Source organism: Ascaphus truei, chromosome 1, assembly GCF_040206685.1.
Source record: "Ascaphus truei isolate aAscTru1 chromosome 1, aAscTru1.hap1, whole genome shotgun sequence".
Taxonomy (NCBI): Eukaryota; Metazoa; Chordata; class Amphibia; order Anura; family Ascaphidae; genus Ascaphus; species Ascaphus truei.
Genome location: NC_134483.1, coordinates 503,771,065 through 503,915,243, shown reverse-complemented (window position 1 = coordinate 503,915,243; position 144,179 = coordinate 503,771,065). Strand labels below are relative to the sequence as shown.

The 144,179-nt window shown below is 46.7% G+C and overlaps 2 protein-coding genes across 3 annotated transcripts; both read right to left on the bottom strand.

Moving 5' to 3' along the window:
• Positions 1-28,156: 28,156 nt before the first annotated feature.
• On the bottom strand, positions 28,157-39,907 carry LOC142504123 (uncharacterized). The gene is made up of 3 exons (XM_075617158.1): positions 39,689-39,907; positions 29,509-30,601; positions 28,157-28,345 (listed from the first exon to the last, which is right to left on the bottom strand). The coding sequence occupies exons 1-2, from the start codon at positions 39,905-39,907 to the stop codon at positions 29,528-29,530; spliced, it is 1,293 nt and encodes a 430-aa protein (XP_075473273.1). The 3' UTR covers positions 28,157-28,345; positions 29,509-29,527.
• A 20,002-nt stretch (positions 39,908-59,909) lies between these two features.
• On the bottom strand, positions 59,910-115,502 carry WFS1 (wolframin ER transmembrane glycoprotein). Of its 2 annotated transcripts, XM_075569664.1 has the most exons (8): positions 115,274-115,502; positions 112,398-112,547; positions 80,757-80,839; positions 69,796-69,940; positions 68,427-68,597; positions 67,235-67,315; positions 66,491-66,636; positions 59,910-62,366 (listed from the first exon to the last, which is right to left on the bottom strand). In XM_075569664.1, the coding sequence occupies exons 2-8, from the start codon at positions 112,540-112,542 to the stop codon at positions 60,558-60,560; spliced, it is 2,580 nt and encodes an 859-aa protein (XP_075425779.1). In that variant the 5' UTR covers positions 112,543-112,547; positions 115,274-115,502; the 3' UTR covers positions 59,910-60,557. The 2 variants fall into 2 exon arrangements, with proteins under 2 accessions (XP_075425779.1, XP_075425788.1); XM_075569673.1 differs by lacking the exons at positions 112,398-112,547; positions 115,274-115,502 and adding an exon at positions 111,131-111,200.
• Positions 115,503-144,179: the final 28,677 nt, after the last annotated feature.

Below are 144,179 nucleotides of genomic sequence, written 5' to 3'. Positions count from 1 at the left end.
GAACTGATGTGTGCCGCTGTGCATGAAGTGTTGCTGTATCCTTGTGCTAACGGGACAATAAAGACATTGCTGCTATTTTATCAAAGAGACTGTGTGTGAGTCTAAGATCACTCGCCCTGGGATCAGGGCTTCTTCTGGGAGGATCTTAACCTATCCCTATAGGTCTCGCCAGAAGATGGAGGCGCTGCACCACCACTGTTGCTAGAGAGAAGATGGAGGCATATACCCCAGAGCCTGGCCCTGTTATCCCCCATACCACCGCGGGAGACTCAGGCCCTCCTGTTCCAAGCAGGTATGCACCACCATACACATGTAGCCAGCCCTCAATACACCTTAGAGGCACGATCTGTGTCTGGGGAGGGGGGGGGGGAACATGGGCTACATATGTATGTCTTTATTTATATAGCGCCATTAATGTACATAGCGCTTCACAGTAGTAATACATGTGGTAATCAAATAAATAACAGATTATATAAATAACAGATCATGGGAATAAGTGCTTTAGACATAAAAGTAACATTAAGGAAGAGGAGTCCCTGCCCCGAGGAGCTTACAGTCTAATTGGTACGTAGGGAGAACGTACAGAAACAGTAGGAGGGAGTTCTGGTAAGTGCGTCTGCAGGGGGCCAAGCTTTATGTATCATGTGTTCAGAATATCCACAGTGCTATTAATATGCTTCTTTAAGCAAGTGTGTCTTAAGGTGGGTCTTAAAGGTGGATAGAGAGGGTGCTAGTCGGGTACTGAGGGGAAGGGCATTCCAGAGGTGTGGGGCAGTCAGTGAAAAAGGTTTAAGGCGGGAGAGGGCTTTATATACAAAGGGGGTAGAAAGAAGACCTCCTTGAGAAGAACGCAAGAGTCTGGATGGTGCATAACGAGAAATTAGGGCTGAGATGTAAGGAGGGGCAGAAGAGTGTAAAGCTTTAAAAGTGAGGAGAAGAATGGAGTGTGAGATGCAGGATTTGATCGGAAGCCAGGAGAGGGATTTCAGGAGGGGAGATGCTGAGACAGATCTAGGAAAGAGTAGAGTGATTCTGGCAGCAGCGTTTAGGATAGATTGTAGGGGAGACAGGTGAGAGGCAGGAAGGTCGGACAGCAGGAGGTTACAGTAATCAAGACGGGAGAGAATGAGGGCCTGAGTCAGAGTTTTAGCAGTCGAGCAACAGAGGAAAGGTCGTATCTTTGTTATATTGCGGAGGAAAAAGCGACAGATTTTAGAAATGTTTTGAATGTGAGGGGCGAATGTTAGAGAGGAGTCGAGTGTGACCCCTAGGCAGCGTGCTTGGGCTACTGGGTAAATAATCGTAGTTCCAACAGTAAAGTGGAAGGAGGTAGTAAGGCCAGGTTTGGGAGGAAGTATGAGGAGCTCTGCTTTAGCCATGTTGAGTTTAAGGCGGGTGAGGGCCATCCAGGATGAAATAGCAGAGAGACATTCAGAAACGTTGGTTTGTACAGCAGGTGTAAGGTCGGGTGTTGAAAAGTATATTTGTGTGTCGTCAGCATAGAGGTGATAATTAAACCCAAAAGATGTTATTAGGTCACCTAGAGAGAGTGTGTACAGTGAAAAGAGAAGAGGTCCCAGGACAGAGCCCTGGGGTACCCCCACAGAGAGATCAATAAAGGAGGAGGTGTTAGCAGAAGAGACACTGAAAGTACGATGGTAGAGGTAGGATGAGATCCAGGATAGAGCTTTGTTCCGAATACCAAGAGTATGGAGAATGTGAAGGAGAAGAGGTTGGTCCACGGTGTCAAATGCTGCAGAGAGGTCGAGTAATATGAGCAGAGTGTAATGACCTCTGTCTTTGGCAGCATGGAGGTCATCAGTTATTTTAGTGAGGGCTGTTTCCGTGGAGTGAGCAGTGCGGAAGCCAGATTGTAGAGGGTCTAGGAGAGAATAGGTGTTGAGAAAATGGAGCAAGCGAGAGAATACAAGACGTTCAAGGAGTTTAGAGGCAAAAGGCAGGAGGGAGACAGGTCGATAGTTAGAAAGACAGGTAGGGTCAAGCTTGCTGTTTTTGAGTAATGGTATGACTGTTGCATGTTTGAAGGAGTATGGAAAGGTTCCAGAGCAGAGGGAGGAGTTAAAAATGTGTGTGAGCATAGGGATTATAGTAGGAGCAAGAGGTTTTAGGAGATGGGAGGGAATGGGGTCAAGAGGGCAAGTGGTCGAGGGAGAAGAGGTGATCAACAGTGACCCATCCTCCTCTGAGACAGTGGAAAAAGAGTCAAAGAAGGCAGGAGGAGAGTTAGGAAGAGGTGTATGATGGGAGGAAGAAACAGGGGGATGTTCTGACGTATGGATTCCACCTTTTCCTTAAAATAGTCAGCAAAGTCCTGAGCGGAGATGGAGGAAGGAGAGGCAGCTGTGAGTGGTTTGAGTACAGTATCGAAGACAGAGAACAGTCGGCGTGGGTTAGACTTGTGCATGTTGATTAGTGAAGAAAAGTAGGCTTGTTTAGCTTGCGAGAGGGCAGAGTTGAAACAGGATAGCATAAATTTGTAGTGAACGAGTGGAGGAACGCAGCATGCACGTGTGGGAATTTAGCCAGGGTCTAGGGTTAGAAGGGCGAGTGCGGTGGAGAGAAAGCGGGGCATGTAGATCAAGAGAGGAGGACACGGCAGAGTTGTAGTTCCTGACCAGGTTGTCAGGGTCTGTAGCAGAGCTGAGAGAGGAGAGGAAGGAGCGTAAAGTGGACTCAAAGTCAGGTAAGTGAATAGAGCGCAGGTTTCTGCAGAACCGGGGGGTAGATGGAGGTGGAGAAGGGGAGAAGCGAGATAGAGAGAATGAGATGAGGTGATGGTCAGAGAGAGGAAAGGGGGAAATGGAGAAATCAGAGAGAGAGAAGTTTTTAGTGAAAACCAGGTCTAAGTAATGGCCATCCTTGTGGGTGCTGGATGCAGTCCACTGTTGAAGGCCAAAAGAAGAGATTAGAGAAAGAAGCGGGAAGCTCAAGGGAGAGAGGGGTCATCAATGTGGCAATTGAAGTCCCCAAGGAGAAGAACAGGGGAGTCTGAGGAGAGAAAGAAAGAGAGCCAGGATTCAAAGTGAGAGAGAAAGGCAGAAGGGGGATAAGTAGAGGTAGGTGGGCGATAGATGACCGCCACATGGACAGGGAGAGGAGAGAAGATCTGGACCGTGTGAACCTCAAAGGAGGGAAAAGCAAGAGTGGGGGGAATAGGAAGGGTTCGGTAACGGCAGAGAGAGGAGAGCAGGAGCCTTACACCTGCCATCAGGGCTCGGAGTGTGGGAGAAAGAAAGGCCACCATAGGAGAGGGCAGCTTCCAGAGCAGAGTCAGACTGAGTGAGCCAGGTCTCAGTTATAGCAAAGAGAAGCAGGGAGTGAGAGAGAAAGAAGTCATGCACAGAGAGGAACTTGTTAGAGAGGGAGCGAGCATTCAAAAGGGCACAGGAGAAAGGGAGAGAGGAGGGAGGGTGGCAGGGGATGGGTATGAGGTTGGAGGGGTTAACACCAGATGGAGTAGAAGTTGCATGTGGGAGGTGAGGACGAGAGCAAGTAGAAATAAGGCAGGGACCAGGATTGGGAGAGATATCCCCAGAAGCAAGGAGGAGAAGCATGGAAAGAAAGAGAATGTGTGAGGATGATTTGTAGGGGTGTGTTTTAGTGCAGGGTATATAGCTGTGTGGTGACAGAGGGCACAGGTAAGAAAGGAGTTCATGTGGACTGAGAAGTGGGGAAGAAAGGAGAGATAGAGATATATGAATAGATTTAGAGACATAAGGAGACTGGTGGAAGGAAGTGCATAATTTGAAAATAAGTGAGGTTACAGCAAATATAAAAAATAAAGGCGGCATCACAGCAATAGTTAAGTGTTGAGATGTGCAGTCTGGGATGGGTGATATCCTACTTTCCAACGTAGATCAAATGCAGGAATCAGAAGCAGTAGGTGTTGTCCACTTTTCCACTTCTTTTTTACCTTCCTTTTTAAACCTCATAACTACTTCAAACACATCTACTTAAAAGCATATCTGCTTATGAGCATGGCTGCAGGCAGCTAAGGCTGCTATGAGTTTACTTATATACTCTTACAAAGTCACCTAGCTGGCCTAACAAACTTAATTAGCACATGTGAGGGACGTTAAAGCAAATGGTTTTTCTAATGCACAAGTGTGAAAGCTGAATTAAATTAAGACAGCAGGGGAGGATATCAGGACAGACAGACAATTTGAAATATGTTTTTACCTAAATAGAACTAAATACACAGCAGGGGAGGATATCAGGACAGACAGACAATTTGAAATATGTTTTTACCTAAATAGAACTAAATACACAGCATGGGAGGATATCAGGACAGAGACAATTTGAAATATGTTTTTTCCCTAAATAGAACTAAATACACCGCAGGGGAGGATATCAGGACAGAGACAATTTGAAATATGTTTTTTCCCTAAACAGAACTAAATACACAGCAGGGGAGGATATCAGGACAGACAGACAATTTGAAATATGTTTTACAAATAGAGCTAAATACACAGCAGGGGAGGATATCAGGACAGACGGACAATTTGAAATGTTTTTACCTGAGAAAAGAGAAGAGATGAGATGAGATCAGTGATTCAATAGTTCAACTTCCTTCCTTTTTAAACTTCATAACTACTTCAAACATATCTACTTAAAAGCATATGTGCTTATGAGCATGGCTGCAGTCTCCGTCTTTGCTGATGACACTAAATTGTGTAAGGTACTAAAATCAAAGCAGGATGTAATTTCTCTCCAGAAGGACTTGGAGAAACTAGAAACTTGGGCAAGTAAATGGCAGATAAGGTTTAATACAGATAAATGTAAGGTTATGTATTTGGGAAACAAGAATAAACTGACAACAAATTAAATGGTTATAAATTGGAGGAATCCTTGATGGAGAATGATTTAGGAGTGCATGTAGACAACAGGCTTAGCAATAGTGCCCAAAGTCACGCAGAAGCTGCAAAGGCAAACAAGATCCTATCTTGCATTAAACAGGCAATGGATGGAAGGGAAGTAAACATAATTATGCCCCTTTACAAAGCATTAGTAAGACCACACCTTGAATATGGAGTACAATTTTGGGAACCACTCCTTAGAAAATACATTATGGAACTAGAGAGAGTGCAGAGAAGAGCCACCAAATTAATAAAGGGGATGGACAATCTAACTTATGAGGAGAGGCTAGCTAAATTAGATGTATTTACATTAGAAAAGAAGCGTCTAAGAAGGTATATGATGACTATATACAAATATATTCGGGGACAATACAAGGAGCTTTCAAAAGAACTATTCATTCCATAGCCAGTACAAAGGACTCAGGGGCATCCCCTTAGGTTGGGGGAAAGGAGATTTCACCAGCAACAAAGGAAAAGGTTCTTTACAGTAAGGGCAGTTAAAATGTGGAATTCACTACCCATGGAGACTGTGATGGCAGATACAATAGATTTGTTCAAAAAAAGGTTGGAGGAGGACGCATGCGCGACGTTGAGGAAGATGGAGCCCTGATCTTTGAGCTCCGCTCCCACCGGCATCATTAACGCAATTTAAAGTAACAGAACCCACTAACCGACTTTATAAACATCAGATAAAAACATATAAACACCCGAGGATGCCAGCAGGCAAAGTGACACGAGCTAAAAGTCAGCCGGTCACAACATATTTCAAAAAGAACGGGGAGACCCCAGCGGAGAATCTGAAGCTTCCCGCACAACCTGCCAGCATGGACCCCGACAGCGATCCCTCTCTGGAGGATGATAGGGACGAGGAAATGGTCCGACGCAAGGATCTGAAAGAATTTTGCGCCCAGATGCAAAAATTCTTTAAGACTGAATTATGGGCACTAAGAAAGGAGGTAGATGCACTTGGGGAGAGAACTGACACCCTCGAGAGAAAAATGGATGAAACCACAGCCGCCATTACACAGACACAGGATCAGGTCTCCGCAATGAATGACAGGGTCAAATTCCTTGAGGATAAGGTAGAAGACGCGGAAAACCGCGATAGGAGGTGTAATATAAGGCTGAGAGGTGTCCCAGAAAGTGTCCTCGACCCTGAAGATTTTACAAACAGCTGGCTTGAACATATCTTCCCCGATAAACCGGAGTCCGAAATTAAGCTGGATCGATGCCACAGAGCTCTCCGCAGCAAACCCCAAAAAGGAGATCCCCCCAGAGACATCGTGGCCCGCTTCCACCATTTCCGCACTAAGAAGGAGGTCTGCAGGCTTGCCAGAGAGGATAACTCCCTAGCTTTTGATGGAGTTAAACTACAAATATACCAAGACCTGGCGCCGGCTGCCCTGGCCAAACGGAAAACCTTAGCGCATATCACCAAGGTTCTCAGGGATAACAATACGAGGTATAGATGGTTGTTCCCCTGCGCCCTTATGTCCATTAAAAATGGTGTGGCACACTCTCTGCGGAGACCAGAAGAAGGAGAGGGATTCCTAGCCAAGCTTGGACTCACCGGGACATCCCATAATCCGCCTCACCTTTCTCCGTCCTGTTCCAACACTCCAGCACCCATTTGGAGTCAAGTTGGCACCTCTGGCACCACAAAGAACACCAAAGATGGCGCAGCCATGGTGACACCTGGCTCTGACAAAGACTAACCAGCACTACCACACATGGTCCCGTACTCTCTCACACCCCCAACCTAAAAAAAGAAGAGCCGGAATGGAGCGAGGAGGACCCCCAAACCAAGAGCAGACTTACCTGGATGGCCCCTGGATGAGGAGGAATGGGTCTTCGCAAGGAGCTGACACGCACCTAACTTCGACACAGAAGCCATCTTGCCAAGATCCTTCTCGTCCTTGCGCGGGAAATGGAATGGCTTTCGCGCGCTTCAGGAGGTGATGTAATCACCGGGCGCTCTCTTCTCGCGGGATCTCGGGCGCCCCTGGATGACGTCGAACATGACAGGACCCAAAATGGAGGTCGGGTATTGTCCGGGATGGTCGCGAGGAGTTTGGAGAAAAGCTGAGGCTGGGGAGTTTCTCCCTCCGACCACCCTAGACAACAAAAAAGTCCAGCTCAAAGCACACAGTTCTGTTACATGTTTAGCTTAGGTTACACAGTTATTTACACGATGTTACATTAAATAAAGAGTTCCCCCTGCCCGTTCCCCTTTCCAAGTATTAAACAAACCATCCCTTCTACTTAATAAACCCAAAAATAATAAATATTATTATATTTAGTAATATATAATTATAGTATAATCATAAAATGAAGTGATTATAGTATAATTATTTATAGCACATATATACTTGGGATATGATATGCGTATTGTATATATGGGTTATAATATATGTACGATGTGTATATATATGTATATATATATAAGGTAGTATATATAATTAGGGTATTATTGTTGATATATATGTTATATATGTTGATATATATGTTGTATGTGTTGTATATATATATATATATATATATATATATATATATATATATATATATATATGTATATATATATGTAGCCATGCTGTAAAATGGTCTGCAGTTTCCTCTCCTGCTGGCAGTAAACCTGGAAAGTTACAGGGATGCCAGCAGTAATCATGGAGGTTTGCCCTCACACCCTGGTGAGGTGCCCTATGTGTGGATGGGAGTGGCTACATACTCTGAGTCCACCGTTAGTGACGTCAGAGATGTGCCTGCCTCCTGAGAGATATAAGGCACAGCACTGCTCAAAGTTAGTGTGTTGGAGAAGGAGCAGGTCTGCGTTGAGACCTGGGGGACAAGAGGTTCACTAGTGCTGTAACTAGTGGCCTCATTCTATATCAATCAGCATCAAGCTATCAACGCCATACTGTGTCCAGGGACCTGGCACAGGGGTGATCTCCCTGAGGGGAGAGGGGATCCCACTCCATTGGGAGGGTGTACCTTTGAAGGGATCACACGCCGAGATGTGTGGCTAAGCTGATCACTGTGAGGAGCGGCTGGCCCATACCACATGCCACAATAAAGACAACCTTGATTAAAGACATCTTCATGTGTTAGTCTGAACTTACTCTGCATAGGATGGCACCACGGAGGAGTTCCTCATCAGAATCCTCCCCATGCGGACGTAGGGATCCTGATGAGGTGGAGGCGCTGCACTGGATATAGGTAGGACTCAAGCACACTACCTCAGCTGCCTATCTGGGTTGACACTCCCCAAACACCATCATGCGGGAGACTCAGGAGTCCTGTTGCCAACAGGTGCACCACCAGACACTACCATGTAATGGGGACTGGTTAGACCACAGGGGCCAATGTGAGATTGGGTGGGTCAGGCTAGGCCAGAAAACCTGTTACATTTGGAGGCGCTGCTGAGATACCTGTCAACAGGACAGGCTTTTGCTAGGCACACTGGGAAACAGGGAAAGTGTATGCTGCCACTTTGTGCTGTGTTGGGACGGAGCCTAGGGGTAGTCAGGGGGCTGATGGAGTATTGTCAGCTCGCAGGGACGACCTAGGGGCCTGAGAGGAGTTGGAGGTTTGGAGAGGGGCTATAGCTGTCCTAGTCACCTTGAGGTAGTGCTAGTGGTAGGATGCCTGAAGGGATAGCCTGTTAATGAGGTCAGGAATTCTGGACAGGGTCTGCGCTAGGCTAGCCAACAGTAGGTAGACGCCCAAGTACTGCATGGAAGAGCCAGAGTACTCTAGCCCATTCCAGACCACTTACCGAAGGGAGCACAGACTGGGAGGAAGGAGACACAGCAGACACTGAGAGAGTGAGCCTAGCCTGAGGTAGTGCAAACACGAGTCCAGCCTACATTAGGTACACAAGGTGGTGCATCGAGGCAATCTTTATTGTACCAGTATGGTGGCTGCCCCACAGAGAGGAGCTCCATGTACAATCACAGTAAACACAGCAACCAAATGGCGACCGCAAGAATGGAGGATTCGCGCGGTGCGGAAAGTCCAAAATGGCGGATGGAGGCAGATGGAGGGAGTGCATGTAGTGTGCGTTCCGCTGAAGAGCAAGCTACTGATGTGACTTTGGCAAGCCTGTTGTGGAGTGGCGCGAAAGCTGTGGCCGCGCCGTTTTGGTCCTGCCTAGGACCTAGGGGTACTGCCCCTGAGGACATTGAGGAGGACATTACTGTGATATGTGGAGAAAATGATGAAGTTGCCTGTCAGTCGGCATACAAACAGTTAAACGCTACCTCAACGTTCAAAGAGACTGACAGTGCGAATCAAAATGGCGGCTCCCGCTTCCCTGGGAGACCGCGTGGAGCATGTGCAGAAAATTCTGCAGATTCTGGATTTACAGAAAGTTGGCCAGGAGTGGCGCCAACAGGAAAACCCCACCCTGCTGGGGGGTATGGCGCGAAACCTGAAGCCGCGCCCTCATGGACAATGACTAACTCAGCCCCAGTGCTGGGTCACCCGATCAACCTGTGGGACCTCCCCCTAATCTCAACCAGGGGGAGTGGTTTCCAATTATGCCCAGTGGGAATGGATTCAGCTGAGCGAGGAGCTGGTGAACCGGCCGCACCCTTACAGAAAGTAGTTCCTGTAATTAGTGCTGCCTGTGGAGGAAAAGACAAAGAGGCTGAGAAAATTTGGCCAGGGATGGCGCAAAATAAGGAGTGGTGCTCGGGGGGTGGTGGCGCGAAACCTGAAGCCGCGCCCCCCAGGACTGTGAAAAGTACAGCACTAATCCCAGGACTAATCCCTATAAAGTTGTGGGATCCGCCTCTGATCTCCACTAGTGGGGGTGGCTTCCAGCTTTGTCAGATGAGGGTGGGGCTAGTCAAGGGAGTGGTTGGCAACTCAACCCCTGCTTGTCAGTCACGAGGAACCAGTACACTGAACATGCCATTGCTGCGAGTACCTCCTACCGTGACTATGGCCTGTAAGCAAGAAGAGAACACTATGGTATCCACCCAACCCTATTCGGCACCAGGAGGCTACCTGGTGATTCGGGTGGCCGGCACCGAGACCGTGGCGTGCCTTTGCTTACTGTGCAGACTACCCGGTGGTACCGTGGGTACAGCTGCACGCTGCACGCACTGTGCTCTTCAGTACTTGTAGCCTATGCCTACGTTCATACCCATCCAGGCCGTCGAAGCAGTGGGAGATGCGGCTATGCTGTCAGCCGAGCTACCCGGCGCGCTCTGGAGGGAAGCTGCGGATCCCGGAGAATGGGGATCGGAGCCGGTTGCAAAAACCGAGCCCAAGGAAAAAGAGACTATCGGCCGTTGTGCCGGCCGAGAACCTAAGCGGCGGTCAACCCGGGGGGTGCCCCCAAGCAAAGTAGAGATGGATTCCTCTGATGAAGAACCCGTGGCGTCGTCCTGCGCAGCGACCCGGCAACCATCAAACTCCTGTGGCGGTAACAGGAGAAAAGTGCCACTTACCGGGGCTGTCGGTGAAAGAAGCGGGTGTCACCAGTGCCGCGGAAGACCGAGAGACGGAGTCCCCCGGTTCCGGGGACCGGCGGGTCCAGTGGTGAGGGCCGATCCACACCAACACCCAGGAGCGGTAAGAGCAGTCCTTGTTCTTACCAGGCTCCGATGGCTACGTCGGCGGAGGAAAGACGGTACCAGGCCCAGGCGGTGCGATCGAAACCAGCGGAGCTGCCGGATGTCGTTTTGGAGGAAGAGGTCCCGCTTGGGGACCCATCCCAAGATGGCGGAGCATCCAGTCTCGCAGATGACGTCACTTCCGGCGGGCGTGGCAGAGTAACCGGAGAGACGGCTACGCATCACGGATCAGGCAGTGCTTCCCGATCGCCCGGTCCTAAGAAGAGTTGGCAGGCAGCGAGAAAGGAGAGCGGTGAGACCCGACTAACGGAGAGCCCTTGCAGTAACTCTGGACAATGCAGTGGGAGAGAGCGGGTTGGAACCCCGCAGATACCCACCGTCCGCCAAGTTTGGAAAGTACGGAGGGTCCTAGGGTACCTCCGAAGAACGGACTGGGGAATTTCACATCCGATGACGGGTCGGTGGGTGGAGGTTATTCGCGGGAAGTGTCAGTCTCCAGCGATTGCGCTAGTGTGGTGAGTGTAACTCTAGCGAATAGGCCGAAGCGGGTGGAGCGGCCTAATTCCCGATCTACCGGGTCATCTGGGGTGTCCTCCTGGGGAGAACAAGAGGAGGGGGATTCGATAGAGTCGGCCCCAGAAGAGGTTAGGGAGACCCGGTGGTGGGCCCCCTTATTCGAGGGTTATGTGGGGTGGTTGGACCGTACTCGGTTCCTGCTAGAGAAGGAGGATGTGGTCGACTACTGGTGGGCTCGTGGGGAGTTTACTGCAGAAGAGCGTAAAAGGGAAATGCAGGAGCGGTGGTACCAGATCTGTCAAAATAATATAGAACCCATGGGTCCCAGTAGATTGACGGATCCTGTGGAGCCAGATGAACCCCTATCGTGGGTGCTGCCCAGGAAAGCGGGCAACGCAAAGCTGACCCGTGTCAGTAGGGCGGAGAGGGCCATTATCACCAAATATAAAAATTCCCACGGCCTGGAATATCCTTATGTTCCTGAACCCCTCATGCAGGAGATTGAGGACAATAGGGACAGGTGGCTGAGGGAAACAATCAAACACTATATGGGGAACAAGGGTGGCGCCATTACTGGGCAAAAGGCAGAGGAGAGAATTGCGCAGCTCATGCGGGTATGGAGTATAGGGCGGAGCATCTATAAGCACAAAGTCGTTTATAGACCAGAAAATGGGCTACCTGGATGGTCCTGGATATGGGGGGTCGGGAAGTTAAGAAGCCCGACCCACGTCACTATTATTAGGAGGTACAGGACAGCTGTTGCGCGAGTTAGTGCCTGCTGGTCAGGGCGTGCTTTGTGCGATACTCTTTACTGAGAATGCCATTGTTGTAACCAATTATGTGTTCCATTTTTCAGTGTTTCCCGAAGAAGGTACATAAATTTAGGTCCCAGATGGGGCGTTGGGATTCACCAGGGGGAGAATGTAGCCATGCTGTAAAATGGACTGCAGTTTTCTCTCCTGCTGGCAGTAAGCCTGGTAAGTTACAGGGATGCCAGCAGTAATCATGGAGGTTTGCCCTCACACCCTGGTAAGGTGCCCTATGTGTGGATGGGAGTGGCTACATACTCTGAGTCCACCGTTAGTGACGTCAGAGATGTGCCTGCCTCCTGAGAGATATAAGGCACAGCACTGCTCAAAGTTAGTGTGTTGGAGAAGGAGCAGGTCTGCGTTGAGACCTGGGGGACAAGAGGTTCACTAGTGCTGTAACTAGTGGCCTCATTCTATATCAATCAGCATCAAGCTATCAACGCCATACTGTGTCCAGGGACCTGGCACAGGGGTGATCTCCCTGAGGGCAGAGGGGATCCCACTCCATTGGGAGGGTGTACCTTTGAAGGGATCACACGCCGAGATGTGCGGCTGAGTTCATCACTGCGAGGGGCAGCTAGCCCATACCGCAACTACAATAAAGATGCTCAAGTTCAACAAATCCTTGCTGTGTGGGTGTGAAGTTCTTGCACAGGAAAGACGCAGAGATCCTGATGAGGTGGAGGCGCTGCACTGGATATAGGTAGGACTCATGACACTACCTCAGCTGCCTGTCTGGGTTGGCAATCCCCACACAACTTAATGCGGGAGACTCAGGAGTCCTGTTGCCAACAGGTGCACCACCAGACACTACCATGTAATGGGGACTGGTTAGACCACAGGGGCCAATGTGAGATTGGGTGGGTCAGGCTAGGCCAGAAAACCCGTTACATATATATGTATATATATATATAGGTTATATATCTTAGATACCGGCTATATATATCTGTGATTTATATTAGGTGCGATATGTATATTTAAGTTATATATAAGTCATATTGACTCTATAGGGTATATTTAGTCACAGTTGATCAATTGACAAGTTATACAAATTATACAATATACGAAAGTGGACGGGTTCGACAAATATGAAAGTTGACGGGTTGGACAAGTATGAAAGTTGACGGATTTGACAAATATGAAAGTTTACGGGTTTGACAAGTATGAAAGTTGACGGGTTTGACAAGTTAGACAAGTTATATGAGTTATACAAGTTATACAAGTTATACAATATATGAAAAATGCCGGGGGAGCTACTCTCCTTCGCACATGTGTTCCCCTTTTCGGTCCCCAGATTTGAGGGTCTGTTCGCAAGACCCAGGGTGGTCGACCTCCATTTCAGGAGATTGGCCCATCCTTTTAATGGTGCCAGACGACCCACCCTCTGGGCGCAGGAGCTACTCTCGGGGGCTCCCGAGATGCGCTCTTGTATTTTGTTCTTCCCTTTTTATTTTTTATTTTTTCTCTTCCTTTTTTTTCTTTCTTCCTGGTTCCCGTCTCAGTCCCCTCGTTGCTTCCCTTGTATTGTCTACCTGTCCCCGTCCTCTCCCTCACCCTTCCCTCCCTAGGATGCACAGTCCCCGGCCACTACATCACGCTGACATGGCAGGTATGGACACACCCGAAAGAAGCTTCAGGAATAACATCAAGAAAAAGTACACAGATCACTATACACATTATCTCTTGCACCATGAAATATGGCGTTAACAGTAATTTCGCATAATGTGAAGGGCTTTAATAGCCCGATCAAAAGAAAGGTTGCTTTTATGGATTACAAGAAAAAAAAAGCAGAGGTGTTGTTCTTACAGGAGACACACTTCAGTAATAATAACTCCCCTGGGTTCCTAGACGAGGGCTTTTCCCAATTTTACACGGCATCAGCCAAAAAGAGAGGAGTAGCCATCCTATTTAGTAACACCATCCCTTTTGTGGCCCAGACAATCAAAAAGGACGCATAAGGTCGCTTTATCATCTTAACAGGAACAATCCACGAGCAGCCCATCACATTGGCCTCCCTATACACTCCCTGTGTACAAGAGGCATCTTTTTTCGACAGATTCTTCCGCTTGTTAAATTCAGTAGCTAAAGGTTATATCATAATAGCAGGAGATTTCAATATTACGATGCAATCTTCCCTAGACAGGTCAGGGGGAGGCAACTCTGATAATAAAAGAGCTCAGGACACCCTACGCAGTGCCTTGAAAGACAATCAATTAGTAGATATATGGAGGGAGCTCCATCCAACGTCTAGGGACTATACTTTCTACTCCTACCCACATACCTCATACAGCAGAATTGATTATCTCTTTGTTTCGTGACACCTGGTTCCGAAGGTCACTAATACAATGATCCATGATATTTCATGGTCTGACCATGCACCAATTGAGCTCAGGTGCAACAATATTATGACCAATCGACCAGGCGCAAACTGGAAACTCAACGAATCTATTCTTAAAATACCCGAAATTTGTACTACAATAGATCAGGAAATAACTTAATTCTTTGAGATAAACACAGGCTCTGTGGAATCCCATACGGTTCTATGGGAGGCTCATAAGGCAACTTTACGGGGCATATTAATCAGTACTGCCAAAAGAAAACGAGTCAGAAACTCCAAAATTCGGACGCTCCAATCCAAATTACATTCCCTGTTATCAAACCACAAAACCAACCCAGACCCAATCACGGCACAGGAACTGAAAGACACAAAAATTGAATTAAATATGTTACTGACTTCCCGGGCAGATAATTCCTTATGTTGGTCAAAGAGGAAGTTTTACGAAAAACAGGCCGGATACGATGCTAGCTCGAGCACTAAAGGATAGGCAATCTAAGTTTAATATCCAAGCTATACGCTTAAAATCGGGTACACCCACGGCCAACACTAAAAAAATAGTAGAAGAATTCGGTTCATTTTATGGTTCCCTATACGATGGAAAGAAAGTGGCACACAATAATAACACGAGCAGAGCACTGAGAGATTTCTTAGCCAGCTCAAATCTGGAGAGATTGACAGAGCTTGACAGAGAAGCTATGGGCGCTGACTTCACATTAGAAGAAGTGTCGCAAGCTATTAAGGAACTTAAACCATCAAAAGAACCGGGCCCTGATGGCTTCTCGGGGATGTACTATAAGAAGTTCTCCAAATCACTCGCCCCACGGTTGCTCCATATGTTCAATGCTATTTTAGCGGGAGCCCCTATTCCCGAGGATATGCTGCGGGCGTCTATATCACTAATACATAAACCTGGCAAGGATCCGCTCAACTGTAAAAGCTATAGGCCAATTTCTCTAATTAATACCGATATAAAAATATATGCCAAATTACTGGCCAATAGATTGATTCTAATCTTACCCAGAATAATACATCCAGATCAAGTTGGTTTTGTTAAGGGGAGGCAGGCAGCGGATAACACCCGACGATTTATTGATCTGTTGGAATTGGCAAACAAAAATAACACAAAAAGCATGTTATTAAGTCTGGATGCGGAAAAAGCTTTTGATAGGATAGACTGGCCATACTTACGGGAGACGCTCGCGGCATTCGGCTTCGGATATCGGGTGAGTGGAGCGATTATGTCGCTGTACTCAGGCCCAACATCCCGAGTCATACATCAGGGCTTCCCCTCGGATCCTTTCCATATCCAAAGTGGCACAAGACAGGGTGCCCATTATCCCCCCTCCTGTTTGCCCTGTGTATTGAATCCCTGGCGGCACGTATTCGAGATAATCCGGATATCTCAGGGTTAAACGCATACTCCCAATCACACAAAGCGGCCCTGTATGCAGATGATATCCTATTAATCATCTCAAAACCCCTCACATCATTACCTAATTTGTTTGACCTTCTAGACAAATTTTCTAAGGTCTCCGGGTTTAAGATAAACCAATCCAAATCTGAAGCTCTGAATATCAACCTCCATAGACATACAGAGAAACTACTGAAATTGAATTTCAATTTTAACTGGCAAAGGAATTCAATTAAATATCTGGGAATCCATATCACCAAAGATGCAAAAAATATCTATAAGGCAAATTATCCCAAACTAATCTGGACTCTAAAACAAGACCTAATCAGATGGTCCTCCATGAAGATCTCTTGGATAGGAAGAATACACAGCGTGAAGATGAATCTACTTCCCCGTATCCTATACCTCTTCCAGACATTGCCTGTGCCACTGAAACTGAAGGATATACTCTCACTTCAGTCTGAAATATCCAACTTTATTTGGGGAGGTAAAAAACCGAGAGTAAATAAATTGAATATGAAGAGGCCTACCTTAGCAGGGGGCTTAGCGGTACCCTGCCTGTTGTCATATTTTAAAGCAGCTCAATTAAGCCAGATCATACAATGGCATTCTGACCCTAAATTAAAAAGATGGATGGAGCTAGAAAGTGCTGCTTGCTCCCCATTAGAGCTTAATAACCGGATTTGGCTACCTAAGTCGTCAAGGAAAAACGCTATGTTACCGCTTACCTCAATGGCTAACTCCATATCTGTCTGGGATGTATCAAGACTAAAAAACTCACTCACCTCAGCAAGTTCTCTGATGTCACCCATTTGGAATAATCCTAGCTTTGCACCGGGTCTTATTGGTCACAATCACTCAATTTGGAAAATGAAAGGATATAATAGACTCAAAGACCTGGAGGGCCATAATCTAAAAATTAAATCATTTGACCATCTCAGATTAGAAAAAGACATCCCCCACGCTGAATTCTATAAATACCTCCAACTCAGAGCATTCTATAATAAATTCGCCCCGTATCGCACATTGACGAATTTTTAAAAGCTCTGTCGGACAGAAACCGACACTAAGGGACTCATATCTACGATATACGGAGAGGTAATCGAGTCTGCAGCCTCTAAGCAACAAGGGCCATCATTCCGTACCCAATGGGAGGGAGACCTTGGGGAGACCTTGGAGGACGAGGAATGGACCACCATATTCTTAGGAGCCGGAAAAAGTTCGATATGCACCACACTAAAGGAGAACGCATATAAAGTTCTCATGAGATGGTACCTCACCCCACTCAAATTATCTATGTTTATACCAGGGTCCTCCCCACTGTGTCCGAAACAATGTGGAGGAACAGCTGACCTGTTACATATGCTGTGGTTTTGCCCGCAGATATCCCCAGTGTGGGAAAAGATCAGAAATTGGATCCAGAGGATCTTCGACCTCACTATTCCCCCAGACCCTTGGCTGTTCCTCCAGAACAGACCCTTAAAAGGCCTATCAAAGTCACACAACAAACTAATTGCACATTTTGCAATAGCCACGTGGTGCGAGATCGCAGCATTATGGAAACGCCCCGACATTCCAATTATCCCAAAGATTCGGAATCGTATTTGGTATATCTGCCAGATGGAAAAGTTAACAAGCTTAGTTAATGACACTGGCGACAATTATCTAAAAGTCTGGGCTCCTTGGCTAGCTCAGACAGACATCCCCGGGGTAGAGCGTAATACAATTTGGCTATAATAGTAATAAATGCGTTCTCCTTCAGGGAAGGGAAAACCAAGTCCACACTCAGAACATCACTCTCCTTATGATCAATCATTTATATTCTCACACAGCCCAGTGGGTTGTTACACAGCTCATGAGTCGTCTCAGTAGCCTCCAGAAGCCGTCGCTTCCTCACCCTCTAAACCCCCCCTCCCTCTCTCCGTTCCCTTATACCCCTCCTTCCCCCCCCCCCATTTATAACAATTATCATTTTATCCCAGTCCCCCACAACATGAATGATGATCCCCACCCACACGGTTGAGTAGGGCTCGAAAAAACGCGTGGGTTTGTTAGGTATGTTATGCTTATGTTATTGTACATTTTATGCTACCCTGTTCAATGCGCATTTGATTTGTTTTTTATGTATACCATGCATTTACCCATTAATAAAATACAAGTTATAAAAATGGACATCATTTTAGAAAGGAAAGGTATACAGGGATATACCAAATAAGTAAACATGGGAAGGATGTTGATCCAGGGAGTAATCCGATTGCCAATTCTTGGAGTTAGGAAGGAATTTATTTTTCCCCTTATGGGGTTTTTGTTTGCGGGCGCGCAGGCGTTTGCAGTGGGATCTTAGCCTTAGGTGAACTGCGCTAGATCATGATATTTCCTTAAGGAAGGAAGGGCCACACCCCCATCTGTTTTCAGAGAGGTAAGTACACTCTTTTTAACCCTTGGTTTTTTATGGCCATGGCTAAGAGAATCTTATCTTCCATTTTGTTTACTATTTTGTTACTGATTCGTATCGGAAGACATTGGAAAAAATACAGCAACTTGGGAAATGTATTTATCTTTACCGAACTTATTCTACCGATTCACAAAATTCAGTATTTTTTCCACTCTCTAAAACGTTTTAAATCTAAGAAATAAATCAGGACAGTTGACCTTATACTCTGAGCTCTATCATGACGTGAGATCATGTACACTTAAATATTTTATAGATTTCTGCTTCCATTTAAAATTGAAATTTAATTCAAGCCTTTTCAGCACCACTGGATCTACACCCAGAGTTAAGGCCTAAGACTTTGAGTTCTTTAACTTATGATTGATTAAATTTGGCTATTTATCAAACAGGTTAGCAAGCAACGTCAAGGGTTTTATAAGAGAAAGCATACTATCATCAGCATATAATGCAATTTTGTACTCTTTAGACTGTTTAACTAGGCCTGTGATATTTACATTATTCTTAATTCTATTTGCCAAGGGTATTAAATGTAACAGGTATTCCACCCCACCCAATCGCATATATAGTGTGGGTGCGTAGAACATGCAGTGTTACCAGGTGTGGTGCATATACCTGCAGGCTCACAGGAGGCCTGAGCCTCCGCTAGTGAGAGCCTGGGGTGAATCCTCTGGAACGGTCTCGGTTTCAGCGCCTCCACCTATGTAGGATTCTATGGAAATGTAGAATGACCCTAACATTGGACCCCACCCAGAAACCACATACACCAGTCTTATGGATAACAGGTTTAAAGAATGAATAAACAATAACAATACATCACAATTGTACTCATAACATCACCACCATATAACAACCCCACAGTGCCCACAGCCCAACCCCCTTTTGTTCCGTGGTCAGCGCTGCCACTATGTGTTAACAGAATGTTATGAGTCTTTGTTGGTGCACGTATAGAGTACCTGCCGAGTGCTCCTGCACTCGGACCTGCAAGGACTTCACAAAGGATCAGTCCTAGGATGACGTCATCTGATCCCCAACCGGCCTTCTTGCACGTGGACCGCCAGGGGCGATCCCAACCTGGAAACAGTCTCTGCGGACCCCAACTTGGATCCGAACCTCTTAGCAGGAACCACAGCGTCCGCTGAGTCCTTATCTAATCTACCCTACTGTGACAGGATCCCTAACATAGGGCCTGTCCCTACAGCACTATGTGACACGCGCTATACTATAGGCCGTCCCTACAGCACAGCAATCTGTAATGGCTTAGGGGGAAACTGCTAGGGGCCTACAGGGGTTAATAACCTACCCCACTCCCCTAACTCTTCCCAGTGCCTGCAGCAACAAGCTGAGACCCACTGGATGCTCGCAGCCAAAGCGCTGAGTAACAAGGTGCCTATCTTGGGCATCTACCTACTGTTGGCTAGCCTAGTGCAGATCCTCTCCAGAATTCCTGACCTCGTTAACAGGCTATCCCTTCAGGCATCCTACCCCTAGCGCTACCTCAAGGTGACTAGAACAGCTATAGCCCCTCTCCAGACCCACTAACTAAATGGGGAGTTGGGGCCTACCTGGGGTGTTGGTACCTATCTGAGTGCAGGAGCTGCACTCACTCCCCGCACCCTTGCTTCCCTCACAGCTCCCTGACTCCAACTGACAGCGTGGGCTAAGCGCGCGAAATGTATCCTTTCTGGCCCAGTGCAATCCAACAGTCCTATTGGCGCCTATGAGGCACCTGGTGCCTGTCTCGCTATGCCCCATGGGAGTTGTAGTCCCATGGAGCCTAGAAACACATTGGGGCCGCGTGCGCGCCTTCCCTGCGCCTGCGCGAATCCCTAATGGCCGCCGCAACCTCTCCTGTACTGCCACTACTCTCGCGCAACTTCTCCCTAACTCTCACAGCCTCCCTGCGCATGCGCGAGCTATCTGGGGCTCTCCTGATTCTGGGCTATCCCTGCGCATGCGCGAGCTAATGCGCAATGGCGGCGCCCTCACCGCCCGGCCCCGAGAGCGCCGGGATCCCTGTGACGCGAGTGCGGTCTTGGCAACTGGCCGCACGCGTCCCCGGCAACCCCCGAGCCGGGACCTGACCGCCCTCACCCCTGCGATCGGCTTGCGGGGCCGCCTTGGGACTCGGCGGTACCCGCGATCGCGCTCGAGGGGAGGGGGTGCTGACAGCCAGAGGAGACCTGGCTACATAAACTAAGGGCAAATAGGAGTTGCAACAACGGGCACGCCTGTCTAGTTCAATTGCTTATATTACTTTAGGTGTGTTCCCTGCCATTTTAAGAATGGTACTGGGAAGATTGTACAAAACTTTCATTCTGCCTAGGAAAGGACCCTGAATACCAAAGGCCTCCAAGGTTTTAAACATACTCCCAATCAACCTGTTCAAAGACCTTTTCTGCGTCTAGTAAGATCAACAGAGTGTGCGTTTTCGTGACATTGGCAAAATGTGAGATCTAGTTCTCTTCTGATGTTAATCACAGACGGATGACCTAAAATAAACTGGATTCATTCTTTTTGGGTATGGTGTGTTCATCCTAACCGCTAATATGTTGCTGCATATTTTTACATCAGAGTTGATAATTGATATGGGGCTTTCATTTCTACTGTAATTCGGGTCCTTCCCTGATTTAGGATGATCAAGATCTGTGCTCTCAATATAAATGGTGGAATCTTTTTACCCTTCAGAAATGAATTAAACAACCTCACCAGATGAGGGCTTAATTGAACCTAAATTACTTGTAACAGACAGTCCTGGAGTTTTAGAGGATTTAAAGTATTTAATTACGACAGTTACTTGCACAGCAGAAATGTCTTTCTTTAGTAGCTCTCTATCACATCTAAGGTAGGCAATTGACGAACGCAGATATACTATTCTATTCTCCTGTGAAAAGCTTCACTATTCTGCTTGTGCCGATTCTGAAGATTATACAGGGATGAGTAAACAAATCTATGAATTCATTCTCAAGTGTTTTTGCTCCATGAGAGATCTTTCCGTTCTTTAGTCTAATGGACATTATTTTAGTAGAGGATTGTACTTTTTGGTGTTTTTGCACCAGTAACCTCTCCGCCTTCTTGCCGTTTGGGAAATATAGCCGTTTTGTCCATTTAATGACCTCTTAGCTTTATTTATCTGAAGGATTCTCAGACCCCTCTGTTTTTACGAACTCTTTGGCAATTTGTATTAGTAGAAATTGCCTTATGTAAAGATTCTGCTGTCCTCAAATTAGTTAAATATTTGGAGATTGTTTTCTCTCTTTGTCTTTTTTTTAAGCATTAATTGCAATTATTTTACCCCTTATGTGCTTCCCATATACCGTATTTCCTCGATTTTAAGACACACATTTTTTCCATTTTCACATGGCTGAAATAGGGATGCATCTTAGAATCGATGTACTAATAAAAAATTTTTTTTTTAAATCAGCTAGTGTGCGCGCTCAGCGTCAGCGTGGCCGCAGCATAAAGATATAGTGCAGTCTAGTATAAAATAGTGTAAAATAGTGTAAAATAGTGTAGTGTAGATAAATGTATGGGGAAAGAGCAGTGAAATCAGCGCTAATGCTATTAATATAAAACAGTGACAATATAAGTAACAGTGATTAACATAATAAACTTTAAACTTAAAGTAGGGGCTGTCTAGGCAAAATAGGGTTAACACAGACCAATTAAAACAATAAATACAAAGAACCGGCGCCTCCAAGGTGAAAATAAATAAATCTGACCAAATGTAAAGTCCAATACGAGTGGCAAGCAATCCTGAGGGGAATCTTCAATGGGGTCTCATAGAAGGACAAACAGACATATAAAACAAAGACAAAAAGAGACAAAAGAGAAAGATCATAGTGCAACTCAAAACAAAAAACTACAAACAAAACACTGAAAAGATTGGCAAAAAGATAATTACAGATTTAATGCAATTAAATAAAATATTAATAAAACAACAAACAAATATCCGTTGGGCTAAAGACGCTAATGAAGCTATATCATCCGGTAGGAGTAAAATTGGAATCCTACTTAAAACAAAGCTGAAAAGTTCAAGCCCATAGAACAGCTGTCCTCGAAATCAGACCGGAACCTCTGCAAAGAAGTGGAACAGCATGACCTCCAAGACTCCACACTGCCGGGACTACCACTGCTACCACACACGCAGACCCACAAGGTAGGTGAGAGGTGCAACATGGAGGAACCGAAACTCCACGCTGCTGGGAGAATCACTGACGCCGCACACACAGACCCACTGGTCGCGTGGTGTGCCGGTGATGTCACAAAACAGCGCGAGGGCAGGGGGAACGCCTGGACAGGCAATGGAGCTCAGAGAGCTAGGAGGCAAAGTCTGATAAGGACACCGTTCCAACGGGAGGGGATGATAAAAGTCAAGAGCCAAAAAAACACCCTACGCGTTTCGTGACGGAAGTCACTTCATCGGTTGCATGATGGGAATGAAAACATGCTGGCATATATATACTACAGCACTAATTAAAACCAATAACTGGAATAATAACATAACAGTATAAAAATCAATACAAGTCAATCTTTAACAGTGATAGAACTACAAAGACAACATCAAACTAATATACATAAAGACATAGGTGAAAAGAGTAACAACAATAACAAAACAATAAAAAACAATAAAGCTGAGACCTCATAGAGCCCATCAAGGCTTGGCAAACCTATCTTAAAGGAACAGTATTCGAAAATGAGTATATTAACAAAGACTCTGAACATATTATATCTGGGGATGGAATACACAAACTATTAGAACTGTCAGTACCAACAAACAGCGGAATGGTATAGATGTTTAAATGTGAGACACATACTATTTAGAATATATAAATATTAGTTTTTATTATTATTTAACCAAGAAAGCTGAGAGGTCAAAATCGATGTTAAGACCATTGGGAGATAACGTTTTTAGTTCATATATCCAATATGACTCACGTTTGCTGATTACATTTATTTTATCTCCTCCTCTCCAATTGCCCAGATACATTTCAATTGTTTGGCATTTGAGGCCTTTAGGATTTTGCTGGTGTAGCCCTGCTTCCTAGCGAACGCAGGCCACTACCATATGCTGTATTACCTGTAGGCTCACAGGGTCTGAGCCTCTGCCACGGAGAGCCTGGGGTACACACAATATCTACAACTTGGTGCAGCGCCTCCACCTGCGACAGCTTCCGCCCGAGGGGAAGTGGGTCTTCGCAGGACTTATATATATCACACACACACAGCGCGTGTGTTAACCAATTAACTTTACTTGGATATACGATATGGATTATACCAACAGGTGTCCCTCCCTAGAGGAGACACTATACTCGGTGTCTCGTGAACGCTCACCCTCCCTTCTCCCTTCACCGGGTGATCCCACCCCGTGTCCAGTTCCCCTGGGGAATAGTTCTCCCACCCTCAAGTGAGTCAATGAATGTGTATGAGTGTGACTGCGCAGCCACTGTGTCCTGAATGAAGGATGGTACAGTTGGTGCAATTTAGAATTACCTGCCAGCACTCCAGTACCCGGTGCAGCTACAATCTTCACAAAGGCTCAGCGAGGTGTAGATGACGTCATCCGTCGGTGTCTAGGGCGATCCCACCCAGACACGCTGCAGCACGATAGCGGGGTCTGCGCCCAGACCTCCCGCCAACTTAGAACTGTCCCAGCGGTAAAAATGTGGCAATAAGGGAACCGGAACCTGACAATGGCCAGTCCCTAGCTCTGCTTGTCTCTACAGGGACTCAGGGCCTAACTGGGCCTGGGGCATGTGGCCTACGTAGGGGGCAGTCAGCCTCCCCACACCGAAGCTCCTTCTCCTCTCCTCTCTAACCAACTCTGACAACTCGTGCGCGCAACCACTTCCTTTTCCTCCTTGTCTCGCACCTCATTGGCCCAGGCGCATCACGAGAACCCGCGGGGGCTGCTGGGACTCGTCGTGCGCTACCTCATTTGCGGGCTTTCTTTCACCCTCGCTCTGCGCATGCGCAACCTCTGCTAGGCTAAGTCTGTGCTGGCGCAAACCACAACATGGCGGCTCCCTTGCGCGGAACCTCCGTTATCGGAGTGTTCCCTAACTGCATCATTCCCAACCATAACAACAAAAGGGTGGGAAAAGGGGATCCCGGCTACACTGGTGATGGATTAAAAAATGATGTGACACACTATGGGTAGTTAACCCTTTCCTAATGTTGTACACATGTTCATAAAATGCGTCTCTGATAGGACCTCCCCGTGCGGCCAACGTATTGTAGCCCACAGGGGCACTATAGTAGGTAAATGACAAACACAGAGTGGCTGTCAATATAAGAGCGAATGTTATATAACCGACCAGTTACTTTGGAAATAAAAGTAGCTTGATTAGAACTGTATTGACAGGCTGTACAATTCGTACAAATAAAAAGTCCTTTTTTGCGGGGTTCCACACCAAGTGTCTTATTTAAATTGGGGTAACTTGGGGCCAGCCTGGATTGTAAATTAGAGGCTTTTTTGAAGACAATTGAAGGTTTAGGGGGAAGGATTTGGGCCAAGGCTGGATCTCTCAAAAGAATTGGCCAGTGTTTTCCATGCTATTGTCTGCTAATTAAAAAAAAATCGGCACATTTAATATACCTGTAGTGGGTTTTTTTCCACAAATTTTTTTTTATTAAATCAAGGGTGCATCTTAGAATCGATGGCGTCTTAGAATCGAGGAAATAGGATAGTTGAACGGGAAACCTCTGGGATTTCGTTTAGCGCAAATAACTCCCTCAAGTGACCACAGAGAGATCTCTCATCAATGAATCATTTAGTTTCCATAGAGGTTTTGAGATTATGGGTGAGAGATTTTTTCATAATGCATTCTATTGGTGCATGATCTGACCAGTATATTGGGTTAATTGAGGTGGATGATACTAGAGAGGTGTCAATAAAAAAAATGATCGAACCTTGAGTAAGTCAAATGTGGAGCAAAACAGAAACTATAATCTCTTCCCTTTGAATGTTTTAGCCACCAAAGATCACACAGAAAATGTTTACTTTAATAAAAGTTGTCAATTTACTCGAGGGAGATGAAGGATACTCCTTATGAACCTTCTGTTGATAGTCTAACTTGTCAATTCTAGGGTCGCATACTGCGTTAAAATCTTCCCCCCGGGTTAATGTTTCCGTCAGAAAATTCTGCTAACAATGGAAAGATTTTTTTTAACTATTGTTTGTTGTCGGGTGCATATATATGTTAGCTAATGTTACTGTTGTAGTGCCAATTTTACCTCTAATTAGCAGGTATTGTCCTTATTCTGAATTAGACACAACTAGAAAGAATCATATCGATTTTCAAATGAAAATTGTTACTCTTCTTGTCATAGATGCGGATGCAAAGAAAGCGGTTGAATAATCTCTATGTGAAATCCTGGCCTGTGAAGTGTGTTTCCTGCAAGAAAATGAAATAAATATAAATAAATCTGCAAAATAACCATTATAGTCTACTTTTCCTTTTTTTTTTTTTTTTTTTTTATCATAGCCTATTTTAATAACTAAGAGCAGGGAGCTTGTGGCAGAACATGACTGCAAAATCAAAATTGAGCTACGGATTGATCACTTTTGTGTAACCCTTTATACTGTGTCTATAAAGCTCCTACAGTATGTACCATGCTGCATACCATGCACTATACTGTAATTGTGAAGTGCTTTGAGCCCCATTGGGAGAAAAGCGCCACATTAAATAAAGTTATTATTATCACTTCTCTCTGGGTTGTAAAGCTTAGGAAAGGCAGTGGGGGAGATGCGGGCAACTGTCCGGTTAGCGGCCGTACAGTGAGTCAGGAGAACACCCTTCATCTCCCATTCAGAGAAGTGATAAAGTCTGAGGTCTGATGTTCTTCTCCTGCCACTGCCGCTGCCCGCCCGTTGCCTTAACTGCATTCCTCCATGAACATGGACCTCTCTTGCAGCCACCGCCGCACACTTCATCCCTCCGTTGATGGACATCTCCTGCTGCCGCCTGTAAACCTGGTAAGTGAGATGGAGGGGGTCAAATAATGCTTCCCCCCCCCCCCTTCAATTGTAAGTGCTAAATCGATGGTGTCCAACAATAGCAGAGGAGAGGGAAAGCACTCTTGGGGCAGGGTTTAGAAATCTCATTTTATAATTATATATATATATTGTGACAGAGTCACTGACTCAGTAGGCTGGAATAGTGAATGGAGAGACGCTGCAGCCAGTTCACAGAGTGTTAATCTCCTCAGATAGAAGGAAGCACACCTGCAGCCTAATTAAGCAGGAGGCCTGAGAGACTGCAGGTTTAAAAGCAGGAAGTGACACACACAGGGAGCTTGTTTTTCCACAGGAAGGTGGAGAGAACTCTCCCGGCTTGGAAGCCGTAGCAGCTGCTGCTGCTCTGGTCCCCAGTCCTGCGAGGAGCTTTGCTGCTGGGACCAGCTGGGACCCCAACCCAGGATAAAGATAAACATTGCTGCGAGGCTGGACACAGCCTGCTCCCCGGAACCGTGTTCCTGTTTGGAGCTGAAACAGATAAGACTTTATTCTTATTATGCTTATTGGATATCGTTTGTGTAGCATGTTTTGGGCATGACCAGATTAGCTGGCTGTCCTGTTAGTAAGGGCTCAAGAAGTGAGTTAGTGTCCCTAACGGGACTAGGCTTTAATGTGCAAGAAAGTAGTTTCTTAAAGGGACAATGCACCCGTACTTATTTTGGTTGTGGCTAATAAACCACTAGTGTTTAAAGTTTCCCATCGTGTCAAGCGTCTTACTGACCCCGCCGCGAGGCCGTCTTGCCACAATATATATATATATATATATATATATATATATATATATAATGAGAAGCGCGGCATAGGAAAGCGGCTGGGGAGGAGTGCGCTGTAACACCGGAAGTCAGACACCGTTTCTAGTAGCAGCGTCTTAAGCCTCTGGTAAGACAATCTCAGGGTCAGGACATTTCTCAGCCTGAGGTTCTTCCACATGAAACTATTTACAATGTCCTCTTGAGCATTTGCAGTGTAATCTTTTGTGAACGTGATCGATCACATTCTGGGATTTAACAATCTCATCAACCATGCCGCACGGGACAGTTAGTCCTTTCACCCTGACCACCCGGGTCAATCCTGTGCCTCACATATGCCCCCCGGTTGAGCACACTTTTTGTGGATTTGAGAGAAAACTAGATTTTGTTTAACCACGAGCTGCCCCTTAGCTCAGGAGAATTTTAAAGGCACAATCTTGCTGCTCGAGGATATCAAAATGGTTGTAATGGAGAAAATGGAAACATCATAACATCTGGTTTTCCAGTCAGGGCCTGTCTGCCGTGGCCAATGCCCATTTCTTGTACTCGGACATCCTCTGTGAATTTCTCCTTAACTGATGGTTGCTGGTGGTACACCAAGTATGGGGCAGTCCTGCTGTGAGAAGAACCCCAGCTCCTCACTTGCCCTGTTAAATTAAATTAAAGAGATGCAGTTTATGAAGACCAGGATGTGGCAAAATGCATTAAAAAAAAATAATAACAATAGGGGCTAGTAGTAACCTTATACTTATCTCCCTTATTTTATATATATTATTATTACTATTTGGCCTAAGTCATACAACGACTATGTGGTACTACTCTAATAATCATCATTATGTAGATAAATTGTGTATTGTAAAAGACTTGTGACAGCTGTACCCTATACATACTGAATATCAGCTTTAAGGGGTTACATTTTTTGGGGGGGTAGAATGAACACAATTACCTGAGCTCACTTTTAATGGGTTATTCTAACCATTATTTTAATGGGTTATATCAGGCTGTGTGCTGATAAGAATCAAAGTGCCACAACTGTTGACAAGTGCCTAGGGATTATATATTACATACTGTAGTCCCTGGAGTACCATAAAAAGGCCAGAGGCAGCGGCTTGACTCACTTCTCATTGTGAATTTCTACCAGCTACCAAGTGGTTAGACAGCAGGTTATCAGCATCATGACCAGGGAGGTTCCAGGCGGTTCCCCTCTCCCCCCGCCTTGTACCCACATGCAACGTACAAATAAAGACAGGAAACGGGAGCTGGAGGTAAAATGGCCGCGGCTATTTATTTATACAGAAAACCTAATGGGGTAAATGCACTCCCTGCCAGAGTGTGCTCCTTTGACAGGAGGGGGAGGGGACGGTCAGCCGGCCCTCGAACCGCTGACCTCGTGTCCCCTAGGCGAGCGGGCTCTCGAGGTCATGGATAACTGACCTTGCCCACTCGTACTCCCCCCGGGCTCAAACGGCCCAGCTCCCAGTCTGGCAAGAACAAGCACCCACCCCCCAAGAGCCGCCGCGACAAAGGCAAAACTGGTCAATGACCCCTCCTGTTCGGAACCTCGTCCTTTCACTCAGCACAGTATCAGCTGTTCGTGCTGTAGCGGAACAAAGAACCATTAACACGGCATACAATGCATATGTCCACATTCCTGGGAATACCCTGCCCTGCTCAACCTTCTGCTGCCGTTCATTACATGATTGCAATCACTAACTAAGGGGATGGGTGGGTGGGAAATCGTCTGGCGGGCAGCCAAAGAGGATGTGCTGCCCGCCAGCCTGGCCTTAAGTAGGCCTTCCTGGAACTCCTCCCCTGTCCTGGGGAGGGAGGTGTGGGGGCGGGCCAGCGAGGGGAAGGCCGGACCCCCCCCGGTCATGAAGCCCCCCCGCCTATGGCTAGGGGGGCCGCTTGACCAGGGAGGTTCCAGGCGGTTCCCCTCTCCCCCCGCCTTGTACCCACATGCAACGTACAAATAAAGACAGGAAACGGGAGCTGGAGGTAAAATGGCCGCGGCTATTTATTTATACAGAAAACCTAATGGGGTAAATGCACTCCCTGCCAGTGTGCTCCTTTGACAGGAGGGGGAGGGGACGGTCAGCCGGCCCTCGAACCGCTGACCTCGTGTCCCCTACGCGAGCGGGCTCTCGAGGTCATGGATAACTGACCTTGCCCACTCGTACTCCCCCCGGGCTCAAACGGCCCAGCTCCCAGTCTGGCAAGAACAAGCACCCACCCCCCAAGAGCCGCCACCGACGGGTCTATTTAACCCCCCTTAAACTAGGCCCGTACCGCCAACCCTCCAGACCCTCTCGAAGCCCTCCCGGAAACTCAAATAAGTCTACCCCGCCTGGCATGCCTAGCAGCGGGACCGATGCTCCTCTACCGGCCCAGCCTGCCCTCTCCATTCCACCTGGGGCTGCCAATCGCACCTGGGGCAGTAGTTACTCAACTTGCCATGCTTTTTAAAGATGCCCTGAGAATCGCTTTTTTCGCTGCACTATCCCTCACCCGGTCCCGGACATACCCACCTCCGGAGCCGCAGGCCGCCTTTGCCCAGCGCTATCTGGGATTTTGCCTTTTTTACTGCTGCAGGCTTCTTACCCGCCCTCAGTGACCCCTAGGGAATCGACCCTGGCAGTGGACTGGGCCACGCCTCTTCCCTTGCTCGCTCTGTGTCGCCCACTGCATGCCTTGACGCATCTCCTCGATACCGCCCTAAACGCGACTCCTTACCATTACCCGATACGCCATATGCCGTACCTTCCACGGCGTGTCTCCATCAACCGCCTGCCGGGGCTGTTCCACCATCTGTGCAGTGCGTGATGCTGCCGGGTGGGTCGGCTACCGCGCCCCTGACCCCGGCCGTGGCTGAAGAATTGAAAGACACCGGGGTCCGGCTGATGGCTGTTGGTACTGGAATGGGATTCGCGGTGCCAGTGACCCCGGCCGTGGCCATCTGTGGCTTCCCGTGAGGAAGAGACCTGGGCTGCGACTTGGTTCGCCCTTCACCCGATGCCGGCTCCACGTAGTCGAACCATGCTGGGTTCTCTGCTCTACGAAACACATTGGCACCAACCGCGGTTGCGGTTGGCCGTCTTTGTCTCCTTGGCCCTGCCGACTCTGCAGGCGAAATCCTGACAGTGACACCGCCCGCGTCAGCAACGGGCGGCCGTGTGGCGTGCCGTGACGCCCTGTTCTGCGTCACGGTGGCTGGAAGTCGCCGCCCCTCCTTGGCGGGCCGACCTGCGCGCCGATCCGCCGTGTCCTGCGTCCCAGCGGTCGAAGTCCTCCCCACCTTCGCTGAGGCCCGACCAGGCCGCTGTGACGCCCTGCCTCGCGGTACCGTGACCGAGGGCTGCCGCCCTGCGTGCGGTTGCTGAACTTCGCCTGCCGCCTTGCACTGCAGCACCCTCCGCGCTCCCTTCCTGTGGAGCGCGGCTTCTCTGCCTGCCGCCTGTCTAGCGCGCAATGCTGCCTGAGGGCTGTCGACTGTCGCCTGTTGCGTTGTGCTGCAGCGCCCTCCGCTTTGACGCCCTGCCTCACGGTACCGTGACCGAGGGCTGCCGCCCTGCGTGCGGTTGCTGAACTTCGCCTGCCGCCTTGCACTGCAGCACCCTCCGCGCTCCCTTCCTGTGGAGCGCGGCTTCTCTGCCTGCCGCCTGTCTAGCGCGCAATGCTGCCTGAGGGCTGTCGACTGTCGCCTGTTGCGTTGTGCTGCAGCGCCCTCCGCTTTGACGCCCTGCCTCACGGTACCGTGACCGAGGGCTGCCGCCCTGCGTGCGGTTGCTGAACTTCGCCTGCCGCCTTGCACTGCAGCACCCTCCGCGCTCCCTTCCTGTGGAGCGCGGCTTCTCTACATGCCGCCTGTCTAGCGCGCAATGCTGCCTGAGGACTGTCGCCTGACGCGTTGTGCTGCAGCGCCCTCTGCTTCCCCTTCCCGCGGGGAGCAGCCTTAGTGCCATGTGCTGGTTTCACAGAGAACGCCTGCAGCCACCGATCCAACCATGCCTCGTCATGGTTTTCCGCCTCGACTTGAAGAAGGCGTAACTGCTCTACCATTGCTGCCATGCAGCCCGCTTCCCGTATGCCTGTCCAAAATTTTCGCGCGACGGGGCACCGGCCCGTCCCTACCCGGCCCTGCTTGCACGGGTCGTGACTATTGCCTGCCCCAGGATTAGCAACCCAGGGCCTCACGCGCTGTGACCGCGTGCCTTCGCCAGCCCCTCTCCCCGCACAGCAAACCGTACGCACCCGCGCGCATTTCCGTGTGCCCATATACGCGCGCGCGCGCATTTCCGTGTGCCCATATACACCCGCGCGCATTTCCGTGTGCCCATACACACCCGCGCGCACCCATAAACATCCACGCGCACCCATATAAACCCGCGCGCACCTGCGTGTGCCCCGCTACACACGCACCCTGCGTGTGCCCGTATACACAGACGCGCGCATTTCCGTGTGCCCATATACACACACGCGCATTTCCGTGTGCCCATATACACACGCGCGCATTTCCGTGTGCCCATATACACACGCGCGCATTTCCGTGTGCCCATATACACACGCGCGCATTTCCGTGTGCCCATATACACACGCGCGCATTCCCGTGTGCCCATATACACACGCGCGCATTTTCGTGAGCCCATATACACACGCGTGCATTTCCGTGAGCCCATACACACGCGCGCATTTCCGTGAGCCCATATACACGCGCGCATTTCCGTGTTCCCATATACACGCGCACATCTACGTGTGCCCGTATACACACGCGCGCATCTACGTGTGCCCATATACACACGCGCGCATCTACGTGTGCCCATATACACACGCGCGCATCTACGTGTGCCCATATACACACGCGCGCATCTACGTGTGCCCATATACACACGCGCGCATCTACGTGTGCCCATATACACACGCGCGCATCTACGTGTCCATATACACGCGCGCATTTACGCGTGTCCATATACACGCGCGCATTTACGCATGTCCATATACACGCGCGCATCTACGTATGCCCATATACACGCGCGCATTTACGTGCACCCCTATACCCATGCGCGCATTTACGTGCACCCCTATACCCACGCGCGCATTTACGCGTGGTATTTATCATCTAATAATTACTACAGTATATTTATATAGTTTATAATGTCACTAGATAAAGAGCTCTACTGACATCTACGTGTGCCCATACACACGCGCGCGCATCCACGTGTGCTCATACACACGCGCGCATCCACGCGTGCTCATACACACGTGCGCCCATACGCACTCGCGCACATCTACGTGTGGCCATACATACCCGCACGCATCTACGTGTGCCCACGCACGCAAGCGCACATCTACGTGTGCCCCTATACACCCGCACACTTCTACGTGTGCCCCTACACATATAAACATCCACATGTGCCTACATACATACTTCTGATGTGCCTACACGTATATCGCAGAGAACAACGCATGCAACCACCGATCCAACCATGCCTCGTCATGGTTTTCCGCCTCGACTTGAAGAAGGCGTAACTGCTCTGCCATTGATGCCATGCAGCCCGCTTCCCGTATGCCTGTCCAAAATTTTTTGCGCGACGGGGCACCGGCCCGTCCCTACCCGTCCCTGCTTGCACGGGTCGCGACTATTGCCTGCCCGAGGATTAGCAACCCAGGGCCTCACGCGCTGTGACCGCTTGCCTCCGCCAGCCCCTCTCCCCGCACAGCAAACCGTACGCACCCGCGCGCATTTCCGTGTGCCCATATACACCCGCGCGCATTTCCGTGTGCCCATATACACACACGCGCACGCATTTCCGCGTGCCCATACACACCCGCGCGCACCCATATACATCCACGCGCACACATATAAACCCGCGCGCACCTGCGTGTGCCCCTCTACCCACGCACGTGCGCGCCCTGCGTGTGCCCGTATACACACGCGCGCGCATTTCCGTGTGCCCATATACACACGCGCGCATTTCCGTGTGCCCATATACACATGGGCGCATTTCCGTGAGCCCATATACACGCGCGCATTTCCGTGAACTCATATACACGCGCGCATCTACGTGTTCCCATATACTCGCGCGCATCTACGTGTGCCCACATACACACGCGCGCGCATCTACGTGTGCCCATATACACACGCGCGCATCTACGCGTGTCCATACACACGCGCGCATCTACGCGTGTCCATACACACGCGCGCATCTACGCGTGTCCATACACACGCGCATTTACGCATGTCCACATACACGCGCGCATTTACGCATGTCCACATACACGCGCGCATTTACATGCACCCCTATACCCACGCGCGCATTTACGTGTGGTATTTATCATCTAATAATTACTACAGTATATTTATATAGTTTATAATGTCACTAGATAAAGAGCTCTACTGACATCTACGAGTGCCCATACACTCGCGCGCATTTACGTGTGCCCATACACACGCGCGCATCCACGTGTGCCCCTACACACGCGCGCATCCACGCGTGCTCATGCACGCGTGCATCCACGTGCACCTGCCTACGTGTGCCCATACGCACTCGCGCACCTCTACGTGTGGCCATACATACCCGCACGCATCTACGTGTGCCCACACACGCAAGCGCACATCTACGTGTGCCCCTATACACCCGCACACTTCTACGTGTGCCCCTACACATATAAACATCCACATGTGCCTACATACATACTTCTGATGTGCCTACACGTATATCCATATATCCAACTACCTGTGCCCACACACCTATCCCCCACACATGCGCCTCCGCACGCACGCCTCCCCATGCGCCCATCCATGAATTAATTGGGGAATTCAGATAAAGTAACCAAGCATAAATGCTAAACATTGCGATTCCCATTAACAAGTATTTATCATCTAATAATTACCACAATATATCTATATAGTCTATAATGTCCCTAGATAAAGAGCTCTATTGACATTATATAATTCTCTGCACCGTCTGAGACCATAAGTGGGGGGGACACGTCGCCAGTCAGACCGCGCTCCCTCCTATGCAAATCTTATGCCAGCCTTTCTGTCCCAACTTCGCCATACCCCCACCCCGCACGGGCGGGCAACTGCTACCCCCGCACGGGATACCAGAAGGAAGCGGCCGCTGGGAGCAGTCAAGCATCCACTTGCCATCGCTCCCAGTGCCTCAGCGTGTCCCCCCCCGCCGAACTACAGTATATTTATATAGCTTATAGTATACATGCCTACATACACGTACACCGATTTACCTGTACCCATATATACGTACCCGTATACACATATATATACCCGCACACACATACCTGCACATAATCGCCCCGAGCGCATCAGCGTGTGTCCCCGCGCCGAAACTAACTGCGGGGGCAGACCGTGAAGCGCCAACCTTGGCCGCCCCCTCTTTGCGCTTACCCCCGGCCTAGGGCCGCAACCACTAAGAGCGGCTGCACTAGCCTATACATGCGTATATCTCCACTTACGTATACGTGCATACCCATATACACATGTACATACACACCCACATACCTGCACATAACACCCATAAATACCTGTACGTACATCCACATATATACCCACGCACATATACATATATATACCCATACCACACATACATATATATATATACACCCCCATACATATACATATATATACATATATATATACACACACATATATATATATATACACACCCATATATACCCATACAACGTTATTTATTTATTATAGATTTTTCCCGGCCGGCCCCCCCTGTACAGCCGACCTCACGCATACATTTTAACGACCCCACAAGTGTGGGGGAAGGGGGGGGCGCGGGAGCAGCCGCCTCTCCAGCCGCATGGCTGACCGGTCCACCCCAACCCCCGTGCCCCGAGACCACTAAACGAAAAGGGGGGGGGAGGGGTAGGAGGGGCCTCTGCCCGCGCAACATTCCACCACGTGGGACTGCGCCCCAGCCCCCGAACGGGCCGCCCGCATGGGACACACGCGGGCCGCATGCCTCGGCCGGAACCCCCTCTCCCCGCAACCAACATCCCTCTGCCTCTCCCCGCCGGGTGCCCCTACCCATGGCAGCCGCCGCGGGGCTATGCGGATGGAGGAGGCACCCGCCCGCACAACGCTGCGGGAGCAGGTAGCCCCCTCCCCCCCCAGGAGAAGCGGGGAAAAACCCGTCAGGCCCCTACTGCCCGCCAGACCCCCTCTGTCCCCCGAGACCAACCCCTCCCCGCCTGCAGCCGCCGCGGCACAGGCTTAAGTCCGACCCCCCCAGCTGCATGCTGCGCGCCGCAGATGGAGGATGGGGACGGGCCGCTACCCTACGGGGTCCCTCTCCTCCCTGCATCCCGCCTCCCCCCTCGCCGCCGATTCAAAAATCGCGGCTATACAGGAGGGGGGAGTGCCCAGGATTGACCCCCCTTTCGGGGCCTTACCTTAGTTTAAACTGCAGGGAGGAGCGGGACGTCCAAATCGTCTGGCGGGCAGCCAAAGAGGATGTGCTGCCCGCCAGCCTGGCCTTAAGTAGGCCTTCCTGGAACTCCTCCCCTGTCCTGGGGAGGGAGGTGTGGGGGCGGGCCAGCGAGGGGAAGGCCGGACCCCCCCCGGTCATGAAGCCCCCCCGCCTATGGCTAGGGGGGCCGCTAGATACGAGGATCAAAGATTCAACTACTGAAAGAAATGAAGCGAGATAATGTTTTTTCCTCCATCAGTATTTTTATGGAACGGTCATATACTAAAGCATAGTGTATTAGAATAGCAGAGAGTAACAATGTAGAAAATGCAGATCTGTGCAAAAAAACCTGTGTGTGAGACTGGGCCCTTTATATATAAAAGTTCGTCTTGAATTAATATGAATTTAACAGTGTCATGTTTAAAGAGTTAAATCTTGGAGAGTGAAGCCTTTCATTGTTGTCATTATTTTATAATGATATTAAGAAGAAATGTCTGAGGGTTTTCTCTTCCTTTAGTTATTACCCTTATGTGTCTGGTCACTGGACGTGGCACAAGCAAAGTGCCTCATCTCTCCTTTCTCTTCTCCAGATTGCCCCAGCAACAGAGCAGAGGAGGATACACTTGATTGACATGAATTATTCCTTCTGAAATACTCAGTGGAAAAAGAAAAGAGCAGTGCACAGCCGCACACACAGATGCAATGGGCTCACACAGTGATATGTTTTATTCAGACATGGTTAAAAAGGAGGTAAGAATTCACATCAAGGAGGATCATCACTAAATGCGTCTTGTGTTTATATGAGAGGATGGGTAAATAAACAAGATGTATTCAGTGATGGCACCTCAATAGGATTCTTTGCCTCCTTTAAAGGCATGACTTATCTAAGTTGGTGGTCAGCCCACTTTGGGAACCTTAGGCCACGCTTATAGTGCCGGTGACGTGACCGATGACGTCACCAGTCGCCACTAGCGAAAATTTGTAATTCAATTCGCGAGCGACAGGGTCATTGATTGGTTTACAGACACATGTGGTGACAGTCTGTAAAAAATCAAATTTAACCCGCATCCAAATTTTTGTTTGCTCCGTTGCGCTTATTATAAGCACTGGCGAAGGAATCAATTGTTTTGTTTTGGAGCGACGTTGCATCGCTGTCACTATAAGCGCACCCTTGGGCTGCGTCCCCACTGGCACTGACCGTGCTCATGCTTGGGAGCGGTGACGTCACCAACTCTCCAAGCATGAGCGCCGGGTGTCCTGTCTATTTTGCAAGCGCAGATGTGGAGGCATGGAGGCATGTTGAGTGTGCTTCAAACTCTTTTTTTTTTGTCTTCCAAAGTGCCAAGCTTGGGAGAGCGTGCGTGCCCCCGCTCGCCGCATGAGCGGGGATGTGAGTATTAAGATTCCAATAAGTAAACTGGGCAAGCGTCACACGCTCAATGCTAGTGTGGACGCAGCCTTAGGCTGCGCTTATAGTGCCGGCGATGCGATGTTGCTTCAAAACAAATACAGTGAATTTGTAGCATGCGCTTATAGTAGGAGCGACAGAGCGAATTAAATGTCTGTAGTTAGTAGAATTTGATTTTTACAGCGACAGTCTCACCATGTGACAGGCTGTAAATCAATCAGATAGCTATTGATGCAGGGAGAGGGGGGATGTGTGTGTATGTGGGATTGTGTGTCTGTCAAGTGAAACACACTATATGAACAACTTTAAAATAGTAAATTCTCCCGTAATTTCAAGTAAAAGTAAAGTAAATTCAGCACACAAACAGAAATTACAACTCCTCTCCATTTCAGCCTTCCCTTGATCTTGTCCCCGCCCCTCTGCCTTCCGTCACTCCCCTTGTAGCAAGAGATGTCTCCCAAACTCAAATTACAACTTTCGCTTGGGCTACGGAGACGGGAGACGTCATCCGTAGCTGTAGCTGGCACTATAAGCGCAGCCTTAGCCCTCGGGCACGGTCAGCACCTCGGCACTGAGCCCCTGCAGCCGCAATGAGAGCGGCTTTAGCAGGGGCTCGCGCATCTCACTGAAGCGTGAGGGAAGCGTGTCTCACTGAGTCTTCAGATTTTCCTGCTTGCTGGAGCGCAGGGCCAGTCACGTGAGCGGTTCGCCCAATGAGGGCGAACCAGCTCTGTGACGTCACTGGACCGCCCCCAGACCCGCCCCCGACACGCCCACGGACGGCGCGCTGTGTAAGGCCAGGGAAAGCACCGCTTTCCCTGAGCCTCAGCGCGCCTCCGCATTCGGCAAACAACTATGTTCCAGGCCTTAGGCTTTGTCCATAGTGAAAGCAAGCTAGAGCGCTACAGCGCTACTTGCCTCGCGCAAGATTTCCTCTCCGGCGATGTGTGGACTGTAGGTTTTTGGAAAGCGAGCGAGGGGGTGGGCGCGGTCATGATGTAGGGGAAGGGCGTGTCAAGGAAGTGTCATGCATGAGAACACAGAACAATACAAACCGGCGCCTAAAATGTCCAAAATCAGTCTGATAAAGTCCAAATGAAGAAAACTCCAAAGCTGTGCTTTAACTTCTGTATTTCCAATGTTGGATGAATCCACAGCCAATTGACTCGTGATATGTGAAATAAATGTAGCCCTGTTTCCTAGTGAACACAGACCGCTGCCAATGCTGTATAACATGTAGGCTCGCAGGGCCTGAGCCTCCGCCACAGAGAGCCTGGGGCACGTGTAATAATATGGATAACCTCGTACTTGGTGCAGGGCCTCCACCTGCGATGGCTTCCACCAGAGGGGGAGTGGTTCCTCGCAGGACAAATATATATATATTACTCCCCACACACAGCATGTAAAACAACCAATGACTTTACCATAAGCTTCATATATCAACAGGTGCCTAGAGGAGACACTAACTACTGCGTCTCGCAGGACGCTACCCCCCTTCACCGAGTGATCCCACCCTGTGTCCAGTACCCACACTTAGTGTTCCCCCACCCTCGAGTGAGATATGAATTAAGGTGACTGCGCAGCCACTATGTCCTGTATAGATATGTGATATAGTTGGTGCACATATTGATGGTTACCTGCCGGGCACTCCAGTGCCCAGGCCTGCCAGGGAGCTTCACAAAGGATCAGACGATGGTTGAGTACTGGAACTACCTTCCGGGGCTATCACACCCAGTCGGTTGCTGCTGCGTAGTAGTAGTAGTAGAGGTTTGAGCCCAAACCTCTGGCTGGATATGCAACTGTCTCTGTACTTATGATTGTCCGGTACACAATAAAGGGGAACTGCAACCTTACTAGTGCCAGTCCCTACATCCGCTCCACTCTACGGAGACTCAGGGCCTAACTGGGCCGGGTTATAAGGCCTAGTGTTGGCCTCCCAACACATAGAGCTCCGTCTCCTTCCTCCTCCCGCTCCGTTATGCCCAATGTGCTTCCCTTGTACCACCCTTTAACCTTCCTCCCGATATCCTGGCCACCCTACAGGTTCCCTGGCGTCACATGGTCTTGCCTACTGGGACTTGTAGTCCCGAACGCTCCACCCTATAGGAGCCATCCCTCCTTTGCGGGCTTTCTAACCTGTGGCCGTGCATGCACAAACTCTGCTCCCTAGCCACCTCTGCGACCCGCCGCGCCTGTGCGAGCATTAAACATGGCGGCGCCCTGATCGCGTTCTGATACTGCGAAGCCTCCGGTACGCCAGAGTGCTCCCTGCACGGCTGCAACCTTCCAACACATATACAATAGGGTGAGTCTGGAGAGCCTGGCTACATCCTCCCCCCTGTGGACTCCAATGCCCCCGCTTGGACTACTAAAACATCAACTGGTACAACGATTTATATAATAAAAATGCATGAATACGTAACGACACATATACCACTCTATATAAGGTTATACATCTCGCTGAACATCACGATAACTGACTTTACTCGGTTGCGAGCCCACTGCTGAGCCTCATAATGGGGTGCCCCGAACTGATCATAGGTCATCCTCATTGGAGGCTGTCCAACTCTCTGACTTCTTCTTAATTGTTCGTCAGTCACTCCCTCAGGAGAATGACTGTCACAGTCCTGAGGCTCAGCCTCTTCCCTTGGGGGAGTTACAGTTTCTGCCTGATCATTGAAAGGCACAAAACATGGACTCTGCGGGTCCAACGTAGAATTTTCCAGCACTACCGTCCGTATCGGGCATTTGCTCACCGAGCCCTTTACCCGTAGCTCCACTGGGAGATGCTCGCTGCTGCTGAGGGCCCCTTTGAGAGGTTCCCTCCTGAGGGTCTTCGAAATTCATATTATTGTCGGTCTCTGTACCACCCTGGGGCGTCTCTCCATCCAATGAAGTCGCTGGTAATTCCGCTTCCTCCTCCCCTACTTGCGGGATAGGAAGTAAATGGTTTCTATGCCATACCTTCACCCGACCCTCCGAGTCCTTGATATGATAGACCGGAAGGCCAGGCATCTGTGATTCTACCTCATCATTCTCTCCACCGGTCGGCCAACTTATGTTTTCCCGGTACTCCCAAGTTGCGAAGGAGTACCGCATCCCCCGGCTGGATGTCCTGATGTTTGACCTTGTGGTCATAGCGTCTCTTGTTACCAGCATTCAGTTTTTCTGTAGATCTTTCCACTTGCTGATAGGCCTGTTGCAGGTTCTCTTGTAGTCTCTGCACATATTTGAAGTGAGTGGCATTATGAACTCCGTCAGTGGAGACTCTCAGACGTATGTCTACTGGCAGTCGGGCCTCTCTTCCGAACATCAGGAAGTAGGGCGAGAATCCAGTAGATTAATGTCTAGTACAGTTGTAAGCGTGTACTAGCGTTTCCACATGTCTACTCCTCTCAGTCTTTTTCACCCCCATCAAAGTGCCCAGCATGTCCAGTAGAGTGCGATTGAACCGTTCAGGCAATGCGTCCCCTTCAGGGTGGTACGGGGTGGTTCAAGATTTGGTAATGTGCAAGATCTTTAGTAATTCCCTTATTAGTTTGCTTTCAAAGTCTCTGCCCTGATCAGAATGTAATCGGTGAGGAAGCTCATAATGTATGAAGTATTTTTCCCAGAGCACCTTGGCTACTGTGATGGCTTTTTGGTCCTCTGTCGGAAAGGCTTGCGCATATCTCGTATAATGATCAGTGATAACCAGCATATTGCAGATTCCCAGGCTATCCGGCTCAATACATAGGAAGTCCATGCATACACGTAAGGATTGTAAAGAACTGCTCGCGTATTATACAGGAGGTCCTTAAAATGGTAGGTGCAAAGGAGGTATAATACATATGTTAGAGATGAGGTATAATACATATGTTAGAGAGAGTGAACAAACAAGTTCAATGGTACCCCTATAAATACACTCTAAACCAAGCGTATATGTTTCTTAGGCTATAAGGTAAAAGAACCCCTATACCAGAAACTAAAAGCGAAAACGGCTCAAAAAAACAAAAAAATTCCACACGCTCTCTGGGCTAATATCATACAGTATATTAAATGAGTCTAGATCCGTATTGACCTTAGGGGCGGATCACTATAATTTGTTCATATATTCCTACACATATACATCCTCATATGGTTTGGGTTATCCATCCAATATATTCCACATCTCTTCATGCTTAATGTGCAGCAACTTGGGAACATATTAATATGTATAAGGAATCTCCAATTACCCTAAATATCTATCTGTCCTTAACTACTAGTTTTTAGACACAAACCCGGTCTGATAGAGTTAACTCTGCTATTAGCAGCATATAGGCAGACGCCATAAGGATCCATGGACCAATAGGAGTCTAAGTCTCCCTATAAATACCAGTCACTGAATAGGAAGGGCAGACTCCTCCCCCTGAAGAAGCGCGTCACACGCGCGAAACACGTGTCGGGTGTTGCTGACGTCACGAGGGTGACGTCACCGGAGGAGCGACTGCGAGGACTGTACCAGATGCTCGAACGGCTCGTATGCCTCTCTCTATTTGCTAAGGGCTCGCTGTAGCCTGCTTTCTCTCCCTTCCCCTTTCCTACCACAGTGTCAGAAGCTTTGGCCTTCTGCCAACAAACAGTGTTGTTTGTTGCAAATACAGCAGCTGCCTGACTAGTGCTTAGCTGCTTGCGTGTATCTTGGCGAGCCACTGGGAAGCTGTTACTATACAGCAACCTTTCATTACAGGCTTGCTACACTGTTTACAGCACGTGTATTTATACTTGTATGAGGGAAGGGATAATACCATAGAAAGGGATACCGTTCAAGGAGCTGACATTCTGTCACTAGCATAGACCTTGAAACACTATGTATATATACAGGCATACCCCGGTTTAAGTACACTCACTTTAAGTACACTCGCGAGTAAGTACATCTCGCTCAATAGGCAAACGGCAGCTCACGCATGCGCCAGTCAGCACGTCCTGAACAGCAATACCAGTTCCCTACCTGTACCGAAGCTGTGCGCAAGCGGGGAGACTATAGAGCCTGTTACACATGCGTTATTTACATCAGTTATGCACGTATATGACTATTGCAGTACAGTACATGCATCGATAAGTGGGGAAAATGTAGTGCTTCACTTTAAGTACATTTTCGCTTTACATACATGCTCCGGTCCCATTGCGTACGTTAATGTGGGGTATGCCTGTATACAGTGCGACATTTACAATAATTTGTGTACCGCTGATAACATTGTGTACTATTATGTCTAGAAAAGAGTGAAAAAACAGGCGCTACTTCGTGAATGAAATTATTGTAGAATGTAATAGAAAAGTGGTACAGATAGGATTAATAATCCAACCCCTTGCTCAAACCTCACTGGTGGGACCTGTGTCACGGGTTCCAAGGGTTAAGTATTGCTCAAAACATCCAGGGGGAGCATGTGGGGAGATAAGAGAACAATATATACAATTTAAGTGCAGACGTCAGGTGTTATATGGTTATAAAAGCTATGTCTTGGCTCTTATGGTTGATCTACTCACAGGAGCAAGGTGATATAATGAGCAGTTGGCAAATTGGGTTGCCACCCTTGAAGATATCTGTGGATGGTACCCCCCTAACGATTCTCCGTCAGCAGAGTATATATAGAGAGAGGGAAAAGACTACATAGTGCGATCAATATGATATTTTATATTTGAAAAACACAATAAAAATGCGCACTTACAATTTGAACAAAAGTTAAAAGCATATATCACAATATGTGAATGGAGGATCTCCCGAAACAGCTCACCGCCTCCTTCAGGTCAGTCTGCTGGCTTCTACTGCTCTGCGTCCTGGACCGGAGCTTCCTTCTGCGCGCCTGTCTGCAAGATGTGACGTCACTGCATTCAGAGCTGCTTCTACGGATCGTCTCCAAGACCAAAATTGGTCCACTGGTATAACTCTACGCGTTTCGCCTCAGTTACCAAACTGTGTCTCGGCTTCGTCAGGAGTACTATTATGTCTGACATTGCTATCATTCTATTGCCTGATGCAGGTTATTGAATATGCATAGGAAATGTGTTAAGTTCATGAGCATCATATGTTCTAATTATACGCAGGAGTTGATGGGGTTAATCTCTGATATAAGTCACTTAGGAGACTACTAGTTCCACTAATATCCTCAACTTGACTCCAATTGCTCCTCCAAGGGGTTAAGTTCATACCCATATGTTATCTATTTGAGTGTAATTGTTAAATGAAATTATGTATTAAAAATTTTGTTTTTTGTGCCGTTTTCGCTTTTAGTTTCTGGTATAGGGGTTCTTTTACCTTATAGCCTAAGAAACATATACGCTTGGTTTAGAGTGCATTTATAGGGGTACCTTTGAAGTCCATGCATACTAAGTCCATGCATTATTTTGGTTATACCTTGACGTTGGTATGCAGGCTTATGACGCCTTTGGCCAAAGGGTTAACTAAATAACCAATTATTATTATTGAAGTATTTTACTTTATATGTTTTGTCAATTGGATGCAGCATTGGGCACCCCCTGTCTCTTGTTATATACAATTGCCACGCTCAGTAGCTCTCTGGTTGACATAAATATATATTCACTTTGTGGTGGGTGGGGGAGTTTGAGCTTGCTGGGTATCTGTGTTAACCTATGTCTCTTTGGAGGCTGTGGCACCTCCCCCCAGAGCTCACTCCTCCTCCTTCACCCTTTTAACTTGGAAGGTCATTTCACTTGCTGCAGGAACAAGACCCATTATGGTTTTTTCCCCTCTCACAGAGGTAAAAGGAAAGGTTTCACAGTGTAGTGTAGGACCTGCATTATTTTGGTTATACCTTGACGTTGGTATGCAGGCTTATGACGCCTTTGGCCAAAGGGTTAACTAAATAACCAATTATTATTATTGAAGTATTTTACTTTATATGTTTTGTCAATTGGATGCAGCATTGGGCACCCCCTGTCTCTTGTTATATACAATTGCCACGCTCAGTAGCTCTCTGGTTGACATAAATATATATTCACTTTGTGGTGGGTGGGGGAGTTTGAGCTTGCTGAGTATCTGTGTTAACCTAAGTCCATGGGACCCGTGCTTTTCAAATGGCCCATTGGGGCGGCCCTGGTGGGTAGTGTTTTACGTTGAATGCATCGGCTACACCTCCGACAATGAAGCTCCACGGCCTCTCTCATTCTGGGCCAGAAGAAGCGGTCTCGCACCAGTCCAAAAGTTTTGTCAACTCCCAAATGACCATGTTCATCATGTAAGGATCGCAACACCAGATATTGTAACATTTTAGGTAGGACCAGCTGCCGCCTACTTGGATAGTTATGATATTCCACAACCCGGTATAATAAATTCAAATTTATCTGCCTCTCGCATCAGGATTCCCCCCACAACCTAACCACGGTCAGAGTTAGCGCCCGGGGAATACACTACAACTGTTCCCCCCACATCGCAAGGGGCGTGTTTGAGTAGATCTGGACGTTTTTTCTGAAGAGCATGGCGGATGGCGCCAGCTATCGGTTCACGAACTTGATAACGCCCCATATCTTTCCAGGCTATGATCTTGTCAGGAGTGATGTGCATGCCACTGGGATCCCTATAGGCTTCCGGGATGGCTTTGGACACACACCCTAAAGAATCCGCCACTCTTAATTCGGAGAAGGCTACTTGATCATTCACTATGGCTGCGGTGCAGCACAGAGCTCGCATCCCAGGTCCAGGGATTTCTTCCCATTGATCGTCGTCGGGGGTTGCGACCAGCCCTGGTCGTCTAGATAGGGCATCGGCCCCTACATTCAGGGGACCCGGTTTGTATTTCAAGGTGAAATTGTAGTTGAAGAGTGCTGCTAGCCATCGAGCTTAGCTGAAGTCATGATATAGGTGAGGGGATTATTGTCGGTGCGCACCTCGAACGAGGTCCCATAGAGGTAGTCATGGAGTTTATCCACGATGGCCCACTTCAGGGCGAGGAACTCGAGCTTATGTACTGGATAGTTCTGCTCACTGGCCGTCAGACTGCGGCTGATGTAGGCCACATGTCGTAATCCTTCTTGATGTTTCTGATGCAGTACCGCCCCTAGTCCACTGAGACTAGCGTCCACATGTAGGATATAAGGTTGTTCGGTGTCGGCATAGGCTAACACCGGAGCCGCCGTCAGACACTGCTTCAGGTCCAGGAAAGCCTGTTCACACTCTGGAGTCCATTTGTCCCCGAAGGGCTGTCGGGCGGGAGTAGCCTTTCGCCCCGTGTCTTCTGGGATATATTTTGAGAAGACTGTTGAGGGCTTTGGCCCGACGAGAATATCCCTCCACAAATCTATGATAATAGCCGCAGAACCCCAAGAAAGAGCGCAATTCCACCACGTCATCAGGTCGGGCCAGCTTACTACGGCTTCTATTTTAGCTGGATCAGTGGCTATTCCTTCCGCAGACACGATGTGTCCCACGTAGGTCACAGACATCCTACAAAATCGGCATTTATCCAAAGATAACTTGAGCCCCTCTCAGGCTAACCGGTCGAGCACCTTCAGGAGCCGGGTCTCATGTTCCTCTAGCGTTCGGCCAAAGACGATGATGTCGTCCAAATACACTAGACATTCTTCCCCTAAGGTTTTCTCCATTAGCCACTGGAATGTGACGGCGCCCCACAAATGCCTTGGGGCATGCGAGTGAATTGGTAGAACCCCAGCGGACAAATAAAAGCAGTCTTCTCTTGATCCTCGGGGCTCATGGGTAACTGGTAATACCCGGACCGGAGATCTGAACCATTTGCTCCCATTGAGGGCATTCAAGATTTCCTCTATGCGGGGAAGGTTATACTGGTCAGGAACCGTACGATTGTTCAGAGTCCTGTAATCCACACAATCTCACTGTCCCATTCTTTTTCCTCACCACCACAATGGGTGAGGCGTAGGGGCTTCTTGATTCTGTGACGATCCCTGCCTCCTCCATCTCTTGAAGCACGGCCCGTACATCATCAACGTCCCTTGGGGCGATGCGCTGGGATCGCTCCCAGAAGGGAGTCGTATCATTCATTTGGATAGTGTGCTGGGCACTGCGACTGCACCCCACATCCATTTCTCCAGTAGAGAAGACGTCTCGCCTCCCTTCCAATTGGACCCTTAATCGCTCCTTCCATTCTTTGGGCACCCCGGATGAGCTGAAATCGAAATCCAGCCCCGCCGAGGGGCATTCAGTTTGGATGGCAATGACTTGGACAGCCTCATCCACTGAACTGACCGGGTAGATCCTCCCTATTCATCGTCCCGCATCTATGGCCATGGTGAAGAGTGATAGATTCTGGATCATTACATAGATGCAATGAGGGATGGCGACCGGCCAATCTCGAAATTCAGGCACTAACCGGTATCCTCTGTTAGCATCTTCCTCAGGCATACTCTCCAGTGAAAAGAGCTGTTCCGTGTCTGCTTGTTCAGCATACGCGCACCAGGCTGGCATTCTCTGTATTGCCCCAGGCGGAATCTTGATTAAACCCGCTCTGCTGCAGAACAACAGCCCATAGTATTCGGGGAACGATGGGGGAAGGGTCCGGGTCCATCTGGACAAGCTGCAGTTGGAGACTGGACATGGGTAATTCATTCGTTTCTTGCAAAAAGGCCCGGATAACAGCTTGCACAATGTCCGCATTAGTTCCCAGAATGATTGGGTACTTAGGTAGATCTTTGGGCTCCGGACACACAAGGGCGTCCACGTTCGTGGGATGTGACTTCCCGGTGTTGAGCTGCTGAATCTCCAGAGACACCGTCACTATACCATCGATGGGGTAGTCTTCATTGCTCATCCCCCTCACTTTGATGTGTTCGGCCGACTTCAGTGGCCTATTCTGAAGATGTAGATCATAGAACCCTCGATATATGATGGTCACTTGGGATCCCGTGTCCAGTAAGGCGGAGGAGTAGATGCCGTCCACCAGTACACGTATAAGAGCCACCGGTCCCACCCGATTGTTCCAGTCCCGGGGACATTCACCACCTTGGTTGGAGGTCGGGTCTGGATCAGTGACCTCCCTGGGTCCGGTTAGTTGGTGCCGCTCCGGCTTCTCCGTTGGCGGCGTAGACTCCATAGACCATGGCATTAGGCGTGAACTTCTTGGGGGAGGGGCTCCGGTCCCGAGGTTCTCCCATCCGGCAATCATATGATATGTGCCCTTTCTTCCCACATTTATACCAGGACAGGTCCCGCAGCGGGGTGCAGCGGTTGTAAGGAGGCGAGGTTCGCCCGGAGTACTTCGACCACTCGGGCCCGGGTTTTTCCGGAGGGTCTTCCTTCTTCTCACTAACTCCCTTACTCTTGGGAGTGACGGCTCCTTTTATTTTCTGTGAAGAATGAAGCATTAGGTGAGCCTCATGTTCCTTGACTTGCTGTAACAACTTGGTGAACGAGGGGGGGCTCCCCCGGATGAGGTTATCGCGGATCATGTTGGCAATGGGATGGTTGGCTGGACCCTCGCAGATATTGTTTACGGAGGTACTCATCCATTTGAGAAGCCATAACATACTTGTGGTGAAGTAAGGGCCCTAATTCTATCTGTACCCGATGGATGTAGGTGGATAAGTCTTCTCCGTCCTTTTGATTGATAGCATAATATTTGGCCCACAGGGCTCCATCATCCTCGGTTACGCCATAAGCCTCTGTCAAGAATTCAACCATCATTCGAGAGGTCAAGGCTGGATATTGCTCTCGATGAATGCTGACCAGATTGGACGCTGGAGGCCTCAGGCATTCCATGATGCGTTGGCGTTTTACCGTGTCCGTACAGGACCATTCTTCCATTACATCCCGGGTCTGTTCCTTCCATGGGTCTATCCCATCTTCCCCCGTTGGAACGGGGAGGGTTCCGGAGAAGGCCTTCAGCTTCCGGTAATTTTGGGAGTGGGTGGCCAGTGTGAGGGCTTCCACTAACGGTGGCATACTGGGTGGGGCGGTTAGCTGGCCTACCTTGTCATTAAGTTTCTGTAGCATCTCCCTACACAGTCCAGCTTCCTCGGATACACTGGATCCTTGGTAACTGAAGTCCGACCGACAGCTACCCGCTTCACTTGCCGAATAATGAGCGGAGGTGGGAGTATGGCGGTCGTCGCCCAGCCCCTCAGGGGGTATGTCCCGGAGTGGGTAGACAAAGGGGCTTCCGCCGGGAGGGGAGTTGGGGAGTTGCAGGTATTGGGGGACAGAGGGCTCGAGTACCACCAAATCTCCGCAACAATCAACTAGAAAGTGTTCTACTTGGCATCTTCGTCTATAAGAACATCCACCAGGCGGGCCTTGGCAAATCCTGGTAATTGTCGTAGGGCCATGTGTAATGTCTCTAAGGGTAAGGCCATACTGCACCGACACACTTTATTCGAGCAAATACCCAGTATGTACCTGGCAGATACCTGGAATGCGCCGCTCCTCACCTCTGACAAGCCCCGTTGCGTTTGCCTTCCCAGCCTGGGTTCATGCCTGGCTGACGGGCGGCTGATCTGTTAAATGATAATGATTAGGATTTAATAGGCTGCAATGCTTCGCGTGTCTACCAGATGGCATAAATTCATGAATTGTAATGCAGTATATATATATATATATATATATACTGTGAGAAACTTATGGTGTGCCCCCGCTTCAGCTTGGATATATTACACACGGAGTGGTGCTGTAAGGGGCATGTAACTTGGTACACACAAATAGACAGACAGAGCCCCTGGTGGTAGCACTCTATTCCAAATTGATATGGTGATTTATTAAAATAACTTTATTAATGACAATAACGTTAAAATATTGGGGTCTAAAATAAGGATTAAATATTCCAAGTGTGTGCGTCTCTATTGGATAGATGTGTCCAGAAGAGAGTACTCTAGTCAATTCACTCTACACGAGGAACACTAGGGCCAGTGATCTACCCAAACACTGGACATTAACCCAATTATGTACACTCTTCTGGACACATCTATCCAATAGAGACGCACACACTTGGAATATTTAATCCTTATTTTAGACCCCAATATTTTAACGTTATTGTCATTAATAAAGTTATTTTAATAAATCACCATATCAATTTGGAATAGAGTGCTACCACCAGGGGCTCTGTCTGTCTATTTGTGTGTACCATATATATATACTGTGCAGTATTGCAGCCAGCGGGAATAAAATGCTTCAATCCCTGCCTGGAAAATAACCCAATGCACTCGGGCAGAAAACAGTCACAAACCTCAATACACCCGGGTATACCCGAATTCGTGGGACTAGCCGAGCTCGAATAAAGTGTGTCGCCAGTGTAGGTACTTGATTCACAGCCACCACGCGGCGGGCGTTTGCATTTGCAGCGCCCAGTCGCGCACACTCTGACGCGAAGGGAGTCATTGTGGACAGGTCGCGGTGTGTGTATAAAAGGGGCACCCCGGGTCTAAGATCTCAGCCTCGCCTCCAAATGTAGCCCTGTTTCCTAGTGAACACAGACCGCTACCAATACTGTATAACCTGTAGGCTCGCAGGGCCTGAGCCTCCGCCACGGAGAGCCTGGGGCACGTGTAATAATATGGAAAATAGTTATTACTCAACATATAACATAAAATATTATACTTTAAAAATTGTTGCCTGCTTATTGTTCTCATTTGTTATTTTCATTTTTTATTGTAATAAATTAGCTCTTCTTTTTCAGCCTTGCTTTTATTGTCTATTGTTCTAGTTGTTGTTTGTCCTGTGTTTGTGTTACATGTTTGTTTGATCAACAGTATTGCACTATTATTTCTTTTTCTTTAGTTCACATATCACAAGTCAATTGGCTGTGGATTCATCCAACATTGGAAATACAGAAGTTAAAGCACAGCTTTGGAGTTTTCTTCATTTGGACTTTATCAGACTGATTTTGGACATTTTAGGCGCCGGTTTCTTTGTTCTTTGTTGTATATTTTTTTACTGTGTTTTGGGTCATTTTATTCCTGCCAGCCTTGCCTAGTAAGTGCTGGGTTTTTCTAAGTGTTTTTCACTAGCTTGCACTACACATATATTGTGTAGCTTCTAGCACTAATAGCGCCACTCTTTTTTTCCATGCATGAGAACACGCCTTTAGCAAATAATAAAATGCATAACGCCATGCAATTTACAGAAGTATTCTGCAAACATATATATATATATACTGTCATGCATGAAGCCATGCCTTGTTAAAAAAACATTTTTATAAAATGTGATGCATTGAAATAAGCATTGTACACTACAAAAAATTAAAAATGTAATAATTATATACAAGTACTGGACAATACATCAGAAATTTCTCTCCATAAATACTCATTGATATTTCTGTCATCGTATAAATTAAAGGTTCATGTTTGTAAACTTCAGAAATCAAATTTTAAATACTTGAGTCGTCCATATTCTCGCAGCAAGCACAACTCAACTAAAAAAAAGTGAACAGTATCTGGGCAGAATAGTTTACTAAAATTTTCATTGGCTGTTAGCCGCTCACATGACTAGGCTGGCTCGCTGCAATAGCAAACAAGTTTGTCTGCTTTTGGTATCTCTGTATCTCACGTGCAAGCTCACGCTCACTATGGCCATGCGCTTTGGAATATACAATTTTGTTTTAGCGCGAGCTATGCAGCTCGCTCCGTATCTTGCACTATGGACGAAGCATAACACTACTACCTGGAGAGTTGATAGCAGGAGACCGCACTTACTGCAGACACTACGAGAACCGTCCCCCAGGACACATTGGATCAGGGCCAACATTCTAAAAGCTGATTCTCCTGGGCTTCTGCTATTGGGAGTGAAGGTATTTGATTTGTACTTTATGACCCCAGTACTGTAGGCGTTTGTGATTGCCTATTTTAGGTATGTAACCCTGTTTCTCCCCCCTCCCCCCCATCTCACATAGGGTCTATCTTGGGGAAACTTGCTCTGGTTACTTCTTTGAGTGTGGTGCAAACCTGCTGGTAACAGGGGGCCCCCGAGTCTCCCGCATGGTGTTATAGGGGAATGACAGGACAGGCTTCTGGGGTCTTGCCCGAATAGTACTCACAGGTGCAGCGCCTCCATCTCTTGCAGCTCCCAGATGTATAGGGGGAAGTTTCTGCAGGAGAATCACTTTACCTTTTTCCCAATAGACTTCACACTCAGGACAGAAGTATGGTAAAACACAGAGCTCTTTATTCTCTCTGTATTCAGCACAGCAGTCAGATCTCAGCTTGTAGGGCTTCAACCCTCAGGATGTCCCTGGACCTCACACCCAGTCAAAGGGCACCAGGAGCAGTCCTAACACTTCCCTTTCTCTCTGGTAGAGAAAGGGGAACAGTCTCCCACCGCTCCCCTAAGGGAGGGCAAACAGTGTACAGAGCCCTGCACACTGCACTCGGGTAGACCAGCCTCTCTCACGGTAGAGGCAACTGACTAAATACAGGAAGTGCAGTGCCTTAAATACAGATCCAGTAGGCACCACCCCTGTGCCTCTGATTGGACACAAGGCCTGATTACACTACCTTCTCTGACTCAATGCACTGCTATGAGTGGGGAAAACCCATGATTACTCCTGGCAACCTAACCTTACTAGGAATTACTGCCAGGAGGAGGGCAGACCTAGCCCAAAAGCAATCAGGGCTACAGGTAGAATTCATATGCATACAGATGTAGCAAAGCATACCATACGCGTGGCTACTTGCAGTTTGTTCGGCCATGACAATCACTGGGGTACGATCAAGAAGCATGAACCCCCCCCTTCCCCTCACAGCACTTCCGTGGCAGACCGTTTGCTTTTTTGCCCATGGCGCTGGGGATAGCAAGTCTTGCTACATCTGTACGTTGCAATATCTTTATGGGCTCTCATAATGTTGCACACGAATGAGACATTGTGGGTTTTTTTTTTTTTTTGAGCACTTGGATTTAAAAAAAAATATTTTCTGGAATACTCCGTGAAAATAATCACTTTCTTAATCCCTTTGCTGCCAGAGGGGCCTGCAATGCAGGGAACCCCTTTTTATTAGAGAGGTTTCTAACACAATGTTTTGTGAGCTTAGAGCTTATTTAAATCTTGCAATAATTGGGGGAAGCTGGAAGGCAGTTTAACTGATTGCTTACTTGTAAACTCACATGTGAATCAGCACAGTTTGCAATTATAGAATGGACGGACTGAACTTACTAGAAAGAGACATTATTTGGTCTAAAAGTGCCATCTGCTGGATTTTAAAAAGAAACTAGTGCACTTCTGGAAATTACGACATTCTAGGTTGCCAAGGAGCTGAGGCGTACAGGAGCATGACAGCTAGGAGTGCAGTGTAAGGGGGAATTACGAGGTTGCAGGGACAGGAAATGTAATAGGTACAGTATAGGGTGGTATGATTGGGAAGGAGCAGTTTGCTATGAACGGATCACATAGTTGCACATGGGAGCTCATAGCTAGCAGTGTCATTAACAGGAAACGTCATTGCTCATCTGCTATATATTTAATATAAGCGATAGGATGAGTTGTAGTGGGGTAAATGGGTTGGTGGGGGAATTTTAGACGGGGACAGTGGGCATAAAGAGAATTGAAGAGATGTTAGCAGCCATAAAGGTAGAAGCTTTACAAAATGGGGTCACGAGTGACTGAATCAAAAAACAAACAACGCCACACTAAGAGAACCAAAAACACATAGGTAGGATCACATATGGGATGTGTGGGAGGATAATGGGATAAAGGAAACATAGAGTAAGGTAGGAGAAGGAAGTGGGGGGCGGGGGGGGCGAAACAACATAAGTGGGTCAAAAGGGGGGGTGTAGGGGGGCAACGTTTCAGGAATTAACCCTTCGTCAGGCCCGTTCCCCTCAGTCCCAGAGGGACAAGAGGGTACTTCCATAGCCCCACAACCCACAGAAACAGGTACTAGCCCCAGATAAAAACAAGAGAAACCCCTCCACAAATTCTGAACAATATGATTAGATAAACATGCAGTATCCCAAATCTTAACGACAAAGTAAATCCTCACTTCAGCCTTGGTATGAAGATAGTATGAGAAAGAATATGCAATAAGCAAAATGCACTATGCAAAACAGCAACAGAATAGAGAGGATGCAAGTCATGGTATAAGTAATAACGCAATTCAAACCAAACAGTCCTCAGTTAAATAGATCACACGAGCCTGCTCCTGGATGCTCCAGGGTTAGTACAGGGAGTAGGGCAAGTGAAAAGGAATCCAGAGTTTTGGATTTTGCCCATCACGAGGTATACATGTGTTTGGCAGAGCCATTGAGGATACATTTAAAAGTGGAAGTTCAGAAAACAATTTGGAAGGAACAATTAATAGAGATGTTGTCTTTGTTGCCTATGGATAGGAATAGTTCAAGTAAAAAAGGAAACGACTAAGAATGAGGAAAGTGAGAAAAAGAAGCACGATGGCAAATACTTTTGGCAATTGGTTGCATTTATTTGCAATATTGGCAAGGGTTGTTGGCGTGAAGGCACCAGAATACTGTTCATATCTCTTTTACTATTTGGCTGTAATATAGGGGGTGTAAGAGAACTGTCACAGAGGTTATGACAGGAGACTTGTGTTGGGAAAATAAATGTTGGTTTTTATTTCGCCAAAGTGCATTAACAAAAAACACAGGCTTTTCCTCAGCCAAGGTGCAGCAAAAAACACAATCAGCAATATAAAGTCCAGGCTTTTCTTAGGCCAAAGTCCATGTTTTCCAGTGGATGACAGTCCATTTACATCTATAGACAATGATGTAGTTACCGGGTGTCCCTATGCATCTGGGACATGCACAAGTGGCCTTCATGCCTAGGAAGCAAGTATAGCCCTGGTAGGTTTGGGCTATTATTCTGTCCTTCTCCTGTGCAATAATACCTGGTAAGGGCAGGTTTGCCAGGAGTAATTATGGGTTTTCCCCACTTCATACAGTGCAGTGATTCAGTGAAGGCAGTGTCATCAGGCCCTGTGTCCAATTAGAAGACACAGGGGTGGTGCCTGTTGGAGCTGAATACTGTGCTGTCACTTCCAATTTAGTCAGTTGGTCTCTACCATTGAGAGAGACCGGGTACCCGTGATAAGCTGCCAGGGCTCTGGTAGGCTTAAGGCCTCCCCTAGGGGAGTCTAGGGTAATCCCATACCTCCTACCCTAAAAGAGGGTAGGGGAAGAGCAGAAACCACTCTTGAGGCCCTTGATCAGGAGTGAGTTCAGGGACATCCTGAGGGTGAAAAACTTCTGTCTGCTGTGTGGATAGAGATTGCTGCTGAACAAAGAAGAACAAAGACCATCTGTTTTTACCTATACCTCCTGCCCGAGAGTGGAGTATATTGGGAGGAGGGGAACATAACTCTTTTGCAGATACTTCACTCCATACAGCTGGGGGCTGCACAAGATTGAGGTGCTGCATCAGTAAGAAGAATTCGGGCACAGCCCCAGAAGCCTGTCCTGTTATCCCCCATGTCACCACGGGAGATCCAGGCCCTCCTGTTACCAGCAGGTAAGCACCAACCAGACCGATGTAACCAGGGTGCTAATTCCCTTAGGAGATCCTATGTGAGATTGGGTAGGGGAAACACCGTTACACAAGGATAGGCACAGGGAGAGGCAGAGAAACACATCGCTTCCCTGAATTTCAAACCCTTGCTAGACTCATCTGGGATCGTTAATAGTGCTGCCGTCCTCCAGGCAGGTATTAACCACTACCTGACCGACACCCAACATCTGTTATAAACAGGCTTGCCCATTACACAGGGCTTAAAAGTTTTTGGGGGTAAAGCATGGTGGCATTATGACGACAGTTTCATCAGAGAATGTCGTTTTTTTTCTTAAATGCATTGGGATCAGGTGAATATTGATCTTTGGACTGGCAAATATGTTAACAAGCAATTGAAGAGGTGGCTGCTCAATGACAGCCATTTCAAATGGGGGAACAACCCGTAAATTAAAGAATAAGTGTGCTGGGTGTGAAGGGGCATATTAATTTCCCTCTTGCTTCAAAAAAAAGGGCAGCAGAAAATTGTGAGAGGGACCAACTAAGAAAAAATACCAGTAAGCATTGATGCCGGCCAAATTGTCAATTGCCTGGCAGGTTCTTTGATTAGCCTCCCTCTTTGTTATCTGGTTGTATATATACAGTATATCCTAAGGCCGAGTCCATAGAAGGACAGGCCGCGCTGAGCCGTGCGGACGCTCCGCGCTGAGCCCCTGCATCCTCAATGAGGATGAATTGAGAGGGGGCTCAAGCGAGCGTCCGCAGGCGTGCTGAGGCTTTGGAATTTTCAGCCGACAGCCAAACTGTTTTTCAGCGCGCTGTCGGCTGAAAACATCCAATCAGCCTGAAGCAGCGTCAACGTCACGGCGCCGTGACGTCGGCGCCGTGACGTCTGTGCGTCGCAGGCGATTGGCCCAGCGACGTCACTGCCCCGCCTCCAACCACCTCCCCCCCGGCTCCCTTCGCACACGCTTGCTCGCCTGCAAGTCCATGCAATCGCGCAGACTTCAGCAGGCGAGCCTCAGCGTCAGCGCGCCTCCGCCCTGATCAAGCCTCTATGGCCCCGGCCTAAAGGATGATGTAGTGTGGCAGGATTTAAAAGAATTTTAGTCCTAAAAAGGTTTGGTGGAAGTAACAGTGAAGGTATGCTGCTTCATTTTTGAGGTAGCCTTGTATAAATGTGCCTTTTTCTCAGGCATTATTTGGTGCTATTTATATTGGGGCATTAGTTAGCAGCAGTAAACAACCTTCAGGGCATTTTCAAAGCAGTGATGTTATCTTGGAGGATTCTGTGGGTTTTCTCAAAAGGAAATCAAAATCCGATTAGTATGGGAAAGGGAGGTGAGTGTCTGAGATGGGGGAATTGTATTTGTGCCCAGTTTGGTTAAAGAAAAAGTTATTGGAGGGTTCGTCCACAGATTGTAGGTTTATTGCTTATTCATAGCAATGGGAAATTGCTGGCACATTTTTCATTTTTTTTTTCCAACTTGTATTGTATTGTTTTTACAAATCATAGGGGGGGGTTCAGAAAACAAAAAGAGGGGGGAGGCAGGGGGAGGATTACAGCCACTTTGTCTCCACACAGGGAGCATACAGTCAGTTGTTTACATAGATGTATCTATGTTAGCTTCTTTTCAGTCCATGTGGTTGGCAGTCAGGTCTCCCGTCAGAGGTCAGTTTGCCAAACATAAGTCTCCCAGGGGTCCCATATTGTTAGAAATCGGTTGTACCGGTCCATGCATTAGGCTAGTGAGTCTCTCCATGGTCATTATATGATTCAGTTTGTGCTTTACTGCTATAATATGGGGGGGGGGGATCGTTCTGTTTCCAGTGTTTTGCAACCACTGCCTTAGCTGCGGACAGGATTTGTGTTACTAAAAGGTCCATGTTCCTCTCCATGTCTTCTATTGGTTTTAAAAGTAGCACGGTTTCCAAGTCCCGTGGCAGGTCTTTTCCCAGTACACCTTTAATTCATCTTGTAACCCACATGTTTCATTTTTAAGTGCATTTCAGATGTGCTCTGAAGTTGTTAGGCCTAATTTGGTATTTGGAGATTAGTTATGGTAAAATGGGCTATTCGTTAGGTTTGTTTTTAGGATGCAATAATCGTGTGGCCTGGATAGTTGGTCATTCTTTAACCTAATGTGCCCACATGCAAGAAGCAATTTGGACTACTGGAAAACAGCTGGGTTATCTAAATGATCAGAATGAGGATAAGTGGTGTAGGATGAGGGGTATAAAGTGCAGTTGGCCAGTATGGTACTGTAGGTTGGGTAAGAGCCCAGATATATAGGTAGCACACACACAAGGTAATGGTATCAAGTAGGAATGTTGAATTTAATAAGACTAATTAAAAAGGGACCGAAATAGGATCTTGATTTTGTTTGGATTAAAGGTACCACCTGAGATTATGGTTCTTGCCAATGAGCAGAGATGTGGTGGGACTCCCTATGTGAGCATTTTGGATTACAGGAACTAATTGATTGTGGGGTATGACTATAGGGAGGGTGAAATAATCACCATCTTGCTGGTCAAAGGGGGAGGGGGGGGAGATATATACTCTGGTATAATACGAGCTGGTATAATGGAACAACTGTTTGGGACTGGCATGGCTTTAGGTATCTTTCTGAATTATAACAAAAAAGGGGATTTTGATCTGGGGCACTCAAAACATTTGAAAAGAGAACCTAACTACTTATCTGCCTAGGGTGCCAGTGGATGAACTAGGAACAATAGACGAGTCCACAAAATAATCCAAATGTCGAAAAATCGACAGCACTCGACCAAAAAGTATAAAAATGCATACATTCAATGCATGCAATACTAGAAGAATAAAAATGGTGACGTTTCAAGCGTTTATTGCTCTTTGTCAAGCATATCCATGCAGTATTACATACACTTGTCTATTTATAGCGAGATAGAACACAGATTTTGTCGCCAAAATAGTTACTTCCGGTTGCAGAGAAACTGTGGCAGCTTCGCAGTTACAAAAACAACTGGAATTGCTCATTGCAGTCTGCACCCTGCTGTCAGCAACATGCATAACACAGGCGACTGCTCTAATCCCGCTGTCAGCGTGGATCGCATTCCGGCATCTAAAACTCCCAGTAAATCACCCCATCCCAAAAGATCGCCTTATTCCTCTTTCCAACATAGAAGGGGCAGCTCTCTTGGAATAGATAATCCTAATCTCTGCCATATTTCAGTAACAATCCTTGCTATATGAATAAAAGTGTGTGTGTGCACGCACACGCACACGCACACACAAACAAATTGAGCCACTGCTGAAGAAGGGATATCCTTAAAACCGGACCTGTTGGTGGCCCTGGAGGACTGGAGTTGCCCCCCCCCCCTTGCTTTATTTTAATGCTCAATCAGTATGCAGGTTTTCATGCAAAAGGACAGTGAGCACCGAGTCAGAAACCTCTGTATAGACTTTACACGTTTGCATCATTAACTATTCCAAACGAAAGCAGATTGAGTAGAATAAATGGTCGCTCTTTAAAAACAACTAATTGGGGAATACATAACCCTACAAATGTTAAAGGTATCAGCACAATACATGTCATACTTCAAGGTCTAAAAAAAAATATCACTAATTACAGCAAGGTTATATTCATGTGAAGCACATTATTACTTGCCAGGCACTAGAGAAGAAAATTATTAAGTCCTCCTGATCAAGCTCCTTTTGCTCTAAATAGGACTTTAAAAGATCCATCTATCTATCTAAAGAGCATCCATCAGTCACCTATAGCTCAGATTCACTAACCTGTGATTTAATGTCACAAACACCCATTAATCCCAATGCAGTATTCACTATAGCAAATAACGTAATGTTATCCAGGTTTTACTCCCGTAAAAAAGCACAGCATTATTTTATTGGACATTATTCTAAATGATTAGCCAATTACTGTGTTCACATCATAGTTACTAAGCTCTGTTGAGGATAATGCTGGGATAGAATGCATCGCTATTTAAGTTATATCTTGCTCAGTTAGTCCCATCCAGACAACAGACTAAGGCTTTTGCTAGAGGGGTGAAGGAGACCAATTTAGGACAGTAATCGTTGACTTCTAATCCTGTACCTCCAAAAAGATGGACCTATACTCCCCACAGGGAGATACCTTTTTTTCTCTTCCTCCCACTTTCTGATCTCCGTGTCTGGAAGGGAAGAACGCCAAGACTTAAATAACATGACATTAATCCTTTAATGATGAGCTCAATTATGGGTATTATGTTTCCATCGAAGTACCTTAGGGAATAAGGCATTAACTCAAGGAAAATAAAGTCTGTTTCCGGTTTCAGATAATGTCATGTTATTTGACCTGATTTTATGAATCTAGGCCTAATGTGGGTATCTTGGCATACTGTACACTGTTGTGAGCAAGTTAGGAAACAGTTGTGACCATCTATTACCGGTATAAAGGGATGCATCAATGTGTGTGTCTAAGTTGGACAGTTTTCTCTTTTTTTTGCATCAAAATATTTGCCAGGTCTGACATAGTATGACCATATCTGAGATATATCAACTATAACAAACTTGATGAATACATTTCTTATATATACCAGGGATTTAAAAGTAAAAGTTTAAAATACATTACTTCTAGACTCACTTTTTAGGAATTTGAGATATCGCAACAAATTGTTACAGTGTTTTTATATTCTTGATCAGAGCTCTGAATAAAAAGGTAGAAGGATCCCAAAATTATTGATCTTCTGGCATAAAAAAAATACCTTGCACTTACAGATATAGCGTTACTGCACAATTTTCAATTCAATGCAGCAGAGAGTTGCAAAACAGTGCAATTTATGGACTTACAGTATCGCATAATAATGGGTTCAATGGTATTGGCTACAACTGTGGGGATTTACACAGCACAAGGCAAAATCCAGTTCAAGTATTCACTTTATAGATTGTTGTACTTTGCTTTGGTTGCCTAAAGTCCAGAGCTTTCTTAAAGTAGAAATTATTCCAAATGTTTGTTTTCTTAATTGACTTGAACTTGGAGATACAGTAGAGAACGTGTTCTTAATCTGAGGATATATGGGCCTGCGTCTATTTTTTAGATATATAAACGGTTGCTGTTTTGTTAACAATGACAGTCAGTCAATAAGAGGCATGTTGACATATCGCAGAACCATTGGCTCACCACCAATGATGTTTCTGACTGCTACTTTTAGCTCTCAGAAGGCCCGCAACATGCGTGGTCCACATGTCCTGAACTACAGGCAAAACATATTAAGTGTATTTATTGTCCTTTGAAATCCAATGGTTCGGTTCCCAATGGAACCTTCATCAGGGGTTGAGATGAACAGCAGATACTACAATATACTGTATACCCTTTTTGTACCAGATACCGAAACACTGGGATTAAACACTGGGATTGATCGGGTGCACCCACCACCCTTTTAGAGGCATACTTGTTCTTAGAGAGTGCCTTAGTCTGCTCAATTTTTATACAAAATTGTACTCCCAGGGGGGACATTTGAACCTTTAAAACAAATAAGTGATATAATCACGATATCCCAGTTTGCATGAGACAAGCGACATGCATTCTTACACAATTTACTTTCTCCTAAATCTTCTTCAGTGAGGCTTTCCACCTGCATACTCCACCAAAACAGCTCTAATCAAGTTTGTGAACCATCATAGTTTGTACCAACGACAAAATCCTACGGTCGCTATATTCTTGGGATTCTCCTGAACCTCTGTGCAGTTTTTCTCCACTCCCCTTTTCCTCTTTACCCACTAATCCAAACAGCATGGAACATTCCCTAACCTGACCCAAAATAAAGGCGTTGTCTATTATTTCAATAAATACCATGAATACTACACCTCATTAAGTAAGCAGGCTAAAAATCAAGTTGGCGTTCACTTCCATTGCTTACAATGCATTAAATAGAGCAGGACAAAAAAAGAACTTCAAAAACTTACTCTTCATAAGGCATCTTTTTATTTTAATCAGCATTAGACCTGTTACAATGCTTTCTACCTTTGGGATACACACAATACGCAAGTAAAGTGACATAAGTCAGTTTCATTATTTGTAGTGTTAGGCGAGATTACATACTTTGCATTGGAACAGAGATTTATAAATACAGGTAAAAATTGAAAAAAAAAAAAAAAAGTGTATTATCCATTTGCACTCCTGAAAATCAGCTAGTACTAGCTAATATTGCAGAAATATGACAATGCTCACCGAACAAAAAAAGCTTTTCGCTCTTTTATATCAGCTACTGTGAATTGTTATATTTAAGCAATTCAATTGCTGAAACGTCAGCGAAATAATTGACCCTTTTCAAGAAAGTCATAGCAACATATCTTCAGGCAAAAAACAACCCATGCATGAAATAAACACCAGTTTTGTATAAGAGCAGTGCTACTAGACACAAATGATCAATCATCCCTTTCCATACCAAAAGGGAAAATACAGTCTGAACCAGGTAATATACTAACAGAAGGGAGTGCCCGGTGTAAAGTTTGAATACTGTTAAAGCTTAGTGTAAGGAAATCATACTTTGGTTTTATCACTGTGAGCGAATTCAAATAGTTTGTTTCACATTGACCCCCTTTTTTTTTTAAACAGCTGAAAGGAACGGGGAGAAGAAAAAATCAAATGCAAACTTAATGGCTGTATGCACGCTACGTCTCCAGTCATGCTCTATTTTCACGTGTCGTGATGCTGGGGTGAGTTTGGCCATGCAATTTAAGCAGCTTATAGCTTTCAGTTCAAAGACAGGCCATTTGCTGCCAAGCCGCCCCTCTAGAATGGTGCTAAATTCTATCACGCTGCTCTGCCTCAAGTTCAGCAACACCTTGTTAAACTCATTGCTTGCTTTCAGCACAATATCTTTTGTAATATCGTCCTCTTCAATTGTCTTATTTCCGTTCATACCATTGAGAGGCATGCCCACAGTTATCTCAAATTTGTACCGGTCATATTTTTTCATGTGGCAGCCATGTTTAGAGAGAAACTTGAGGCGGCAAAGTGCTTCTTCTTCTATTGTAACATTTTGTGGGTCGCAAGCCGGGTATACATCCCCATATAAGCATCTCATCCAGTCTCCAATAAGGAGAGGTAGCATGTTTACTGCCGACTCAGCGCTGTTGTCAATGTCTGTAACCCGTACATACTTAAACCTGCCTGTCCAAGTAACTCTGTGCCCTTCCAAATGGCTGCACAAAATCTGTGTCCGGGCCATGTTGGTTTCCTTCCAAGCCCTGGGTCCACATAGAAAGCCATACTGCTGCCACGTTAAAGTCGAGTTGTAAACCTTCATTCCTTCAGACCGATACACATATATCCAACAAAACATTACAATGGCTGTGATCCATACTAAAATAAGCTTCACAATGGAGCTTTTAGTAATGGACTTAACCATACCCAGCACAGAAAAGTTAGCTTTTGCCCACCAACGGAGAACCAATGGAATACTACATAAAACCAAGGTTACCACCATCTTGGTTAGTTCTAAGGCTACAAACCACTTTATGAAGTGGACAATACACATCACTGCAATGCCCACTATAAGTATTGGCAGAGCAAACAGAAACAGGAAATACCCTACTGATGCACGGATAAGGCCTATGGCAGAAGATTCCCGCAGAATTACTACCGATAATTCACACCACATAAAGCACACCAAGTATGGAACCAGATAACAGTAGACACCTTTAAAATTTCGCAACTTTGCCATTCTGAAGAAGAGATAGAATAAGTACATGAAGAAAATGCACGGGATGCTTACATGAAATGTAATAAAATGGCCTATAGGCACAGTAAAAAATGTTTTACCAAGTAACCTATGGTAGGACCAATATTCAGGCACAATGTCCAACAAGGAAAGGACACCAGCAGCAACTTCAGTTATCAAAGCTCTTCGTGTGTAAGGCTCTGCACTTGTGCTTAAACTCATGAAGCTTGTAATAGTGAAAAAAATGGAGATGGTGGCCAACTCAGAGCATGGCATCCAGTCTCGGTTTGAAATAGGAAAGGAGAAGATAACAAAGAAGACCGAGATCAGGAAGTAACAATATGGTTCCAAGTGGTTCCAGCCAAAGTTTACTTCTGCTTGCTCAACGTCCAGATTTGGCTCAAAGCGAAGCAACAGGTCAGTCAATGTTCGGAAGTTTTCCCAGGCTTTACTGTCCTGAAAAACCTTGAGTGTGCAAATCACCATGGAAATAAAGGACAAGTAGAAGATGACGAGAGGGATAAAGAAGGCAAAAAAATCAATTGTGAGATTACTGATGATGAAGAAAAAGATAAGAGCGTTGATGTGATGTGTTGGTATGATGGTGGAGAGCCAGTGCATTCCAGCCTTTGATGCAATTTCAATAAGGTACTCTTTAAGCTCCGTAATGGCATGGAGTGGATATTTCATGATCTGGGAATAAGAGATAAAAACAGAAATGGAATTCAAACGATATTTTGTGAAGATAGATTTTACATTATCTCTTACTAATTAATATTAAGTAATGTATTTGCTACACATTTTACATATTAATGTTGTACAAAAACTTGCCACGGATGTAACCAGGTTTATTAGGGTCATCATGAAAGGTGCAGTGTTTGTACATGTACTGAAACAAGAGATCTTCTGAACATTTATCAAAAAGAAAACCGCAACACAAAGTACCTCGCTAGTATTGTTCAGGTGTGATAAACATGGCTTGTTACAACAGTAATTTAAATGTCACAAACTACAACCAAATCGGCCATCACACAACGGGAATGATAGTGCCATACATGTCACAAAATACGGTGACCAATGTGTGAATGTTGCAATGCTCTTCTACATACTGTGTAATTACATATTAGGGTTTCATTTTTTTGTCTCAGATAACCGTCTTCCCATTAAGCTCAGGAAACAAGCTTGAACCACACACTGTGCATGTGTGTGATTATATATATAGATCTTTGGGGAGGCCTTCATCCAGCAGTGAATCAACAAGGGCTGAAGAGGATACAGTATATAGATATATATAGCGCCCACAGTGTACTCAGCACTTTTACAAAGACAATACAGTACAGGGAATACTACAATAAGCGCAACAAAAAGTCAGACAATAGGAAAGGAAATCCCAGCCTCGAGAACTTACAATCTAAGTGGTATGTTAAGAGACTTACAGAGGCAGTAGGTGAGGGAGTAACTGTAGTAGATGGCAGCGCTTGGCTACAACAGTTGGTAGGAGTGACTGTGAGTGTGAGACAATAGCCATAAATCCAGACTATTTAAGTCGCGTTAGGCTAAGGCCCCAATATCTCCGCTGCAACACGCGCAGAGATTGGCGGCACGTGCAGCCGATTCCCTGGTCTGCAGCTCACTGCAGGAAGAGAGACCAGGGGGGGCGTGGCGGGGGAGTGACGGGGGCACGGCCATGACGACACCCGGCAGGTTCGCCCTCATTGGCTGAACCGCTGGGAGGCGTGCCGTATCGCTCGACGCAAGTCCTGCTCTCAATTCTATTGAGAGCAGGAGCAACTCTCGCCCCAGCGCTGCGGCCCCCCCTCGCAGCGGGCCCGGCACCATTGAGGGGAGGGCTCTCATCCGTGCAGCGTCCGCCACAGCGGACGCTGTAGTAGGCAGCGGGGTCAAGGCCTTAGACTTCATTTAAGGAGGTGGGTTTTAAGGTTTGTCTTGGTGATGGGGGGAGAAGGTGCTTGGTGTATACCAAGTTTGAGGGAGTTCCACAGATAAGGTGCAGTGAGGGAAAAGTGCTCAAGGCGAGAGTGTGTTAGAGGTGAAAGAAGTGGAGAGGAGACTGTTATGGATAGAGTGCAGCAAACAAGCAGGGACATAGCGAGAGATCAAAGCTTATATGTAGGAAGGAGCAGTTTAGTGGAGAGCCTTAAAAAGGTAAGTGGGAGATCTGTGTAGGTGTTCCATCCGTAATTTGATGGAAAGCCAGGAAAGTGATTTAAGGAGAAGATGAGCGGATACGGTTTTGGGAGAAAGTGAAATTACTCCAGTAGCTGAATTTTCGATTGATTGCAAGAAACAAAGTTGTGAGGACTGTTAGCGGCATGTTACAATAATGCAGACGGGAGAGGATAAGGGCATGTATTAGAGTTTTAATAGTAGATTGACAGAGAAAAGGGCGGATTGCAGTAATATTATGGAGGAAGTGTATGTATTACACAGGAGAGTGTTTCTGGATTCATAACCAAAAGGGCTCAATGCAAGCTTGGCATGGTCTTGCTTCTTGCCCACATGTTAATGTGGATGCCTGCTAGTCCTGGCACCTTTGTATTGGACATTGGTTACAAAATAGTGGGTAGGTACCACCTAATGGTAACTGGTTATTATGCTAATGTACGAGCCATACATCATTTTTGGCAATGTTGAACGCTCCCCCTGGAGCGAACATGTTGAACCTTCGGTGTTCCTATAAGGATATTTCCGATTTGATATTTCTCAGCATGGTTATTCTCATTTTTTATATTCTTCTTCTTCTAAAGTTTGGATTGGAGTTTTCTCGAGCTTTATGCAGAGCCCCAGCACCTTGATATAGGGCCATCGTTAAGTACTGGTCAGTGGGTGCTACTCCAGTAACCATTTCTCACCCACTAATGCCCTGCACACAGGTATTGTTGCCCATCTCTCTGGCATGACAAACATGTTTTTATGGTGGTTGATACACCATGCAACAACACCCCTAGTTTCCACCTTACTTACACTGCAGGTGGACATCTGACAGCTTTTGATACATTGACGTTGTGTACCTACATAATATGAGCCTGCTGTCCACTAACCCCACACCGCAGTCCTACAGGCATGGAACATTTGATTCTTTTCAGCATTGGTACTACTGTCTGACTGTGGCTTTGTGTGCCATACACTGCGTACCTTACAGCCCAGGTCCCCTACATTCCAAACTTAGGGGCATGGCATTCTTAATCTAACCCAGAGTCTGCTCGTGTTGCAAGTTTCCTACAACTCTCCAATCTCTAGGACTTAATTCTTTCCTGCACAAAGGGTGGATTTTGCAGTCTCAGCTAGAATGGTCCAGCTTGCTTCTTGCTACATCCACCTCACTCTCTAATCATCACAGCAGCCGGAACAGAGTACTAGGGACTAATTACTCGGACTGCTCTCTCTCTCTTGTGGGTGCACATCATTTTTCATCAAAATATTACTAATAGGCATTGTAGACTCAAACTATTTTTCTTTAAGCGACCATTTTTGGAGTCAACGGTTTATTTCCCATTGGTATTCTAGACGCAGCAGTGCGCAAACTGGAGGGTGATTTTTCTTGGGGGGGGGGGGTGCAGGCGGTTGCAGAGGCCCCGCGCTCTTCTCCAAGGCATTTAAATTAAATGCCGGGGGATCGCGTGAGGCCCCTGCAACACTCCCCTTACCTTGCTTCAGCCGGCTGTGTGGCGCGTCGCCATGGCAACACGGCATCAAATGACACCGCAGGGCCATGTGACATCACACGCGTCAAATGACGTCCCGTCACATGACCCCACAGCGTCATTTAATGTGGCTGCAAGGTGGGGGGGGAGGGGGAGGCGAGAACCAGGGCAAGCAAAACATGGGGGTGCAGCAGCAAATGTCTGCGCTTCCCTGTTCTAGAGCCTTCTGATTATGCAATAGAGGCTATTTGTTTATATATATTTTTGCACCATTACTTTCCCTTTAGTAGTATCCTGGAGAACAATAACATTGTAAGAGAAAAGGAGTACATATATGTTAGGACAAACAATAGGAAGGGGGTCTTTATAGAAAAATGCTGTTCGTGCCATGTGTTATAAGTAAACAAAAATAACAGTGCTGATGTAGCCAAGTGCCCCTGGCTATAGCCTTCTACTGGCCTCAGCACCATAAGTCCTGATAGGAGCAGGCAGTGTAGGGGTTAAACTCCTGCACAGGGCCTAGCCTGCAGTTGCAGCCTGGATGTTGCCTTATCCAGGGGCAGAACTAAACCGGCAGTTGGAAGTGTCATACTTAGAGAGGTACTGACTGGATCACATGGGTATGGTGTGATGCCTGTCAGTACCTGGACCTGCCCTGTTATGGGGCAGGGTTACAAAGCCCTTCCCCCTGGGTATAAAAGCGGACATCTCCCAAATTGATTGTGAGGTGGATGGTTATGGTGCCGTGTATACCCTTTTCCCTATAAGAGGGTTGAGGAGATTAGGAGGGGCTCTTGGGGCCTCAAGCCCTGGTCGTTTGCTCCAGGGAAGGAGATATGTCACTCTGTACATGCAATAAACCTGCCGTGGGACCCAATATGCTGTGTGGTTATTGTGAAGGAGACCACGGCCTGTGGGGACCATCCTGCAATCTGCAGGATTCTCATGGGATGGAGACGCTGCACTGTGAGAGATGAGGAAAGCCTGCCCTGTTGTGGCTCCCAAACTCCAACCGCGGAGCAACTCAGACCTCCTGAACCAGCAGGTGAGCGACAGTACCAAAGGAAAACACCCATGTAGTGGCCAGATCTTCTGTCGCAGGGGGGGAGGGGGGGAGAGAACAGGTGCTACACTTATATAAGAGGTTTTTACTTTTTGTTGGAATGGAAGCTCTTCCGGACTTTTCCCAGCAAACTCATCATCTTCATCATCATGGACAAATAAGTTGCTTGGAATCACTCCATTTGCGTACGTCTTGGTAATTTCAACAAAATCGTCCAACGCAATGTAACTCCGAGCTGAAACAAGAGGAAGAACCAGTCAGTGGCAGTAACAGGAAGCAGTCATTCAAGCTGTGCATCATCCAATCAAAGCCCTCAAATAATATTCATACCGTTGTTTTACATGAGAAGAAATCACGGCATCTTTTTATTCTTCTAAGTAAAGGTGTTAAAATACAAGTAACATCTTTTGAGGAGTGAAGCACAAATATAGAAAGCATAAGATCAATGTAGAAAGCATAAAAAGAGGCCTGTTAAATGGGAGCAGCACAGCACCCCAAATTATCTCACAGCATTTAAGTATTTCAAGTATTTGTCTTCCCTCAATATAGATGGATAGATGAGGTTCACCAATTGATCCTGAAAACCTGACCCGTTTAGGCGGCTTGAGCACCCATGATCTAGGTATACAAAAAGCTAGTATCACAACCTACAAAGACTGTACACATCACAAGCGCCACACGTCTAAAAGCATTCACAGCAATATGGAAGATAACTTTACATTTTCATTGGAATGTCTTAATTATTTGTTTATAATATAATCCTTTCAGTTCCATAGGTCTATATGGACATGCTGCAGTGCTAACAAAATCAGGGACTACAATTATCTACTCACATTCACTACTGACTAATCGTTCCAGCATCCTGCGCTCCTTAAGTGCCGCCTTTGGAACTGGGCCCGGTTGATTCCCGCCATCTGAAACACATTACAATTATGAGCCAAAGTACATTAATTTGTGAGTAACATTGTAGAAGAGCTTAAAATAAAAAAAAATGGACCCAGTTACATACAGTAGCTTACCGGTACATATCTACAGATGTAGCAGAACTCGCTGTCTCCGGAACCGCTGCGAAATAAGCCGCAGCTCTGAAGATAGCGCTGCTGTTGCAGATCGGACCCCCCCACAACTATAATCCTCTGGTGCGGGGGCAGCTGTGGTCACAATATCGCAGCTTACCCCGGTGCCAGAGGCAAGAAGTTCTGCTACATCTGTAGAAGGGTAATGCCGCCAATGTATTCCGCCGTCTTATATACTTTGGACTCTTACTGAAACATGAAATGGACTTTATGGCTATATGAAATATATGTGTGGGGGGGGGGGGGGGGAATGTATATTTGAAAATATCATTACTAAATAATTTTGTTGACGATGCAGAGGTTCCCTTCCCCCCCCCCCCCCCACCGAAAATATAAAAAATATTTAAAAAAACACTGACTAAAGCTGCTTTTCGTTTGTAGGGACACGGTCCCACGCCAGAAAATAAAGATACTGCACTTTATAATGAGAGAGTATGGGTTTACACTTAGGCACCCCTGTAGCTTCTTCTGCTAATATATATGCGTTTAGAGTGTTTGACGAGAGCTTGGAAGTCGAGAGACCAGCAACTACAAAGAGAGAGGTAGAATCACGTGTGTGCTTCACTGTTTTGTTTTGTTATTTATCCATCTATTTGTATGTAACTGCCTTTCGTCTTCCTCTGTATTGTGCAGCTAACACATTTCATGTTATTGATCTATATTTCAGCACTTTCATGTAGCGCCAACATATGGAACTAAAGCTCCCACCTTTTGAATGAAGAAATGCCGGAAGTATAAAAGGGTTAATGACATCGCATTGCAGGCTTTGTGCAGTAGGTTGAACCAAATTACGGGAGAAGAAATGGTTATTTATATTTGTATTGCATGCTTTTTAAACAGCATGAAGTTGGAATATAGCGGGTGGGCCACGGTATTTTTTACTCTTACTGGTCAGTTTAGTGAACAATACATTTGGACAATTGGCGAACATTTAACACCACGTACCAACCTTCTGCATTGACCTGGCCGACATTTTCCAGCAGCTCAGAAACAGACAACTGCTTCTTCTTCTTTGGGTTCATCTTCCAGTACATGACCAACGCAGCCTTCCTCACCGCCCTCTCCAGATCAGTCTCGGTCGATAGTTTCTTCACTTCCTTCTCATTTTCAGACGTGATTCCTTAGGGAAATAAAAGCTTGTTACATACGGTGTGCACAGATCCAGTTGCACACGGTGCGTGTGGGTTTCATTTGATGGCATGGTTGCTCGGTTATGCAGAATAGGGTCCACAGGAAAGTGGATCACAAGTTACGTGCAAAGAATTCTGGGGTTGTAAGCACAAAAATTGGGCTAAAGAGTGGACCAATTTTTCAGCCCTGGGCATCTTTATTCTCTTACAATATAACATCCTTTGTTGGGACCAACATGCCTATGTCAGGGATGGCCAACTCCCGTCCTCAAGGGACACCTACAGGTCAAGTATTAGGGATATCCCTGCTTCAGCATAGATGACTCAATCATTCTGACTGTGTGTAGCTTCATTCCGACTGAGCCACCTGTGCTGAAGCAGGGATATCCTGACCTGTTGGTGGCCTGTGAGGACTGGAGTTGGCCTCTCCTGCTCTATGTACTGTAGTTATCCATCCAGACAAAAGACCTCAAGCTGCAGAGCCATTTGTTGCAGACATTTGTACTACTCCCACGCTGTATCCTTCAGCCTGGTAATTACTGTGTTTCTGGAAGTCTGCTGACCCACATTTGAAATCATGTGGAAAAAAAAAAAAAATAAGGTTTCCCCTCAGGCCAGTAACAATAAAAGGCTTCTTGAGCAGCATTTATTAGTAAGCACATGAAGACATGATCTTCACAGAAATCTGTGTACAGTATGGCAAATATACCGTTTTTGCCCAGTAAGTCATGTGGATATGTTTATTTCTTAGTCTCCACGATACTTTAATACGCTTTATGGACAGTTTTTTTTTTTTTAAACAGGGTATAACATGTAAAAAGAACGTACATTTTTTCCGTGCAAATTTCAAGTGCATAAATACATATATGTTCTATCACATGTTTACAAGCAAATGCTAGTGCAGGGTCAAAAACGCTATGAGTACATACAGTATGCAGGTCTTCTGCTGTTCCTCAAAATCTACTTCATTGTTCTGTGCTCAAACTGCAGACGAGGATTCTGGGCAATAAAATGCAACGCAGAACACTACATCAAGTGTGTCGCTTTCTAGTTTCCAAGCAAATTTGACCATTTATATTTACTACTGTATTTTTGGGTCACATGAAAAAAATACTTAAAGGCCAACATGACAAAGGAATTAATATTGAATCCCACATTAGTACTGATAAAACTACAGGACAAACCCACCTCGTCTGTCTGCCAAGCAGGTACGTAAAAGTTTGACGGCATCCCTTCTACCTTGCTTGGCGGATTCAAGAAGCCAAGCTACAGCGGCACAGCAGTTCACTTCTTCGTCTTGCTCTTCAGCAAGCTTCAAGTAGTATTTTCCCACCTGGAATAAGAGGAAAATATGTTAACTCAAAAAGGTCCAACTAAATCATATACAGCCAGCTTCTTGCTTGTCCCTGCCACTTACTCAGATGCTCAGTTAAATCAGGTGACATTTGCCTAAAAGGAGGAACATAAGTTATGTTCCCTGGGCTAACACCATATTCACAAAGCTAATTACATGCAAAAGCAACAGTGGAGAGAGAGGAATGGAGAGGGGAAGGGAAGCTATGTTGTTATTGAAATCGTGCTAAACTGTTGCATCCAGACAAAATACCTATTTCACAGTGTTGAAGATGGGAGTAATGTCAAGTTTAGAGCCAACTTAAATAATGTAATGTCAAGTCCCTGGGTTAACCCTGACAGACTTTAGTTGTTAGTAGCAGATATGGTAATACCTCATTTGCATCTCATTATCACTAACAATTATAGTTAACACTATGCTCTATGGCTCAGATTCACTAAATGGTGCTATTGCTTTAGCATGCCTTAAGTCCAACTCGAATGAATCTGGAGTTAAAAAAAAAAATCTAGGCCTACCGGAGAAGAAATGGATTACTGGTATATTGTTGGCCTTGGTGAATACAACTTAACACCATATTAAAGCAGCAATACTACATTCTCCCCTTTCCCCCTTATTCTTTTCTTATTTGTATATGTAAAGCCTGTGACAATGTTACCTAAACTGGCAATCGTTTGGTGCTCCTGTTATAAATCTGTCAAAATCCCGACTGTGTGACAAACATAATGGCTATTTCAGTCAGTGTAACTCAGCAGTTACAATGTATTCTTATATTACTAAGGTAACAATATCTATTGTTACAGTTTGCAGCTCAAACTGTTGGGAATATTGGCGACAAAAAATCAAACAGCAAAGTGTTGCAAATATTTTGCACTGCTGGGGAGGTGGACTAAAATCTGCTATAGAAATCAAAGGATGCTTTAAAACTCATGAAAATGGCATTAATAGTTTAATAATAAACTAAAATACAGTAGGTATTATCTTATACAGTAGTACAGAACTGATTTACAGAAAAAAACAACCCATAAGATTTCACATGTTTTGCTGCTTAGCTGTGTTTTAACTGCACAGCTGTGTGCATATAGGCCTTAGAGATAAGGAACTCAGAATCTACCAATTTAGGCTGCGGCCCCGCTAGCGCTGAGCGCGCGGTGCTTGGCGAGGTGACTTGTGTGTACATATACATATACACATATATATATATGCAAGTCCCCGCTCTTGCGCACACACGCGATGCACTTAGGTAAATAACATTTTTATACTTTCCCGCTCGCTCAATATTCGGCAATGCCGCCACCGCCACCCCCCTCCCCCCGCGCGCGAGCAGACGCAGGACACCCGCCACACATGCTTTGAGCGCCAGCGCACTCAGCGCTAGCGGTGACTCAGCATTAGAGATTGGGGTATGCAAACCCTTACTCTGACACAGGGGTGCGCAAACCTCGAGCTGCTCCCTATCAGCCGCAGTGTTCGCGCCCCCCTCTCCAAGGACTCGGCGTCATTCATGTGGTCACGTCACCCCGCTGCATCATTTGACGTGTGTTGCCATAGCAACGCCGAAGACCCGGTAAAGAGCAGGTAAGCGAGTTGCAGAGGCCTCACCCGGCATTTAATTTAAATGCAGTGGTGAAGAGCATGGGGCCTCTGTAACCGCCGCGCGCCCCCCCCCCTAGAATTCTCGCGCCCCCCAGTTTGTGCACCGCTGCTCTAACACAGCGGTGCGCAAAGTGGGGGGCGCGACCCCCAGGTGGGGCAAGAGATTGTGCTGGGGGGGCACGGGCAGTTTCAGAGGCCCCGCGCTCTTCCCCCAGGCATTTAAATTAAATGCCGGGGGATCGCGTGAGGCCTCTGCAACTGTTTACTTACCGGGATTCAGCAGTCTGTGTTGCGTCGCCATGGCAACCATGTGACCTGACGTCCCACGCCCACGCAGTGTCATCTGACGCGGATGAAGGTAGGCAGGGGGGCGCGAGAGCCGGGGGCAGAGAGACAGGGGGGCGCAGCACAGAAAGTGTGCGCTCCCCTGCTCTAACATATGAAAGCTAAAATGTTTTACAAGACTTTTCAGAGTTGCTAAATGTTTGAACTCTTTGAAATTCCTGATCTGAGTGTAAGATGTGGAATGTAAGGATACAAACATGTTACATTTGTATTCCTAGGAGTTTTGGAAGAACACTATTTGACAGAAATTAAGAGATCTGCAGAGTCCACCCACAGTCTTGCAAATGTATAGTTATCACTCTTCCAATACTGGAGGAAATGACACGGCTAAAGAAATTAGGATAACCAAGGTACATAAAAGCAATATTTAAGAAGAGGAAAACTGAATGCATCTACTCTCGAGACTTGCATTTGTACATTTCGATCAAACCGCTTATTTTATTGGATGTATTGCCACGTGCAGTCCAGGACTCCTGGCATACATTAAAAGGAAAGTGTCAGCAGCAGAGAAGACAGGAACTTGAGAAGGTCAAAGATGCATAACCTGGCAAAACAAGGAGCATGCTCACTTTACGGTGAGGAAGAAAGAAGTCATCCTTAACGGTGGCTTAGACTCGAGAGGAGTTGGGAAGGAAGAGAGTCATTCAGGAACAAGAGAATATTCTTCTTGGATACTCTACATCAGCGGAGCACAATTCTTTTTTCCCTATGCCCCTCTGCCGGCTGTTCCCTCTCTCCGCTTCCCTCCACCCCACCCCCCCACCCTTACCATTGGATATTTCACTGGGGTTTTTTGTTTGCCTTCCCCTGGATACTGTAACTACAAATATAGAATAAGCATGTGCTGTCTAAATTTAGCATCTACTATACACCTATATGTAATGATACATTTACATAAAAAGCATTGAGGGTCACATTTACTGCTCTAGTGCTAGACCCTTAACACTTCCCATGCAATAGTATTTTCTTGTATAGCACTTACAGTGTACGCAGTGCTGTACATACAATTTTTGCAGGCACGACTCCCTGTCCCATAGAGCTTACAATCTATTTTTTGGGGCCTGAGCCACAGGAAGATAAAGTGACTCGCCCCAAGTCATAAGGAGTCAACACTGGGATTTGAACCCGGCTCCATGCTTCAAACTCAGTGCCATTGTGTTCAGTCAGTGTCATTACTCACCGAGCACCCTTTGGCGCCAAATAGGTACAAAGCGTACACTAGCAAAGTGTTGCAGATCACTGTCACTGAAGGGGTTAAGGTTGATGTAAATGGGATAACAGAGTACTCACTGTCAGTATTCAAATTCCCAGATGCCCATTTTCAGAGCTTTTGATGAAACAGAGGTTGTAGATATATACACTACCAAAGGCTCACCACACGTTACAAGGCAGCGAGTTTAGCTAATCTGCAGACGTGTCAACTCTCGCCCAATCTCACTTTGAAGTCCGTTTCACCATTAGTTATTTGCAGACACAAAAAATGCATACAAAAAATTTGGTGGGGGGGGGGAGGGGCAAGAGTTGTCAATTATGCAAACAGAGGTGAAACATTTTGCAGATTCCCAAACCCTCTGTAATACCAGTATATTAAATTAAGGGTAGTGAATGTGTTAATAAAACTGCTTTTGCTTGGAAATAGCAGACAGGGGTCACTGCATTACTTACCGCCATGGGCCTTATGCTATATACACACACCGAAGTCTATGCAAATCCCTATGGACTTTAACGGGCAGGCATAGGATAAGCCCCTATGAAGTAATGAGTCCATGACGTGTAATTTCGCTGTGGAAGGGAGGTGCTGCCTTGTTTGTTTGTCCCTTTATGGAAGTAGATGCTCAGTTATACTTGCAAATAAATATCTAATCCTTTAGTCCCTTATCCAAATAATGTCCAGGTGAAAAAAAGGTCTGTAACAGAGGTATTTATCATGCCTAATCCTTATATTACACAATTCTGTAAGCAATGTGGGCTAAAGCGAATGAACCCTTAAAGGGAAACATGGTTAGTTTTTAACTGTGTTTGAGATGTAAGAGTTTGTTTCTCTTGCTGCCGGATCATTTCCTCTTCCTGTGCCCCACTGGGCTCTGTCTCTGATGAGCTCATTATGGAAGGCAGCTCCGCAGAGCACCGCAGAGCACCACGCGGAATGAGAAGGGGATAGAAAGAGGGATTTGCTTGTGCAAGAGATTTCATGTCCTGCTCAACACGGTGGCTCAGGGGTGGAGAACATTTCAGACGAGGCCAATAAATGGGCACAAATTTTGGGGCAGGCCCCCCCTACGTCCTGTTTAAATTAGCTAAACCTAACTAATAATGGCAAAAGTTAAAAAATAAAAAAAAAATAAAAAAAATCTGAATTTCAAATGTCTCAATGTGATTTCTGAACGTGCATTTCAGTTAACGGTTTCCCAAAATTAGGATTGGTTTTCGAGGTGGATAACAGAAGCAGCCGGCGCCCCCACGAGCGTCGGCCATTACAGATCTGGACTTATTTTTTAACATAGTTCATTGTCGAAAACGTTCGCTCACAAAACAGATATGGGGAATAACCTAAATCAAATGATTCAAATCAATGTAAATAATTACATGTTTTTAATTGTTAAAGAAGTTATTCAAATTGTGTTTATTTTCAAAATGTCTGCTAATACTCATAAGTTTCACCCTGTCATGTTTTTTAATTGGAAGTATTTCGTATTGTTCCTTTTCTTAAAATTGATTTTTCAGTCAATTTTCCTTTTTGCGCCTTCATCAGGCCCATTCCAAAGACAAAATCACAGAGATCTTACCACTCCTGCATGTCAGTGTTATGGATTCATGTTGGCGGTGGTGAGGGTGAGGGTCTACTTTTAATTACCGTTTTGCCCAGCAAACCGATCTGTACTTCCTTCACCCTTGCAGAGATGATGTACCTGTAGCCAGGTCCCCTCTGGCTCCCCAGACATTCGGTTCTCTCTCTCTCTCTTACCTGCGATAGCGTGAGGGCAGTTGCAGGGGTGATCGCGTCACCGGGGGCTCCCGGCGACATCAGCTACAGGGCACCGCCCTCTTGTGTGCTTTTGCGCATGCGCGGAAGCTTGCGCACGCGCAGTATAGCCCCAGAAGCGACACAGCGGCCATCTTGCGTTTGGCTCGCGCATGCGCAGATGCGATGCGGCGGCCATTACAGGGAGTGAGATGAGGCGCACCATATTCGGGGGCATCCTCCAGTTCGCACATGCGCAGTTAGCAGCAGCGGTGGAAATTACACAGCGCGCACGCGGCCCAATGTTAAAGAGGGCCATAAAAGACTACAATTCCCAGCAGCCTCTGGGGAATGCACTTTCACCCAGGTCACAGGCAGCCAGACAGCAAATAGTGCTTGCAGCTTCTCCTGCTGGAGAAGGATACATTGTTGTGTGCAGAGTCACGAAGCAGACTGTGAAGCACATGAGGTAGTCAGACTGAGGAGACAGTGGGGGAAGGAAGGGGGACAGAGAGCTGCGAGCTTCTGCCCTAGGCCAGAAGTACCCCGGGCTAGTGTTGAGGCCCTGACTCCCCACTAGTGAGGGTGGGTGTTCATAGGGACAGGCCCTTAGGTAAGGACCCTGTGCCCTTTCAGCTGTGTGCTAGGCAGGGACTTAGGGAAAGGCCCTGCTGCATGTTCCTTAGTGCAGGGACAGAGAGAGACCGTGCTGCAGTTGTGTAATGCAGGGACCCAGTGATAGTGTTGCTGCATGTTCCTGTATGCTGTGTTGCTGATCCAGAGACTGTCCTTACGGTGGGACATCCGGCTGGACCCCATCCCACGCGGAGGTAGAGATCAGCGCTGGACCAAGTGGATCCGTTAGACCCTTTGCCAGGGCACCTGGGCAGGTATTTACAACCTTCCACACATGCACCAACTTTACCTTGCTCCTCACATGTGACAGGCCTGTTCACACACTTGGGTGGGCTTGGACTCTCTGGACATGGGGTTGGGAAGGGGGTGTAAGGGTATAGCCCAGTTAGGGGCTAAGAAGGTTAAAGCCCAGTAGTAGGGGCAAGGTTATAGCTGCCAGCTAGTGGCAGAGGGTGACACAGCTGTGTTGTTATATGTGATGTGATGTTATTGTTTTGCCCATATAGTAAACAGTTACATACATACATACATATATATACATACACACTTCCTTGTATGTGTTTCCTATTTGTGGGTCCTGTGTCAGGGGTCATTCTATACACCAGGAATCCCTGCACAGGTGGAGGCGCTGTAAGCATACGTTCCAGGATACACCCCAGGCTCCCAGTGGCGGAGGTTAGGGCCTCCTGTGAGCCTAACAGGTATTGCACCACACTAGTAACAGATGTAGATTTCCCCACATGGTCCCTATCTGCGATTGGGGGGGAATACCCGTTACATACCTATTTCCTGTTTAATGTACACTGCTGCTAACTGAAATATATTACACTTTCAATCAAAGTTAAAAATAAATTTAAAAAAAAAAAAAAAAAAAAAAAAGAAGGGGGAAGTTTTACAACTGGGAAATATAATTTAAAATATGAACACTAAGGCCGCCTTATAGTGCTGGCGACGGCGACGCGACCGATGATGTCACCCGCGACAGTTATGAGATTTTCCGCGACTGTCGCCAGCGACGTCACGAAAGGGGGCAGTCCGCGGTCTCTGATTGGTTTAGAGACAGTCACATGTGGCGTCTGTCTCTAAAAAAAAAAAAAAAAAAAGCAAATAGAGCCGGCTTCAATTTCATAATAACTGTGAAATGAGAATAAAGGAGGAGGACCCATGTTTATACCCTTTGAAATTGTCATTTTTTAATTTTTAGTTTTGATCTGTGAATTTGACCTGCACAAAACTGTACATCTAGACAGGGAAACCGGAAAGGGCGACACATGCAGTGACTCGCGGTCTGCAAAGACAGCTGCAAAACAAACCGATGTTTCTCGTTTCCACAGTTACATTAACGGATTTTCAAATACATTTACATAAATAATGTGAATAAACCAGTGGAGCACGAAATTTCCTGACACGGCAACAGTTCCATACCAGCGGCTCCTTAAAAACGTGCGTTCAATAGGACTGTGTGTTTACTTTTTGTTCAAGTCTGCTTCCAACAAGACATGTTATGCTCTTTCCCAGATGCTGCACATTTTGCCTGTTTCTATAAAATAGAAAACCGGGAGAGGTTTTATATGGAGTGTACGGCTACGTTTAGTGCCGGCGACGGTCGCTGGAAAAATCAAATAGAGATGACATCCAGCGATCGAGACCAAACCGTCGTGTCGCGCTTACTGTAAGCGCACGCAACGGCAGCAATACATTTGTTTTGCCGCGACGTCACGTCGCTGGCACTATAAGCGCAGCCTAAGGCCGCGCTTATAGTGCCGGCGATGCAACGTCGCCCCAAAACAAATGCACTGTCGCTGCCGCGTGCGCTTATAGTAAGCGCGACAGCGACAAAGCGACGCGATTTTTGGAAGCCGGTAAAATTTGATTTTTTAGTGGCCGTCGCCTCATGTGACAGCCCCTGAACCAATCAATGCCCTGGCCGCCACAAAGCAAAATAAAAATTTCGCTAGCGGCGACTAGTGACGTCACACGTCGCGGTCACTATACGCGCGGCCTAAGGAAACACTGCATGTTGACACCAGACAGGAGCAGCGATAGAAATGATGTACTTTGTTATAGTGTATGCTTTTGATCATACATTTTAAACTGGTTCCATCAACAAAGTAAATGATCAATATGTTTTAAAGCACCAGTCTGTGCAGATAGACTTTTTCTTTTCAATCAATCAATCAATCTGATGCTCTGTTTAGGATTTATAGAAGGGCTTGAAATATTAAGTGTCCAGGAGAAGAAAATGGAGCTCTCCCCAGAGCTCAGAGCAGTTTAATAGCTACCACGGAAACCGCAAACTGGAGATTAAGAAAAACGTGATTTCTAACATGAGCTATTTTTTTTATTTAAAAAAAAAAAATACAAGATCTGTTTAGGGGTCAAGAAACTATTATACGAGTTAAACTCGTGAGCTACTGGAGGGCATTGCTGATTTAGGCTGAGTCCATGGTCAGCGCTTATCCGCTGACCCGCGCTGACGCTTGTCAGGCGTGCGGAGGCGTAGCAGACAAGACATTTTTAGTTTGCACGATGACGGGAGCGGAGGGCCGGTCACATGAGCGGTTCGCCCAATGAGGGCGAACTAGCTCCGTGATGTCACTGGCCCGCCCCCAGATGGCGCGCGGACTAAGGCCAGGGAAAGCACCCGCTTTCCCTCAGCCTCCGCACGGTTGAAGTCTCTATGGACTTAGCCTTAAAGAGGCAGTCATTGCCGCACTTAAAAATATATATTTTTATTTTTTTGTTTTGTTTGTTTTAATATATTCAGTCTTTGATTCAGTCTTTGATTACTTTTATTGAAAAGTAAATTACCCAAGCTGCCGATTGAGTTGTTCTCCTGCGATTGCTCAGCAATGATCCTGCTTCCTAGGGCTCACTAAATGGCCGCCCTTCAGTTTCAATCAATCCTTCAGTAAGTGTAACTCAACAGCTACAATGTATTCTTATATTACAAAGGTAACATGATCTATTATTACAGTTTGTAGCTCACACTGCTGGGGATATTGGCAACACATTATCACAAACAGGAAAGTGCTGCACAAGATCTTGCACTGCTGGAGAAGTGGGCTAAAACCTGCTACAGAAAATCAAAGGATTATCAGTATATTACAACTAATAAAAAATGGTATTAAGAGTTGAATTGAAAAAAGAAAATGTAGTAAGTATTACCTAATACTACAAAACTGATTTGTATAAATAAAAAAATAAAAAAATCCGCAGAATTTACAGAATTTCTCCTTTAAAAACAGAAAATGTATTAAAGTTTCCAGCAGATTTGACCAATAATTTATTTATTTATTTAAATCTTACCTTCCAGCAGCCCACAGCAGCTCCCTCCTGCACCCCGGGAGACCGAGCCCGAGCTCGTGGAGGGAGGGAGGGAGGGGGGGGAGTAGCGGGTCCCTCCGCTCAAACCCCCCCCCCTCCCACTCCCGTCCCCCACCCACTCCCGTCCCCCTCCCGCTCCGGCTCTCTACATACCGCATATCGCGGTCTGTGCCTGTCAGCGCACCGCCTGTCTGCAGTGCGGGCGCACTGGCTGAGGGAGCGGGGCCTTAGCCTAACCCTGTGGCCCCGTGTGACACGATGCAGCTTGTCACATATTAACAGGACTGTGGCTGCCTAACCCTGCAGCACAATGTAAGGTTGCATCCATAGACACTGCAGCCGTGCGGAGGCTGAGGGAAAGCAGGTGCTTTCCCTGGCCTTAGTACGCGCGCCGTCCGGGGGCGTGTCTATGGGCGGGCCAGTGACGTCACGGGGCTGGTTCGCCGTCATTGGGCGAACCGCTCACGTGACCGCCCTGTCGCGCGAGAAATCAGCTTTGACTGATTTCACGTGCATCGCGCGCCCTCTCCCGCTTCTGTGCGCACGCACGCTCTATAGACGCGATCACTGCCTTTAGGTAGTCTAATCGCTCAGCGTGCGGATGCGTCCGCGCGGTCTGCCCCAGTATGGACGCAGCCTGATTCTTTGCTGAATCAGCATACATGTTTCCTTGTGGCGGACATGGTAAAGACTTAATTCTATGCGTTCTATGTTGCAGCTTTTTAGGGTGCATCTTGGAATGGGACACACGGATCTATCACATAAGGTGTCATCTGTGGCTACAGTTCTTTACAATCCTTCCATTTCTGGAGTGTATACAGCAGAGCGCTCTGTGTTTCACCAGCACAGCGGTGCGCAAAGTGGGGGGCGCGGGGTTTACAGATGCCCCGCACGCGCTTCCCGAAGGCATTTAAATTAATGCCGGGGGAGCTGCAGGGCCTCTGTAAACCTAACTTACTTTGATTCCGGTGCTCCTGGCGATGCGTTGACATGAAGCCGCGGGGTCATGTGAGATCACGTTGTCATGACAACGTGATGTCATGACGCTTGAATCAAGGTAGGGGGGGGCGCACGAAGGAGAGGGGGACAGCCAGCTGGGGGGCGCAGGGGAAAAAGATTGCGCACCGCTACTCTAGCATGCCTGGGGGAGGTAAAAGACACTATGACAAATAAGACACATTTGATGTGGAAAGTGCATTGCAAATGAGATGTTTTCTGCACAGTAGCTGTATTTCTCCAGATATTCTTAATGAACGCAGCGAAAAATCTCGTTTTAAAGGAGCAATTCTTGCAATAACCTGTTTTTTTTTTTTTTTTTAATAACTCAGTTCCGTAGTGTTAGATAATACTTACTACATTTCGTTTTTTTAACTCCATTACAAAAAAAAGAAGATTTTATTATTTTTGAATTAACTCATGACAAAGATTTAAACTGATCAGTACCATTAGTGCTCGTTGGGTCAACGTGGTACTGCACCTTTAGGGACCATGTGGGTGCTAAATTAGATCAACCCATTGAACAACTAATATGGGCTTGCAAATCCTGACAAACAAATGAATGTTCAGGCAGTCCTCGGTTATCCAACGGAATCCGTTCTGGAAGTAGCGTTGGATATTGAAACCGCTGTAAAGTGAGTCCCGTGTTAATCAGTGGCGGTGAGCGTCGGATAACGCATTCCGGCGTCGAAAAACGGCCCATAGGGTTGCGTTGGATATGCCATTCGTTGTAAAGTGAAACGTTGGATAGCGAGGACTACCTGTAATTATTTTAAGGATATGCGCTTTGCGTAGGTGCGTAAAGACTAAGCAGCACATGGTTTGTTGGTGAATCATATTGGGCGGGTTAATGTACAGTAATTTCCAGCACAACCTCACAAGAGCAATCCACTTGATTCCTATGCTCAGCGTGCAGATCCAAGTCTAATGTGTTACCTCGCTCTGTGCCTTTGGATCACCAGCTTTGGCTTTCTCCAGCAGGTCCTGAAACGTAGCGTCTGGTTCTTCATTCAGGGCATCTGAAATAAGATGATACAAAACCATCACTGTGAGCGGGATTTTAGCACTCGCACCAAATTAAAAGCGACTGAAGTGGGTATTACAGCAAAGTAACACAGACGCCATGTAAATGATGTCAGGTTGCTATGGCATTGTTTTCCAAAACAAAGGGGAAAAAAGTGTGTCAACTTAACTATGAAGTATCATTTACGCTATAACAGACTCTTATGGTCACTATTGGTATAATAATGACTGCACAAAAAGGGCTTTGTTTTATAAAGGCTAAAGCGGCCATTTGGGCCATAGACTAATGAGGATTTTCAGCCAAAAACGTCCCGAACAGTCGCATTGGAGCATATAGAATTACCCCCAAAGTCTGTTCCCTCGCAGGTTACTTTTTACAATGCAAGACAGTGTGACGGTCTGTTTCAAAGTGATTCACTCAGTGGATGGAAACCATTTTAAAACAAAATAATGCCAACTTTTTAAAAGGCAACCCCACCCGAGATGTCAACATAACTGCAGTATTTGTGCCACTACAGTACAGTGGCTGCCTGTCAAACTAAAGGATGTGTGTCAGGTATATGAGATGGACGCAGAACGCTGAAACGATCACTTAAAGCTGCAGTAGTAAATGGTAGGATCTTACAGTTAGGGCTAGATGCTATTCTACATATACACATAGTAACTTTATAATTGTGCACATAGAATTCTTCGTTAGCACTGCAGAAAACAACAACATTGGCAGAGAAGACAAAAAAACAACGCAAAAAAATACGTGCACAAAATGGCACCCATTACAAAATAGCAAACGTACTACAAAAATAGAAAGAAAATCTCTTTGAGCTGAGCAGGGAGGATTGCTGCATTGCATGCAGCTCTGGTAGTTTAGTGACCCACTATTCCTGAGATATTTGCCGCTTTTACCACCGGACAAAAATATCTGTACTGTGAACACAAAATAGCCGTAACTTCATCAGGAGAAGACGTAAAAGTTTTCTGTTAGTAACCAAGCAGCCATAATGGTATTTGTGTACACAAAAGGAAAAAAGAAAAATAAGTTACCAAGAAATATAAATCTCTCAGGAACAAGGGGGGTCTCAGTGATCAAGAGACCATGGGATGGCTTTGGGGGTCCCTCCATTTCTAGTAATAGCAAAAAGAAAAGAAAATATTTGGGAGTATTCTAATTACGCAAACAAGTGATAAATCATAGTATCTATTCCAGTCAGGCTGCTGGGTTGAAACGAACTTTCCTGAATATGCCTTAAATTGTCTAAATCAAAAATGGCAAACCCAGCAATAGTGCAAGTCTATTCTTTTTATTAATAGTATTTATGGCGTGTCATCTGCCTAGTAAATGTGAACAATGAAAGCAGCAGGGCACGTAAGATATATAAACTAGGCTATTTATTGTCTTATAAATAATTATATTTATTTTATATTCGAGTGTTTGTATTTCTCCTTTAGGGACCCTTACAAGAAGCTCTCTAGCACAGGAGAGCCAACCAAATTGTAATTGAAGAGAGGGTAAGTCAATTGGTCATTTCCACTACTTTGTGTAATCAAGAATAGATAGGAACACAAGGAGTAGACATTACTCCAAATAAGTGAGCGTTCAGAGTCATGGCTTGAATAGCATTTCAAATGGCAAAGTAGTGACCTACATTAATTATGACCTGGATTGTGGTTATACTTACTGTATGCCCTTTTATGTTTATAATATATAGCGATTTATGTAATTTTTACGACATGAAATGTTGAATTAATATCCACCTAAGTGTGCCTTTGGCGTTTTCTTGATTAAGAAAATTAATGATTTGGATTTGTTGGTGTGCTCTATGGAACAGCTTTTCTGGGGGGAAGGGGGTAGTACTTTGACATTGGGGTTCCAAGCACCTCCCTTATTAATGTATACATTTGACCTGTGCGGAACATATTAAACATGATAAACTAAGTGGGCTTTATTCACTAATCCGGTGACCGTACAAAATACGGTTGGACTACTGAAGTGGATCGCTGTTCTACATACAGCTATTCTTGTTTAATGAATGACCCTCTATATTATATCACATGAGATCTCCAACCATGGTTTTTACATAGAGTTCTACCCTTTCTGTGTTAAACATGATAAATACACAACATGATTAGCAAAGAAAACTATTTTTTTGTGAGGAGGACACTTAACCTTAGAGTATCTGAGTGTTCCGGTATTTATACTCAAATGCAACATGATCTACAACATAATACTTGATGCAACCAGCTAACAGATGCATTATGTTGACATTATCATTAACAATAAGCTGCTGCATAAACATTAAGTCCCATGATACCCAAAAAACTTTCAGGATAATCCATGGGATATGTGGTCATATTCAATATTATGTTTTGTTGACCAGAAGATACCTAACAAAATGACAGAAAAGTCAAACAGAATAAATCCTACCAAAATAAAGCTCTATTTTGTTTTCAGAATTGGAACTGGAAGGTCTTCCAGAGCTGAAATGCACTAGTCTTCGTTCTCGTCCCCCCCTAATTTCCCAAAATATTTAACTACATTTATTAACGTTCTGGTAATCTTCTACCCTTTCAGGAAACCACAATAGATGCCAAGTGAGCCTCACTGTCATTGGTCATTACTAGTAAGGATAATGTGGCTGTCCATTGTATAATCACGACGGCCATGCTGATTTTTGTTCAGGTTTACTAGCAAAGAACAACATTTCTGAGGAACCAGAGTAGGAACAGGAGCTACGAATAGCATGAATCAGCTGTAGAGTACATACATAAATTTTCATCCACTCATCTCACTTTGTCACTGCGTTGGTCTTCATTTCTTTTGGAATCCAACAAGGTTCCATCTTTTTCAAACAAAGATAATGCCTTCTTGCAATATGTCCAGCCCACTGCCATTTAATTTCTTCACCCTTGTGATAATGTAACAGACTAATTTGGTATTGAACCTATTCCTTTCTTTTACTGTCCCTTTGGGTAATACCCAGCATACATTTGTCCTTACTTTGAGTTGTCAGAGACTTCTGAATTTTCTTCGCATTTAGGGTCCAAGTTTCACAGCACATACAAAATACAGTGGTCAAAAACTTTCGAGGCACAGTGAAAGGTAGCCTTGATATATCGTCTAGTTTCTTCCAAATGCGCTCCATCCCATCGTCTTTCTCCTGTTCATCTAATACAAAAGGTTCCCATCGATTACAACTTGCCGGCCAAGGAAGACATAGCTTTCGACGTCTAGTTGTAATCCATTTATTTCAATCTTGGCAGAATTTTCACATTTGTTGATCACTTTGGGCTTGTCAAGATTGATATGTAGGTCACTTTCTTACCGCTGTGGTGAGCTCTCCGATTTATTGCTATAGGTCTTCTGCACTTGTGGTAAAAATAACAATGTCATCTGACAATCGTAAGTGACAGACAAGTATTCATTGTTAGTTTTGATTCATTTTTTCTCCCAATTTAATGTCTTGAAAAATTCAAGTGTTGCGGTTAAAAGCTTTGGTGACATGGTATCTCACTGCCGCACTCATTTGCTGATCTCCATCTTGCTTGTATCTTCGTGTAATCTAATGTTTGATGTAGCACTCAAATGTTCTTTATCATATCAATGAACACTTCAATAATTTATTTTCTCAATGCATCTAGGACCACGGAGATGTAGACAAAACCAAATGCTTTTTTGTAATCTACAAAATCCTGAAGTGGTAGATCTTCATTACTTTGATAAACAATTTATTGTATGACTTGGATGTGCTCCTTTGTGTTGCATCCACTGCACCTGAAATTCCAAGATCTGTTGTAGCAGATTAGTGAATATCTTCGTAGAAATCTTGTAAGTGATTGGAAGTAGACTGATTGGTCTGTAGTTCTTGAGGTCTTCTTAGTCTCCTTTCTTGTGGATGAGGATAACTATGGCATTACTCCATTGCTCTGGAATTTCCCTGTTCAAGCAGCATGTGAAGCATTTTTATGAAAGGACGTATGATACATTATTGGTGGTTTCTTCCTGCTTAAGCGTTTGTCATTTTGAATAGTTTTCATCATATTTACATTCTCTTACATCTTCAGTTATACGTTTGTGGATTTTCTTATTCTTAGAACGTGAGATTGCTTCATTTCTTGTCGTCTTATGACGTGTTTTGTGTCAAATATTTTCTTCGTGTTTTATGTTAATGATTCCTCTAGCTTCATAAGTTTTTCATAACCATTTGTTAAAGTGTCCCCATGAATTCTGAGCAAGCCAAAGCAAGTTTTCAGTTCTAATTTACATTTTCTGCTATTATTTGAGGTTATTGATGTTGGTTCTTTTTGCCTTTTTAATTAGTTGTCTTCTTTACAACATCACATTTAGATGTAATCTGCAGCGAGCCAAAATCGGTGATCACTCCTTGTGCTAAAATGGTTAAAGAGTTTGCAGTGTTTAATCATGTGCTTGTTGTTAGTAAGGATATAGTCAATTTCATTTTTACTCCATTAGGTCCAATCCATGTCCATTTTCTATTTGGAGTCTACTTGAAGAATGCATTCACACTGTGGTAGAATTGGCAGAATGTGAAAACTTTCAATCTATTTTTCAATGTAGCCAAAGGTGTGGTGAATCAGAATGAAAATCGCCACACCATGTAAAAATTGAGAAATTCAGTTGCTCAATCGAACATTTAAAAACACACACTGTTCGTCTGCTTCCCTCACCTCAGCACCATCACCTGCTGCTGCTTCCACTCAGAAGTGTATGTACAGAGCTCCCAGGCATTTGGTAAGGAATCAGCTTTATTCTTTCTTTATTTGGTATTTTTTGGTTTGGATCTGTGGGGGAGTATACTGGGAGTATACTGGGAGTTTTATAGAGGGTTTTGGGTGCATTTTCAGGCTTAAAAACCATTTTTGGTTTTCACCCAGGAGCTGCAGTGATTTAACCCAGCATAGCTGCAGTTTAGCTGGCTGGAAAACTGCAGTCTCACCCCTCTCTCCTCCCTCACTACTGGAGGTTTTTACTGGTTGTTTAAACTTCCAATTTCACTCTTTTGTTTTTCTTAAGCCTGATTCCTTTTCTCACTTGCTATTGAGAGCTCTGTGTCTTTTCTATAAAGACTTGTAAAATTGTGGTGTTTGCTTATTATAACAGAGAGAGAGAGTTAATAATAAAGGAAAAGATTTAAAGCTGCAGCAGGTTTTAAAAGCTGCTGTTTTTTCCCCTTGCAGAGAGATCTCTTCTTAAAGGGACAGTTTTCTCTCAATACCTCTCTCCCTAAGCAATACCCTCCCCTGACTTAGAGGCTTATTTGTTATCATGCCTGGAAAGGGGAATAGGACTAGTGCGGCAACGGGGGCGACGCCCGGTTACAGAACACCAAAAACTGTGGCCCCTAGGAGCAACACTCTTAGTCACAGCCCTAGGCCTGGTCCTTCCAGTGCCCTGGCCACGCCTCCCCCAGCACCTGTTAGCAGCGTAACCCCTGCAGTCCCAGTTCAAACATGGGCGCATGTGGCAGTTGCAGGCGTTGACCCCAGCAACAACAATGCTGGGGCCACGCCCCGTCTGAGCAGGAAGCTTGGGGTGAGGTGCCCAATGTCACCTGGCCTAAACATGGAGATATATGTGAGGGCTGTGGCTGATGTGGTGGGTCCCTCTGCTGTGGTGGCAGCCAGCAAAATGTATGGGAGGGGCATTTTTTTCCTCCGTACGCTAGCTGCCACTCACACCCTGGTGCAGAAAGGCATCAGTGTAGGGGGGAAATACATCCCTATGGAACCCATGGAGGGGTTAGGCACAAAGGTCATTCTGTCAAATGTGCCCCCTTTCATCCCAGATTGCCTCATGAAGCCGTACCTGCAAGCCCTGGGAGACATTAAGTCCCCCATAATAAAATTATCTTTGGGCTGCAGAGATAGGGCGCTGAGGCATGTACTCTCATTTAGGCGGCAGGTACAACTGCTGCTGCCAGGGAGCAATGAATCTGTGGAGGGTTCGTTTAGGGTGCCCTACGAGGGCATAGCATATACTGTGTTTTATGGCACGGAGGGGGTTAGATGTTATCTGTGCAAAGAGCTGGAGCACACTCGTAGGAGTTGCCTCAGAGGGAACAGAGGACCCATCCCAACTCCTGCACCCGCCCCTCCCTCTGCCAAGACACCTGGTACCGCTGTGCCCACCACAGCGGGGCCCTCAAGGGCCCAGGTCCCTCCTGAGACCGCAGGAGATGTCGCTGTCCCATCCGGAACAGTGACTTCTGCACCTCTTCCTGGAGAGCGGAAGGAAGGAGAGGGGGTCGCCATGGAGCGGCCAGCCTCTGTTAGCACTGTCTCCCCCCAGGAGTAAACACCCTGTGCCGCTGCGCCCACCGCAGCGGAGCCCTCGGGGGCCCAGGCCCCCGCTGGGACAACAGGAGATGTCGATGCCCTATCTCAGACAGTGACGTCTACACCTCTCCCCCAAAGAAAGAGGGAGAGGGAAAAGCCCTCGAAGGCTCAGGCCCCCTCTGGGACCTCAGAAGATGTCACTGCCCCATCTCAAACAGTGACATCTGAACCTCTCCCCAAAGAACAGAGGGAGAAGGAAAAGAGCTCGAGGGCCCAGGTCCCCCCTGGGACCACAGAAGATGTCACTGTCGCAACTCAAACAGTGACATCTGAACCTCTCCTCCCAAAAAAGAGGGGGAAGAACAAAGTCACCCCAAAACAGTCACCCTCTGTCGCTGTCCCCCCCCAAGAACCCCCTAACCCCATTGTAAGCACCGTACAGGGTGAAGGGGAGCGGGAGGAAACTCCTGCTATGGAGACAGCAGCACCCTCTCCAGGGAAATCAATCCCCAGGAAGAGCAAATTTAAAACCAATAAGAGGGTGATTGAGGAGGTTGAGGGTGAACCAGATTACGTTTACCCTCTGAAGTCTCGGAAGCGGAAAGAAAAATCAGTTCCGCACAAGGTGGTCCTGCCTGGCCCACTGGTTGGGATTAACCAGTGTAAGCCAGATCCCACAAATGTTCAGCCCCCCCCCCTCGAATTTCTGGAGGGAATGCAGCTGGAGGTACCCGACGCCTCTGGGGACGTTGGGGAGCCTCCCAGCGCCCCTCTCGGTTGGAGAGCATCCCCTGGAGAATTGTGCTTCGGTAAATTTGACATGCCGAGTGCACCTATCTTCAGAGCCAACCAAGATCCCCCTTCGCCTTCGGGTGACGCACATAGGGATAAAAAGCCCCAGTTTGCATCACCAGAGGAAGGAGATGGGTTAGGGCTGACCCCCGTGGATGAGGGTTTGGAGGGTGTTGTGGTGAGCACTTCCGATTACATCTGGGAGTTGTCTGACCTGAACCCTCTTGGTGCAGAGTTTTGGGCGGGCACTTTGTTGGGAGTGAACGCTGGGAAAGACCCTCCCAATGAAGCCCTTGCTAAGGAGTGCCCCCCCATGGTTGGTGAGAGCCCTCCCGCGGTTGGTGGGTGCCCTCCCGCGGATGGTGGGGACCCTCCCGCGGATGGTGAGGGCCCTCCCGCGGATGGTGAGGGCCCTCCCGCGGACGGTGGAGGCCCTCCCGCGGATGGTGAGGGCCCTCCCGCGGATGGCGAGGGCCCTCCCGCGGGTGATGCGAACACCCGTGGCACGTGTGCTTCTGTGGCCCCCAAGGACTCTCGGGAGACCACTGCCTCTGCCATGTCGCCACCAGCTGCCCCTGAACATCCTGACTCGGGGATGGAGGTGGAGAGCACAGTGGACCCCCTCGTGGAAACACCAAGGAGGGGATCCAATCTAGGGCTGAGAGAGGCCCCTGCAGAGAAGGACGGGGGTCTTGAATTCTCCAGCCAAGAGGAGCCTGGGGAGTTGGGGCTCAGAGGGGAGTCCTCTGGCACCATGGAGTCGGTGGACTCCTCGATCCCCATTATCCCTGCCCGGGAGCTAGATAGTTTCCTGGATGATACCCTCTGTAGACACGGACATACAAAGGTGCAGTTGGCCCTTGAGAGGTGGAAGGATGCTTCGGTCATTCTCCACTCTCTCAGAGTATATATCAAGGCTAACCACAAGGCCAAACTTTCCGGGACTATCGAACATACTCGGGTCCTAAAGTTTAATAAAGTGTTGCGAGAGCACGTAAAGGCTTCTCGGGGTAAAGTACCCTGAGCGCCTATGGGAAGCAAGACTCTTGATTACCAATGGCTTTGAGCATCGGTACGCTAAACGTAAATGGATGTAAGGACGGGTTTCGAAGGTTCCAGGTACTCTCCTTTTGTACAAAAGGGAAAGTATTCTGTGAGTTTCCTGCAGGAAACCCATACCACTCCAGAGGCTGAAGCCAGCTGGCATCTGGAGTGGCGAGGCAAGGTCTTTTTCAGCCACCTCACTTCGACATCTTGTGGGGTGGTGACCCTGTTCTCTGAATCCTTTCAACCTGAGCTGCTGCTTGCCAAAGCTGTTGTTCCAGGTCGCCTGTTGCATATCAGGGTCCGACACGAGGACTACACGTTTAATTTCCTGAACGTGTATGCTCCTGCCAACGGACCCCTGAGAAGGCAGTTCTTCGTCAGAATGTCTGAATACCTGGAGACAGTCGATGCGGACGAATACGTGGTGCTCGGGGGTGATTTTAACTGTACCCTCGAGGCTCGCAAAGACCGGAATGGTCCGGAGCCACACCCGTGTTCTGCGTCGGCCTTGCGGGAGGTCATCACCCGCTACTCCTTGGTAGACGTCTGGCGAGAACAACATCCTGAGGCATCCACTGAGTTCACCCATGTTAGGGTGTTTAGGGGTGAACGGATATCCTGGTCCCAGATAGACAGGCTGTATATTTTGAGCCACAGCCTGTCACGAGCCCAGTCCAGTGCCATTAGGCTGGCGCCATTTTCGGATCACAATTGTGCGTCCGTGACGGTGACGCTGCTACCTGCAGCACCCTCGGCCGCATATTGGCACTTCAACAATACGTTGTTGGAGGACAAGGGGTTTGCGACGACGGTCCGAGACTTTTGGATGGCCTGGAGAGGTTGCAGGTCAGACTTTGCCACGTTAGAGCAGTGGTGGGACGTGGGCAAGGTTCATCTGCGCCTCGTGTGTCAGGAGTACACAAAAGGTGCCAGCGGGCGGCGTGATGCTGAGATCGAGGCCCTCAGGGAGGAGGTGCTCGATCTCGAGAAGCGGCTGTCTGTGGCAGGAGACCAATACCTGCAGAGTATGTACGTGGAGAGGAAGTGCACTCTCCGGGACTTGGAAGATCGGAGAGCTCGGGGGGCGTATGTGCGATCCCGCATCAACTTCCTTCGAGAGATGGATCGCGGGTCGCGCCTCTTCTATGCGCTGGAGAAAAAGAGGGGAAACCGTAGACATATCACATGCCTGTTGGCAGAGGACGGTACCCCTCTGACTGACCCGGAGAGCATCCGGGACAAAACCCGGAGATTCTATGTAGATCTTTTCTCTCCGGAGTCCATCCAGCCAGATAAATGCAGGGTCTTATTAGAGGGGCTTCCCACGGTCAGTGAGGATGGAAGGGAGCCGCTTGAGTTACCTTTGACTCTGGCCGAGCTCTCTGAAGCCCTCAGTCTAATGTCCCACGGAAAAGCGCCGGGGCTGGACGGGCTGACTGTGGAGTTCTTCCGGTTTTTCTGGGAGATGCTGGGACCTGATTTCACCGAGGTCCTAGCCAAAGCCCTTGAGATCGGTGAGATGCCACTTTCGTGTCGGCGGGCAATACTGTCTTTGCTGCCGAAGAAGGGGGATCTCCGTCAGATCTCTAATTGGCGACCGGTCTCACTGCTCAGCACGGACTATAAGATCGTAGCCAAAGCGCTTTCGCTGAGGCTCAAGTCCGTGCTGGCAGAGGTGATTCACCCCGACCAGTCCTATACTGTCCCGGGCCGGAGCATTCATGACAACATTTTTCTGGTCCGGGACCTGATGCACTACGCGCAGAGGACTGGTCTGTCACTCGCCTTCCTGTCCCTAGATCAGGAGAAGGCGTTTGACAGAGTGGATCACTGTTACCTTATGCAGATCCTGCGGGCGTTTGGCTTCGGCCCACAATTTGTGGTCTTTCTCCAGATGCTGTACGCCTCTGCAGAGTGTCTGGTGAAGATCAACTGGTCCCTGACGGCACCTTTTGTGTTTGGTCGGGGAGTACGTCAAGGGTGCCCCCTGTCTGGGCAACTGTACGTGCTGGCCATTGAGCCCTTCCTCTGCCTACTGAGGAGGAGGCTCACCGGGCTGGTGCTGCGGGAGCCCGACATGCGAGTAGTCCTGTCGGCTTATGCCGATGACGTGCTCCTCGTGGCCCAGGACCTAGATGATCTAGAGCGGGCACAAGCGTGCCAAGAGGTCTACACCGCGGCCTCTTCTGCTCGGATCAACTGGCCCAAGTGCTCCGGAATGTTGGTGGGTCCCTTACAGGTGGACTCTTTGCCCCCCACGTTTCGGAATGTCTCGTGGGAGAGCGATACTCTCAAGTATCTGGGAGTCTACCTGTCTGCTGCGGAGGACCCGGCCCCAGAAAACTTCAGTGATCTTGAAGAACGGGTCATTGCTCGTCTGGGGTCATGGGTGTATCTGTCAAGAATGCTTTCCCTTAGGGGAAGGAACCTGGTGATCAACCAGCTGGTGGCCAGTCAGCTTTGGCACCGGCTGATAGCCATGGGTCCGCCCCCCGAATTTATCAACAAGATCCAGAGGAGGTTGATGGATTTCCTCTGGATGGGGAAGCATTGGGTCTCTGCGGGAGTTGCGTGTCTCCCTTTGGAGGAGGGTGGACAGGGAGTGGTGTGTGTCCGCTCCCAGTTACACACTTTCCGCCTCCAGTACCTGCAGAGATACCTATTCGCAGATCCGTCTCCGCAGTGGTGCCAGCTGGCGACCTTTTTCTTTCGCCAGCTGCACAATATGAGGTATGATCGGCAACTGTTTTTCATCAGGCCCGAGGGTTTAGGTAGAAACCTCTCGGTGCTGCCGGCATACTACCGGGACTTACTGAAGGCCTGGAAATTGGTCTCCGCGACCGGGAAGGAACGGGCGGCGGGGGTTGATTTCCTCGCTGAGCCCCTGCTGTATAATCCGGCAGTGGGGGCTCGGATGTTGGATTCACCCTCTATTTGCCGCCGACTAATCCTGGCGCAGGTGACCAGAGTCGGGGATCTCCTGGACTATGAGCGGCAGGACTGGGTAGGAGCAGAGGAGCTCGCGCCCCGTATGGGTCTGCTTACTGCCCGCGTCCCTCGTCGTTTGATCCAGGAGATTAAAGATGCCATCCACCCCGACTCACGCACCTTCATCGAGGGGGTTTTGCAGACCGGAGAGCCTTGTCAACCTATCAACTTCAGCTCTCCGAATCTTTGCGTAGAACCCAAACCAAGGCAACCCCCTCAAGTTCCTATCTCCCCAAACCTCAGCAGGTTGGGGGATATGTCCCCGGCATGTTTTCGCGGCATGCCGAGGAAAGTCCTGTATTCTCTGGTGCTCCATATAGTGCACTACCTCGCCCTTGTCACCCGCCCAGATACCATCTGGAGGCGGGTATTTTTTGGGAACGAGGACGAGAGACCCCGGTGGAGAGAGCTCTATTCAGCTTTGGTTCCCCGTCCCGCCGGGGATTTGAGTTGGAGGGTCCTCCACGGTGCACTGAGCACAGGAGAGTATTTGGCACACTTCACGGACTCCCCCGCCGCCTGTCCCTTCTGTGGCGAGCGGGAGTCCGTATTCCACATTTATCTGAGCTGCGCCAGACTGCAACCCGTCTTATCAACCTTGAGGAGCCTTCTTCTGCAGTTCTGGCTGGGTTTTTCCCCTCATCATTTTATTTTTGGGTGCCCAGTGTCCCGAGACAATAAGCCTAGGGATCTCCTAGTTAACCTGCTCCTGGCAGTGGCTAAGGTAGCCATTTACAAGACCAGGAAGCAGCGTTTGGAGAAGGGGGTCCCAACGAACATCGTGGCAGTGTTCCGGGCGCTGGTGCACTCCCGTATTCGGGCAGAGTTCACGTACGCCGAGTCCGCTGGGACGGTTTCGGAGTTTGCCTCCCAGTGGGCGTTAGGCGGGGTGCTCTGCTCGGTATCCCCCATCATGGGGTCTTCTGAGTTAACCCTTCTTTTTTAAGTGCACTTTTTACAGTGCACTTGCTGATTCCCTTATATTTTTGTTTGACTGGTTTTTCTTTGTTCTACTTGGAAACAAGTAGAATTGCTGTTTAACTGAATTGGCCGGCTTCGCCGGCCAATCAGTATTGAACCAGATCAAAATAGGCTGCTTCCACTCAGAAGTGTATGTACAGAGCTCCCAGGCATTTGGTAAGGAATCAGCTTTATTCTTTCTTTATTTGGTATTTTTTGGTTTGGATCTGTGGGGGAGTATACTGGGAGTATACTGGGAGTTTTATAGAGGGTTTTGGGTGCATTTTCAGGCTTAAAAACCATTTTTGGTTTTCACCCAGGAGCTGCAGTGATTTAACCCAGCATAGCTGCAGTTTAGCTGGCTGGAAAACTGCAGTCTCACCCCTCTCTCCTCCCTCACTACTGGAGGTTTTTACTGGTTGTTTAAACTTCCAATTTCACTCTTTTGTTTTTCTTAAGCCTGATTCCTTTTCTCACTTGCTATTGAGAGCTCTGTGTCTTTTCTATAAAGACTTGTAAAATTGTGGTGTTTGCTTATTATAACAGAGAGAGAGAGTTAATAATAAAGGAAAAGATTTAAAGCTGCAGCAGGTTTTAAAAGCTGCTGTTTTTTCCCCTTGCAGAGAGATCTCTTCTTAAAGGGACAGTTTTCTCTCAATACCTCTCTCCCTAAGCAATACCCTCCCCTGACTTAGAGGCTTATTTGTTATCATGCCTGGAAAGGGGAATAGGACTAGTGCGGCAACGGGGGCGACGCCCGGTTACAGAACACCAAAAACTGTGGCCCCTAGGAGCAACACTCTTAGTCACAGCCCTAGGCCTGGTCCTTCCAGTGCCCTGGCCACGCCTCCCCCAGCACCTGTTAGCAGCGTAACCCCTGCAGTCCCAGTTCAAACATGGGCGCATGTGGCAGTTGCAGGCGTTGACCCCAGCAACAACAATGCTGGGGCCACGCCCCGTCTGAGCAGGAAGCTTGGGGTGAGGTGCCCAATGTCACCTGGCCTAAACATGGAGATATATGTGAGGGCTGTGGCTGATGTGGTGGGTCCCTCTGCTGTGGTGGCAGCCAGCAAAATGTATGGGAGGGGCATTTTTTTCCTCCGTACGCTAGCTGCCACTCACACCCTGGTGCAGAAAGGCATCAGTGTAGGGGGGAAATACATCCCTATGGAACCCATGGAGGGGTTAGGCACAAAGGTCATTCTGTCAAATGTGCCCCCTTTCATCCCAGATTGCCTCATGAAGCCGTACCTGCAAGCCCTGGGAGACATTAAGTCCCCCATAATAAAATTATCTTTGGGCTGCAGAGATAGGGCGCTGAGGCATGTACTCTCATTTAGGCGGCAGGTACAACTGCTGCTGCCAGGGAGCAATGAATCTGTGGAGGGTTCGTTTAGGGTGCCCTACGAGGGCATAGCATATACTGTGTTTTATGGCACGGAGGGGGTTAGATGTTATCTGTGCAAAGAGCTGGGGCACACTCGTAGGAGTTGCCTCAGAGGGAACAGAGGACCCATCCCAACTCCTGCACCCGCCCCTCCCTCTGCCAAGACACCTGGTACCGCTGTGCCCACCACAGCGGGGCCCTCAAGGGCCCAGGTCCCTCCTGAGACCGCAGGAGATGTCGCTGTCCCATCCGGAACAGTGACTTCTGCACCTCTTCCTGGAGAGCGGAAGGAAGGAGAGGGGGTCGCCATGGAGCGGCCAGCCTCTGTTAGCACTGTCTCCCCCCAGGAGTAAACACCCTGTGCCGCTGCGCCCACCGCAGCGGAGCCCTCGGGGGCCCAGGCCCCCGCTGGGACAACAGGAGATGTCGATGCCCTATCTCAGACAGTGACGTCTACACCTCTCCCCCAAAGAAAGAGGGAGAGGGAAAAGCCCTCGAAGGCTCAGGCCCCCTCTGGGACCTCAGAAGATGTCACTGCCCCATCTCAAACAGTGACATCTGAACCTCTCCCCAAAGAACAGAGGGAGAAGGAAAAGAGCTCGAGGGCCCAGGTCCCCCCTGGGACCACAGAAGATGTCACTGTCGCAACTCAAACAGTGACATCTGAACCTCTCCTCCCAAAAAAGAGGGGGAAGAACAAAGTCACCCCAAAACAGTCACCCTCTGTCGCTGTCCCCCCCCAAGAACCCCCTAACCCCATTGTAAGCACCGTACAGGGTGAAGGGGAGCGGGAGGAAACTCCTGCTATGGAGACAGCAGCACCCTCTCCAGGGAAATCAATCCCCAGGAAGAGCAAATTTAAAACCAATAAGAGGGTGATTGAGGAGGTTGAGGGTGAACCAGATTACGTTTACCCTCTGAAGTCTCGGAAGCGGAAAGAAAAATCAGTTCCGCACAAGGTGGTCCTGCCTGGCCCACTGGTTGGGATTAACCAGTGTAAGCCAGATCCCACAAATGTTCAGCCCCCCCCCTCGAATTTCTGGAGGGAATGCAGCTGGAGGTACCCGACGCCTCTGGGGACGTTGGGGAGCCTCCCAGCGCCCCTCTCGGTTGGAGAGCATCCCCTGGAGAATTGTGCTTCGGTAAATTTGACATGCCGAGTGCACCTATCTTCAGAGCCAGCCAAGTTCCCCCTTCGGCTGTATCGCCTTCGGGTGACGCACATAGGGATAAAAAGCCCCGGTTTGCGACACCAGAGGAAGGAGATGGGTTAGGGCTGACTCCCGTGGATGAGGGTTTGGAGGGTGTTGTGGTAAGCACTTCCAATTACATCTGGGAGTTGTCTGACCTGAACCCTCTTGGTGCAGAGTTTTGGGCAGGCACTTTGTTGGGAGTGAACGCTGGGAAAGACCCTCCCTATGAAGCCCTTGCTAAGGAGTGCTCCCCCATGATTGGTGAGAGCCCTCCTGCGGATGGTGGGTGCCCTCCCGCGGATGGTGGGGGCCCTCCTGCGGATGGTGGGGGCCCTCCCGCGGACGGTGGGGGCCCTCCCGCGGACGGTGGAGGCCCTCCCGCGGATGGTGAGGGCCCTCCCGCGGATGGCGAGGGCCCTCCCGCGGATGGCGAGGGCCCTCCCGCGGGTGATGCGAACACCCGTGGCACGTGTGCTTCTGTGGCCCCCGAGGACTCTCGGGAGACCACTGCCTCTGCCATGTCGCCACCAGCTGCCCCTGAAAATCCTGACTTGGGGATGGAGGTGGAGAGCACAGTGGACCCCCTCGTGGAAACACCGAGGAGGGGATCCAATTTAGGGCTGAGAGAGGCCCCCGCAGAGAAGGAAGGGGGTCTTGAATTCTCCAGCCAAGAGGAGCCTGGAGAGTTGGGGCTCAGAGGGGAGTCCTCTGGCACCATGGAGTCGGTGGACTCCTCGATCACCATTATCCCTGCCCGGGAGCTAGATAGTTTCCTGGATGATACCCTCTGCAGACACGGACATACGAAGGTGCAGTTGGCCCTTGAGAGGTGGAAGGATGCTTCGGTCATTCTCCACTCTCTCAGAGTATATATCAAGGCTAACCACAAGGCCAAACTTTCCGGGACTATCGAACATACTCGGGTCCTAAAGTTTAACAAAGTGTTGCGAGAGCACGTAAAGGCTTCTCGGGGTGTAGTACCCTGAGCGCCGATGGGAAGCAAAACTCTTGATTACCAATGGCTTTGAGCATCGGTACGCTAAACGTAAATGGATGTAAGGACGGGTTTCGCAGGTTCCAGGTACTCTCCTTTTTACAAAAGGGAAAGTATTCTGTGAGTTTCCTGCAGGAAACCCATACCACTCCAGAGGCTGAAGCCAGCTGGCATCTGGAGTGGCGAGGCAAGGTCTTTTTCAGCCACCTCACTTCGACATCTTGTGGGGTGGTGAACCTGTTCTCTGAATCCTTTCAACCTGAGCTGCTGCTTGCCAAAGCTGTTGTTCCAGGTCGCCTGTTGCATATCAGGGTCCGACACGAGGACTACACGTTTAATTTCCTGAACGTGTATGCTCCTGCCAACGGACCCCTGAGAAGGCAGTTCTTCGTCAGAATGTCTGAATACCTAGAGACAGTCGACGCAGACGAATACGTGGTGCTCGGGGGTGATTTTAACTGTACCCTCGAGGCTCGGAAAGACCGGAATGGTCCGGAGCCACACCCGTGTTCTGCGTCGGCCTTGCGGGAGGTCATCACCCGCTACTCCTTGGTAGACGTCTGGCGAGAACAACATCCTGAGGCATCCACTGAGTTCACCCATGTTAGGGTGTTTAGGGGTGAACGGATGTCCTGGTCCCGGATCGACAGGCTGTATATTTCCAGCCACAGCCTGTCACGAGCCCAGTCCAGTGCCATTAGGCTGGCGCCGTTTTCAGACCACAATTGTGCGTCCGTGACGATGACGCTGCTACCTGCAGCACCCTCGGCCGCATATTGGCACTTCAACAATACGTTGTTGGAGGACAAGGGGTTTGCGACGACGGTCCGAGACTTTTGGATGGCCTGGAGAGGTTGCAGGTCAGACTTTGCCACGTTAGAGCAGTGGTGGGACGTGGGCAGGGTTCATCTGCGCCTCGTGTGTCAGGAGTACACAAAAGGTGCCAGCAGGCGGCGCGATGCTGAGATCGAGGCCCTCAGGGAGGAGGTGCTCGATCTCGAGAAGCGGCTGTCTGTGGCAGAAGACCAGTACCTGCAGAGTATGTACGTGGAGAGGAAGTGCACTCTCCGGGACTTGGAAGATCGGAGAGCTCGGGGGGCGTATGTGCGATCCCGCATTAACTTCCTTCGAGAGATGGATCGCGGGTCGCGCCTCTTCTACGCGCTGGAGAAAAAGAGGGGAAACCGTAGACATATCACATGCCTGTTGGCAGAGGACGGTACCCCTCTGACTGATCCGGAGAGCATCCGGGACAGAACCCGGAGATTCTATGTAGATCTTTTCTCTCCGGAGTCCATCCAGCCAGATAAATGCAGGGTCTTATTAGAGGGGCTTCCCACGGTCAGTGAGGATGGAAGGGAGCTGCTTGAGTTACCTTTGACTCTGGCCGAGCTCTCTGAAGCCCTCAGTCTCATGTCCCACGGAAAAGCGCCGGGGCTAGACGGGCTGACTGTGGAGTTCTTCCGGTTTTTCTGGGAGATGCTGGGACCTGATTTCACCGAGGTCCTAGCTGAAGCCCTCGAGATCGGTGAGATGCCACTTTCGTGTCGGCGGGCAATACTGTCTTTGCTGCCGAAGAAGGGGGATCTCCGTCAGATCTCTAATTGGCGACCGGTCTCACTGCTCAGCACGGACTATAAGATCGTAGCCAAAGCGCTTTCGCTGAGGCTCAAGTCCGTGCTGGCAGAGGTGATTCACCCCGACCAGTCCTATACTGTCCCAGGCCGGAGCATTCATGACAACATTTTTCTGGTCCGGGACCTGATGCACTACGCACAGAGGACTGGTCTGTCACTCGCCTTCCTGTCCCTAGATCAGGAGAAGGCGTTTGACAGAGTGGATCACCGTTACCTTATGGAGACCCTGCGGGCGTTTGGCTTCGGCCCACAATTTGTGGGCTTTCTCCAGATGCTGTACGCCTCTGCAGAGTGTCTGGTGAAGATCAACTGGTCCCTGACGGCACCTTTTGTGTTTGGTCGGGGAGTACGTCAAGGGTGCCCCCTGTCTGGGCAACTGTACGCGCTGGCCATTGAGCCCTTCCTCTGCCTACTGAGGAGGAGGCTCACCGGGCTGGTGCTACGGGAGCCCGACATGCGAGTAGTCCTGTCGGCTTATGCCGATGACGTGCTCCTCGTGGCCCAGGACCTAGATGATCTAGAGCGGGCACAAGCGTGCCAAGAGGTCTACACCGCGGCCTCTTCTGCTCGGATCAACTGGTCCAAGTGCTCCGGCATATTGGTGGGTCCCTTACAGGTGGACTCTTTGCCCCCCACATTTCGGAATGTCTCGTGGGAGAGCGATACTCTCAAGTATCTGGGAGTCTACCTGTCTGCTGCGGAGGACCCGGCCCCAGAAAACTTCAGTGATCTTGAAGAACGGGTCATTGCTCGTCTGGGGTCATGGGTGTATCTGTCGAGAATGCTTTCCCTTAGGGGAAGGACCCTGGTGATTAATCAGCTGGTGGCCAGTCAGCTTTGGCACCGGCTGATAGCCATGGGTCCGCCCCCCGAATTTATCAACAAGATCCAGAGGAGATTGATGGATTTTCTCTGGATGGGGAAGCATTGGGTCTCTGCGGGAGTTGCGTGTCTCCCTTTGGAGGAGGGTGGACAGGGAGTGGTGTGTGTCCACTCCCAGTTACACACTTTCTGCCTCCAGTACCTGCAGAGATACCTATTCGCAGATCCGTCTCCGCAGTGGTGCCAGCTGGCGACCTTTTTCTTTCGCCAGCTGCACAATATGAGGTATGACCGGCAACTGTTTTTCATCAGGCCCGAGGGTTTAGGTAGAAACCTCTCGGTGCTGCCGGCATACTACCGGGACTTACTGAAGGCCTGGAAACTGGTCTCCGCGACCAGGAAGGGGCAGGCGGTGGGGGTTGGTTTCCTCGCTGAGCCCCTGCTGTATAATCCGGCAGCGGGGGCTCGGATGTTGGATTCACCCTCTATTTGCCGCCGGCTAATCCTGGCGCAGGTGACCAGAGTCGGGGATCTCCTGGACTTTGAGCGGCGGGACTGGGTAGGAGCAGAGGAGCTCGCGCCCCGTATGGGTCTGCTTACTGCCCGCGTGCCTCGTCGTTTGATCCAGGAGATTAAAGATGCCATCCACCCCGACTCACGCACCTTCATCGAGGGGGTTTTGCAGACCGGAGAGCCTTGTCAACCTATCAACTTCAGCTCTCCGAATCTTTGCGTAGAACCCAAACCAAGGCAACCCCCTCGAGTTCCTATCTCCCCAAACCTCAGCAGGTTGGGGGATATGTCCCCGGCATGTTTTCGCGGCATGTCGAGGAAAGTCCTGTATTCTCTGGTGCTCCATATAGTGCACTACCTCGCCCTTGTCACCCACCCAGATACCATCTGGAGGCGGGTATTTTTTGGGAACGAGGACGAGAGACCCCGGTGGAGAGAGCTCTATTCAGCTTTGGTTCCCCGTCCCGCCGGGGATTTGAGTTGGAGGGTCCTCCACGGTGCACTGAGCACAGGAGAGTATTTGGCACACTTCACGGACTCCCCCGCCGCCTGTCCTTTCTGTGGCGAGCGGGAGTCCGTATTTCACATTTATTTGAGTTGCGCCAGACTGCAGCCCCTCTTGTCCTTCCTGAGGAGCCTTCTCCTGCAGTTCTGGTTAAACTTCTCTCCTCATCATTTTATTTTTGGGTGCCCAGTGTCCCGAGACAATAAGCCTAGGGATCTCCTAGTCAACCTGCTCCTGGCAGTGGCTAAGGTAGCCATTTACAAGACCAGGAAGCAGCGTTTGGAGAGGGGGGTCCCAACGAACATCGTGGCAGTATTCCGGGCACTGGTGCACTCCCGTATTCGGGCAGAGTTCACGTACGCCGAGTCCGCTGGGACGGTTTCGGAGTTTGCCTCCCAGTGGGCGTTAGGCGGGGTGCTCTGCTCGGTATCCCCCATCATGGGGTCTTCTGAGTTAACCCTTCTTTTTTAAGTGCATTTTTTACAGTGCACTTGTTGATTCCCTTATATATTTGTTTGACTCGTTTTTCTTTGTTCTACTTGGCAACAAGTAGAATTGCTGTTTAACTGAATAGGCCGGCTTCGCCGGCCAATCAGTATTGAATCAGATCAAAATAGGCTGCGTCACTCACCTCAGCACTATCACCTGCTGCTTCACTTCGTTGATTCATTCAGAAAGCGGAAACCAGCACAGGCCGTCAGGAAAAAGTTTATTTTACTGTTGGAGCTGGCAAACTCATTCGCCACACTTTGAAGGCCAATTCGCTAGTGCATTTCAGCACCTGCAATAATGTGGTAGCCCTGTCCAAATACTTCACACGCGGCTAATGCCGACAATTGTCAGCGGGGCAATTAATGGCTGCTACATCTATATATGTAAGTTTATAAAGCCCTCGCGAAGCTGGAAGCTTCATGTCCAGGGCCTGGCACGGTTATATTGAAATAAAGAGGGAGAAAATGCTCACAGGAACGTTTAAATATGATTAGAAATAAAACCTTTCAACGTTTGTCAAGATGTCCCAAGTGAGGACCGAAACATGGATCCCTTTCTGAATAAACGTAAACGACTAATATTTAATTAGTCCAGTGAGTGTCAGCATTCTCTTTTTTATTAACATAAATATATAACTTTGGCTGATATAGCAATGCTAGACCTTTAAGTTGAAGCAGCCACAGACCACTCCACATCCCCTAAAGTACTAATGCTACTAGTTACAAAACGCGTAGGACATCTTGTCTCAAGGAGAGCCATAGCTGCACACGAGGAGCCCTGAAGTAACCCAAAAAGGGCGCCGAGACGGCCACCTTAGTAACAAGGAAACACGGTCAGCACTAGTTGCCCCGGCACACGGTACCCAGGAGGAGGGACAAGACACTTCACAGAAGCTTTTTTTTTTTAATCCCTTTTAATATTGGGAGTGCATTTTAAATCAATCATTACCGGATATATATTACATTAGGGAGGGTTGTTTTACACTCTTCCTTTTATAGATGTAATACTACTTTGAGAAAGGAGGAATCTTTCATAAGAAGCTGCACCAACCAATCCACAAAGACTACTTTAACTTGATTTCGTAATAAATTCTGTTTATTACTAACATCACTCTAGTGGCAGTCTTGGCGCTACTACCAGGTGCGCAGGCTAGTCGGAGTGGTCTGATGCTTTATTACAGTCAGAGTGTTTCGGAGCCTTCGCCATGGGAAGCACAACACTCTGACTACATCCTTCATAGTTTGTAATTTGAGTGCAAGACCCATACATTGTGGTCCAAAAGAGGGCTATGTTTCTCTATTTCTCTTACTAGAGTATTTGGCTACTACTTGTTAAGCTGTTCACCAGGACAGACCTACAGGCTCAGCTATCTCTGAACCTGATGGTCTGGTAATACAGTGTATGTGTATATAGAGGCTGGACTACAACACCCCACATACAATATGGTTATGGACACACAGAGCCAGTAGCCCTCATCATCACTCTCACCTATTTAGGAGTAGTTATCTTATGACCTACAATTGTATTTGAATGGCTACTACCACGGTTAGTATAATTATATAACTGTGGTAGAGATAGTTGATAGTAGCTATTCCTCCATTTACACTGTTGTTTTTGATAATAGCACACAGATACCTCCCTCATTTTTAATTTGTTTTAATCATTTTGGTTCATTGTATATTTTGCTGCAATAAATATTTTTTAATTATTTCATTAATAGTATTTTAAATTAGTTAAGGGTGTTTTCTCTAGTGCGGCATAACAGGGAGCTCTCTTTCTTTAATTTATAACATCACTAATACTGAACCAAGAACAATTGCATTTGGGCTGTTACTTGAACTCTGTGGATTGCTTTCAGTTTTATTCATTTTTTACTATTTTCATAATTTTTCCATTTTTATTACTCTTTTATTGTTTATGCCACTCCTATTCTCTATGGTATATGAGCACTCTAACACACACACACACACACACACACACACACACACACACACACACACACACACACACACACACACACAGTAAATGATTCAATAGATAGAAACTTTAAAATAAAAAAAGTAGCAGAAACTTACACTTGGGTAAATGACAATTTGCGCAGTGGACCGGACGACCAGCGATGCAGCACAGTGATTCAACGGGAACCCCGTGCACTAGGTTCCTGGATCAACCGGCAGGATACAGCTTATCAGCCCAAATGCAAAGTTCAAAGTCAGTTTAACGTTCGCCTCTACGAGTTTCACACATGACGGTGTTTTATTAATCATGTACCCCTATCCCTCTATATACCAGAAAACCAATGGATCAATAGTTAGTACACCCGTCTTGATTAAAATACAAAAGGGATATACAAACCCAAATTACACAGACACTGTTGAGGGCAATGACTGAATATCACAAGGGAAAAAAAAAACAGTCTTGTCACACCTCATCCAGCCAACACATGCATATTATACAACATTATAAAGAGGGTGAAATTAAATAATCAAAATAAAAACCAATACTTTGCCACTCTGAACAAGAGGATAAAAACAATCAATCATCACTCAATGAAGAGAGTGAGAAAATTCTTACCCATCTTAAATACTTGATATGATGGGATCCATATTGATATGGACTTGTCACTAAAAAAAAAAAAAAAAAAGAAGGAAGGACGGCGATGGGGACACGATTTGCCCCATCATTTGCCAATTTATATATGGGACATTGGGCAAATTGCCATGTTTAGAGCGATGTATCTCCTCCGCAATTAATCCTGTGGAAGAATTAAACACTAATGACAAATGTGAGATTCACGTCAAATATTAGCAGCTTAGAAGTTGATTACTTAGATCTCACTATCTATATTGAGAATGGACCTTAAAGACAAAGTCCTTTTTTTAAATCCGTTGATACAAACAATTATATTTTAAGGACAAGTTGCTACCACCCCAAGTGGATGGACAATGTGCCATTTGGCAATTTCGTAGAATAAAGAGAACTTGCACAGACGAGAATGGTTTTATAGATCAGGCAGAAATTTTAAAAAGGAGTTTTTTGAAAAAAATTATAGTAAAGAGCTTTTAAATAACTATGGAGAAAACAAAAAAAAATTCCCCTCACTTTTCTTGTTTTTCTAATTGGGATATGTGTTTTTTAGTGGCAAGTCCATATTATCAATATGGATCCCATCATATAAAAGTATTTAAGGTACAGCTAGGTCCGGAAATAATTGGACACTGATACAAGTTTTGTTATTTCGGCTGTGTACCAAAATAATTTAAAGTTACAGTTAAATAATGAATATGGACTTAAAGTGCAGTCTATCAGCTTTAATTTCGGGGAATTCACATCCAAATTGGAGGAAGGGTTTAGGAACTACATCTCTTTAATATGTATCCCCCTCTTTTTCAAGGGACCAAAAGTAATTGGACAAGTGACTCAAATGCTGTTTCATGGACAGGTGTGGGCTATTCCTTCGTTATTTTATCATCAATTAAGCAGGTAAAAAGGTCTGGAGTTGATTCCAAGTGTGGCATTCGCATTTGGAAGCTGTTGCTGTGAACCCACAACATGCGGTCAAAGGAGCTCTCAATGCAAGTGAAACAGGGCATCCTTAGGCTGCAAAAAAAAAAAGAAAATCCATCAGAGAGATAGCAGGAATATTAGGAGTTGTCAAATCAACAGTTTGGTACATTCTGAGAAGAAAAAAAAAAAAAAAAAGAGAACACACTGGTGAGCTCTACACAAAAAGGCCTGGACGTCCACGGAAGACAACAGTGGTGGATGATCGTAGGATCCTTTCCATGGTAAAGAAAAACCCCTTCACAACATCCGGCCAAGTGAAGAACACTCTCCAGGAGGTAGGCATATAATTATCCAAGTCTACCATAAAGAGAAGACTTCACGAGAGCAAATACAGAGGGTTCACCACAAGGTGCAAACCATTCATAAGCCTCAAGAATAGAAAAGGCCAGATTAGACTTTGCCAAACAATATCTAAAAAAGCCAGCCCAGTTCTGGAACAGCATTCTTTGGACAGATGAAACTAAGATCAACCTGTACCAGAATGATGGTAAGAAAAAAACAAGTGTGGAGAAGGCTTGGAACGGCTCATGATCCGAAGCATACCACATCATCTGTAAAACACGGTGGAGGCAGTGTGATGGCATGGGCATGCATGGCTTACAACTGCACTGGTTCACTAGTGTTTATTGATGATGTGACAGAAGACAGAAGCAGCCGGATGAATTCTGAAGTGTATAGGAATATATTGTCTGATCAGATTCAGCCAAATTCAGCGAAGTTGATTGGACGGCGCTTCACTTTACAGATGGACAATGACCCAAAACATACTGCGAAAGCAACCCAGGAGTTTAAGGCAAAGAAGAGGAATATTCTGCAATGGCCGAGTCAATCACCTGATGTCAACCCGATCGAGCATGCATTTCACTTGCTGAAGACAAAACTTAAGGCAGAAAGATCCACGAACAAACAACAACTGAAGACAGCTGCAGTAAAGGCCTGGCAAAGCATCAGAAAGGAGGAAACCCAGCGCTTGGTGATGTCCATGCGTTCCAGACTCCAAGCAGTCATTGCCTGCAAAGGATTCTCAACAAAGTATTAAAAATGAACATTTTATTTATGATTGTGTTAATTTGTCCAATTACATTTGAGCCCCTGAAATAAGGGTACTGTGTATGAAAATGGTTGCAATTCCTAAACGTTTCATACAATATTTTTGTTCAACCCCTCGAATTAAAGCTGAAAGTCTGCACTTCTATGGCATCTAAGTTGTTTCATTTCAAATCCATTGTGGTGGCGTACAGAGCCAAAATTATGAAAATTGTGTCAGTGTCCAATTATTTCCGGACCTAACTGTACATAAGAATTGTCACCCTCTTGAGTTATGATTGTTTTCATCCTCTGGTTCAGAGTGGCAAAGTATTACTTTTCATTTTGATTGTTTAATTCACCCTCTTCTTAATGCCTTTGATGGCTGAATAAGCTGTGACAGGAATGGTTTCACTTTGTTTTTAGGGTAGAGGGATAGGGGTAGATTATTAATAACTCCTGATGAAGCATGGTCATGTGTGAAACGCGTAGAGGCGAACGTTAAACTGACGTTGAACTTTGCATTTGGGCTGATGAGCTGTATCCTGCCAGAATCTAGTGCACGGGGTTCCCGTTGAATCACTGTGCTGCATCGCTGGTTGTCCGGTCCACTGCGCGAACTGTCATTTACCCAAGTGTAAGTTTCTGCTACTTATTGCTTTCAACATTTCTATTTAATCACTTAACCTGGGCGCGCTGTGTCTTTCTGGTCTTGCTGTTTCGGAACTCTGAGGATTTCATTGGCAAACGGAGCACCTGCACAAGACGTCAGCAGCATACCAGGACTGGCGGTTGCTCCGACACTGCTGGAGTTTATTCTATGACATTGGGGTGTTAAGCGCAAGTGTCACATAGACACACACACACACACACACACACACTGTGCGTTCATAGGATTGTCTTAAGAATGTCCCAGCTCATGCAACTGTAGCCAGTCCCAGGGTAAGATGTAGATATATCATTACTATATACTTAAACACTAGAGATGTGCAAAACTTTTGCATGAGGTTGGGAATCATGCAAAATGTGACCTTATTGAGTCAGAGTTCGCAATCCATTTGCCAAGCATAACATCACTGTGCACTGCAATTTTGATTAACATGCTTAATTGCAAAGTGTCTTTAAAATTGCTAGATTTGCTTAATGCAGATTATGAATAGGGCACCCGGTTCCACTCACCATCTGGTGATATTTAGCTGAAAGCTGACTAATTTGTTAATATTATTAGCTTTTAGAAGTTTGCTTAAACTAATTTATCAGGAAAAAAAAAAAAACCTTGAACTTTCACGGATACCTTTTTCTTTTTTTCACATCTCTAGTAAACGCTTAAATTCATAAAGATACAGTGTAGTATTCCTGATTTGATGAGCAGCTTCAACTACAAGATGCGAGTTGCGATTTTTATAAATCACTGAACTGGGAACCAAGTAGAATTCAGAAATCGGGAAGTAAAAAAACGGTGGTATTGAGCTGAAAATGTTACTGTACCTTAATTTCTGAAGTATTAGCGACTTAAGACGGAAGAGATCAACGTTCCTCTTGTGTCTCCTTGCTTTCATTCACCTTGGAATGAATTAGATACCTGTACTATAAAATGCTACACACTTTGCAGTATTCATCATAAATTCTAAATGTAACATTAAAAGACATCTTCCCCAAACTTCCCATCCTTGCATTCCGGCAACCGCCAAACCTCAGACAGACGTTAGTCAAAAGAAAACTTCATTACGAACTGAAGGACCCCGAGAATGCTGTTGTCACGGTAGACCAGGTCTTAACACATTTATATTTTAGGGATCAGTCAATAGGCAAAGCAAGGCAGTGAAATAAAATGGGGGTTATTTGGATAAAACCTCGGAAATACACCAAAACACAAAATACAGAAACATACACACTTACTGGGGTCTGGGGGTTGAGATCTAGCCTTTCCTAGGTGCAGGGCACCCGCTTGCAAGGGCTTACCCTGACCGAAACCTTATTCCGGACATCCTGGACCGAGATTCAGCAGAAACTCCTGACCGGGACCTAGTCTAGATAATCCTGGAACGGTTTTCGGCAGGAACTCCTGACCGCTACGTTCTAAAATGAGAACTTGGTCCTCGCGTCTGACTTAGTCTCTGCAGGGAAGACTTTCATAGCTTCAAAACAAAGCCGGTTGCTCTGCTATTTGGAACAGAGCAACTTTGAAAGCCCGCCCTAGCTTCATCGACTCCAGCCACAAAATTGTCTGGTTCTCTGACTGGGGCTTCTCCTTACATACCCTCCACTGAGCTATGTTCAGCATGCAGGAAGGAGAAGCATCCAATCAGACCATGGGAATTCCTGCCCGCCAGCCAATAGAAACAGAGGCTCGTCTCTGGGCTGATAGAGGAGGAGGCGTGCCAAGCCGGTTCAAAAAGCCGGAAATATGATTTAGCCAATGGGCGAAGCGCCTACAAGCTGTTAGCCCCAAGCTAACTCATTGCCACCCACAGGGCAGGCTCCACCAAGTCTGGCAGATACAAAAGGTGTCTCCACAGGGTGTCCTCGGTTCTCCGGACTTGGCAATTCACCCTTCCTTGCTCACCTCTGGACAGCCTTTCCTCTTTGAACTACGAACTCTATACAGACATGCCGGTGTCTATGCTGATGCCCTCGCTGACTGTACACAGCCTTATAGTAAAATGTCTAAAACATTATAAAGTACACTTTAATACAGATAAAACACAAAACGTTGCACACCGCTCACTTTTTATAATTTTATAATGCTTAGGACAAGTGTCTGAGATTGACACTAATGAGTGCTACCAATGTACAAAATCACAGAGTAGGACTAGTAGAAAGAGCCCGTGATATAGTCACGAGTGCCTTCAAAAGGGTACATTTTTGGTGCACATCACAATAACAATTTTTATAGTTTTATATACAGTGAAAAATCAAGGTGAATCTAAATCTACAGTGATAATAAAATATTAAAATACACACGCGGTGCTGTCTGCTGTTGTCCTCTAGTATGTGCCTATGGTAATGACTATTATAACATTGTGGGATATGTTATTTAGCAATTGTTAATGTTGTCCTCCTGCTATATGCAATAAAGTTGCTATTACCACACAATAAATCTGTTGTAGTCACTCTTACAATGATATGAAATTGCCAGTGAGTATATTGCAATGTAGATATAATTGACACTATCTAGGTCATAGAATCACAAACAGAGTAGTCCGCATACAGCATAATAAAGTGTGAAAATACACAAGACCACCATGGGAGTCCCTCAGCTAATCTACTAACATATGAACGCTGCTTGCTAACAAACAGCACAGCTCCAACATCGCTGTCAACTTGTACTGGGAGTCCCTGTAGCTAATGACAGAGCCCCCTTCATTTAGGTCATTCAATGTCACCCCTGACCTTAAATTCCAACCATGACATTAGTTGTTGTATTATAGTATGTCACTCAGACACTCTACACCATCTTCTATTCCCCATCAGAATGTATTTTAAGACATTTACATTTTTATTTTGTATCTCTCTATATTGTTGCATTAGCAACAACAATGCTGATAGACTGGATTCAGCTTCGTTTTCCTCCATGGTGAACCACGTAATGGTTCAGGATACACACAGTCGCAGTATTATACTGCTACCTTGCAAAAGTGCTGGGTTGATAATTGGATTCTCTGAACATGACTAACCTTAATTATGATAAACATTAAAATTTATATGGTGTTTTATCTTCTATACTGGTAGCTACAAACACTCACGTGGCAATCACAACATTGCTAACGCTACAGACAGATTACAATCGTTATATGCAATCAATAATAATTGCTTGCACTCTGTCATGAGTATAGGATTGCCTATATAAACTAGTGAGTGATGTAGCTCCGGTATCCACCTGCCCCTGACGAAGCTCCGCCTGGGGAGAAACGCGTAGGGCGTGGGCTCAGTGACGTGGTGACGTCACTCACACGCGGTGCAGCTGATCACGTCCAAGCCGGTTGAGTAATCGTGGGTCTGACCGGAGATGTCTGCAGGCAGCCAAGCAGTCCTGATCATTAAAGCTAAGTACTACACATTCAATTCGGCTCTTTAGTGCGAGGAGGAGGCAATATAGTTGAATACCTTACTATCGTCTATCACTAGACTTAGGGACTCCCAGTACAAGTTGGCAGCGATGTTGGAGCTGCGTTGTTTGCTAGCAAACAGCATTTATATGCTAGCCTAACAGCTTAGGGACCCCCACGGTATTCCATGCATCCTCCTCCAATCAATTAGTGCTGTGTATTGGTCATCAGATACCAGATTCCACACCCTGTGGTTACATGTCTTCTATATGACTGGAAGACAGCTGGTTCAATTTCTGTGGTGTGGTTTGGCACAATTTATATGCACTAACAGCATTGGTTATTAGACTGTGTGCACATTCATTGCATGTTAAATAGCACTATACTGGCTGATTATTATGCTAACGCTCTGTCATTAGCTACAGGGACTCCCAGTACAAGTTGACAGCGATGTTGGAGCTGTGCTGTTTGTTAGCAAGCAGCGTTCATATGTTAGTAGATTAGCTGAGGGATTCCCATGGTGGTCTTGTGTATTTTCATACTTTATTATGCTGTATGCGGACTACTCTGTTTGTGATTCTATGACCTAGATAGTGTCAATTATATCTACATTGCAATATACTCACTGGCAATTTCATATCATTGTAAGAGTTACTACAACAGATTTATTGTGTGGTAATAGCAACTTTATTGCATATAGCAGGAGGACAACATTAACAATTGCTAAATAACATATCCCACAATGTTGTAATAATTATTACCATAGGCACATACTAGAGGACAACAGCAGACAGCACCGCGTGTGTATTTTAATATTTTATTATCACTGTAGATTTAGATTCACCTTGATTTTTCACTGTATATAAAATTATAAAAATTGTTATTGTGATGTGCACCAAAAATGTACCCTTTTGAAGGCACTCGTGACTATATCACGGGCTCTTTCTACTAGTCCTACACTTTAATACAGTATGCACATTGGGGAACCTTATACTTATATACAGGAGTCTCTGGGACACTGGGTTACCCTGGTGTAATTCACCCCTTGTCCCGGCTAATCATGCCTGCTCGCCGGGGAGAATGAAAGAAATACCAGTAACTTCGCCCCCGAACTCCTGCAAACAAAATAATTGTATTCCTACCCAAATATCCTCCCTAAAACTGACAAGAAATCTCTCCATTCTAGGGCCAAGGAAACATGAAAACAGAAAAAAACAGGGGTCACTTTATTTCCAGCAGGTATTATCCCTGGTCCCGGGCTTATGGTGCTTGTGTAGCTACCAGGGACCCCATGGTTTCAGGGGTAGCCAGTGGGTTTAAACTTTATTATGTAGCCTGGTTAGCTGTTAATGGCACAAGACCGTGCAACAACACATGCTGCAAACTTATATGCCACGATCTCACAGTCAGACCCAAACAGAGAACATTCAATGTTAAAGGATCATACTTCTGCACGTCCAGGAATGTGGTATACAGTATAGGATTCAGTGCAGCAACTGTGACCAAGGATGCTACACTGGTGAAACCAGCCAAAAACTTAGAACCAGAATGAACCAACACACAGACACCATGACGAAGGAAGACACTGCTCTCCAGTGGGACCCCACTTCTCACAGCCAGATAATTCCATAAATGATTTAAAAATCCAAATCTTCAAATTAATGTTTAAAAGCACTCAATAAAGGGATAATATTGGAACTCAAAATGACAACATTCCAGACAAAGGTAACTGGGGCTCAAAGCATAGCTAAAATAACATACAATTTAGATCTCTTTCAAAAATAAGTGAATGGATCAAATGTTCCTCTGATTATGATCACATCTATGAAAATACAGTCCTGAATAGAGAAACAGGGAGCGGGTTTTTAGATGGATAGCACCTACTTGGAAAATTCTGTTTAGAAAATGAGGTCACCAAGCTAAATTCAAAAAGGTGCAATAATGCTCCTCAACCTCTATCAATGTAACTTTCCCCCTCATACTCAATTGGTACATATATATGCCGAGTGATATGATTTACTCACTCATTCCATGGGATGTGCTTCCTTTTGAATTAATTCACTCTCTTGAAGCAGGAACTCTTCGGCGTGCAGCTCTGCTGGATGAATGCAGGAGAAAATTTAAGATATGCAGACGCACCACCATCCAGTCCAAATAGACAAAAGAGGGCGACTCAATGTTTCAAAAAAAAAAAAAAAGAATGCTGGTTTATTGGAACAGGTCAGGCAGAGGTAAAAACGATACACGCTTGTTTACGGGACCTCTTTTGTCTATTTGGACCGGATGGTGTTGTGTCTGCATTCAATTTTCTCCTGAACTCAAAATGATAATGCTCCGTGACATGAAAACTAGAGAACTTCATGCCGATATGGAGTTTCTAACACACCATCGTCATTTTTAGTAATCTTTTCCCCTGCCTCTCTGTTAATTTTACAAATCAACCTCTCTCCCCCCTGCATCCTGACCCCCTGCACCCTGCTGGTGGATGTATTGTCCTGTGTCTCAATCCCTTTCATCCATGTATTGCCCTGTCTGTTTATTCCTTCTCTGCAATATCTGCCAGAGAATGTTAACTTTATTTGTTTTATATCTGTGTCAAACTCCTGGAATCTCTGTAAATCAGTATCGCTGACCTGAGGAAGAGAGAGCCCCTATAAGCTCGTCTTATAATATCAATTGTTATGCTGCAGCCCCAGTGCACATGCGTGCGACGGGGTGCCTGGCGGTGCTCGTGCCTGGCAGCAGCACAACCTGGTGGACTCCAGGCAGCGCGCGACAGGAAGGCGTGGCGGGGGCGCGGACATGTCATGCGGCTGGTTGGCCCTCATTGGATCAATCGCCACTAGCAAAGACAAAATCCTCGTCTTTACAAAATGTGGCCGCACATTGTGCCGGGCGCGCAGGCAGCTACTGGGGCCGGCCCTACAGAGGGCCATATCTTGTGTGTGCTGCAGACGCTGTCGCGGCCACTGGGGACCTAGCCTTAGTCCAAATAAAAATGTATCACCTAATACCGATGTACTCATTTACTCTGCACTAAATGTAAAACATTGCAAACTAAAAGTGTAAAGATCACTTTTGCAAGTCTACACCTAACATTTAGATCTAATCAGATATAATGTAGAATGTAGAATGACAAATGCCAGAATGTAATGTAAAATGAGAAAGAATTTAGATGTGTGAAACGTTAGCCAATAATAGATGTCACTGACACAAAGGATTCTGGGTACAGACACAAGAGAACATTCATGATTACATTAGCTTCTGGTACAACTCTCTGTTTGATTGTACCTGATGGTGAAAATACTCGAGAAGATGCAGAGCTTGCCAAGGAAGGTCCCAGTTTCTGAGTATCTTCATGACTGTCAGCACAAGTGGCAGCATTTAGCTGGGATCTGCCCTGCACTTGTGGAGGAGTTGGCGAGTCTGAATCCATTTTATCTGCAATGAATAGTAAGAATACCATCACATTTTTTTCTCCCCAGAACCCTCCCCTCATGCCACTGAAATTCAGTAAACAAATTCCAGGAACTGTAACCATCCCACAGATTGCTGCATGACCAAAAATGGCTGCAGTCTCTAATAATGATAACAAATGTGTGCTTTCACATGAGCTCTCTGCATCGTCTTTGCAGAACAACACAAAATACAAATACCCAACATTAGGGATAACTGACCTAAATAGGAGTGGGGGATTCTAACAGCATATACAGGACCTAGAAGAGGGGTAGGTCACGCGAGTCCTCAAGGGCCACCAAGAGGTCAGGTTTTCAGGCGATCCCTGCTTCAGCACAGATGGCTCAATCAGTTGCTCAGTCATACACTAGACTAGTCAGACTGAGCCATCTGTGCTGAAGCAGGGATAGCCTGAAAACCTGACCTCTTTGGTGGCCCTTGATGACTGGCATTGCCTACAGCTGACCTAGAAATACAAACTCCTTGTGGCTGTTTAACCAGAATACCACCCTTCTCTTGGCTACAGTGAAGAATGCTAAATAACTCTGGATACACATGGCCAATATCCATAGTCCAGCTGTGCAGAAACATTACATTTTTAGAAAGGATAGCGACTATGCATCAAGCACTAAATTGATGCTTAAAAAGAAAATGTGCGTATACCCCGCTTAACGTCAACTCATCATAGTCCCTTTGCATCAGCAAAAAGTAAAGATTTAGACATAAAATAGCCCAACGCTAATAATCAAAAGAAACACCTGTAAGGGGTAGTGGACTGTTTGAACAGCCATCCAGCAGAGGTGATGGAAGCTAATACAGTACAATAATTAAAAATCGCTTATGATAGACACAAGGGTACCTACGGTGAATGTTTGTTGTCACATATTTTACCCACCATAGCTTATTTAATATATGGTTGAAACCTATCCCAGCTTCAAATTGCAAAGCCAGTATACTGTAACAAGCCTTGCACACTGATGAGACCCAAATGGGAGAAACAGCTGTCTGTGGGTAGGTTTACTTGTTATACACTTCTTTAACCCAGGCTGAATTCCTGGCTGCAGTGGAAGCACTGTATGCTAGGAGATAATGGTGAAACGCAGGGTTTCAGACCTGAGAAATATGAATGTGCTCATATGTGATATTTTTTATTTACGGTTTTCCCTTAGAAGACATATTTGGCTAACGTTTCCCTGGGGGGGGGGTAGGGAGGAGGGGGGGGGGGTAGGGAGGAGGGGGGGGGGGTCGACTTCCTCTATCAATAAACTTAAAAATATAGGATGAATATCACCAGTGGACATGCCTTTTTTTCCCCAAAACTCATCTACGTTACTATGCACAGTATCTCAACACAGCAGGATTATTATATATACTGTAACGTTGAATTCAATACAAAGCTGAATACCATACCAGAATTGTGTTTAACTGATCCTTACTAACAAACCATGGAAAAAGCTTTATAAAAAGAAACTATGTTTTAGCCGCCTGTGAAAATAATGCATTCAGATTGAAGGTTCAGTCCTACACAGCAGCATATATTTAAGTTGACATAAAATTGAAACACTAGCAGAGGCAGATATGGCAATATGTACAGTATAAAGAATTGACACCCAATAAGTCGCACTACTCTTTTGAAGCAACTCCAGCTGCTATCCTCTGAGCTTCAAGAAGGGCCTGCAATGCTCTTCTGGCGGTCAAGGGGTTACATCAAAAGATGGTTTATGATCCCACGGGTGGCAGGAAAATTGTGTGCATAAAGGATAGGAGATTCCAGTCCACGCAAGGAAGATCTTATCCAATGTACAGTATTGCATAACCCAATGCAGAGCATTTCATTCTTGAGCTACCGTAACTACTTTAAACATATACTGCCTGTCTCGGACATGGTTTATCAAAATTCCCATTTTTCTGAACACCGCCCTTCCTTCCTTAATGCGTGACGGCATTATGCCAGCTTGCAATTTTGAACAGTTTATATGCAGGAAGAACTTTTGATATCAGTGGTTTTGACAGTGGGCGAGTCCGAATGAAATCTCGGGGAAAGGCTCATTTAGCCTGCAAAACAATCTATGTATAGAGTGATATGTACATCGTCTGTGCCATGTAAGAAAAATTATGTGGTGTCTATGTGGATGCAATTGCCACAAGCGTCTACATAGAGCAAATGCTTGTTTGTATCCGGGTAGATTAGAGCGAGGATGAGGGGTGGGTCTCTTTTTATTGTGGGAGATCAAAACTCCAGCAATATACTGTATAACAAATTAGCTGATCCATTCATACGTCACATACCTTTTATATGCAAACAATATTTGATTGTTACACGATTTACCCTTATATTGACATGACCATGTACTCAGCCCTGCACTATGTACAGACAATTTTACCATGAAAGAGCTTGCATCTAATATTGCTACTTGGCACAAAGCAAAAACACCCCACTTCAGAAATACACAACATATGGCATTAAAAAAAAATCCAACTACCATATACATGTTTCAACTCGCTTCACGTCATCTCATTAGGAAATATGCATGCATCAACCAACACTACCCTTTCCATGAACCCTACAGAGTAGGCTCCCAATAACTCTGCTGCAGCTTAACAACTTTGTGGCATGTTATAACCTGCGTCTTGTTGAGCACCTACAGGTTCAGAGGGGCCTGCAGTAAAGTGGCTCAGGAAGCAATCACAAGACAACAATCCCTTATTACCAGGCAGCCAGCCGCAGATGAGTCAGTAACCTTCCTCTGTTCACTTGGGTGTCTTCCCCTTTGCTGCAGTATCAGGGATCCGCTGCACGCATTGCCAGCGCCTGGCCAGCCTATGTCTCTATGCTGCGAACCCTGCCTAACATTCTAGCGTGATCCCCAGCGTTCTACAGTGCTGTCCACTACCAAGCCCCTCTCTGCCTGACTGTCTGTGAGCACCGCTCACTGGCCCCACCCCCTGCTAGGCAGATGCCTTTCATAACAAAACAGGCTCTGCAGTCTACCGGTTTCTATATTACTGATCGCCCACAGCACTGTGCAACATTAACATCAGCCTCAGCAGCAGTCCATTGCTTTTCCTGGGAGTGTTCAGCAGTGACACATTGTAATGTACTGTATACTTCCCAGGAAAGCATTTAATAGCATAGCTCTGCATAGGGCTGCATGATGATTCAGGCTTCTTGTAGCACCATTTATTACAGTAACATAAAAATGAACATTACATTATTTCAGCTGTTTGCTTTTGATGTTGCAATATGACATGTTGTTTTAAAAGAGCAGTTCATGCAATATCCTACATCTGTTTTTTTTTTTTTTAATAAATCAGTTCTGTAGTATTAAATAATAATAATACTTTTTTCTATTTAATTCAACTCGTAATGACATTTTTAATTAGTTTTAAAAATACTGAGCATCCTTTGATTTCTATAACAGTCATTAACAGTGCAAGATTTTTGCAACACTTTCCTGTTTGTGATAATGTGTTGCCAATATTTCCAGCAGTTTGAGCTGCAAACTGTAACAATAGATCATGTTACCTTAGTAATATAGTAATATACATTGTAGCTGTGGCGTTACGCTGACTGAAGGATTGATTGAAACGGAAAGGCAGCCATTAAGTGAACCCTGGTAAGCAGGATCATTGTTGAGCAATCACAGGACAACGACTCAATCGGCAGCTTAGGCAATTTGTTTCCAATAAAGGTAATCTAAGGCTGAATATATTAAAATAAATAAAAATATATATATTTTTAAGTGCGGCAACGACTGCCTCTTTAAATCAGCAATGCCCTGCAGTAGCTCACGAGTTTAACTCGCATAATAGTTTCTTGACCCTAAACATATTTTGTATTTTTTTTTAAATTAAAAAAAAAAGCTTCTCATGTTAGAAATCATGTTTTTCTTAATCTCCAGTTTGAGGTTTCCATGGTAACCATTAAACTGCTCTGAGCTCTGGGGAGAGCTCCATTTTCTTCTCCTGGACACTTAATATTTCCAAGCCCTTCTATAAATCCTGAACAGAGCATCAGATTGATTTAAAAAAAAAAAAAAGTCCACCTGCACAGACTGGCGCTTTAAAACATATTGACTGTTTATTCTGCTGATGGAATACATTGTAGCTGTTGAGTTAGATGGCAGCTTGGTTGGTCAAGGCCAAAACTCAGTAGATTAATTGCCCATAAGGATTAACACAACGTGGGTCCCTGCTTCTGAATGGGAATCCCCAACTGTGTTAATCCTGATGGAATTTCCCACGTGCACTGTGGTTCATCTGCAGCAAATCCAGGGCAGGGTGGAGATACATCTCACTGTATCTGTACACCTACTGTAGGTAGGATTGATTGATTGAAACTGAAAGGCAGCCATTTAGTGAACCCTAGAAAGCAGGATCTTTGCTGACTGCAGGAAAGCACATTGATTGGCAGCTTAGGTAATTTGTTTTTATTAAAGATAATCAAAGGCTGCATATAGTAAAACAAAACAAGTTTTTTTTTGTTTTTGTTTAAGTGCTATTTTGACTGCCTCTTTCAAGCAGTAATCTCTTCCCAGAAGCATATATTGTTAGGTAGAGAGCTTACAGAAGATCCCTACAAATTGCACTCAAAGTACATATGGTAAATAAAATAGGGTAATTCAATAATTATAATATTACTAGAATGAGGAGTATCAATATATACCTCATATGTGCCACTAAAAACAAATTTGTCATGTGGAAAAATATGAAATATGTCGAAAAATTGTGACCTGGTGTTTATGCTACACACAAACGTTATTCAGAGAATGCTGAGAATGATTATAATAGCAACATCTGTTGCCTGTTTGTAGCTAAGACCTTGTGCACTGCCTTCTAGCAGCAGTGCGCAAACTGAGGGGCGCGAGAATTTCTAGGGGGGCGCGGCGGTTACAGAGGCCCTGCGCTCTTCTCCACGGCATTTAAATTAAATGCCGGGGGAGGCGCGAGGCCTCTGTAACTCACTTACCTGCTCTCTGCCGGGTCTTCGGCGATGCGTCGCCATGGCAACTCGTTTCAAATTATGCGGCGGGGTCACGTGACATGATGTCTCATGACCCTCGACGTCATTTGACGTCGAGTCCTTGGAGAGGGGGGACGCGAACACTGCAGGGGGGAGCAGCTCAAGAAGTTTGCGTACCCCTGCCTTATAGCAATAGCTGTATACTGCTGCAGTTTATATCTCAGCAGCAATTTAATGCTTAGAAGAAAAACTCTAGATGTATGCTGTTCAATAGGCTCTACATACCTATTATTTTATAGAGTATTCTGCCTGCTTATAACATACCATAGCGACAGGGTTGCCACCTTCAACTGATGTACAACCCGTAAAAAAAAATCCCCTTACTTCGCGGCGTAGTGCCATGGCAACAGGACGCTACGTGACATCATACATGGCGCCACGTAGCATCATGACATCACGTAGCGTCCTGTTGCCATAGAAATGCGGTGTTATTTGACGCCGCGCAGCCATCTTCACTGCAGTTGGAGGGGGAATTGCACAAGAATACCGTAGAATGCCGGAGACGCCGCCGCAGCCCGCCACTATTACCAGCAACCCCCCGGAGATAGACGGGCTAAACCCGTAGCCCGGAGGTAAGTACCCGAAACCTGGAGTCTTCGGGTCAAACCCAGAGAGGTGGCAACCCTGCATAGCGATTGCATGTTAATATAGACAACTGCCATTGTTGCTCAAATTGTCTTTTCAGCGAAATAATCAAGGAGGTCTGTGTGTGATACTTTGAAACATCATTATAGTAGATTCCACATGAATACTAGTATACAGTATATCCTTAAAGAGACATACTTTGTTTGGACACTGCTGTGTTCTCTCTTGTGTTTAACACAATAGACCCATAGTATTCGTATTGGACTGAATAACTAGGTTTAACTTTTGGACAAGAATATCTTAAGTTCTGAGTAGTACAGTATATTAATATCTTGTTCCGGGTACATAGTGTTACTACCAAAATCTATTTAGATACAATACTTACCTTACTGGGTGGTAGAAGCTAGCGGCCTCACTAATGGGGATTTTCAACCATCACTGTAAATAATAAATAATCACTTGCGTCAATGTCTTTATAATAAAACTTTATTGTTTTTCAACGTAGAAAGTGGGAGATATAGCACTTTTCATGTGACAAATTCGTTATTAGTGGTACATACTGTATGAGGTATATATTGATCCGCCTCATTCTAGGAATATTATGATTATTGAATCACCCTATTATATTTACATATGTACTTTGAGTGCAATGTATGGGGATCTTCTGTAAGCTCTCTATCTTACATACAAGTGTTTTTGTCTATATTGTTATATCCCTCTGCATCTTAGTTTTTCTTTACCAATTCTAGAGCATCTTTGGGTTTGAGCGGGTAGTCAACTTTATTGCCTAGAGCAGGGGGGCGCAAACTTTTTTCCCTGCGCCCCCTGCCGATGGTCTCCTCACTCCTGCGCCCCCCCTCCTCACCCCCACTTACCTCTACTCCAGCGTCATGACGTCACATGACCTTGCGGCGTCATTTGACGCGGCGTTGCCATGGCGACGTGGGAAGGAAGCCGCCGGAGCCAAGGTAAGTAAAGGCTTACAGAGGCCCTGCAGCTCCCCCGGCACTTAATTTCAGTGCCTTCGGGAAGCGCGCAGGGCCTCTGTAAACCCAGCGCCCTCCACAGGCAGTCTCGCGCCCCCCCTGGGGGTCACGCCCCCCAGTTTGCACACCACTGGCCTATAGCATTAGTGTTAAAAATCATGAACGTCTCCAGCTTCTGAAGTTACAATTGTAACCATTAGACTGCATTGGGCTTTGGGGAGAGCTCAATTTTAACCTCCCAGACACTTAATATTTCAAAATATATAACCTGAAAGAATTTTAACATTTTAATCGGCTTTAGAAAGGGCAAGAAAATAAAAGAGATGGGGGGAAGGAGGAAAAAGAAAGTGGCCATCAGTACAGATTTAAGTGGATTGCGCCATCTAAAATTATAACCAAAGATATAATACACATACGAAACACAGACTATATGACAGTGCCCACACTTTATAATAAATTATAATAGTTACTAATAATAGATGATATACCTATAAAGTGTTTGTTGTATTATCTTTGTGATAGTGTTGTAAAGATAAAACAGTATAAGTTGCTAGAGGGGCAGGAGGTTAGTGGGACTAAATTGTTGGCTACAGCATCTAATAATAACAACAAATGTATCTGCTGAAGTGATGTGAATGTAAAAGTCCAGAGTCTTTCACCAAAGTGATAGTTGAAATATTAAAAGGATCCAAATAAATGTGTCTTCAGGAGTCCAGGCAGCATTCCTCAGGAAACAAAAAAGAAGAAAAAGCACCCCGGACTCAGCAAGTATATCATTAACCCTTTTCTCACCAGGCCCGGCAACGCATCTTACCACACCCCGGGCACGCCCTCACTGCTATGGGTGCGTGTTATACCCTTACCCACCTTAGTACTGGGGACTGGCCAGGTCTGCGGGCATATACCCTGTTTGCTGAGGACTTCCCTGGTGCCGACTCCAGCTTGTGACCCCGACAATCGCTCGCTCCTGTGCCACCTGCCTTGACCCCAGCCTGGATATCAACTACGCTGCTCTCTCCAACCCTGACCTGGCTACCCATGATGATGAGATCCGCATTCCGGACGTGGCCTCGCGGCTTCAGGTAGGTGCTCCTACATCCCCACCTCGGCCCTGCGGTCCCGTCCAGTTTGTGGCGAGCACTCTGTTACAACTACTTACAGCAGTGGGTGACTGTCGCCCCTGTTCAGATAATGTTAAAATAAAAAAACTATTCCAGTAATATTACTTCATTGATGTTGATACATTACATGTGATAAATGTTGCTTTTAAATATTTACACTTGCCTTTTCTGAAAATCTCTTATAAATGCAGTTGTGAAATGTAAGGTGGTGAAGAGAAAGGGAGACGGAAAAGGAGCTTGATAAATGGACGCTGTAATGAATATGGCAGAAAGTATTACGTATTTGAATCAATCTGTCACACGATAGGTTAACTTTGGTTACAAATTGTCTAAAATATACATGAATTGTTTTATGGCAGGACGAACCGTTCTCCATGCCTAGTTTTATGTGCTGATGTAGGTATAAAGGATGTAAGTGGGTGGATTGAAATATGGCTGTCCTGACACTACAATAAACTTAAACCTTTTATATGTAACTTGAAAGGTATTCTTGGGATTTTCTGTGAAATATCAGGGGGGCGGGGGGCAAGATAACAGCCAAAGGTTTGGGTAAAGTTATTAAATATGAAATCCTGGGACTGACAGCAATTCACAAGAATAACGGATAGATATTTGTAACAGTTGCAATGAGACAAATCAAATGATGCCAAACACTTCATGATTAGGAGGTGAAAAGAACAGATATCGGTTTTATGCAAAAGTAAAAACTAGGTTTTCATATTTCATATCTAGGCATGCATATTAAGTACACAGATGCAACAGTGAAGATAGTGTTTGCCTAACTATTATAGAAACAAAGTTATTAAGTCTTTTTTATATATTGAGGCAAAGTTTAAAAATCAAAAGAAAGGTTTTTTCCCCTTAAAGTTGTAAAAATGTCATCTAGAGAGATTGATGAAAGGGGTTGGTTGAGACCACACCCTGAAAGGTGTTCTTATGATGGTTTCAATTAAGGGAAGTTTAGAATACAAACCCTGCAGCTGGAATTATGACGTAGAATTCAACAGAGATGTGTTGAGATCAAACACGTGACTTCTCATCTTTCCTATTCCAGTGACCAATCTGGGAAGAACCCGATACATGTAGTAATGTACAGAATGGGGAATTCTGACTATTTATCTTTTTACTTTAAGAAACTTTCTGCATTTTTATACTGTATGTTCTTGTAATCTTTTTCTGTAACCAAAGCACTGTACTTTTTGTAAATTAAAGCTAAACTTTAATAAGTAATGCGTTGGGCTCTAATTTGAACTGTTGCACTGTTGTAGAGAGTAATTGACATTTTCGGACACATTTTGCATTAACAAATTTTTGTGTGTCAAGTGAATAGTTTTCTTAAACAGGGACCAAAGACTCAGCAAATTAATATTTTGATGATTTCTTTAGTGGTGGCAGTGGATTAAAGTGATATATTTAGACGGATTGAGGGTAGATATTATTTATTTGAGGGACCTTTGCGGAAGGTGAAAAGCTCTGTATTAACCCTTGTCCCATATACAATTCACGTGCTCACGGGTGTGCCATATGTGACAGACCTGAATAAGTTCATGGAAGAGCTTCAGCAGAATTAGAGATGGGCACTGTCCTGGAACTAGATTCCATATTCCTCTGTCTTTCCTTTAGTTTATGGGATCCATTTCTCCCTTGTTTTATTGCCTGTCAGTTTCCCCTGTCCCAGCAGCAACGCTGCATGTAGAATGCAACATTATTGCTACATGTTGTAGTTCCCTCAGACATTCTGTGAGTTGCCATAGCAGCCCCAGCCTTTCTCTCCAGAATGGGCTAGTCTGCCCCCCCTTCTGTTTGTTTTAAGATAGTCTGTCCCAAGGCTATTCCCTTTACCCACACTGCTCCTCACTTCCTTTCACCCTGGACTCTGAGTGAGTAACTGCCTGCTATATACCCCAGCAAGGCCTTTTTGTTTTACACTGTCTCACCATTGATACACTGCACATCAGACAGAGAAGCCCTCTCTATCTACATTACATCACCAAGCACCTATCTCCTTGTGATTTCCCTCAATAAAATCAAGAAAGAGAAAAGGACTTGTTTGTGCTTTGGAAGAGGTGAGACATGAGTTAAGCTACCTGGAGTCATTCATACACCATTCGTGACCCTGGCTTCAGGATAGTAAAACAAAGACCTGTGTTGGGGAATCACACAGGAGCTACTACTCAAAGACTTTATGCTATACAGAATACAGTAGTCTCTGGACAGCAGCAGCTTCACTCTGCCAGACAGGGCAGCAAGCTTTATACAGCAAACTGCACACAGCCTGCAGCCTTAACAGACAAGCAGCAGCTTACACTGCACAAACAACCTTGCAAATGAGGCAGCAGCTTTGCAGACAGATAGTGCCATTCAAACACATACCTAACACATACACATACCTAACACAATCACATACCGTTCAAACACATACCTTTCTCTGTCTGAGTTCACCCTCTGCACAGCCCCATAGTGAGTATCCACCATCTCACCTTCCCCTGTGCACGTCCCCACGGCCAGCGCCATCAAGGGCCACGCCACCGGACACCCGCCAGGATACGGGTCAGAGCCACCGGACACCTGTGAGTACAGCTACCCCTACGCTGCATGCTGCAGGACACCGCTCGGCATCATCTGAGACAGACGCCCATCGCTGACAAGGTAAAAGACCGCACGCCACACGCACTGGCAAAAGGCCTACACACACCTACAGCATGGCAGAACTCAGAGCCTCACCAGACATCACGCAGGAAAGCGATCACTCAGATACAGAGACCGCTGCGCAACTGCAACAGGCGCAGGCAGAGGCAAGGCCCAAACGAACAGTCACACTGACACAAAAGGCCAGCGAAAAATATGAGACTGACATTGAAGCGCACCGCGCTAAATTAGAGTTGGCCTGGGAAACAACCACACTTGGGATACGCAATGTCGCCGGCGCTGGCAATTCTGTACAACAGCTCGAGCAGGCAATAACTCAATTAAAGATAGATCACGCACGCTACCAAGAGCTGTCAGAGGCATACGTCACTTACTTGGCCAGGGCTAACACCGGCGAAAGCCTGCAAGAAAGGGACCTACAGCATAACATTGACTTGACACGTGACAGCCGCGTGCGAACCTCTATCACGGAAGCCGAGAGTAAGAGGAAAGACCTTTTGCTGAAAACCGCATCACAGCGCTCAAGCACATCCAGGCATTCTTCAAGGTCAGCAAGATCAGCGCAATCCCACGCGTCAAGCGCAAGCGCAAACGCCACCAAGGCGCGAGCCACCGCAGAGGCCGCACGTGCCAGGGCCGCATACGCTCAGAAAGAGGCAGTCATGAAACTAGAAAGGGCCCACTTGGAAGAGGAGGAGCAGACAGCCGCTACCACCGCTGCACGGAAAAAGGCAGAGGTGGACGTCAACCTAGAGGCCCTAAACCAAGAGAAGGAAGCCGCCGCCGCCATAGCCCAAGCTGAAGTCCTAGAAGCAGCCGCGAGACAGGACGGCGGGGAGCGACCGTACAGAGGGATAGCCTCAGAGGATCCAGTCCAACGCACTGAAGACTACGTAAGGAGCCTCTTCAGCATAAACACCAGCGCACCATCTCAACACGGAGGGAGTGACATCACAGACACCGAAGACTTGCTAGGTCCACGAGGAGAAGACGCTGCTCCGTCAATGGCACATGCTGCCTTGGATAGCCACAGCCGCAACAGTGATCCACACGCCAGCGCGCACACGGATGCACCACAACGTGCTCGCCATCCAGGTACACCCACACAGGGGAAACACAGCCCCTCACACCGACCAGCAGTCATCACGCGTCCACGCCAAGGAAGAGGCTACCGCACGGACCCTCCCAGCAACTACCTCAGAACGGGACAAACACGCCGACGCCTCAGGCCTGACAGACATAGCCAAGTATATGATCCGGCGCGACCTGGTGCAAGCAGGGCTCATCTGCTTCGACGACCGCCCTGAGAACTACCGGACATGTGTTACGCCGATGCTCGCCACAAACCGGGACCGGACCGCGGGGCTGAGGTGGGGTTATATAATCACCGACCTTAGTCAACGCAGACTGATCCGGAGTGCGCAGTTCGTAGTCGTACATCGCAGGGTCAGGATTGGAGAAGGCAGCATCGTCGTTAATGAAGCAGGAGTTCGGCAACAGGAAATCAGGAGTGCCCCGCTTCAGCTTAGGAGCGTGAGCGCGGGGGTGGCTTCTGCGCGAGGAGCGGCCTCGGCCCATGACGCCGATCTCAGCAGGAGGAGACAGCAGGCTGGCCGAAGTTCACCGCAGGGCAGCGTCGGGAAGAACCAACGCTTCAGCGCAGAAGTCCAAGGCAGGCCACTGCAAGAGGATCGCAGCAGGCCGCAGGAAAGGAAGGGTAGCCACTGCTAGGAGGGAATGCAGCAGTTACCAGTGCTGGCATCAACGCTTCAGCACAGGCGTCCAGGGTAGGCCACTGCAGGAGAATAGCAGCAGGCCGCAGGACAGGAAGGGTAGCCACTGCTAGGAGGGAATGCAGCAGTACCAGTGCTGGCATCAACGCTTCAGCACAGGCGTCCAGGATAGGCCACTACAGGAGAATAGCGGCAGGCCACAGGACAGGAAGGGTAGCCACTGCTAGGAGGGAATGCAGCAGTCACCAGTGCTGGCATCAACGCTTCAGCACAGACGTCCAGGGTAGGCCACTGCAAGGAGATAGCAGCAGGCCAGTGCTGGCAACAACGCTTCAGCACAGACGTCCAGGACCAGGCCTCTGGATACTCAGGAACTTGGAAGGTAAGAACGCTAGGAGAGAGGCCTGGGGTGGTTTGTGGCAGAGACAGTAACATAGAGGTAGGAATAGTTATGCTCGGCGCTGGTTCAGAGCCAACGCCTAGAATATAAAGGGCGGAGATCCAATCACAGGAGGAGGGTGTGTGAGAATTCCTCCAATGAAAGAGCACAGGGCAGAAGCTGCAATGAGAGGCAGCACCTGTGCCATAGATTGCCAGAGGAAGCTTGCAACTGCACAGGTCTGCAAGGCTGCAGTCAAAGCCAATAGTGGATTCCTTACAGTACCCCCCCCCCCTCCAGGTGAGGCCTCCGGACGAACAAGATCCATCACAGATTTGGGGGACATGGAATTGTTCCTAAACCTCCTTAGGCGAGAGGTGGTGTTGAAAGCCCATAGTTTGTTGGGATTCCTTACAGTACCCCCACCACTGGGTGAGAAGCCTGGGTGAACAGGACCATTCATAGGTCTGGGAGACATTGAGTTGTTCCTGAAGTGTCTCCGGCCAGAATTAGGTCCACAATCCAGGTGTACATTGGCGAGTGCCATGAAAGACAGCGGTGGTACTGCAGTTCTTGGTACATGGACAATGGGACCTGAGGGCTCCGGAATGGGAACATCGGAAGGACAGTAGCCAGGTGTCCGGTGCATAGTAATAGTCCAAGAGTACGGGACACAGGACACAGATTGTCGGACAAAAATGGCAGAGGGACCTTCAGAGAAGGCAATGTCTTTGGTGAAATCAGCACGGAGGAAGTTGCGAGAGTCTTTAGCTTCCAAGGAATTCCGGGTGGTGGTTTGCAAGGGAATGGGGCGGGAGGGTTCACTACACACTATTGCAGCGGTACTTTTGATACCAAGCAGGGTTGCTATCCCAAGCAATTTGCGAGAGTCTGTAGCAGTGTGTATGCAACTCATGGTACTGGCAGTTGAAGAAGGATCCGCTTCCTTTGGTTTGTGATCTTTAGAGAGAATCAAATCTGAAATTGTGGCCTTGGCGAAGGACATAATAAGCATGTCTATACCCATAGTGGACCCATAGAGAACAGGAACGGACGCTTCGGGTAAAGCGACGAGGTCCAGTAAGGGTGTCTTCGTCTTAGGGAGAGGCCAATTGCCATACAGAACGGGCACTTTCGGCACCGCACAGAGACCTGCGAGTAAGGAGTCTGTTTGAAAAGTGAGAAAACAGATTTTATCCCAAACAAAAGGCAGGCGGTTAAGCGGTGCATCAACCTTAGGGAAAAAAGTTTTGGGGTTAAAGCTGGGTGCCTCCAACACAGAGAAAGAAGACAGAGAACTAGAGCTTGGCTTCGGAGTGGAGGTCCCAGGTACCCAGGTCTCACATGATACTGTGGGAGAAGCAATGCAAATTGTTACTGTTTTAAACATAGGGTTTTTAACATCGGTAGCTCCAGGCACCTTTTTGAGAGGTAACCCTAGTTTTGGGACAGGACAGTCAATAGCAAGTACCCCAAGTATTGTGGAAGACACAGAGAAATATAAGTCCATTTTAAAGGCGGGATCTTCTGAAAAAAGGGAAAGTTCCAAATGCGATACCCCTGAGTTCGTGATAGTGGACATACAGTCAGTAGTGGATACCCCGAATACTGTGGGCGAATCAGCGTGAAACAGTATTATTGCAGGAATGGGCATCCCAGACTTAAAGTCATTTTTAATCATCCCGGAGGCTGTGGCATGATCCGTGAGAGAAACTGGGGTAAACTCTCCAACAGACACAAGGGACATCTTGCTTGTTTCAGAATTGGGTCCCTGAGAATCCCTAGTGAGGGCATCAGACTCCATGGGAAACTTAGTGACAAGGGTTTTGGAACTGATTAAAGGATTTGCAGGTATCACAGATTTAATAGGAGAAATACCTTGCAAAACAGAAATTTTAGTAAAGGTGATAGGCATCACAGATAGGACAGACAGAAGGTTGCTTCTATAACAGAAGATTTGGCAGCGGCAAAGCTTAACTCAGCGGCTGCTGGAGAACGTTTAACTACAGTGAGAAGGGATTGCAGATTTAAAAAGTCAGGGATAAAGGGAGTCTCAAACTTGAAAGCCTGATCCTTCAAAAAGAAGGGCCCTAACTTTAATTGTACTAAGGGAGCAACAGCAGATACGCTGATCTCAGAAGGGGTCACTTGGAAAGGAGCATGATATGTACTGTTCGCTTTAAACCCTAGGATTTGAGAAAAGGAGAACTCAGACAGTGCAAGTGGGGCAACCACGACTGTGCTGGTCTCTGAAGTGGGTATTTGGGAAAGAGTGTCTGGGACATCAGAAACGACAACAGATTCCACGAAAAGGGGTCTATGCTCAGAAGCAGGGGTCTCAGCTCTCTGAGTGACAGACGGGGTGAGTGAAATACCTAGGAGTAGGGATTCTGCGAACAGGTTTAGAGAAACAAATGGCTCCAGAATACTTTTTACTGGAGCCAGTATTATTGCCGAAAGTTCAGAGGGCATAGCCCCGAGAATTTTAGCCGAGTCAGAGGACAAAAGGGGTTGATCCTCTGAGGCTAAGGAGATGTCCCTGACTGACGAACTAAAGGGATCTACCAAGGAAGGTTCACAGGGCTGACCTGCAGGGGTTAACATAGGAAAAACCCCAAGGGTTAAATTACTCTGTACCTGAGAATCAGAGAAATAAAAGCTAGTCTCCGAGAGTGGGGTCATAGGGGGTTCTGCCTCTTGCCCTAGGGACCTATCATTAGACTGCGGAATACTAGGGTTAGCAGTAGGGACCTCACAGAGCAGACTAGCAGGGGTTAATACAGAAAAAACCTCGGAAACAGAGCTTAGAATTTTTGGGTTAGGAAAAGAGGGCAAACAGGATTCATTCTCTGGTGCTAGGGAAGACACACTGACCTGGGGACTGCAGGGATTTACAGTGGGGAACGCATAAGCCTGACTAGCAGGGGTTAAGACCGAAATAACCTCAGGGACAGAACTTAGGGAGGTTAACTCAGGATTAGGGAGCGTGGCAGCTTCTTCCTTAGCGGGCAGCGACAGAGAAATGGTTTGACCATTCTTAGGAGAGAGAGGTACCCCCACAGGTTTAGCAACAGGACTGACAGAAAAGGGTTTGTGAATAGTCTGTGCGTGGGCAGCAAGTAGAGGTTCACGCTCGCTTATGTTCTTGTCAAATTCCAGGAATAATTTAAGGGTGGTGTCTATGGACTGAGCCGGTACCCCAAAATCCGCAGTTTCCAGTCCCGGAGTAGACATAAGAAGGAGTAGTTTGGAGTACTGGGCTTGTAACATCTTCTTTACCTCTCTACATTCCTGAGACCTTGTAAGTATTTCTTTACGAGTTAGTCTTTCTGCAGGGGTTAACCCTTCATACATACAGGCAAGATTAGGTGGAGGCAGTCTTTCAAACAGATACTGTTTTTCAAAAAGGGACTGGTCCGCAGCCTGGGACATAGGTACAGTTAAACATTTACCAACCCCCGCCACGGCGCGGTCCGGTTTTGGGCCGAGCATACTGTTACGCCGATGCTCGCCACAAACCGGGACCGGACCGCGGGGCTGAGGTGGGGTTATATAATCACCGACCTTAGTCCACGCAGACTGATCCGGAGTGCGCAGTTCGTAGTCGTACATCGCAGGGTCAGGATTGGAGAAGGCAGCATCGTCGTTAATGAAGCAGGAGTTCGGCAACAGGAAATCAGGAGTGCCCCGCTTCAGCTTAGGAGCGTGAGCGCGGGGGTGGCTTCTGCGCGAGGAGCGGCCTCGGCCCATGACGCCGATCTCAGCAGGAGGAGACAGCAGGCTGGCCGAAGTTCACCGCAGGGCAGCGTCGGGAAGAACCAACGCTTCAGCGCAGAAGTCCAAGGCAGGCCACTGCAAGAGGATCGCAGCAGGCCGCAGGAAAGGAAGGGTAGCCACTGCTAGGAGGGAATGCAGCAGTTACCAGTGCTGGCATCAACGCTTCAGCACAGGCGTCCAGGGTAGGCCACTGCAGGAGAATAGCAGCAGGCCGCAGGACAGGAAGGGTAGCCACTGCTAGGAGGGAATGCAGCAGTACCAGTGCTGGCATCAACGCTTCAGCACAGGCGTCCAGGATAGGCCACTACAGGAGAATAGCGGCAGGCCACAGGACAGGAAGGGTAGCCACTGCTAGGAGGGAATGCAGCAGTCACCAGTGCTGGCATCAACGCTTCAGCACAGACGTCCAGGGTAGGCCACTGCAAGGAGATAGCAGCAGGCCAGTGCTGGCAACAACGCTTCAGCACAGACGTCCAGGACCAGGCCTCTGGATACTCAGGAACTTGGAAGGTAAGAACGCTAGGAGAGAGGCCTGGGGTGGTTTGTGGCAGAGACAGTAACATAGAGGTAGGAATAGTTATGCTCGGCGCTGGTTCAGAGCCAACGCCTAGAATATAAAGGGCGGAGATCCAATCACAGGAGGAGGGTGTGTGAGAATTCCTCCAATGAAAGAGCACAGGGCAGAAGCTGCAATGAGAGGCAGCACCTGTGCCATAGATTGCCAGAGGAAGCTTGCAACTGCACAGGTCTGCAAGGCTGCAGTCAAAGCCAGTAGTGGATTCCTTACAACATGGAAGTTCACGTTCAAAGACGCAATCAACAGCTTGGACTTCTCAGCAAGGGAAGAGCTCAACCTGCTATCCAAGTTCCTGGGGAACGAATCCAGAGAGCACGCGAATAGGCTGCGGGCGGCAAACGCGCACCAACCCCAAGTAGGTCTTGACCTGGTGTGGGAAAGGCTAGAAGAGTCCTACGGCAGCCCCGAAGCAGTCAAGGATTCGCTCTTCAAAAGAGTCGACAGCTTCCCCAAGATCACAACTAAAGACTACTCGAAGTTACGAGAGCTTGGGGACCTGCTGCAAGAACTGGAGTTCGCAAGGAAAGACCATTCCTTAATAGGTCTCAACGTCCTAGACTCAGCTCGTGGAGTAAGACCCATCCTGGAGAAGCTACCCTTCAACCTCCAAGAAAGGTGAATTTCACAAGGTTCCAAATACAAAAGGGAGAAGCAAGCCATCTACCCCCCATTCTCAGTTTTCTTGAGCTTCATTCGCGAAGCAGCAAAGACGAGGAACTACCCCAGCTTCATCTTAGGGGCGCAGACCACATCCAGCGCCAGCCACCTGAGGAACGAAAGGTCAGCAGCGAGATACAAGGACTCCAGAACACCCATCTCGGTCCACAGGACGGACGTGCCCCCTACGACCCACGTGAGTCCCGGCCAGACGGCCGACAGGAGCAAGAAACCAAGGGACCACAACAAAGAATGTCCTATTCACAAAAGGCCGCACCCGCTTAACAAGTGTGTCGGATTCAGAATGAAACCCATAGAGGAGCGAAAGAACTTACTCAGGGAATGGGGAGCTAGTTTCAAATGTTGTGCCTCCACAACTCATTTATTCAAGGACTGCAAAGAAGCTATGAAATGCACAGAGTGCGATAGCGACAGGCACATAGCCGCTTTACACCCAGAAGCTATGAAGCCCAAAGCAAGCAAGGCCCCTAACCCCCCGACAAAGCAGGGCGGGGAGGAAGAGGTGGGAGATACACCCCCCACGACATCGGTAGCGTCCAAATGCACAGAAGTATGCGGAGAAGGGAACGACGTCAGATCTTGCTCAAAAATATGTCTGGTAGCCGTGCACCCAGAGGGACAACCCTAAAGAGCTAGAAGGATGTACGCGATCATCGACGACCAGAGCAACCGATCACTGGTCAGGTCAGAATTCTTCGACATGTTCAATATTCAAGACAGTGCTTCTCCTTACACTCTCAGAACGTGCGCAGGGCGAATGGAGACTACAGGGAGAAGAGTGAATGGCTACACCATATGCTCAATAGACGGCAAAGTGAGCATGCCCCTTCCCACACTCATCGAGTGCAATCACATGGCAGAAGATAGGAGTGAGATCCCCACACCAGATGTGGCGCGACACCATCCCCATCTAAAAGCTATTGCCGATCGTATCCCACCACTAGACGAAGGCGCCCAGATCATGCTGCTACTTGGCAGGGACATTATGAGAGCACACAAGATCCGCGAACAGCGAAACGGGGACCACAACGGCCCAACCGCTCAAAGGCTCGATCTAGGATGGGTGGTAGTGGGAGAAGTATGCATAGACAGAATACGAGGACCCGACAACGTAGGCGCCCTACGAACAAACTTGTTGGAGAACGGACGCGCATCCCACTTCAAACCCTGTCCGAACCACTTCCAGGTCCACGAGAAGCTCGAGACCAAAAGGAACTATGGAGACACGCCTGTGGCAGGAAAATATCCCAATGGCCTAGGGGGTACTGTGTTCCAGACCACAAAAGACGATGACAAACAAGCGCCATCAATGGAAGATAAAGAATTCTTGAGGTTAATGGATAAGGAGCTCTTCAAGAATGATTTAGGCAGTTGGGTGGCCCCACTACCATTCCGCTCGCCAAGAAGACGCCTTCCAAACAACAGAGACCAAGCCATGTCTCGACTCGCTTCGCTTCGCCGTAACCTACAAAGGAAACCGGAGACCAAAGAACACTTTGTGGCCTTCATGCAGAAAATCTTCCACAGTGGCCATGCAGAGTCGGCGCCCCCACTGAGAGAAGGCGAAGAATGCTGGTACCTCCCGTCGTTTGGCGTCTACCTCCCCCAGAAACCTGGCCAAATTCGAGTGGTGTTCGACTCCAGTGCTCAGCATCAGGGAGTCTCCCTAAACGATGTTCTCCTCACCGGGCCGGATCTGACGAACAGTCTTCTGGGAGTGTTGATCCGCTTCCGCAAGGAGCCAATCGCCATAACAGCAGACATTCAACAGATGTTCCACTGCTTCCTCGTGCGAGAAGACAACCGTAACTACTTAAGATTCCTGTGGTACCAAGACAACGACATAGAAAACGAAGTCACGGAGTACCGCATGAAAGCACATGTCTTCGGGAACAGCCCATCACCTGCGGTGGCTGCCTACGGCCTCAGAAGAACGGCCCAAGACGGAGAAGCAGAGTTCGGGAAAGACGCCAGGAACTTCGTCGAAAGAGACTTCTATGTGGACGACGGATTAAAATCAGTTCCCACCGAAGAAGAAGCCATAGACCTACTCAAAAGGACACAAAAGATGTTAGCAAATGCCAACCTACGACTGCACAAAATAGCTTCCAACAGTGCCATGGTGATGAGGGCGTTCCACGCAGATGATCAAGCAAACGATCTCAAGAATTTGGATCTGGGGACCGACACGCCCCCCATACAGCGGAGCCTGGGGATAAGCTGGAATCTTAAAACAGATACCTTTACGTTCCAGGTAGCCATCGAAGAAAAACCCTACACACGTCGCGGAGTCCTGTCCACCGTTAACAGTCATTACAATCCGCTAGGATTCGTGGCTCCCGTCACTATACAAGGGAAGTCTCTCCTCAGAGAAATGTCCTTCGAAAAACAGGAATGGGACACCCCACTACCCCCAGAAAAACGGAAAGAGTGGGAGACGTGGAAGCACTCCTTGAAGGCCCTTGAGCAACTTCAGATCCCACGCCCCTACTCACCTATATCTCTCACCGCCGCACACAGCAAAGAGCTTTGCGTATTCTCAGATGCCTCCACAAAAGCTATAGCAGCGGGGGCCTACCTCAAAACCACGGACGTGGGTGGAAATAACCACATCAGGTTCATCCTTGGCAAGGCTAAGCTGGCGCCACAACCCGACCATACTATACCCAGACTCGAGCTATGTGGTGCAGTGTTAGCGGTAGAACTGGCAGAGCTCATCGAGAACGAGATGGATAGCAAACCAGATGCCGTTAGGTTCTACACGGACAGCAAGGTGGTGCTGGGATACATATACAACAAGAAAAGGAGATTCTACGTATACGTAGCTAACCGTGTAGAAAGAATCCGGAAGTCAACCCAACCAGAACAATGGCACCACGTGCCCACAGATCAAAATCCCGCAGATCACGCCACCAGATCAGTACCCGCATCTCAACTGCAGAACACTTCGTGGCTTACAGGACCAACGTTTCTTGCGCAGCCCACGGAAACAACACCAAACCCAGTTGGCGACTTCGAACTCGTGGATCCCGAGAAGGATACGGAGATAAGGCCCCCACAAGTATCCGCGTTACTCACCAAAGTATTGCGCAAAAACGCGTTTGGATCACATCGATTCCATCGCTTCTCAAGGTAGACATCCCTTCTGCGAGCAGTAGCCCATCTCAGGCATATAGCCTCCTCCTTCCGCCAAACACCAGATGGTAAAACCACCGGCTGCCACGGCTGGCACATCTGCACAGAGCTGCGCACTGTGGAGGAAGTCACAAGGGCTAAGGAAACTGTTCTCAGTCATGTTCAGAGGGAAACGTATGCGGAAGAGATCAATTGCATTAGCAGAGGGAAGAGTGTTCCCAAAAACAGCCCACTTTGGAAGTTGAATCCCTTCATCGACAATGACGGCCTCATGAGAGTAGGAGGCCGCCTCAACAAGTCCCAACTGAGCAGGGAGGAAAGCAATCCTCTTATCATCCCTGGCCGGCATCACATCGCTACCTTGTTGGTGCGCTACTACCACGAACAAGTCATGCACCAGGGACGACATTTCACCGAAGGCGCTATTAGGGCGGCGGGCATTTGGGTCGTTGGCATGAAAAGGTGCGTGGCCAGTAATCTCCACAAATGTATTAGGTGCCGAATGCTGCGAGGCAAAAGCCAAGACCAAAGGATGGCAGATCTACCTATCGACAGACTTAATACAGAACCCCCCTTTACCTATGTAGGACTCGATGTATTTGGGCCCTGGATGGTCATCTCACGTAGAACTAGAGGCGGACTAGCAAACAGCAAACGATGGGCGGTACTCTTCACCTGCATGAGCACGCGAGCTATACACATTGAGATTATAGAATCTATGGATGCTTCAAGCTTCATAAATGCCCTCAGAAGATTCTTCGCAGTCAGAGGACCAGTTAAACATATACGCTCCGATTGTGGCACCAATTTCGTTGGAGCGTGTAAGGAATTACAAATAAACACTAAAAATAATAGAGACAATAGTATCCAAAGATACTTGCGCGACCAAGAGTGCACGTGGACATTCAACCCTCCTCACTCCTCTCACATGGGCGGAGCATGGGAACGCATGATTGGGGTAGTCCGGCATATCTGGGACTCTATGATGCTAAAAACCAACCTGACTCGACTCACTCACGAAGTGTTAACCACATTCATGGCCGAAATATCAGCGATAATTAATGCTAGGCCCTTGATTCCAGTGTCAACAGATCCAGAATCACCAAGTATTTTGACACCAGCAATGCTGCTTACCCAGAAGGTAGGGAACATCCCCACCCCAGTCGAAGGGTACAACTCTAAGGATATGTACAAACGACAGTGGAGACAGGTGCAGCACTTGGCTAACACGTTTTGGGATCGCTGGAGACGCGAGTATCTAGTGACACTCCAAGAACGCCATAAATGGCAAACGGTTAAACCGGATATCCAAGTAGGAGACGTGGTTCTGTTGAAAGACAAACAGGTAACAAGAAACGAATGGCCCATGGGACTTATTGTCAAAACCATCCCAAGCGAAGATGAAAGAGTCCGCAAAGTGGAAGTTCGGGTCACCCAGAACGGGGTCGTTAAAACCTTTTTGAGACCTATCACAGAGACTATCCTCCTAATGCCGAAAACGGACTATAATAAAGAAGGACTGGCTACCAGTTCTATGGACTCTGAGAGACATTGTGGTGCATCAAGCTAACCTAGAGCTGTGCATTCACCTACCTTACCGAGAAGGCAAGGACCTTGATACCAGTGATACCGGCCGGTGTCACATTGCTATGTGGACGTGAACTCTTGCATCGTTTGAGAATGTGATGTTATTCTTTTTATGTTGCATTGCACATATGTTCCACATACACCTAAAATAGTGGTATCTCCAGATACCAGACGGGGAGTGTCCTGGAACTAGATTCCATATTCCTCTGTCTTTCCTTTAGTTTATGGGATCCATTTCTCCCTTGTTTTATTGCCTGTCAGTTTCCCCTGTCCCAGCAGCAACGCTGCATGTAGAATGCAACATTATTGCTACATGTTGTAGTTCCCTCAGACATTCTGTGAGTTGCCATAGCAGCCCCAGCCTTTCTCTCCAGAATGGGCTAGTCTGCCCCCCCTTCTGTTTGTTTTAAGATAGTCTGTCCCAAGGCTATTCCCTTTACCCACACTGCTCCTCACTTCCTTTTACCCTGGACTCTGAGTGAGTAACTGCCTGCTATATACCCCAGCAAGGCCTTTTTGTTTTACACTGTCTCACCATTGATACACTGCACATCAGACAGAGAAGCCCTCTCTATCTACATTACATCACCAAGCACCTATCTCCCTGTGATTTCCCTCAATAAAATCAAGAAAGAGAAAAAGACTTGTTTGTGCTTTGGAAGAGGTGAGACATGAGTTAAGCTACCTGGAGTCATTCATACACCATTCGTGACCCTGGCTTCAGGATAGGCACATTTTTCAGCAAAATTCAAATTTGCAGTGAAAATGCCAAATATTTTAATATTCGTCGTAGGCCTAGTTTAAAAATAAGGTTGGAAACCCCCCCAGATTTTTAGAAAATGTGTGAATATTCCAGCAAATAAAAATATAATTTATGAGCATATTCACTTCTCAGACAAGTCTGCAACGATTATCTCCCAGCATACAATGCTTCCACTGCAGCTGGGGATTCTGGGAAATAACATCAAAATGAGCACACGGTGTCACCTTCTGCTTCAAATCCATTTTAACAGGAATAAGCTTATGCCTGCAGCATTACACAGCCTTTTCAGTCCAGCCTGAGTGAAAGAAGTGCATAGCCAATAAACCTACTCACAGACAGCTATTTATACCTCTTGGGTCTCATGATGGTTATACTGGTTTTGCAATTTGAAGCTGTGAATACTCCAAAAATGAGAAAAATGAAAAAAAAAAAAAAAAAAGATTGCAGACATTTTTTACCCTGACAGTTTCTTTAAAATATTCCAAAATTTCTCTAGTAAGAATAATTTCCAGGCTGATTGAGATCATAAAAGAAGAGGTTGGGCATACAATATTGCTTATTGAAAATCTAGCATATAGTTGTATACAGGCAGTCCTCGTTTTACAACGCTTCGTTTTACAACGAATGGCTTATCCAACACTATGCAATGCATACCTATGTTAATTTTTACAACGCCAAAACGGCTTATCCAACGCTTTGCAAAGTTGTTTGTGTATATAATATATATATTATATATAATTATATTATACTATATAATATATTATATTATTTATGATGTTATAATATATATATATATCTATATATATATATATAATATATATATATATATATATAAATACAGTATATACACTATATAATTTATGTGTGTGCTGCATATCTTATTGCCTGTGTAAAATATTTGCTGTATTTTAGTGTTAAAAATGCCTTCAGGAACGGAACCTTTAATTTAAACAGTGTTCCTATGGGAAAACATGTTTCGCTTTAAGATGTTTCGCTATCCAACGCCATTTTGAGTAACGCATTGTGTCGGATAACTGAGGACTGCCTGTACCATCTTTTAAGGGTGCAATTTAAAACCAAAATCTCGGCTCAACAAATTATAAGAAGAGGTTATTATTACAAGTAGTGCCATATATATATTATTTTTTAATTCATCCTGGAATCTTAATTGTAAGGAATTAAAACTGTGTTCTTTTGTTGTTATTCCACCTCCCGGAATAACCTCTTTAACTACTCTCTGATAAAGAACCTGCCCAGGTACAAAACGCGTCAGAGTTTTTTCTGGAGATATGGGATTTTTGGGTGTGTGAAAGAGGAGGATTGAAAGTAACTGAGAGGGGGGGGGGAGATGGGGTGAGAGAGAATGGGGTTGAGACAGAGAGAGGGGGATTAAGAGAGGGTGAGAAGGGGTGGGAAGGGTGTGAGAGGGGCAATACGACGGGGAGAGGGGGCAAGTGAGAGAGAGGGGGGAGTGTGAGAGAGAGTGTGTGGGAACGCGCCAGGTCACTGAAAGGGTGGGAGTGGACACCTCCTTCCCACCCCGGGTGGAGACTTGTCCTGGGCCCTGGGATAGCTGTTGGCTGCCCTGATCAGCCATGCTGCTCTATCCTAAATACAGGGATGACCAGAGTGACTTGCTACCTGTTTAGAACGATTCAAGAAAATGTAAGTACTGTAGTGCCGACGAGTATTCTAAAACAAATCTGGGGCCATCACCAACAAGACCCAGGTACATGCTGGGTACATGCTGGGTACATGCTGGGTACATGCTGCAACATTTCAGTGACATTTCTGCAGAGACTAATGGCCCATCGGATTAACAGCGCGGGTCCCTGCCAGTCCCATTCAAACTGAATGGGACTGCCAGGGACCCCTGCTGTGTTAATCCGATGGGCCATTAGTCTCTGCAGAAATGTCACTGAAATGTTGCAGCATGTACCCAGCATGTACCCAGCATGTACCCAGCATGTACCCAGCATGTACCCAGCATGTACCTGCGTCTTGTTGGTGATGGCCCCAGATTTTCCAAGGCAAGTTTTAGAATACTCGTTGGCGCACCTGTAGTACAGTCCATGCCAGAATGTGCATGGAGATCCTTTGAAATTATAAGGATTTTGTTTTTTAATAGAGAGGATTACACATTTAAGTAAATGTTAAAGAGAGGGAACTGTGAGCTATTGGATAAGACAACTAGACCCAAAGTTTTATGCTGAATGTAGAGTGGCCCAGAGCAGGGGTGCGCAAACTTTTTTGTCTGCGTCCCCCTGCCTGCTTTCCCCCTTCCTCGCACCCCCCCCCTTTCGTTTTCTGACGTCATGACATACTGTGACATAGCGTTGCCACAGCAACCCGATGTCATTTGACCCCACTGTGTCATTTGCTGCCACGTTGCCATGGTGACGCATCGGCAAAAACAGCCGGAGACAAGGTAAGTGATATACAGAGGCCTCGCTTGCTCCCCCAGCATTTAATTTAAATGTTGTGGGGAAGAGCGCAGGACCTCTGTAAGCACCACGACCCCCAGAAAATGTTGCGCCCCCCTGTTTGCGCACCCCTGGCCTACAGTCATCAAACTCTGTTAAAACATAGTTAATATCGAACATGGTAAAAAAAAAAAAAAATAATATTTGGTGATTTTTCTGCATTGTTTTGGTCTAAGTCATCAACATTGCTGCAAATTTTTATTGGGTGCGATATTTTAAGTTGAGTCACAATGTTGTAATTAACTTCACTGATAAATGCAAATTAATGACTGCATCAAAATAGAATAGGGGAGCCATGCATTTCTTGTAGAAAATATAGAAATGTGGATTGTTCAAATGGTAGAAAATAAATTAACCCCTTTGATGCCTGTGGCTAATGTATACCACAAGTACCACAGGGGTTAATATTGAATACAAACACTACCTACCGCCCCCCCCCTCCCCGCCCCCTCCCCCACCCAACACTTTACTAACTGCTAAGGCAAACAAGGGGTTAACAAATAGGACTAAGCCCCTGTGGGCCTAATCTCCCTCCCCGGGGCAGCTAAACCCTTCTCCGATGCCCCAAAATCAATCTAGCTCACCCCCTCTAAAGTAATGGCCAATAGTCCTATTTTTTGTCCACTTTCAGGACATGACATCTATAAATACATCATACAAAATACATACATTAAAAATACAATTGACAAACATTAATAAACATTAACCCATTGAGTATCAGTGTGGCTACCTAGGCCATCTCAATGAGTGCCTAGGTGCTCACATTGACACTCAATGTCAACATGTAACAAATGTTTGACACTTCCCCATCCATGATGAAGGCTCTTCTAATCTTCAGGGCTGAACCCCTCCAGAACCAATCCTAAAAAAGGGCAGATGCCCAGCCATACAATTCATCAAAGGCTTGATGGCCTATAAAAACAAACATTTTAAAAGCTTAATCGCCTCCCCCACCCCAAAAAACTAAAAATATATAAGATTAATCCAATGCCCAATGGCCCAAAACAATAAAAATGTAAAGACTCTTAAAAAAATCAATCCAGCCCAGTTGGCCTATTTGTAACCAGCCCTATCCATGGGTCTGCAACGATGATCAGCAACTTGACCCGATGCCGTTGATTATCAGAAACAGAAATTATTACAGAAGATTAATCTTCAATCAACGGAGGATCAAGGGCGTTGGGTAAAGTTGAGGATCCCCCATCGCAGCCCCCTGGATGGGGCTGGATTGCAAATAGGCCAAGTGGCCTAGGTTGGTTTTTGGAAATTAATTAATTTTATGGCTTTTTTTAGGATTGTTTCTGGGGTGCTCCAGCCCTGAATTTGAGGAGGGCCCTTATCATGGATAGTGTAAGTATCAATCTTTTGTTACAAGGGCCAATGTGGCTACCCATGTTATCATTCAGAGGGCCTAGATAGCCACACTGAAACTCAATGGTTTAAAGTTTAATTTGTTTATAAATTTGATTGTCAATGTATGTATTTTGTATGATGTATGAATGGCCACATTTCGCTAATAGGGTTATTGGCCATTACTCTAGTGTGGAGGGGGGTGAGGTTTATTGGGGGTGTGGAGTAGGGAGCGGGTGGTGTTGTGGGTTGTTAACCTGGTGAGGGTCATTAAGTCCTGCAGTGGGATGGTGGCAGGGGTTAGCAGTAAGTAAAGCATTGCTGCAATGGGGTTGAAATCTGACCGTCCCTGAGGGCAATTTCCTCCCAGGTCAGCCTGCCCCTGTGTACTGAGCACTGTTACTCCATAAGACACCTAGTGGGCCAGAAGATTCCTTACAGACCATTATCTTGAATGGGATGTAAGGCCATATTCAATAAACCATGCTGGAAGGTGTCTTATGAAGTAGCATGGCTTAGTAATGAATATGGCTCAGTATCTACCATCTGATATTAGTTAAATCCATTTGAGTAGACACTTTTCTTAGCACTGTGTATACCTTCACCATCGTACTCATATATTGCTTACTTATTCATTTGAGATAGTAACACAATCACTATGTATTCATGCAAAGAATAATATTTTTTTTATTTCTTTTATAGTGCTGACACTGTACGCAGCACTGTACATAATATAGCTTACAATTAATATTTTTTGGTGCTTGAGGCACAGGGAGATAAAGTGACTTGCCCAAGGTCACAAGGATCTTCAAACTCCGTATCATTGTTTTCAGTCAGCACTGTACCTTTGGGAGCCACTCTTTCAGTGGGTACTTCCATAACAACCCAGTACAGCTTGAGCGAAGAAAGAGAGCATTGCTCACAAATGCATGATTTAGATATATATTTTGTTAGACCAAAACTAATTACTGCTACTGAACAGAATTCACAAATTGAGACACAAACTTCTTGTGGAACACTGCCATCTAGTGGATATTTTGAAAGTGACCCATATCTATAATTTATTAGTCATTATCATTATTTATTATAAATAAGAAAGTAACAAATAAAGGCCCTGATTCATTCATAACCTGTAAATCTATTCTATGCTATTTTATAACCCAAGCTGTGCTGAAAAGCTGTGTAATGTGACAGGCATAAGCTTATAGGAGTCCATGTTAAAATGGACAAGAAGCAAAAGTGACAGTGTGTGCTCATTTGAATGTCATTTCCCAGAATCCCTGGCAGCAGTGGAAGCCAGTGGTGGATTTACGATTAGGTCCGTTAGGCTCGGGCCTAGGGAGGCAAAATTTGGGTCCAGCAAAAATTTCCGCCCCCGTACACAGAGGCCGCGCTCTCGGGCCAGATGGGAAGTTCCTTACCTGCAGTGGCCTCCGCCTTCCTGCTGCCTCCACTTTCTTTCTGCAGCGTCAAATGATGCTGCGATGGCATACGGCGTTTCGTTGCCATGGCAACGCGACATCGCGATGGCACATGACGTTGCGTTGCCATGGCAATGAGATGCCATGTGACGTCTCCAGCGTCATTTGACGCTGCGATTTCTAAGAAGACGATGGATGGCAGCACGGAGGCGGCAGCATTAGGTAACTGCCTAGGAGCACATAGGTGGAAGCATTGTACGCTAAGAGATAATGGGGAAAGGCAGGGTTTCCAACCTATATAAGGCCGCGCTTATAGTCCCGGCGACGCCGCGTCAAAACTAATGTATTGAATCTGCGTGCGCTTATAGTAGGAGCGACGCGATGGTGCGACAGCTTGGTCACGATCGCTGGAAGTCAATTACATTTGATTTTTCAGTGACTGCAGCGTGACGTCAGCATCACCGTCGCGTCGCCGTAGCAAGGACTATAAGCGCGACCTAAGACATGTGAACCTGCTCACAAGTGGTATTTGTATTTACTGGGCACTGTGCGGTGGAGGGTTTTTGTCACTTTTTTACTCACTTATTTTGTGTCTATTTGCTTTGTGAAATTTTGCATTTTTACTAAATCCTTCGGAAAGTGCACTTGCTCAGAATTATGCCAATTTTGTAAAAATTTGTACGAATTTTAGCATATTTTTCCAATTTTACCTGAAATTGACTGCTTTTTGCCTGAATTTAGAGACAATGGCACTATATATTTTGCAAAACTTGCAGATGCTTGTTTTTTTTTTTGCTGAATTGTTCATAAACAAATACAGTGGCGGCCGCCTTTAGCCTCGTGCGGCCGTTTCGGCGCAACTCTGAAAACCGCGGGCAGTATTTGATGCGGTATGTTCCGGTATTTAAAGCCGCGGCCGCGTGCATTGTATTAGCGCTGTCTCGGCATGAATGCGGCATGAACGCGGTGAAGTGCGTGGCATTCCAAAAAAATACCCAAACAAAATCGGAGATGTTGGAGAATAAAAGGGGCCGTGACAGTATGCAAATTTCACCTGGTACGTGAACTTAAGCAAATATTTTCAACATCTCTAAACTAGAGGATCACAAAAACCGCCTCCAGCCTGACACCAGTCTTGAAATACCTATACTCCCAAGAGAAATGGCAAGACAATGACATTCTGAATGCTGGCCAGTCAAGCAGATAATTGATCATCTATTTTTGATTCACAGAACTAGCAGAAACAATAGTTCAGATGCTGAGATGGGTATGACAAGCTAGGGAAGCAGGAGAAGGTAAGAGAATCTATATCTTCTATCTGACCAATAGTCATTCACTTTTATCGCACACTTCATCAGCACTTCTACAAGCTTAGGTTAAGGTGGCTGGAAAGAATGGATGGATTTTATTATAGTATTTCACTGCGACCTTGAGTAAGAGAGAATAATATTGAAGTGCAGTTCCTGCTATTCAACATTAACACCATGAGTGCTGCTCTACAGCGCCTTACTGGTTTCTCCAGCTCCAAAATATGCGAAAACACACATTTTCTACCTTATTAAAGGGATAGTTCCATGAGAGAGAAAACTAAACGAATTATGGTTATAATGGGCTAAAATTAAGCAAAATATTTCAAATCCATTTTGAAAGTTTATTCTGACCATGTTTTTAAACATTGTAACTAGAGATGGGCAATTTTTTATTGGCGGATTTGGATCCGCAGGGGATCGTCCGGTTCCTTAGGTCCGCGAATGTCAGCGGATTAATGTCAAAAAGGGCGATTCGCGTTTTGCTGATTTTTTTTATTGTCATTACCAATACACTCCTCGCATTCTGCAACCCATGGACGGATTTGTAGAATCCAATATGCAGATTAATTCTTTATATATATATATATGTAACGGGTTTCCCCCCCCCCCCAATCGCAGATGGCTATAGTGTGGTGCACCTGCTGGCTTACAGGACTCCTGAGTCTCTCGCTTGATGGTGTTATGGGGAAAGTCAGGACAGGCTTCTGGGGACATACCCAGTATGTACTCACGGTGACAGCGCCTCCATCTATTGCAGGCCCCAGGATATGGGGTGGAATCCCTGGAATAGAACGTCCCACTCAGGGATGAGAGATTCCAGTCTCACAACCGCTTCTTTATAATCAGGAACACTTTATTGCTCCAACAGCATACACTGGAGCAGCATACACAGCAGTACAGGAACACAGGAGTTCTCCTGCCGGATGGACCTGGCCTTACAATCCCAGTCAGAGCCCTGGAAGCAGGCCTAGCTCTTCCACTACCCCCTATCAGAGAAGTGGGAAAAGTCTACCCGCCTCTCCCCTAAGGGAGGGCCCACAGATTGGCAGAGCCCTGCACAACTGGGTTTGGTGACTGAGCTCCTCTCAAGGTAGGAGCAACTGACTAAATATAGGAAATGCAGATATGACAGATCCAACAAGAGCCCGCCCCTGTCCCTTATTGGACACATGCCTGACTGCACTGCTTTCTCTGCCTCACTGATCTGCAGTGAGTGGGGAGAACCCATGATTACTCCTGCCAAACTTACCCATACTAAGTATTACTGCCAGGAGGAGAAAGAACTATAGCCCCAAAACTACCCAGGGATATATATATATATATATATATATATATATACAGTGCTTGACAAATCACCCAAAAATCTACTCGCCGAACCAAAAAATCTACACGCCACCTAGTCCCGCCCCCAACCCCGCCTCTAGTCCCGCCCCCAGCCATGCATTTTAAAAAAAGCCATAAATTGAATAAATTCCTAGTAAGAACATTCGTTTTTGATATTAGTTTATTTATTGTATTACATTATACTACAATTAGTCCTTGGTGTGTGTGTGTGTGTGTGTGTGTGTGTGTGTGTGTGTGTGTGTGTATAAATGTCGAATCTAGAAAAAAAAGCCAGATGTGAATGACTAGTTTCCTGCACCCCTTAACTAGTGTCTGGATGCCCCCGCTTCACAATATTTAAAGCAGCAATCCCGTCTGGGATCTTACCTGATCCGCAGACCCTCAAAGTCCAGGTACCCTCATTCCCGCAATGTTATACATTGGAGGGGATATGTTCCCTACCTGTCTTCTGGGTTAGGGGGGGTTCGATGTCTTCCGTGTGAAGCTTGAGTCAGATCTGGAAGTAAGCAGTATAGGTTATTTCGGTGTAGTATAGGGCAGTTAAGATATCCAGATCCAGAGTGTGAGAGTGTGTGGGGGAGAGAGCGAGAGTGTGTGGGGGAGAGAGAGAGAGAGAGAGAGAGAGAGTGTGGGAGAGAGTGAGTGAGAGAGAGAGAGAGAGAGTGGGAGAGAGAGAGAGAGAGTGGGAGAGAGAGAGTGGGAGAGAGAGAGAGAGA

Bases quoted from the DNA above. Each gene is read 5' to 3' on its own strand.
- LOC142504123 (XM_075617158.1), bottom strand. From the start codon at position 39,907: ATGTTCGGAAGAGAGGCCCGACTGCCAGTAGACATACGTCTGAGAGTC. The intron at 30,602-39,688 runs GTACTCCTTCGC...GGCGGCATGTAG, and splicing joins ACATCCAGCCGGGGGATGCG to AGAAGCCGCGCTCCACAGGA.
- WFS1 (XM_075569664.1), bottom strand. From the start codon at position 112,542: ATGGATTCAGACTCGCCAACTCCTCCACAAGTGCAGGGCAGATCCCAG. The intron at 69,941-80,756 runs GTAACACATTAG...CTCTTATTCCAG, and splicing joins ATCCAAAGGCACAGAGCGAG to GTGGGAAAATACTACTTGAA. The intron at 67,316-68,426 runs GTTGGTACGTGG...AATGTGTTTCAG, and splicing joins CGGCCAGGTCAATGCAGAAG to ATGGCGGGAATCAACCGGGC.